Source organism: Lichenostomus cassidix, chromosome 3 (genome assembly GCF_008360975.1).
Source record: "Lichenostomus cassidix isolate B80296 chromosome 3, HeHo_3.0, whole genome shotgun sequence".
In the NCBI taxonomy this organism is placed as follows: Eukaryota; Metazoa; Chordata; class Aves; order Passeriformes; family Meliphagidae; genus Lichenostomus; species Lichenostomus cassidix.
The window spans coordinates 59,632,567-59,736,318 of record NC_139483.1 but is presented as its reverse complement, the minus strand read 5'-3'; the positions used below and the strand labels follow the sequence as shown (position 1 = coordinate 59,736,318).

The window sequence follows — 103,752 nt, the reverse complement described above, 5'->3', positions numbered from 1 at the left end:
TCTCTAGCAGTTGTATAACCTTGGTAGGAATGCTTAAATGCTGTAGATATTAAATACAGCTCTGACCTGCAAAAACAGCCTGTTGTGGCACTTCACTTTTTTTCTTTCTGTTCTTAATAAAATGGCACCATCTGCATGAATAATGATACACAGACACCAAAATGTTTGTTAAATCAGGGCCAAAAAGCAAGGCATGTGTTTCCTTTGAAACTTTCTGAACAACTCTGAATTATTGGGGAGAATCTTAATATTGATAAAGGTTCTAAGTGTTCAAGACTGAAGATATATATATCGAAGCCTTGCAGCTTAACCATCTTGCCTATTGTCTCTTTGGCCTGGATTCAGCAAAGCAATTAAGCCCCTAAATAGCCCCATTGATTTCAGTGACACATAAGCAGTTGGTTGAATCAGGCCCACTCTGCCTGCCAAACTGCATTCCTTCTTGCGTCCCAGTATATTAGAGATTTTGGAAGAGCAGTTCCAGTTATTATCAGTAGCTGTAACATGAAATCATGGTAAATGCTGGCACTTCTGTGCCTAGATACTTCTGCAGGAGGTTCATGTACAAAACACTATGCAGAGATGTAGCTGAAGATTTCAGTCTTTCATGGCAGCATTGCTGCATTTCCATGAAGCACAATGGTTGAGCACACTGCTACAGACACCATCCATTGCAAGATCTTCATCCTCAGAGCAGCCACATCTCTGCAGCTATAGCAGAGACAAACCCTTGATTCAGGACTGACTTACTGAAGTCTGGCCATCAAAAAGGATTCCCTGTATCTGCCATGCCAGAGAAACAACTGTTGTGTATGAAGACCAGGAGGTGGTGGAGACACAAGTCCTGCAGCCACTTTGGGCACTGGGGCATAGGTGGGTGACACACTGACCACCAGATTCTCAGCTCCAGTTCCTACAGTTGCTGGTCACAGAAACACTAAATTGATGTTTTTGTTTAGTACATTGTTCTAGTTCCCCTTTTTATGTGACGAGATAGTAGTTAGAGGTAAAATGAAAAATAATGTGATGTGATGATTTTTACTAAATGAGAAGAACTGGAATAATTTTAGGTATGTTACTTCTAAGGTAGCATTATCCCCTGCTCCCATCTGCCATTTTGTTTCTATTTGGTCTTTAGTGATCATCACTATTTTTCACTCATGATATTTTTCTAGTTTGCACTTTGTAGAGCAGGAAGAAATTGTGATAATTAAATGGTGGCAGGAGCTGCAGAGCATTTCTCTTTAAAAGCAGAGATGGTTTTATTTTTCTCAAGTACATGTTACGTAACTATATCACTTACACAGCTGAAATATTTCAAAAGATGCATAACGGAGTTGTCAGCTGGGTCAAGGGAGAGCTGCCTGCTGAATCCTATGACTCCGGGTTCACCAGGGCTACTGGACTTTATATGGGAAAGTCAACCAGCTTAGAGCTTATCTTGTAGTAGCCAGCATTAAATAAAAGCACAAAGCATGTGCAAATACTGTAATGGTAAAAGAGGTAGTTTAAAAAAGAAACTTCTGACTGTCACCAGAGATTTAATTAAATCTGGGTATTTTAATAATATTAAAGAACAGTTGATGGCTGTGATCATGTTTCTGAAGTAGTTAATTTAGACTAAATTAATTTATATCTACATGTTAATTTTTTTACATATTGTTAAAAGCTGGGTTTGTATGTATTTCTTTGTTTTCACAGAAAAAAAATTGAATATCTACTATTCCTAAAGCCTTTAAACATTAACCAGGCCCTGCACTTTTCCTCATTGAAAACATAATCCTGTACAGATCTAATGTTCTAACCCACTGGTCTTTTTTACAGTTTCAAAATTTACTGCTTTTGTGTTTTTTTCCAAAGCTAAACGCAAATGCAGAGAAGCAAAATAAACCTTGAGAGATTTTTGTTGTGTTCTGATGCTTCCTGTCCTGGCCCATTTAGCCCTGTCAACAGAAGGTAACAGGACAAACAGCATACAAAACCCCTCAGTTAAGCATTTGGGGTTTTTAAAAGTAAATAAATATAGCCTGAAGTAACACCTAACACAAATAACACTGGAGTATTGATACCTTTGAGTTACCTGATTGTTCATGCTATGTTTTCATTAGCAGTGCAGTCAAATCTTATTTTACTTAACTTGATCAAGACAGGTGCATGTTGCCAGCTGGCCTGAAGAAACAGGGGTACAAAATCCCTGGACTATCAAAGGTAACCAGCGGACAGCAGTCTGGAGTCAGCATAAGTGTAAATTTATAGGATCTTTTTTATGTGTCCCTGAGGCAGGGCTGCTCCTGATTGCACTGACTGTGCATAATCTGGTTGTACAGACAGACAGCTTTATTTCAGGACTGCTGTGGTGTACATCTGAAAATATGGCCAGCCTACCCTGACAAGAAATAGCATAAAGAATTGAACACTTCATTGATTTTATCATCTCTCTTACCACCTTTCAGATGACAGTTAACAATTTAGTTCATGCAGACAAGTTTATTTTTCTATTCCTATAAAGCTGGTGATGAGATACCATGTCATCATTTCCAGTGGTGCTTGGGATTTCTGTTGCTGTTCTCTTCACACTTGTTAGCCAGGATGTGTCAATCAGCTTGGAGGGCATCTGGCCCGTGTGTGTATGTGTGTGTGTTAAAAGGGCATCTCCTGCCTTTCCCTTTACCTCCCTTTTGCTTTTGCAGCCTCATCTCAAGCCCTAGGTGGTTAAAATCCTGCCTGGGGATGTGGCACCAGAGCTGTCTGCAGCTGTTTGGGAGTCTCAGAACAGCTACTGTGCTCCAAGTGTCATTGAGGAAGGATTAGGCAACCAAAGAAAAAGTGAACCAGGAAATTTGTCTGAATACAGTGCATGAGACAGGCTCTGTCTGTCACATGCCAGGTCACACAGCAAGGTCAGAGTCCCCCATAAGTGGCATTAGCACTCACATGTATTTATGCTGCTCCACAGCACTTCACTCTCTTCCTGTGTTCCTCTCTGGTGCATCTCAGCTGTTTGTCAAACAGCTGCAATGACAAATCCTCACTAAGGAGAGAGGACGAAATACCACTTGAGATGCATGTGATACAGGTCTTTGAGAGGATGGTTGAATAAAAATTCCACCAAAAATGCAGTGGTGGCTGGCTGATCCTGTCTCTTGGTAGGCTCTGGTGCAGCTGACTGGTGGGTCCTAACAGCAGCACCTGGCTCCAGCTACTGCTCTGATTCAGTCAGAACCAGGACTGACTGCTGGCTGAGCCACTGCTTCTCACAAAGGTATCTCAGGAGAAATAAAGGCTTTTTCCATCCTGTACCTAAAAATCTGTCCTGTTGTAACTTGTAAATCTTTGTCAATACAAGATAGTGTGAATGAGCTCTTCCACACTAGGAAATAGCCTGGGAACATTTATTTCAAGAGACCATTTTTCAGGACTCTTTTTTTGTCAGACATGAAAAATAAAAAGTAGAAAACACTAGAAGTTATTCTCCAAACTTTTCTCTGTATTAGCTGCCATTCCTATTCCTACTGTGTCCTACCAACACGTAACAACCTGGGACTTTTCAGGTCCCTGATACACTACTGTGGCTCATATTGATTTTGGAGTAGAATCAGTACTAGTTCAAACAGCACAAAAATTCCAATAATTTACTAAATCATAATGCATATTTAGGGCTGTATGGAGGGAGAGGACAATGGACTAAAGCAAGACCAGTTATTCATTATCCCCTCCAAGCCCAGGAGACTCAGTACTGGGACTAACTGGGCAGTTTTTTTCAGGCAGCAAGAAAAGCAAGGAGATGTAATTCCCTATGGATTTGTGCCTGCCTGGTGGCTCATCCAACTCCTTTGCAACAACACAACATTCCCCTAGGGCACCCCAAGGCAGAGGCAGCACACCCCAACACACATGCTGGCTGCTCCTGGTGCAGTGGGTGACCACTGCTAGAAAGAGGGAGTAATAGCTATTTTGCTTTCCCTGGAAGGGGAATTCATTTGAGTCCACTAAACTGATTTATCTGAAACTTTCAGTAATCTGAATACCTTTGAAGCCTGGAAACCCCTGTCACACTTGGCTGACATAAAATAAAGGGCTGAGAAACTGTAAGGGAAGTGACTGATATATGCAGACAACATGATTCTCAGGATGAAAATCATAGTAAAAAATGGGAGTCCACATATACATTGTGCTTCTTTATCTGGATTCTTCAGAGTATTTATGAGAATTTAGATCACATTTTTGAGAGCGCTAAAGGAGTAAACTGAACTTTAAAAATTAAAAATGGATAATCTCACACAATTATTTGACTTATGTTTGGAAATTTAAACTGACAAAATTTCTTGTATATATAAAAAAATTCCTGCCTTCACTGTTGTGAGAGACCAATCTGATTCTTATTTATGCCTCTACATATGTCATACATGAGGTAAAGAAGAGTTACCTTAGGGTACATTCTGGGAGCTCTGACCCCTAATAGGCTTTGCCTGGCAGCCAGTCAGGAGAGAGGAGGCTTCTACTGCTGCTCTGCAGGCAACCCTCCTCCCTTGCTGCTGGGGCAGACACCCGGATGCCCGGGAAAAAAGCGCGGAAAAGGTGCGCGGGAAGGCACGCTATAGGAGGGCCAAGCGCATAAAAGCAGCTAAATGAGACACAACCGGGGCCATCTGCTTTGGGTTTCTTGGAGGGAGTGGGGGCTCGGCGGGAGGGTCAGCTCTGCCCCCCTCGCCCCCTTCGCATTTTCCTCCCTGCAATCCGCTCCTTTCCTGGCTGTCCTGCCTGCCCGTGTCCTGCTCTGCTTCGCTGCTTGCCCGAGGCAGCTACGTCGTCGTGACAACCTCCTGCTCGCTGCTTCGCCGCCGCCGCCTGCAGCCACCGTGCTCCGACCCTGCCCGCCTCGGGTCCTGTTCGTGCTCTTCGCCCACGGAAGGCACACGCAGCTGCTGCTGTTTGGAAATCGCGCCCAGCCGCCCCGGGAGCCACGCAGACTCTTGCAGCACACAGCTCCATCTGCCAAACTCACCGACGAGGCACCCGGGGTACAGCGGGAGCGATCTGTCCGGTATTCTTTCCCTCTCCGCCTCTCTTTTTCCCCCTTTGTTCCTTTTTCTGTCCCCCTCTGGTAGGAACACTTACCCTTTATCAATAAACAGTTCTCATATATAATATTGCCACGTTTGCACTTCATTTTTTGTCCGAGAAATCCATTAAAAGAATCCGTCCCGAGTCCCCCTTTTAGAGCAGAATGGGACAACTGTTCTCCAGTATATCCAAGTCTTTTTGACATTTCATCTGCACTGTCTTGTGCTTTGAGGTCCCTTTCCAGGTGGACTCAGTCTGATACAAGGAGACTTGTAGCTCAGCAGACCACATCAGGGAAAGCCTCCACTTTTTCCTACACAGGCAGCATTTGTGGTAAATATAGCTGTCCTCTGACACCAAACTTACACACATAAAGCCTGTGCTGCATCAAAGGACTGCACACATCCCTGTCACCTGCAAGCAGGATGAGCTCAGAGAAGGAATTTATTGCTGGAACAGGTTCATCTGCCCAAGATATTCAGGACTCCTTGGCACACTTTCCAGGAAATTACAGCTTATGTCATATGGGTAGTTTAAGGACTTTAGCTGCCTTTTCTGGTTCTCCCAGAAACACAATGACAATGTGGTAGCCTACAACCCAGGAACAGTGTAGTTTTCATCCCCTCATAGTAATAATATTTATTTCTTTCATAGGGGGCTGCTCTTCTCTTCTTGCCTTATTAAGTCAAAGCAGGAAGGAACAAGGAGCAAGGCATTTATAACAATGGCAAGTTTATACAGTGAAGGCAGAAGGAAAGTGTCAGGAGAGAAGCAAAAAAGAAGATGAGGGGAAAAGGACATGTGAGGTATTGTGCACAGATTGCTTCCTTGGTCTCACCAGGACCAGAGACAAATCTATTTGCAAAGATGGTATTGTCTGGTCAACACTTCTGGCACAAAATGGAAGGATCCCTTGCTGTGGCCATGCTTTTTGTGCTCTCAGCAGCAGGACTTGAGCTGATAGGTAAACACTGTCTATGTCATATATCAATGTCCAAGTGTCATCCTGTTTCTGACAGCTGTTTGACAGATGTCATAATCCATTTACTGAGGCTTGGGTGAGAAAAGCAAGATTAATTTCTCTAGCATGTAACGCTTCATGGTGACCCAGCTGGAGAAGAAACATACATAGATAAATGGAGATAGAGAGAGGGAGAGGGAGAGAGAGAGATGGGTGTGCAAGCAAATTATATTGGCCGAGTTTGACCTCACCATGCTCCTTGAAATATTGGCATATTTTGATAATCTTGCAGTACCTACTCTACATAGCCTTGCCTCAGCATAAAACAAGAATGATAGCTTTAGCAGCAGGACCATCCTAGCCTGAGACTCTCTTGAGTTAAGGTTGGGTGCTGAGATAGGCACAGAATTTTTGTTCAAGCACATCCTTTAGCCTCACATTCAGGTGCTGCACGGATTTTCTAGAGGAAAATGCAATGAGGGACTTAGTCTCAGGAACTTGAAAGTCATAGAAACAGTGTGATTCATGGGAACATGTACCATGTGATTCAGCCTACATTTGCCCCAGCACAGAGGTGAAATTGCCCCTTTCTTTCCCATCAAGGGCTACTGCAGGATGTGAGTTTGCAGTGTGACTACCCACAGCTCTTGGGGGCCAGAAACAGGCTGCAGGCTCTGGTGCTCCTGCTATTATCTGGAGCTACCATGACCTGGGTCTGGGACAATCATGGGGTTGGCTTTCAAAGAATTTATGAAGGAGCTTCTGATCACCTCAGCTTTTTTTTTTTTTTTTCCAGTTTAAACAAAATTATTAATCATTAGTAGTAGTTCTATGCATTCCCAAAGTAACTGAGTGATACTTCAGGAAAACAAAGTGTAAATACAGTATTCCTACAATAATAAGCCAATTCAAATTCCCTGTTGGGTCAGACAAATGAGGAAACCCAATTTTTGAAGTGGGGTGGAGGAACATGGGATATTACACCTCACACTATGTTGTTGTTATTGGTACAGCTTCAGGAAAGACAACACATCAATCAATATGCATTTTAGTTTGGCCTGGTATTCCCAGGACAGGCTTGACTTCAAGAAATAGATAGCATGAAGCCTTGCACCTGAGGCTTGCCTCAGAGTGGAGACTTTTGATAGGAAGAGACCTCAGTTCCTCATTGCCTGCTGCCTTCCCCTCTCTGTGAAGGGTGGCCACCCTTTCTGCAGCAGAGGTGCCAGAGCAGTTGCACTGACAGGCAGGTCCCTAGGGACAGGTGATGGTGAGCAGGCGAGACAGGCAGCCCATGCCAGCAGCAGTTGCCTGCCAGGGGAGTCAACACAGAAGCCATGCTGAGGCTTGTGCATCACCTATGCCTTGGCTTAGTTCTGTCATCCTCATGCCTGCACCAGGAGGAGGTACCAGCTCCTACATGGCCCTTCTTGCCAGGAAAAAGTCATTATGTGAACTAATATGAACCAGTTAACATATGAACCAGTTAACACCATGTGAGAAATCCTTTGTGATTTTAGGTGAGAAAATAGACACCTGTTTTTAAGCACAGGGGTGGAACGGGGAATTAACCATGGGAAAAAATGCCAAGAAAACCAGTGGGGTTTTTATCTCTTCACTTATATTTGACTCAAATATCTTCCAATCAAGTTCTCAAATAACTACACTCAGTGCAGGGATAAGTGGGTGAAACACAATGCTCTGTTTTGTCAAGTGGTCAACAGAGGTAGCTCCCAGTCTGTCATGAGTTCAGAGTTTATAAATCAGTGTCCAGTACCAAGTGCCTTCTTGAGTATGCTGTGTTACAGAAGGATGAATCCAAGCATTTTAAAGCATATCACTGTGAGCAAGGAAAGTGTGATGGTATATCCTAAACTTCAGTCAATGGTGCCCCAAACTGCAAACTGTGACTGCCCTAGAAACCAATGCATAGCTATAGCTGCCAGAACAGGACCTGCCAGCTATTTCTCTGCAATCCAGTAATCAGTATCACCCCTGCAGCTGGCCTGCCTCCACTCACACCATCACAGACAGGCAACAGAAGCTACATCACCATAATTATGAAATGGCCTAGGCACAGTCATCAGATAGAAGTGCCTATGTGTCCATCTTACTGGAGATATGATATTCCAACACACGTTCCATGAAGTGTGTTTTCAGCTGTCTCCCAGGAGACTGTTTCCCAGTCCAGTCATGGGAAGGAATCAGCTGTCTGCTGGCTATGAACTGCTTTTCCAAGGTAATATATAGATGAGGTGACCAACTGTGATCAATAGTGCAGGGGAAACTGGTGCTGTATAACCCTGATGAAGCTGACTTTTATGAGAGATCTGCAAAATGACCGTGGTTTGAGCAGCTTCTTCCACCACCCTGAACTGCACTACCTCAGCCCAGCCTTGGCTTTTCCCTTAGTGATCCACCTCCTCATTATGCCTAAGTGATTTGACCAGAGAAGGTGTGTGTAATAAATAAGCCTGTATTTGTTAATCAAGTCATTATGTAATAGATAGTTCTGTGTTTGTTAATAAAACCTTTACTCTTGACTAACTGGGGGAGGAGGAGAAGAGTGCTTGTGGTTAAGCCAGGTACTGTGTTGCAAGGCGCCCGGGCAAGCAATGCTGGAGCAGGCGATGTGCAGGAGGTATTCGCCTGGAGGCTGCACAGGGAGAGCTCCAATCTTCGGCCTCGCAATCACCGGGAGGCACAATAAGACCCCAGCAACAAGCCGTGCAGGCACAGAGTACCCTAGAAACAGCACACTCCGAGAGGCGAGGAGTATATAACTGGGGGAGTTGAGGAAGGGGAGCTGCTGTTGTTGGCAGGGCAGGAGACCCTCCAGCAGCCCAGTGCTGTAATTGCTTACTGGTTGCTTGCTTAATAAATTCTAATTGGTTCAACTGGCCTGGCTCTCGCCATTTTATTCACTCTAAATTTATAACAGTGTGAGAGCCCAATCCAGTTTTTATTTATGCATATATATCATACTATTCAACATATATCATACATGAGGTGAAAAAATTACCTTAGGGTCTGTGTACGTGCTGGTAGCTCTGTCACCCGAGAGGCTTCGCCTGGCAGTCAATCAGGAGAGAGAAAGCTTCCACTGCTGGTCGGCAAGTGACCCCCATTGCTGGTGGGACAGATCTCCGGATGCCCAGGAAAAAAACGCGTGGAAAAAAATGCACGGGAAGGCACGCTATAGGAGGCCAAGCACATAAAAGCAGCTAAATGAGACACAACCGGGGCCATTTGCTTTGGGTTTCTTGGAGGGAATGGGGGCTCGCCTGAAGGGTCAGCTCTGCCCCCCATCGCATTTTCCTCCCTGCAGTCCGCTCCTTTCCTGGCTGTCCTGCCTGCCCGTGTCCTGCTCTGCTTTGCTGCTTGCCCGAGGCAACCTCGTGCTCGCTGTTTCCCCGGCGGAGCTGTTTCCCCTGCACCCAGCCCGGAGCTGCCACCGTGCTCCGACCCTGCCCGCCTCGAGTCCTGTTCGTGCTCTTCGCCCACGGAAGGCACACGCAGCTGCTGCTGTTTGGAAATCGCGCCCAGCCGCCCCGGGAGCCACGCAGACTCTTGCAGCACACAACTCCATCTGCCAAACTCACCGACGGGGCGCCCGGGGTACAGCGGGAGCGATCTGTCCGGTATTCTTTCCCTCTCCGCCTCTCTTTTTCCCCCTTTGTTCCTTTTTCTGTCCTCCTCTGGTAGGAACACTTACCCTTTATCAATAAACAGTTCTCAGATACAATATTGCCACGTTTGCGCTTCATTTTTTGTCCGAGAAATCCATTAAAAGAATCCTTCCCGAGTCCCCCTTTTAGAGCGGAACGGGCCATTATAGAAGGTGACCAAAAAAGCCTATTTTCTAACATTTTTGTGCAGAACGCCTATATCTGTCATTTTAAGATGAGACTTTCTGGGCTGCAATGTTGGGGCCAGTTCTCAGTTCGTGTGTGCCCTCAGCTATATTCAGTTAATGGCCTGAGACTTCCACCAACACACAGCAGCTACAAAATGCATTTCAGGGTTATATGTATCTGTGGTGCTGCAAAACAGCAGACAGATGGATCTGACCAATGTGATAATCAAATACATGGAAACCTGTGTGGGAACATAAATGGGATAGTGTAAAAACAGTTGATTATAGGCAGTGGTTTTTTTGAGAATTAAGAAAAAAATACCCTGCAGTGATGAAGACAAAGGATATTTTGAAATTGCTCATCATGAAATTCAGTTATTGCTCTGCAGATCTATGCCAGAGAATACTCTACTCCCTTCCATACAGTTACCAGGGAAATTAAATAGGAAGTTGTTTCTATTTCAAGGCTCAGAATTAAAAATAAAATGCTAGTTTGCTGCAGTACAGTGAATTTACAGGGACTCTCCAGGCCAGACTTTTGAAACAGACTGAAAAGAGTGTGTGTGTGTGTGTGTGTGTGTGTGTGTGTTTTCAGTTTTCATCTCAAAAGTAGACTTAGGCTCTGATTTTCCAAGGAGAAAAAATTGGAGTAGAAATGTTTGCCCCTTACCTTGTCTGCAGTATGAAATGAAAGAACAAATGTGCAGATGCTATTCAGCTGTGCCTTATTTAAAGGTGTTGCAAAGCCTTTAATGGCAAGAGTCCTTTTCGCCTGTTAAATGAATCGATGCCCCATTTGCAACACCTGGTAGCCAAACACTGATACAAGGAAGTCTCCAAGAGAGCCTTAAAGCAGTTCACAAGGCTCAAAGATGTGTTGTGGCTGAAGTAAGAACCAGAGCTTCAAACAGGAGTTTCTGTGACATGAACCAAGAGTATTCCCTCCCTTCTTTCCAGGAAGTCTGGTTTCTTTTTCATTACAAACATAAAAAAGCTCAAATGTATATTGAGGCAGGGATCTGTCGTTAAACAATGAGGATAAATGTGGACAAGCAGAGGTATTTGCTATAAAGATTTATTGCTCCAAGTCCCTACAGGAAAAGCAGTGACAAGCAAAACCCTTCCCTAGGTTATATATTAAGTGAATGACATGGTATTATGTCCTTAAATCCACTTGCAGTTTCTCTGAAACTTCCTCTCTGCTCTGCAATGACACATTTCAAACATCATCTTCTGCCATTGCTACTCCAAGTCACAGGAATGAATGATCTCCCGTGAGGAGCCAAATCTTCATTGCATTGACATCATATCAAGTGCCAGAAGTCCTCCGTGGGTTCTGTTTAAATGAACGTTGAGGGAGGAGGGTAAGAAGAGAAGGTTGTTTATCAGGTACTTTGAGGAGTGACTCTTCTCTGCAGGGACATGCTGCCTTGGCTGACTCCAGCGATCCCTGGGGTAACATGGTGTCACTGGCAGAGCATGAGTTCCTTGGAAACAGAATGGCCTCTCAGCAGAGCCAGACACTGTCTGTAACCCCATGCACTGCAGGGCAGCTGGTGTACACCAGGCACCACTGTACCTGGAGGTGCAGCACTGCTGTGCCCTGAACTCATGTGGAAAGTGACACAAGTCATCTTCAAATTCCGCTTCAGACCTCTGCTGTCCTCCCTCTTCTTGCCTCTAGCTACAAATGTAACACAAGGGCTTGTGCCTGTCAGCTTTGCAAAATATTTAACATAAACATCTCAAACTGCGATTCTTGCTAGAAATGCCACAAGGGGGAAGAATTGGGTTATTTACAGGGTAGCATTTACTTGAAACATTTGGTTTGTTCAGTCGAATTAAGACTGAGATTGCTCTTCAAACCCTTTGTTGGGAGAGGCAGGGAAGGAAAGATGAGAAGGAATAGGGTGAAACTAATCCCTAAAATACAAAGAAAACTCAGTCCACTCTGGTTTTGTATCTAGATGGGGCATATTGAACTTTTCCATTGTATTGATTAAAAAAAAATCTGGCCTATGCCAAATCAAGCCCTTTCAAAAGGGCTCTTAAACAAACTGGTATTTGTTAAACTTTCTATTAATCTGTTCAGCAATAGGTTTAACTGACTGCCCAGCTCTACACCTGACAGTACTTCCTCTGGCTTTAATAATAAATCACAGAAACCCGCAACAATAAGGTTGTGCCATGGCAGCACAGCTAGTTGAGGTGCCTGCAAGTTCACTGGGTTTAATTCTTGTTTAAAAATTCCTCATAATTCTAATGGCATCTAAACATCTTGGTGGGAAATTGAAATCCCAGTCATCTATTTCAGGTTCATTTCAAGGCAGCAGCACGTGCTTTGCCAGCAGAGCTATATCTTGTGCTAACACTTGTGCTCCAGAGCACATCCATATCACCATGTGGTGCTGGGTTTTTGCAGAAAAGCAGCAGAGGCCAAAACAATCTTCTGCTTCAGATTAGCAGATCGACTTTACAACCACAAAGCCATAAGTGTAAGTAATGTATGTAGAGGTATGTGAGCACTGTTGTGCTTGTGGGTTGACAGAATGAAGACATGCTTCCATGACAGTGTCATTTGGATGCCCTTGGATATCTGAGCAGTTCAGGGAGACAGCATAATGAAATACAGAGTGCAAACTGCTTTAAAATAACCTTGGATGTTCCCAAACTTTTGCCTGAGTGGTTTGAAAAAATGAGAAGCACTGAACTAGCATTCCTAGGAAATGAATAAACTGTTGCAGTCTGATCAGGAAGGCAAACATAACATTTTCTCTCCTCAGGAAGTAACGAAAGCTGACTTCATACTGCAAAACATAACAAGGGGTGTTTGTCATAAGTTAAAAATCAATGAACTCCAGCTGTTCCCTTGGTCCTGGAAGCTTCATTTTCAATGAAGAAATATGTTTTCTTGCAGGAACATTCCAGAAAACAGACTTCACCCTCAGTGACAATGTGGAAAATCAAACTGGATGGAGCATAACTTTCCAAGCTAATAGACAAGCTTTCTGATGAGCCCTTAAAATAAGTTGTTAAATGAGAATTTTGCCTAATTTTTGCAGTTAGAAAATCAGCAGATGAGACTTTTCTTTTGAACAGAGGTTCAGCCTCTATTTCAGAAACTGTCTTTTGGTTTGCCAAGGAGCACTTTCTCTTACCAAGGCATCGTGCTGCAGCATGCAGAAAACAAACCAAACTCTGGCATGAACAAGACTAGCCTTAGGGTGTCTATCAAGTAAAATATTTACTTATCTAACCAAGAAGGTATCTCACTAACCAGAACAGATGGAACTTTAGAGGATTTGGCTTCTCCATCTTCCAGTCTGGATTTGCTTCCTCTTTATCATTCAAGAAAGTCTTCTGGTTAAGTGTCTTGCCTCCATGCAGGAATTAAAGATGCTTTAGATCCCCTTTGAATAGGAGGAATTGCTTGGTCGGTAGAAGGCATGTTAGGGATCTGTATCTCCAGTTCTGCTGTTTATTCCATGTGGACATTGCAATAAGCCTGTGTGATGGTGAAAAGGGGAAATTAAATATAAACTGCACCCAAGCAATCAGTCTGACAGAGCTCTATTTACTGTTGGAAAAATGTCCCACATATAGCCTGTTTGGGTGGAAAGTAAATGATTTCATAGTTTCTGAAGTTCCTCATTCCTATTTGTGTCAATGTCTCCCAAGAAAGAAAAATAATCAAAATTCTAGTGGGATTTTTAAAATGGAGTTGGAGCCAGCCAGCCATCAGAAGCAATCATGTCACTCCTGAGAGCAAGCACAGCAAGAAGCAGTATGAAGGGGAATGGCTTCTGTGTCCAGCTCTAATAATGCCAATACATAGGTGAATTTAGCAAAGAAACACAGTAATAGAAATTCACCTGTACTGCAGCAAATGAAAATCAAATTCACAGAGAGGTTTGGTAGCTAGCAATTATTCTCATATTGTGAGTAAATAATTGTGTCAACAGGAAAGAAGACAAGAGTAATTACGGTTTCTTCACATTCTTCTTTTAAGAAATGTAAAACCAGAATAATTTCTTAAGGAATATTCCTGAAATTTTCTGAAATATTCCTGAGATTTCTCTCTATCTAGCATTTACTCAAAGAACACACAGTTGCAAATTTGAGCTATGACTTCCCAGTAGTGCACATCTTGTAATGAATTAAAAGGCAATGTTTCACAGTTTCTATCACCATCTAATGGTGGTGCAGCTAAAGCATTATATGTTTTCACCTACAGTGCTGAATTTAGGTACTGCATTTTTTGTATTAAATAGTAAGTATAAGTTAAATGCATTGATTTGCATGGTAAAGCTACTGAAAATGGGAGAGGGCTTTTTTCCTCCGTTTCCTTAGGCTGCACCTTTCTTGTAAAGCTAATGCTTTTCACAAACTGCAGTAATAAGCAGTACTTGCCCACAAATACATTTTCTGATGTCATGGATTTGGATTTAGTAATCCTGCTTTGGAATATGCTACTATAACTGAATTCAATTTAGGAAACTAATTAAAAGGACTATTTTAAAATAGCAACTAGTGCTCAGTAAAAAGCACAACAATTTTGCAGTCAACATATGCACAAAATGTTCCAGTAAGTAATAAAATAATGTATTTTTCTTAAAAAGGTTCAAGTAGGATTTTAAAATATCTAAATATACAATACAGCCTGGGTCTTGATGGCTTTCCTCCAGGAGTCGTAGAAAAAATAAGCAACAAAAGATCAATGGCTTTTTGTAAGTATCTCTGATAAGTCATAGTATACTTGAGAAAATCCCAGGCCTGGAAGTACTCAAACATGGAAGAAGATTCAAACAATGATAGGCCATCTACTCTGACATCACATTCAATGTGGTATGTGTGGATGGTGTCAAGACCATGTGGTGTCAAGTCATGAAAAACACTTAGTGTAAGACAGCCCTGATTTCACCCACTGAAGAGTCAAGTTTAGTTTAGTTAATAAAAGTAGCTTGCACATACAGAACATTGGAATCATAGATTCCTTTGGCCAGAAATGGCCTTTAAGTTTATCCAGTTAAGTTTGTCCTTTTAAGTTTAACCATTAACCCAGCACTGCCTAGTCCACCACTAAACCATGTCCCCGAGGGCCACATAGAATGATGGAATGGTTTGGGTTGGAAAGGACATTAAAGATCATCTAGTTCCAATCCCCCTGCCATGGGCAGGGATGCCACCTGTTGTGGTGGCCTTGGCGCAGTTGAGCGCCTCAGGTTCAGGGTGCAATGGTGAAGCCCCTGAGGAGTCATGGAATTGAATGTGCTCCGTGGTCGTGGTGACTCAAAAGAGCACTCCCAGGGATCTTTGCCACAAGAATAGTTAATATGCACCAGCGCGCTTGGTAACTGGCCCTGCATCTCTCCCCTCCCTTGTTCCTTTTATGGCTTTATTCTGGAAAGTTCTCCTTTGTTCCCCTGCTAAGTAGTTTGTCATTGGTTCGTTCGAATTGTGTACCCTCCTCCTCTGTACCCCCATTGGACCAACCCTGTGTCAATCATCCGTTCTATGTATCCCATTGGTCATCTCGCGTTTCCCCTCCCCTTTTCCATTGACTTAAAACCTGCTGCACAGTGCAGAGCAGTGCCATTCCGAGCTCCTCCCTACCCGCTTTGCACCTCCCTGCCCGACCCCCGATAAACCTTTTCTTACCTCGCTTGAAATCGCCTGCATTTCTTGTGACCACCTTTGATCTCCAGACCTCCACCGCTCCTGCAAGAGCACAGCTTCTCCCGGCCTTTTACCCACCGCCCCGGAGGGCGAGCCGCTGCTGCCTGAGAAGGCCTCGAGGACCGGTCACCCCGATCCCGAACCGAGTCCCGGGTTCAAGGAACCCGACAGCCACCCTCTAGATGAGGCTGCTCCCAGCCATATCCAACCTGGCACTGAACACCCCCAAGGACGGGGCACCCACAACTTCTCTGGGCAACCTATGCCAGTGCCTCACCACCCTCAAAGTAAAGAATTACTTTCTAATATCTAATCTAACTCTACTCTCAGTTTGAAGCCATTTCCCCTTGTCCTATCACTAGGGGATAGTCGTTGTAGATAGTCTCTCTCCATCTCTCTTGTAGGCCCCCTTTAGATACTGGGAGGCTGCTATAAGGTCTCCCTGGAGCCTTCTCTTTTCCAGATTGAATAACCCAAACTGCTCCAGCCCTCTGATTATTTTGTGGGCCTCTTCTGGGCGTGTTTCAACAGGTCCATCTCCTCCTTATGTGTGGGGGGCCCTAGAACTGCATGCAGAACTCCAGGTGGAGTCTCTCAAGAGTAGAGTAGAGCAGAGTAGAGTGGAGTGGAGTGAGGTGGAGTAGAGTAGCGTAGAGCAGAGTGGAATAGAGTAGAGTAGAGTGGAGTGGAGTGGAATGGGGTGGAGTAGAGTGGAGTGGAGTAAAGTAGAGTAGAGTAGAGTGGAATAGAGTAGAGTGAAGTAGAGTAGAGTAGAGTGGAGTAGAGTAGAGTGGAGTGGAGCGGAATGGGGTGGAATAGAGTAGAGTGGAGTAGAGTAGAGTGGAGTAGAGTAGAGTGGAATAGAGTAGACTAGAGTGGAGTGGAGCAGAGTAGAGTAGAGTGGGGTGGAGTAGAGGAGTGGATTGGGGTGGAGTAGAGTGGAGTGGAGTGGGGTGGAGTAGAGTAGAGTGGAACAGAGTAGAGTAGAGTAGAGTGGAGTAGAGTGGAGTGGGGTGGAGTAGAGTAGAATAGAGTAGAGTGGAGTGGAGTAGAGTAGAGTAGAGTGGAGTAGAGTGGAGTAGAGTAGAGTAGAGTAGAGTAGAGTGGAATAGAGTGGAGTGGAGTGGAGTAGTGTAGAATAGAGTAGAGTAGAGTGGAGTGGAATAGCGTAGAGTGGAGTGGAGTGGAGTGGAGTGGAGTGGAATGGGGTGGAGTGGAGGAATAGAGTAGAGTAGAGTAGACTAGAGTAGAGTAGAGTAGAGTGAGAGAATCACCTTCCTCAACCTTCCGGCCATGATGTTTTTGATGAGATCAGATGAAAGAAATAAAGATGATCAGGCTAAGACTGTTAACCATAATGATCTTGACCTCTTGGGAAACTGGAACTATTCACTGTAAGTAGCTTCAACACAAACCTGCAAAATTCCTCATTAAGGAATAAGAGATACAAACCACGCTAACAGACTGAAAGGCACTGTGCTAGGGAACTAACAAACAAACAAGCAAACAAATGAAATTACCTAAAAAGCTCAACCATGACAAAAAGGTTGTCATGGTTTTATGGTGACCCTTGATGAGAAAATACATAATGTTTGATGTACGTCTAATTGTGTAGATATAGTGCTACGGTAACAGTGGCTGGAAAATGAAGCCAAACTACTTAATGTGAGAAATTTTTTGTGTATGTGCATGTGTGTGTATGTGTGTATATACTTATATAAACCCAGCAATACAGAATACACTGAATGATAAGACAGATTTTCCATCACTGTGGTCTTTAGTTTCTTTCCAGATGCCTGATGTAAACACATTACTTTTGCATCAGAAATGAATTACTGCACTCAGTACAGGAATAGTGGATGAGGTGTAATGGCCTGTTGTTTTACAGGAAGCCAGATTTGAAGATCTAATTGTTCCTTTAAATCACTGAAGCAACAAATTAACCCTGTAAGCAGGAATATCAGCAAACATTATTCAAAAAGCCAATCCCAAGCTAAATGTTCAGTCAGCACAAATGCTCATGTTTTGCAATGATGCCCCAAAATTGTTCTCCGGAAACACCATGATTTGGGAAATTGTGGTCACTGGTTAGAGACCTTCAGTTCCTCTGTGCCCAGTGAGAGATTACTTCTGGATCTACCATACTTTTTGTTGATAAGTCTTTTTTCCTGTGGCTGATGAATAGCTTAGTGAATAGTGTGGACTGACTGAGTCAGGGACTGCCTGCTGCACAGCAGAAGGCTGCACAAGGTTTTTACAAGAGTTGGCTTCTTATAAATTTTACTTGCACATATTGATTCAATAAAATAAAGTTATGTGAAAATCACAAATGCAATTTGTCTAATCTAAACAGATTCTCCATTTAAATGGTCAAGGAGCAGAGATGTGGAGAAAGGCAAAAGATAAAAATCAAAGGAGATAGGCTATAAACTGCATCATCCTCGATGTGTTACTAAACAATCCTGTCAGGCTTCTTGCTGCCTATTACCTTAACGTCTTGCAATAGCAACAGTAATCCTTAAGAATATAAATCTTTATTATATCTACTAAAGGGCTGACAGAGATGATGGACCCAAAAAGGCTGAAAGGTAAGCACTAAGAAACCAGAGGTGCAGAAGGAGATCAGAGTATTTATTTCTTCATGTAGGCAACATGATTGCAAGTGCAGCAGCTGGCATCCTCTAGAAATCCAGGCCATCATGCACTCTGATACCTGCCTGTGTCTTCAAATATTGCCTCAGCACTGCTTTAGATTTGACAGTGCCAGAGAGGTCTGGTTTGGTAGGACTACCCAGAGTATGATATCACCATTTTAAAGACGACTTTCACAGGGCAGGAAGTTAATAAAAGCCCAGAATTGAAGTTGAATTTCACAGGCAGATAGTAAAACCCAGCAGCCAGGAGATGGAGCAAGTTCAGAGCCTGTTTCCGCCTGCCCCAGTTTTTCTGACTGCTGGCTGTAATAGAAATGCTAGTGAGGAAACTGATCCAGATGTTCAAGGCAGAGAAGAGCAATTTGGGTTGAGATGCAGCACAGAGATATAGTAAAACTGTCAAACTTCACTTGAGCTATTCCCCCTTCACTGGGTCCCACTTATTTTTATATTTGATTTTGCAGAACACACAAGTTCACTATCATTTTACAATCTTTGTATGTCAGAAAACCTCTCTCCTTTGAGGTAATTTTATTCAGGCAATGTAAATGTCAGCTGCCAGTTGTAAGTATTATTTATATGGAGCTGTCAAGGGCTGAGGGGGAAATGATGCAGGCAGCTCACTTCTGTCTTAGCTCTCAGGAAAGGTCAGCTGAGCCTTTCAAAAAGGGCTATCAAGGCCAAACCATCTTTCAAAATCCATTCTGTAGAAACAGTGCAAAGAAGCACATGCTTTAAAGCCAGCCAAGGCAGGGCTGAAGTGACTGGCTTCTTTTTCTGTTGTCAAAAAGCTCCATTAGTGACTAGTGGTGCAAGAACCCAAGGCAGCCAGAGGACAGAGCTCACTCCAGTAATTGCATCCATCTGCATTTTGTATGCTTTGGGGATTATATTTTTTAGCCTTCTGTTTGACCTAACTTAGATCTGAGCAAATTTCTTCCTCTAATGAACATCCCCACATCCCCATTTCATCCTCCTTGAGCTGCCAATACATGGGGCAGCTCTCACCCCATGACCTGGATGGAAATAGAGGAAGGTCAAGATGCACAGCCTACAGCTCTAACAGTAAGAGGTAGATTTTGTCCTTGCAAGCTTGGCAGAGGAATATGGGGTATATGACTGAAAGCATTCAGATTCAAGGCAGATTATGGCACTTAGGAGTGGAGAGACTGACCAGAAATTTTGAAAGTGCAAAAAGGACATCTCCTCACAGAGGTTTGGCTCAAATCCCAAAAATACTTAGGTGCCTAATTCCCAAGGAAATGAATAGCAATCAAATGGTTAAATGTTCTGCCAGAAGCAGAAAGAAATTACTTTAGTTCTCCTACAGGAATTTCTTATGCAGTTCTGTGAAAATCTTCCCAACGGGGATAAGATTAAAGGAGGAAAGGCAAATTCCAGATGAATGCCATGGAAAACTTACAGGCATCCAGAAGTACTCTCTCAAGAACATCCCAGCCCAGAAATGAATGCTCTGTTGTAAATATACTGAGTTCCAGACTAATAATTCCACCTTCCATTTTTTCCTCCACTCAAAACAAAAAATCAGGGAACCCTCACATTTCCCTGAAGACATCTAAAAGAGACAAGAGACCTACTCACTATTGCTGCTACAAAATACTCCAAGAAAACAAAAGTGAGCAGGGCTTTATGATCTCTGGCCATATCTGTATTTACTGTTCTGGGTCCTCCTTAGCCAGATCTGCATTGTTAAAGAAATGGGGTCTGTCCCCAGCAAGATGTGAGTGAATCCATATAGAAAGAGTGAATCCCTCCCTCCTGCTCCCAGTTTTCTGATCTGAGGGGAATGCTGAACCAGACTGCATGGTTGCAGAGCCTTGACCCTTTCAGCATAGCTACCATGTCTATTTTTAATTTATTCATGTGCTCAGCTGTTCTTTTTCCCCCTAGCCCACGCCGTGCTGGGATCCCAGCTTTCGAGTCCTGACTACAAAATTCAGACAGAAAATGCTGAGAGCCAACCTGAAATGTAGTTTTATGTAAATTTAAGCCAAGTGTTGTTATGGGGCAAAGTCCTTTAAGGAACAATGTGATGTACTTGGAGATTGAAGAGCTTGTTTTCATTGTTGTTTCTGATTCTGCCATAGGAGGTCCTCAGGAGCAGAAGTATGTGAAGAAAGACAAAACACCACTGCCAGAACACATTTTGGATGAGGTTATCACGTCTAGGAAAGTTCATGGCTTGTTTACCAATGAAGGTGTTTTCCCTTTGACACAGATTCTGTCTGTGCTAGCATATACTGAAAGCTGGGAAGACTTGCCATAAGTTGTGTTCATGAGGGAGATGGAAGTGCTGGTTCTTTGGTTCCTCAACTCTGCTCTCAGCTGTGCCACCTCTGGCCACCCCAGCAAGATGGACATCTTCCTGCAGGAAGCAGAAACTGATCACCATGGCTCCTCATCTTCCAGCTGGGAAGGGGACATGTGCTAGGGTTTGAGAGACCTGCCTAAAATTTGCCAGGGTTTCTGCAAGGTGCTGGACTAAACCACCACCCACTTCTACCAGTCTTCACCTCCTTGTTCACAAAATGGGACAAAGACCATTTACTCACCTCATACATTGTCTCTTTCCAAGTCATCCTCGTGTAGGAAATACTTTAGCTTAAGGGTTCATCCAAATATCAGGCCTTACCCTTTCTCCTCACCTGCCTGTTTTGGGTATTTATCCCCAAAGAATCGTATCTGGAGTTTAGTGGTCCTGTGCTTTACTTATTCCCTGGGGACATACATAATCCTCCTTGCTTCCTCTCCCTTTTTTTCATTCCCTCATTCTCTCTTTCAATGATCTTGTGCTCTTACTCTCCAGTCACTCATGTGCCTTCTCTCAAGAATGTGGTGTCATGACAATTGGCACCAGACCTGAGCACTACCTGTCCAAAGAGGATAAACAAGATTAAACAATCACATTCCTGCCAAATTAGCCCAAGACCATAGCAATCGTTTCTGGTAGCCTGAAGCTTTCACATGAGCATCATATGAGGGAGAACAGGCAGTTCTTGATGTGGTGTGAAGTTAAAACAGCTGATGAAAGCTGAACTTACCAATGTCCTTTGAATAAATGCGAAATGGAGAGTTTATTACTGTCAGATTGGTTTCAGGGAGTTGGAGAGCTTTTGATCCAGTACTAGAATCCCAAACTTTCCTAGTCTGAAAGGTTTTCTGCAGCCTTATCCATGTAAATGCACCAGCTCCTTCCTTCTCTTCTCCTTACCTCTCTCCACTGGTGGGCTGCATCCTTTCCCACATCCCTACCTGGCAGTGCTGGTGTGGGGGTGAGAATGGGTGATGAAGAAAAGCAATGCAGGGCAGAGAGTGATGGAAAGGCTTTCAATAACAGCGAAATATCTGAAATTTTATTTAGCTGGTGCTCCCTCTATAATTAAGAAATAAATAAAGAAGGTCAGGACATTGAATCCAATGTCACTGGTCAAAGCAAGCACTGTACTGGTTCACGGAGGTGAGGGCATAAGTCTTTGCCAACCCTGAGGCACTGCTTTTGTAATTAAAAGGAAAACCAAAATTGTACAGCCCCACAGCTCTGATTTATTGTAAAGATGGATTTTTAGAATTAAAACAAACATACAAAAAAAGATAGAATTTAGGGGAAAGAGTTGTTGCCAAGAGAAAATTTTCATATAGATTAGCTCTGTGGACAATTTTGTAAGCTTATGTGAGAAGGAAAATTAAATCATTCAAGATGCCTGTTCAGCCCTTTCTCACAAATAAAATGAAGCATCCAATCACATTTTGACCGTAGGAACAATATGTGTGTTGCAAGCTGGTCTGGCTGAGACCAAGTTAATTTTTTATCTATTCCCATGTGTTTCAGATGTTCTGATACACTTACCACAGTGAAAATACTGCAGATCACCCTTTTATGGTAATCTGAGAGAACAAACCACCACTTTTTACCTGGTCCTGTGTGCTCGCTCCCCATTTCCCTGACCTTGAAAGTTGCTTTGCAATTTTTTTGCAAATAATCCAAAAGCCAGCAAAAATGTGGGTTGCCTTGGTAGAGGATCTGCAGTGTGTGGGGGTGTGTGTGCTTGCACAGAGAATATCCTGAGCAGGCACTTTTTATGTCCCTCTGGCTCTGCTTGTGCTCTGACAGCATTAATGGCATAAATGCAGTAAATAAGCCTGAACAAAGGTCTTGTATAAAGTTTGTGCAGGACCTTTCTACAGCAGGGACTCTTCTGACAGTCATTTTCTGAAGCGAGCAGAGCAACATGGACAGGACTGTCCTGGAGTAGGATCTTTGGTGCAAACGCCAAGTAGACATGAAAGCAAAAGGTGTGGGAAGAAAGGGAAAAACAATTCTCCATGGCAATAACAGGTAAGAGAAGAAGGAAGGGTTTTAAAAGAAGTGCAATGTCAGATGTCCCATTTAGCCTTTGGAGAAAAGTCTCCCAATATCAGGGATAACAGGGCAAAGAAAGGGAGCTCTCTGAGGCAGTTCAACTCTGGCTGATCTTTCCATGACATTTGAGATTATTCCTGAAGCTGCTTCTATCTCTATTTCCTAACATTTTATGAGCTATTGCAGAATGTAGATACCTTTTCCTGGTAATGAACTAGCCTGAGCAGTGATGCTGTCCTCTGTTTCAGGCCTTGTGCCATACAACTAGAATTTTTCTTTTATTAAACCTCAAAGCATCTGGGAATTTCCCAGGCTGTTCCATGTGCAAATAGTTTTTGTGTCATTTGCTTATACCTGTACTTCCCAGGGAATTCCCAGCTTAGCAGGTAGTCATGCTTTAACCAACCAGCAAAAGTCCACAGAAGGTATAGCTAAGTTCCATGTCACCTAATTATGCCATATAGCTCATAAAAGTTATTAAGCTAATAAAAGAAACAATGACAGCTCTGTAGCACACTCTGGCAAAGCCACAAGCATGTAAACTCCCAGGTATTCCTTATTGAAGAGAAGATGAGCTAGCCCAGTGCTTTTCAACTTACTTTGCGTTCAGATCATCAGGCATTTCTCACAGGAGGAGACCTTTTTCCTCACTTTCCTTACCTTGCTTTTCCTTCTAGGAACCCTTCAAGAATGATGCCCACATCGTTGTTGACCCAGATGTTGCCATGGGAGATACCTAGTTCAGACTACATTTCTGAACTAATTAGAGATACTGGGATGCAGAAGGAGAAAAAATGGACTGGCAGTTTCCATGGCAATTCCCTAGTCTATTAAAAATAATCAATATAACTATAGTAACGAGTAGCAACTTGTTAGCACCGAGCAGGGAAGCAGGGAGCAGGTTCATGCTGTCCACACCATACTAACGTGGTGTTCTTGAGATGCTGAAATGGAAACAGCAAAACAGAAAACTGTATTTAACCGATTTTTAATTTTTGAAATGGATGTTAATTTTTTTAATGTTTCTGGATGCAGAAACATTCCTGACATGAGCAGGAATTGCTTGTTATCAGCATCTCTGAAAAACGTGGCCCAAACAAGCATGTGCATGAACAGAGTGTCAGGACATGGGCAGTGGCAAAGATACATCCTGGTCATACACAGGGTTGTTTACAGTCTGTTTCAGTCACTACATCTGCATTTCTAATGAGATGCCAAAGCCCAGACCAATTTCCAAGAACACATCAATACGGCAAGACCTATAAAACGAGATTAATATCTCAGAAGTTTGTTTTAAGACAATATCACCTTGACAGTTATGAAGTAAACAAAGCTGTTTTCACATCTGTAAGCAGAGATAAATAAATTTTCAAGAGCTAAATATGCTGAGAATTTTTACTGTTATATTCATACTACTTTTTTCTTGTTCAATAGAGCTCATTAGATCCATGCTCTGTTTTAATGTTGTTAAGTGAATTTCTTTACATTTTCATGGAACAAATGCCATTTCTTCCTGCTGGATATCCAAAAGAGCTTGCTGCTTGGGTCATCTGATTTTTACAGAATTTTACTGTCTTTAAAAGAGTCACTGCTGTGGGCAAATGCCTCCCCATGCAGCACCACAGGCAGGATTTTCACCACCCCTGTAGTGTGTTTGCAGGGCTACCACACCCTCGGCGCACACTGCCACATGTATCTCTTTGAACATGACATCAAAACGTGGCTTTTCAATGTCACATGCAGCAAACAAGATATTTAAAGTGCAGAGAGAGAGTATATACCTGCTGTATTTGCTAATGCTTTTCAAAGCTTTAAACACACTTTAGCACAGAGAAATTCCTTCGGAGGAGAGCTCCAGTGCATGGTGTCAGCCTGTGCCATCTGCCAAACTCGTTCAGCAGCAGCCTCTGCTCTGGGGTGCTAAAACACGGCAGCTTTTGTTAGCGATGTGCATCCCCATGGGCACTAGCAGAAACTGGCACAGCTGGCGGATGGCGTTCCATTCAGGCAGCAGTACCAGACAGGGAAGGGTTTGTCCGCCCTGGGACCAGCCACACTCACTGTCTGTCCTTGGCACACACATCAGGGCAGGCGTCCTCCCAGCGATGCGGTGGGGGCACGGAGAGGGCAGGTTGCAGGGAATGGGGTGGAAGCACAAGTGGCACTGCCTGATGCCTGTGGTAGAGCCTACAGTCCATCCGGCTGACCTGCATCTGCACTGCAGCCATGGCCGCGCCCTCCTGCCACCCGCCCTGTCCTTCTGGGCTTCAGCCGAGAGCCTCCAGGGACAGTAGCTGCAGGAATGAGCCAAAAAGCCCACCAGAAATGCCACGTGCATCTCCTTTTTTGTGTTCAGCCTTTCCTTCCCTGCACAAGGAATGGGACAAGCTGTGAACTGAGTAGCTGGAATTCAACGCTCGGGGTTAAGGAGCATATGAGAAATTAAAAGCAGCGTCACACTCTCAGGTGAAGCTAATGACAGCAACACACCTCATGGAAAAACTTCCCCCGGTCTCAGCCTTGCTCTCACAGCACTGCTTGCATGCAATAAGGTCTCTGCTCTGTGAATTTGGCAGTATTGGTGGATGCAGAGAGTTGGCTGCTTTAGGGGCTGAATTCCCTTGCCTTGGTTCAGCCTGTGAGGCAGGAGAAGCCTAGCCAGTGGGAATTGGCTGGAAACCAGTCCCTTTCCAGCTGGCCAGGGCTTGGCAGGGACCTCTGGTCATGCAGGCAGAGTGGGGAGACATTGCTCCTGTGGCAGCAGAGAGCCTCCTCTTCCCCTCAGCCCACTCTGGGAATGCAGCCCATCCAGCAGCACTGCAATTCCCAGCTGGCTAAATCCACTGGAGAAACAGCACCTTGGCTCCCTACCTGCTACCCAGTGATGTACACAACAGGCATGTGTGTACAGCATCCAAGCACTACTCCATCCAGCAGCAGGCAGTACTGCAAACACGGCTTGGTTAATTCCTTATTACACTTACTACACTTACCCTCCCCAGTGACAGTTAATAAACAAAAAATACTAGAATGATCCTTTAAAAATAGTTCTGCCGTGAGAACATGTGGTTGTAATTACTGCCTTTATGGACAAGGCTATTTTTTTTTCTTTCCTTCCATAGTTGTGTAATAGGAAATGTGCCAGTTTTCAAACATTCTGCTTCATTACTATTGGAAGGAAGTTTCCAAAAATCAGTTTGTTTAACACAGGTTCCTGAGTCCATCCTGAGAGTCACCCTCAAGAGCTGGGCTGGAACAGATCCGCATGAACTGAAGTTTCTAAAAGTCCTGGGCAGTTCTTGGCTTCTTCACTTTGCCTCTTTCTTTATTTATCTCTATTACGCTAACATCCTGCATGTTTTCTTTCCCTTTTTCTTCTTCTGATTCTTCTTACACAAATTCCAGCATCCCTTCACCTTCTCCCCATTACCTTTTCTCTTTTGCCCACAACTTTCCTTACACTCCTCATGCTGTCTCCACTGCTGGTCTGCTCCCCAGGTACCTCTGTCACCCCCAACAGTTTCTTTCCTTTCCCAGCACCTGACTTCCCTTCTGGGTGTCTGAAATCATCCTCACTCTTTTATTTCCCCTCTCCTGTCTTCCTTTCCATGGTTTCCCATGTCACCATCTTTTCCCCTTCCTACCCTCTTCCTTACTGTGTCCTCCAGCTCTCCATCCCTCTGCTCAGCTGCTCTCCAGCATCCCAGTCTATGCCATTTTATCTTCCTGGGGCCTTTCCTGGTGGAGCTACCCCTCTCACTTCCCACTGCCTCCACCCACCAGCTTCAGCCCTCTCTAGTGCCTTCTTTGGCTGCTGCCAGAGCTGGGGTCCCCATCCAGCAGTGCTCCATCACTCTCCCCCTGCATTTGCTCAGGCTTTGATGGGGCTGGCACCGAAGTGGCATAGGATGTGAGATCTGTGAGATCTGAGTGGCTTCCTGGGAGGCTGCTGTGGTGCTGGGGTGCTGGCACTCACTTTCCACCTCCATCCTGACATGAGGAATTGCTGTCAGAGCCAACAGGCACAAGGCAGCACAGGCTCCAGATCTACCGTGAGAGGTTTGTTTGTAGTGGAAATAATCCTGATGGATTAAGGGAAGCTGCCTCTTCCAAAAAACACACAAGATTTCAATATTAGATGGGGAGAAGTGGCCAAACACAACCCATGAAATACCTTTGAACTTCTGAGGTTTTGGCACTATGGCAGCAGGCACAGTGGTGCATTCAGCCACCAAACCAGTCCCTCTGCATGGCTAAAGCCACTCCTGCTACTGCTGCTAGGGGTAACCACAGGGCCCTGGCTCCTGCCAGAGAATTTTGGAGTGCAATGCAAATAATTAATGAGTTATCAGAACACTAAGGACAGATATATATTTTCATTATTGTCTCACACACAAGGATTCCATTCATAGTATGTATTTCAGTGCTACTCACCACCTTCATTCCCACATCATTTTTTTACAAGAAAGGCAGTCTAGCAGGTTGGCATGAGGCTTGATAATCTGTGAGAGGGGGATGCTGGGCAGGTACTGGAGAACACAGAAAATTAAAATGCATTTTTTGTAGCAGTATTTTTGGTTTAGAGATTGGGGATTACTGTTGTTATTATTATTATTATTATTACTATTGGAAGCATGAAGACTGACAAAACCTGAAAATGCAAATGTCTGTATTTAGGATATTTATATGCTCCAGAACGCAACCATTTTGTAGGAGAAATCTGATCTGATACAATGCAGGTCCTGCATCTGCCACCTTTGGTGAAACCACACTGTCACATGGCTGTCACATGCACAGACGAGTGCAAGAGTGCTCTGCTCAGATAATGCCGCCAGTGCACCCCGTCAAGTTAATTCCTAGTATTTGCAGGGCCAGAACTGATCAGTAATTCATATGTTTATGTATTTCTAGAATAGAGTTGGAAAAATTAAATGTAAATGGAAAATATTGGAAGAGTAAATGTACATGCTTCTAAATTTCCAATACTATTTTCTTTATTGACATAATTTATTATCAAAAACTATTGGCTCGAGCTGGTTTGAATTTCTGGGAAGTTCTCTGGCCTCTGACTGACCATTACTGGCAATCTCAAGTCTGTGCACATACTGACATTCCAAGTGTGTACACAGTTTTGCTGCAGTTCAAAACAGCTTCAAGAAAATGGGCAATCTATCAGAGCCAAGGCAGTAGAAAATGAATGGGCATGCAGGGAGTGGGGTATGCAGGGCTCCACATGGAAACAGTGAAGTGAGCAACAGGAAATGACACATCTCTGGTGGACAAAAACACAATGGAAAGAAACACAGTGTAGTGTAAAGAGAAAATTACTTGACCAGGCACGTACAAATGAAAAAGAAAACCAGAATATAAAAGCTTGAAGAGCAGAAAAAAATACACAAATGCAAATACAAGTATTAACCACAGGGATGGCCAGAGCAGACGTGAGGTACTTGCAGGACTGAGCCTTATACAGATCATGAACATGCTTGCTGCTTTAGAATGCATTGCTGCCTTTTATGTGAGAGGGAGAGAGGGATGTACAAGGCTGCTCCCCCTCCCACCACAGGGTGCTTGTGCAGGGATTAGACATCAGGAAATCAGCCTCTGGAACATCTATCTTCAAAAGTATGCAAGCCCTGAAAATTGTGACAATCTACTACAAGACTGCATGAGAGACACGACTGCAAACCAGAGATGTGGTGGGCACTTCTCCTGACTCAACAGGAGCAGACACCAGCTGCCATTAGCAAAACCACATGAAAACAAGAGCAGCATCCACTGAAGGCTGCCCTGCATGTTGTGGTGCTGAAATTTGCCGAGTCACAAACTTTGGATGAGCATATGAGCTAAAGACAAATGTATGTTGATGGCAAAAATCAAAGAGAAAGGATCATGGGTCTTCTCAGGAGGCATAGAATCTGGGCAAAGAGCTTGCTGGCATGGCAGGCCACAAGACTAATGCTTATTTCTATTTCAGTCTAAAGGAACAGTCCAGAAAAACAGTCTCCTTGAAACAAACCCTTGAATGCTGGCGTAAGTCTGACCTGTGTGAACCAGTGTGGGATTTCATGTGCAGAGATCTGATTTCACACCGTCACCAAAAGATGAGGCTGGCCCTGCTGCACATGTCCAAAGCCTCCCTTGCACTGTCACCAGCTGAAGTAGAGACCCATGGCAAACTGAGTCAGGGAGTGTCTCAGGCTGAACATGAGTCATTATCTTTCCTCTGGGCTGGTTTTCAGCTGCACCTTTCCCTGGATCCTGCCTGCAAGGCGAGGGCACAAGCATTAGCCCTAGGAATGTGCGTCTGGAAGTTCACTCCCCTTTGGCAGCAGCACAAGCTGCAGTCTGAGTCAGCAGCACCATCTGATATTGGTGGCATCTCAGGGAAACGTGGGTCTGAGGCACCTTGGGATGTGTGTGCCTGAGCTGAGCATGTGCCTGTGTATGTGTGACCATGCCCATGGATAAGTCCTTTCTCACAGACATAGCAGAGCTGTCCTTGCTAGTGTGGAAACTGGCACACACATGACTTTTGTCCTGACTTGGCAAAGTTTCCCCATCTTGCTGCCATTACTGCTTTTTTTTCAGTGGTCCAGCCCTGGAGACCACCCTGAGCTCTTCATGGGATATATTTGGCAGCTACAATGTTTTGCATGCCAGCTGGATTGTATTTTATATATCAGCAGCCGTGCCTGGAGCAGTGCCTGATCTTTTGGCTTCTTTCTGTGGTGATCTCCTCTTTTGTTCAATGCCTGCATGCTCTGATGCCCATCAGCTTGTCATGTGCCAGGGAAGCAGCAGCAGGACAGAAATCCCCCAAGGATTTTTGTTCGCCCTTTCCATATGAATTCAGGCACAACAAGGAGGTTCTTGAGGAGCACCATATGAACAATTTGGCTCTTGTTGGACAATGTCCTATGTGTCAAGCAGTGGGCCAGCAGGAGCTTCTGGGTTTGACAGCTTTGGTTGGTCTGAGGTAACAGCCATGCAGACAACCCTGGCCCATAAAAAAAAAATGGCATCTCTCATTATCCCTTGGAAATGATATATGTACTTTGGCTAGTTTCCCTTTCGAAGTTTGTGGGTTTGTACAGATCCTGCCCTTGCTGTACAGCAATTTGGGTGTGCTATCCATCACAATCTTATGCTGCTATAGACCACCTATGGATACAATATAGCGTTTAAGATCAAGCTCATATCCCACACCACATGGCCCAAAGGATAGTGCCTACGTTTTCACAAGATACTGCTAGTGTGAAACCATTCTCTGCAGACACAGATTGTGCTAATCTTTCAGGTGGATCTGCTGGCTGCTCAACATAACTTCATGGACCACATGTGGGAGTGAAGAGTGGGACCCACAGGAGTCTGATATGAGATAATCCACCATGCTCTACCCATTCCTTCACCCTCTCAGGAACAACATGCATTCTTTCCTTTGGGTATATAATTTGCTTACTTACATGCTGTAGACACCTGAGATACCTTAACAGCTAGAAGCTCATGGGTGACCAGTGTCACTGAAAGCATGGGATGAAAGCTTTTGCAGGGATGAGGTGGGAACACTGCTGCACTGCTCCATGGTTTGCTCACAGACACCACTGAGGCTGCAGGGATCTGAAGCAGACAAGCACATCACTGAGAAATGCATCTGCTTTTGGCACATTATACCCAAAGCAGACAGTGTGAAACACCTTGAAGTAGACATAAATTCTGTTTCAACTTGATTGGTGCTTTTACTGCCCATTTTGCTCAAAATGACAGCCAGGCCTAAAATATCCAAGTTAATATATCACAGCAACAGAATTTCCTGTTGTGTCATACCATGAAGGACAAATGAAAGATCTAGTCTTGCAGAAAACATTTAGTACCTTCAGAAGACTCTCAAACAGCCTTCAGTGGCTATTTATAACAGGTGCACATTGCTTTGTGGTGCTCTAAGATCCGAGGTCTGCTGTAGCAAGAAGAATGCACAATCTGGAGCAAGCTATATTTGCTTATAGCAAGTAAACAGCAGCATTTATTGGAGGTCTTCTTCCACTGCTGTTTGCTGCTCACTTTTAAATACTGCTCACTTTCTCTGCCAGAAAACTACACAATTACTACTAGCAATCACTACTAGCAATCAGAATAAGTTACACTTCTAAAATAATTTCCACTGAAATAGAGACCCCTCCAGGGTGAATTGCTCTAACACACCATGGATGTGCTAGGCTGTAAGCAGGGACAAAAGAAAGACTATATTGGAGCATAGGAATTTGTAAGGATTGTCATGTTTCCAGTAACATGCTTCTTTCTTTCTTTTTTCTGCTTTTTCCGTTGAATGTTCTCTTGCTATCACCTTTTCCTCCAGTTCAGTGAATTACTTGGGTATGTATTTAACTTCAAGCAGTGCTTACATGCTTTGCCCACTTGGGACCCTGGTTCCAATCAGGAAGGAAGGTTCTGTATAACAGTAACCTCATCCTTGGGGCCCTGGGAGGTTACTCCAAACCTTAGACCAAACGGACTTGTTCAAGAGCACTGCAATTGCCATGTTCCCTGGGAACACATCATGCTGTCACAACATCAGTCTTAGCCTACATAAACCTCATTCTTGAGATGGCCACTTTCTGGGCCTGCTGCAGAAATCAGACTTCAAATCAGAGGCTTCCTGTAGTCCTGCAGTATTACAGCCCTGCAGCAACAGCTCTGAAGGCAGCAGTCTCCAAGCTGAACCCTCCATGGCACTCAAAGCATTTTGCTAGCACAGTAGTTTCCCTCTAGTTGTGTGTGCAGCTGCACTGTGTTAGCCTAAAGGTACTCTCCTGCTCATGTGCCTGTTAGCTTGTACCTCATTCAGATGACTACAGTTTAAAGGGAATTGGGTCTGGCAGAGCACAAACCTTGCTTTCCACTTCAGGCCTCTTTAAGAAAGGCTCTCCTGGGACTGCAGGTTCCTGGAGGGAGTGGAAGAAAAGCTGCAGAGCTGGGCACAGAGCCATTTTTGCAGGGAGAAAATACTGACATAGTGCCATCTGCCCTGTAAAAGTTTTTGGCAGTGTAAACATACATACCACGTCTTCAACTTGTAGCACACCCTATATAGAGAAAGTTAACATCCCTTGCTAAATCATACCCTTTTTCTCCTGGATTTCACTCTACTTGCATAGATCCTTACAGAAATGCTAAATATTGTATTATCTGGCTGACTTTACCCCCTGTCACTTTTGACAGGCTCAAGTTAGTGGGCTAACAGGAATGCGTGTTTAATGCTTTGTTCATGATTGTGCAATGAGGATGGAAAAGCTGTAACAACTGTTCCATGATGCAGGGCCTATAAATAGAGTGCATGGAAAAGGGTGCTCTCTAATGCATTATGTTCTAATCAATAACAACAAGCTGACTCCAATTATATTTTATTGTCTCTGAGAAAAGTATTTACATGGCACAACAGCTGTGAGTCACAGCAGTGGTTTAGTTAGGAGCCAGATTCACTTAGAAATATTTGAGGCTAATGGTTATTGTTTTCTGCACTCAGACACTGCACCACTGACTGCTCTTGCTGCAGTTAATATTTAATCCCCTCACTGAGCTTGCACCACTTACCTGTAAGTGCACTTCACAAGAGTGCTCCCTAAGGCCGTAGGAATCAAGAGGTTCATGTCCTAGCTGGATGGAAACCCCAACAAGCTTACGATTTCTTTGTATGGGAAAAGTGTAGAGATCCCAAATACATATGATCATTCAAGTTCTTTTAACCTAAGTAAAGGAGAGAGAGGAGAAGGTAAAAGTGTAGAAAGAAAGATGACAGGCCAAAGTGACTTGTCCAAAATTGCGCAGCAGACGAATGGCAGAGAGAGGATAACAACCCAAACTCCTTAAGCCCTGTATTGTTAGGTCTGGCTGTAGACCTTGGGTTCCATTTTTTGTTTTCTCAACAGTCTGAGCTGTTTTGCATTACTTTGTGTCTATAGAAGACTAGCAAATGGTACATAGAGGATTACCAGAGATACCCAGGTCTTGTGTGTCACATGGCAATTAACCAGCAATTCAGTCTCATGGCAGAGATCTCATGTACATATGAGCTTGAGGAAAACCTTCACAAATCAGTCAGCAGACTTCAGGTAGTCACAACATGATGAAATAAAATCCAAATACTATGTACTCAATGAGAATTGGACCTTAGAGAAACACATATGCTCAACTTTCAGCCATTTTTCCTCTTCAGAAGTGAGAAACACTGAGAAAAGATATTTTATCTCTGTTTCCTAACAGATTTAAAAGCTTAACTAATGCTTTACAAAAAAAAAGCCCCAAAAGCCCTCAATTATATAATGTAATATGGTAGGTACAATGGTAATTATTATAACTCGATGCATCCATCTATTTTTCATAGTGGCATTTGTATCCCTGATTTCTCCAGAGCGCTTAATGCTTTCTGACAGCCAGTGAGGATGACTTCTTGAAAGGTGAAAGCAGGTGGCAGAACACCTTTGGTGTTCCAGGACAGCATTCACATCTACATGGAGGTTGCCTGCAGCAACCAATAGTATGAAGCTCCTTTTTTCTCCCTAAAGTGAAAATTTTAAGAAACTTGCTTTTGCTTTCTTGATTTTTTTTAACTGCCAGAGAAACATGACGAGATAGACTGAGATTCAGTGAGAGTAATAGGTAGCAGTCAAGAGCAAAATATAAGGTAGCCCCATTTATCTCTTGGACACAGTTATCCTTTGGTGAGAGGAAACACACTGCTCTCAGTGAGTTACAGACATTGGAAGCCAGGATCTGGAAATACCCATTAGTACATTATTGTCCCAGGCTGGATCCCAAAATGACTTTGCCTTTAAGAAAGGTGAGATTGGCTTGTTCTTGTCTGTGCCTCTTGGCTGTTGAGACTATGGAATCTGATTCGTCCTGGGAAGTTGCTAATGTCTGGAGACTGATTTCCAGAGAAACTGTGCATCATAGGGATGTACGTTTTGCCAACAATTTAGTGGTTTTCCCTTTTGTAATGTCTTTGTGTTACTCAAGTAGTGAAAGCAAGCACCAGGTATCAAGTGACACTTGTATTTGGTTATTCTGACATAAAATGTGAATTCACCTTATTAAATCACTGCTTGCCCAGTGCTTTGGGGATCTACCATTTTACAAAGCATCAGATGTACTTAACTCTCATGGTCAGTTGGTCACATCCTCCTCCTCCGTTGTGGACAGAGCTGTCCAGTTGCACAGGCCATAGTGTGGCCCATAGAGACAGAATGACCACTGCTGTGTCATTCTGCTGTGTCAAAAATAGCATCACCAGGGTGAATATGTAAACATGCAATGTTAGGAGGTGGTCAGACCTGATACTTCCAATACCAGACCATAGCTAGTACCTCTACTATGATCTAAGCATGCAGAAATGAGTCATTGCTGACCTTGGACTTGGTGAGCCTGTGAGCTCACATGAGAGAAGATTTATCTCACTTTGCAGTGAAAAGTTTCTTAATATACATCTGCACAGTCACAGGAAATGCAAGGTGTAGGTTTCCTCTTGATGTGATAAATTGCACTAGAGCATTTGAAGATTCAGTAGTTACACTTGTTTTGGTTATAACAATTCCATGCCCCCAAATTCTGATCAGTGTGTGTTTGTGTCTGACACAATGCAGTCCAAATCTCCCCTGATGCCTCCAAGAAGTACTCAACTACATTTGTGTTTCTCACATTAAAGTGCATGTCTCTTACCCTTCTACTTTGTTTCATCTACCCTATTTTAGAGGGTGTCTTTTTTGCCACCCTACCTTGGAAGAATCCGAAATGCACTTTGGTAATCTAAGAGAGCAGCTCACTTCCTGAAACAAATTTATCCACTTAAACACTTCTTTAATAAATCCAGGGATCAGGAGCAGTAAACAAGATAAAGGTCTAAGCAACAGGATATTGTGTACTGCATTTGCATCCTTTAATTATTATCTTTAAAGGAAGAGGGGGTCATATTTTACTAAACAAGATAGCTGGCAATCTTAATGAAACTGTATCATACTAATTTCCTAACAGTTTGGAGACTGCTCCTGAGCAGCTGTGCAAGTCCAGCCAGTGAACTCTTTACAAGCAGGACTTTTACATGTATGTTTCAAATGCAGCTTTCAGCTAGTTTTCCCTGATATAGTTGTGCTCTTTGTTTGACCCTAAGGAATTGCTAGTATTTCCACTAGTCATTGGCAAAACTCCCGTAGACTCCAATGCAAGTTAAATTTGTCTGCAGAGAGAGACATGTCATTTAGTCTGTGGTTTGGTGTCACATTAGCATGTGGTGCCTGCTGCTTTGAAAAACAAAATAACAAGTTTCTAAAAGGAAAGTTTATTCTTTTGCATCTGTGTTTTCAACCACATAATTAACAAATAAACACGGCATTTTCACTGCCTGCAAGTGAATGTCTGGAGCTTCTTGAAAATCAGCTTTCAGAGGGACCATGTGAACCTGCAGGGCTCGTTAAATGAGCCCCAGGTGCTAATTCTGTGACTAAGCTGTGTTGAAGTGAATCGAAAACAACTGCAAAGTGACATTCGGTGGCTTATCCTCTCTCAGGTCAATGTGTGCTGCAATTCCACTTCATTGTGTGGATGTGCCCCAGGGCATCTGTAACCCATATTAGGAATTAACTTAGTGTTGCCATAGGGTACCACAAAAAAAAACCTCTGCCCAGTCTGCAGCAGAGATGAAAAGAGCTGATTTATGTCAAAATACAAAAAGGTGATGGAGAACAGTATGAAATATGCTCTGTGTCATTTCATAAATCAAGGAGAGTTTCTTATGCAAAACACATTTTTAATCCTATTTTGAGAGAACAGAATGGTATTGGAGACAATTCCAAAGCATAGTTAGCGGCAAAGCAAAATTCCCCTTAATGGATGCTTGAAAAGTTTGGGATATAAAATGTTTTGGAACAAAAAAGTTTGAACAAAAAGAAACAAGACTAAAAGCATATAAAATGATGCAGACAGAAGTTAATCAGGAAGACAATGAAGGCAGCTTCCTGAAAGGAAGTTTTTAACATGCTTTTCTTTCCCAAAGGACAGGCAGGTTAAAAAAAAAGTATATTCTCACCATATGCACAGCAAACCCATGCTGCCATTAAATCAGACACCCCTTATTGCAGAAAGGCAAGTTAAGTGTGTTTACAGGTTAAAGCAGTCTCCAGAGTTTTAGCAGGACAAGTACACAGGGCTCAAATCCCAGTCTTGGTGGGGATGTAGCTATAATGGTCAATATGAGAGGTGTAGGTTCAATTTCCTTCTCTACCATGTAATCTCAGTTTGGCCAGGGAAGGATGAAAGACAATAGCTGGGCAGATGCTGAAATTTGGTTTGGAGACCAGAATCCCACACAAATTCTTTGGAATTACACAGTTCAATGCCTTTAAAACATTGGTCTCTCTGTGCCTCTGCTCTCCAGCTACAAAGTGGGAACAGTGTCACTGCACTCCAAACAAAACATATGAAAGAGACAACCCATCAATGTGCACAGATACATATTCCTGTGACTGAGAATCAGAGAAACATTATCTCAAGAATGAATTAAGTAATTTTCCTACTTCTAGAGGTTGTTTTTGTTATTTGGTTGTGTTGTTTTGCTTTGTTTTGTTTTCTCTCCCTCCCACAAAGTACATGATGCTGATGACTGCTGCCAAGGTCTAGCTGCAGCTGCAGCCCTACTCCTGGAGGAGTTTAGTCAGGTGCCAGAGTGTCAGGAGGGCAGAAGCAGTGCTTGATGGCTCTTGCCTGCAGCTCAGCATTCTTCTCTTCTCCCTGTATTCTTTAAACTTCAGTGACTGAACCCATTCTTTTTCTCCAACATGGGCCTTCACTGACAAAGCATCAGACAGTAGAAAAAATTACCTCAGAGTGAGTCTAAGAATCAGCTGTTGTCAACAATGTTCCTTTACTTCCATACATTAATTCAGTGCTGAAACTATAAGTCCCAGTGTGCAATAGCACAGCTTTATCAAAATGTAATATTGGTTGCCTAGCAATTAAAAATCTTGGCAACAGAATATCTATATTTATGGCTATGGGAGCAAACATTATCGGATTTGATATTGCTGCCCCCTCTAAGCCATGTTTGATATAACCAGTACAGCAAAATTCAGAGGTCAGGAGGTTCAGAGCACACAAAACTGCTATATTCACAGCAGAGGAGACACAAAAGGGATGCAGCACTTTCTGACTGCGTCCTGCACTGATATATAAATCACACAGCAAATATCAGAAGATGCAGCTTGGCATTATGTCCAACCATGCTTGAATAATCAGGTCAGTCTTATTTGTTACTGTTCCAACCTCTCCTACAAATACTAGCTTCCTTGTTTTATTCTGATTCATGCAGGCCCCACAACCATCTGCGATTTGGCAGCTTCTACTGAGTCAGAAAATGTCAGCAGGAGAGGGGAGGGGTGGTTAAAGAGAAGAGACAGAAACTTTTCCAGCCCTCTGCTTGCCTGCCTTCTTAGTGTTCTCTGTGTGAGCTCTGCTGGCAACACCTACAATTCCTTTCTTTCATTAGAACATCTGATTCTGCTAACAGGGGCTGCCCAGCACTTGATTAAAGATGTGTTCTTAACCAAGAACAGTGCAATTAAATGTGAGAGTTGTATGCATCCAAGACCTTAAGCAGGGGCAGGAGAATAAAGTATTGCAGATTTGGAACCTGATGCATAGAATCTGTTAAATCATACTGACAGTCACAGACCAGTCCAGCTGGGAATCCAATATGCCTTATATGGTAAATTCAGCAATATTTTAATAACTATACAGTACCTTGATAGTAAGTACTTTTCGTGACAGTGCAAGTGCAGCTCTTTTCATGCACTGTCACAGCCAACCTTTGGGACACTCTCCTTTTTCCTAAAACTAGGACTAACACTCAGGAAATTTTGCCAAAGTGTAATGACGTGATATTTGTTAATCACAGGAAAGAATTCTCTTTGCATCTGTTCAGGCCCTCCTTTCATGGCTTGTCTCTCACAAATTTAGTGATAGGAAATGCTAGCTAAAAAATTGATCTTAAACACATGGCATGATCCAAGATAGAAAGGACATCTAATGATCTCAGTGGATTTTGGATTTGTTACTATTCCTTCTGGGCCAAAAAGAAGTTCCTGTTGTCTCTCTACTATGTCTGCAGAGTGACTAACATAACCTAAAAAGAACAGTCAGCCAAAAAAAGCATTATTATAACCATTATTTTGCACAAGAACAACAAAAGCCGAGGCCCACAGAACTATGCAAGTGCCTCCCTCACTGCAGTAGAAATAAGCAATCACTAGATCCCTAACTGAGAATCTCACCCAGTGGTTTAAGCAAAAAAGGCAGGTCCTGGTAGATCAAAACACTGACCACAGGTCCCCAGAGTCACAGTCCCATGATCTGTCTTGATACTCTTTCTGTTCTCTGGATTAAGCCAGAAAATTATAGTAACATGCAATCATTAGACCAGAAATATACATACAAGGATGTGTCTCATGGTCTACAATGGTGAGCATATATCCATTTTGAAAGAAGACTCTTAAGATTGTAAATACAGATTTATAGAACAATTTGCCCAATTTCTACAGTTTGAAATGTAGAATAAGCCTGACAGACTTATCAAATTACTTGAGATAATGACCAAATCTGTAAAAAATTCTTCCCTCACTAATCTATGACAGAAAATACAGACTGTACCCAGCCAGTAAGTTACTCCCTGTGAACTGAGTCGGGGCAGAACAAAAGGTACCTCCTCAGCCTTCAATGAGATCTATTGTTAATTCAATATAGTCCTAATATTTCGTGCTGGGGAGGGAGGAGAGAGAGGTCTAAGAGTCTGAGGTCCCACATGCAGAAACAGGACGTAGAAGGTTCTGGCTCAGTAGCAGAGGTCCCCTCTTACTTCCTTTGCCACTGCAGAAGACATCCACCTTCTCAGGATGAGCTATTGGAATGAATCACAGAAATCCCTCACCCAGTTCAATGCAAAATCAGCCCTGCCCCAGCATTAGGTGGGTTGACATCAGTCTGAGTGTTTGGCTTGTAAGGTGGGCTCAGGTTTCACCCTTTCCCTCTTCAAAGGGCAATAGAAAAGAGCACATCTTAAATTGCTACAGATGTATCTACTGCAATATTCAGCTTCACTTTCTTTCTCCCACTTATCCCCAGAAAGTGAAGAGTTCCCATGCTATTTCTTTTTCTGCTTTATTTTCCTGCACTTCAAAACAGGCATTGTTAATGCTTGCTCCACAGGACTGCAAAAAACACTAGAAGATAAACAAGTACCAGTGCAATGCTTTAACATCTCACATCTAGCATGCTCTCACACTGTAAGCTGCTTGAGGAGAGAAGGGTGGTCTTCCCAACCCCCAAATTTATCACTTAGCTGGATCACAGTCTTTATTCTATCTCCAAAGTGTAGTGATCAGCAATACTTCTTGTGTGATAGCATTTAAGAATTTTGCAGATCAAAGCCTGTCTGAAGTGATGGAGATGGTGAATACCCTCTCCTCTAGATCCAGCTTAAAAATAAAAGCTGTGTGTGTAATGAAAACCAAATTGTCTGTGTCTCTGCCAAAGAAATAAGACAACCAAGAGTGGCATTTCCTTATTCCAGACCGGCAGCAGCTGGCCTTTCCTGTATTATGGAAAGTCATAATGGTAATACCATTGTCATGAAAAACAGTTTTAGTCAGCAGTGAGTGTTTCAGAAAAACAAGTGTGGCTGTTGGGCTTTTTACGGTATTTAGGACAAGAATTGTTGTGAATTTCACCCTTCAACAACCCTAAACTTGCTGTGGGTGTCAAGAACACCCTTCTTCCTCCTGCCTTTCTTGGTCAGTAGTAGCAGCAAGGAGTTCTAGAGCAAAGATGATAGCTAATGACATCAGTACCCACTTATGGCACAAGAGCTGATTTCAGTTTAGCTCTGACACTTGCTGCTCTTTCAGGAAAGTCAGGGCAAACCTGGGAGTCCAGCTATGAACACAGAGAAGTTCATCTACTACTCCTCTGTACAAGAGGAAGAGACCACTCCTTTTTTTGCTTCTATCTATGGCAATAAGTCCTCAGTGCTGAAGCCTGTGCAGCAAAGCTGGTACCTGCATCCTTGTTTTAGTAGAGATGTCCCAGGTGTGCCTGGAGCTTGGACTTTTTTCTGTGGGATTTTTTTAGTGGTTTTTTTGTAGTTTCCCCTGTGGGTTCATGGCTTTTACACAGTTGGTCTTACAGGCTAGTGATTACCAGTGTGAAATACTAGCAGGAAATTTTAAGCTGCATGAAGTGCTGTGAGATTCTTTAGTCTCTGTACACTGATAATACTTAAACATGCAAGTAAGATTTGAAGTTTCTCTCTCCATTCATTTCAATGTCAGACTCTGTGGGAGGTATCAGGACTGGCAGATTAATCTGGGATTTAATTTTGGACTTTAGGGAGGTTCAAGTAGCAATTAAACTAAACCAAAACTCTGAATTTAAAGACTCAGCTCCTCTCTGACTTTAGATATACTCCTATCGACACACTTTAAATTTGACCCCTGTGTGCTAAGTGGATGAACTGAATGCAATCTTCCTGAATTGGGGAAATCTTCACTATGAATCAAAGTCCTTTTTCTACAGCCTGTCTTTCTTCAAATCACAGGACAATGTAGGTAGGGAAAAATATAAATATATTCACACTGGTCCTGTAAAGACAGATGGAAACTTACAATGTTTGAACAAAATACCATTATAAAGGATTAGGACTGCTTTAGCTGAAAGAAATGATAAATTACTTCGTTCAACTTCCTACCCTAAAATATCTCAACACTTCCTTTCATTGTGATTTCAGTTGAGATCCCAAATCCAGCATAACAACCCTGCTTGCTCCATTTTAGCTAAGACTGCCTGTAACCATGAACAAGCCCCACTCTTTTTCCATACAGTGCAAAACCAAGAAGGAAGCATAAAAAAATTGATCAGTGTATATATCCATGCGATGTGTACATATCTGTGTGTATATAGGCATAAAAGGAAAGCAGGCACTCTGAATTAGTGAGCTTTGATTTTCTCAAATGTTTCTTGGATGACAGAGATGATGGCTCCAGCATTACATAAGCCTGGTTCTCCCAGACATATCTAAATGTATACCTCCTATGAGACAGCAGTCTAGGCCAAAATACACATGGGCTGGCACTAAATGCCATTCTAGGAAAAACAGAATATCTAACACATAACTCATAGGAGGCTGTGCAAGCAGCATAATGCTACTTAAATCACTAGACAACTGTTATCTTCATTTCTGAATGTTGCAAATTACTTTCATCATCCACTTTCCACTCAATACAGGAGAAAGAAGTTGGTTTACTTCCCAGAGCCAAGCTTAAAGAGACAGTTCACTTCTAAAAACCTTGGTGGGCTGACTGCAGATCACTTTGGCAGGAGATTTTTAAACAGTTTTAAATTTTTCTTGGGCCTTTGTACATCTAGTTCAGCTTTTGGCCAAATTCCAATAGTAAATGAGGAATTCTTCACTTTCTGTCCCAACTGCTGTGAAATTTTGCTGTAAAATGAATTAAAATTGCAGAAACGCATGCAAGAGGTGGTTGAAAGGAATACAGACTTCTGCACAGAAAAGGAAAAAGCTTTGTTCCCACTTACAGCAGGAAAAAAGACCCGTAAAACTATTCAGCCCCAAACTGGCTGATGCAGTTCTTGTTGCAGAAAGATGACAAAAGGCATCTTTCTCTGGTCTCTCACATCTGGTGTGTAGAAACATCATGTGTTTTGCAGGTCTGGAAGGCTGCAGAAAAGAAGCTGGAAAGTGAAAAGAAGCCTTCACACAGCTATTTTTACCAGGCCTATTTCTCTTGTCTTTAGGTAGTTGAGTGGTCACCTTCTGATGGAAGGAGAGGGAAGGAAGGAGTAAAATTATAGAGAGGAGAAATAGAAGATCTTTGCATGGAAAATACTGTTTTGTTTAATCTTAAGCTGTCAATTTCATCCATGTACAGGGAGACCAGTACAGCCATTTTGCAGTGCCTAAGCTCAAAATTTTTTCTTATTATCTCTATTTTCACTTCCTTTCTTTTCTTCCCCTGCAGTAAAAGAGGCAAAATCATTATCAGAACTGTAAAATAGGCTTACAAAGTTTTGAAGGAAAAGATGACATTCATAAGCACACCTTTTTCATTAAAAGATTTGATTGCATTCACTTACGTGAAACATTCACTTATGTGGGCTTTCAGAGACTGCTGGATCCCATTAAGTCAGAGGCTATTTTTATGTAAAATTTTCAGTACCATTCTTTGGATGGAGTCTGTTTACATACAATATTAGACATAATTTTTGTGCATGTACTGTGTGTCTGACTGTGGTGGTCATATGCAGTAAATTGTGTTTGTATATGTGTGTGTGTGTGTGTGTGTGTGTGTGTGTGTGTGTGTGTGTGTGTGTATACACAAAGATGAAAGAGTGTATGAGCAAGTTTTTGGACTGGCTTGTTCAACTTTCTTCTCACCATCTTACCTCCTTTGGTAGGTAGCCAGATACTTCTGTGTAGATATTTTGCTTCAGAAGAACTCCTGAGAGACTTCTTACCAGCAACAGCATGGGTTGGACAACTGTCTTCAGCTGAATTTGGAAAAAAAAAAATCCCCGAATTCCCAAAACAATCAGAGTATCTTTGTGGAAACTAGAAAGATCCTGCAAAGAAACAAGCAGGCCATATGCACACATATGTCTGTCTGTGGTGTACTTCCAAAAACCTCTTAAGCAGCTCTACATCATATATGGTACCAGAACAGCTGACCTGCTGCAGATCTCTCATGATACAGAAGTAAAATTCAGTAGGATTTTCTGTGTCACCATGCCAGCTGGCAGTGTCATGTTTGCAGAGTTCACATGAGTGCAATTTTCTTTAATGACAAACCTTTCCTACTGTGAGTAGGATTTAGAAATTATTCTAGCTGCAGTAAACTCATTTAGGGAAATTTGAGTGGCACTGGCAAAAGACTATGCAGGCACATGTGCCACAGGCAGTGGCATCCCTCCTGATAGAGGGGCAGTCAAAGTAAGACTCCTGAGCACTGCAATCCCTGTGACACATTAACAGGTAAGCAGAAGTCTATGCATCCGTTGAGACCTAATATTAAAGAACCTCTGGCTTTAATGAGTTGGCTAATCAAGGGATCTAACTCACCCATTAATACCAGCCAGCATAGCTTGCTTACTTGTATTACATACTTTAGACATATCTGTGCAGGGCCTGCTCTCTTCCCCCGCTTCATTTTGGGATTGCATCTACTCCAGATGCTTAAACAGAAATATTGCTGACAGCAGGTACTAGAGGAAAGGCATTAACCACACTTTGATCATGTTGAAGGTTCAATCTCTCTTGTCCCTTGGAAATTCTGATACAATTCTTTTTAGAGTAATAGTTGGCAAGGCAAGTGAGCAAGGCCATGAGCTGCCATGGCCACACAGCAACTGGATCAACTGGACACATCAGAAACATGTCTCTGCTGATGCAAGAACTTTGCCAGCAGAAAAGGTCCAAGGGAGAGGGGTAGAACCAAACTGCAAAAGCAGACAAATTGTCATTTCAAGAAACAAAACCACACATTTTGTATAATGTATACCATTAACAGTGGATGAAGAAATTACATTTTCAGTGATGCAAAACAATAGATCAAGATCTAATGTATTTGTGAATGGCAATAGTAATATCAGAACTTTTTAGAACATCCTGTCCAAAAAATATTTTGGCTGCAGTACAGATAGAAAGTCCTGTGGTATGGCATATACATACAGACCAATGACAATAAACCACATAAAAGCACACACTGGGAATCAAAGAGGGGTGGGAAGGCCAGAGGCAACAAGGGGCTTTGATTTAGTGCATTTAGAGCACCTCCCAGTTTAAAGAGCATGTACACAACTAAAGACACCATTACAAATGAGTCCAATAGAGAATATCAGCAGTACAATGGCTAGAGTTGTATATTACAGATCTCAAAGCCAAAGAAATTCTCAGCATAGCAGCACTGTAAGAATTGCATAAGTTCTTGGGCCTGCCATCTGGATTGTTGTAGATCTTTATTAAAATGCTGTTGAAGATATTTGGATACAAAATCCTTATTTAAAAAACCAATTTTTAAAATAGACAACTGGAGAAATAAATTGGTGTTCTGAATGCTCTGGAAAATTCTATTACACTGATTGCCAATCCCTTCCTAAATATAAATTCCAGTGTGTGTAACAGTAGAGGACAATTGTGTTGTTGCTGGAGAACAAAGAAAGTTTGTTCTTTCAGCAACATTTTTAAAGATACATAAGTCTGTCACTTACACTGTAAAGACAAAACACTTAATGGAAATGTACTGAGTTTGAGGAGTGATACCCAGATGTTTTAAAGGAATTTTTTTCCTCTATCCCTCTGCCTTCATCAGAGGCTCTGAGTCAGACCAGTTTTCTAGCCTCCAGGTGGCCTGCTCTGTTGCTTATGCAGGTAAGATCTAAGTGACTCTTCTCTATATGCTCCTACCCTGCCCCACTCCTCCATAAAAGGGTCTGGTAAGATTATGGCTCCATCTCCCAGCATGAGGGAAAATGATGCTTTCTGTCAACTAAGTACCAGCCATCTGATTTCTAGTGGCATCCCCATTTCAATGGGCAGCTGACTGTGTCCCCAGGGAGTTACTAAGACCCATAAACATGCAATAAAGAGAGACTAATTCAGAGCACAAGGAAGAAAAACATATATCTGCATTAAGACTTCAGACAGTGTATGGAGGAGTAAAATCATTAAAACCTATTTTACTGTCTTAGAAAACTCATCGCTTCCATAGGTGACACTAGGATTAATAGGAAGGGCAAGTTAAGCTTAGATCATTTGTGTTTCTTGCACAAGTGTGTGTATATGTGTAGACTCCCTTGTCAGAAACAACACAGGGGAACCTGAAAGCCCTACAGAGCTTTTCCCCCTACAGCAAATAAGTGAATAAAGCCATTACAACGGTTCAGTAATCACAGTTATAGGAACTAGAAAAACCACCACAGTCCACTGGCCCCGTTACAAGGACAGTTGAAGAGAATATTTAAACGGTGACAGTGGCAATTTTCTAAAGTTAGTACTTCCAACTAGCTGCCTGCAGACCAAAATCACCAGTTTTGATACTTTTAGGCTTCAGAACAAATGTCTGTAATTAGACGGACACAGAAAATCTTGACAAAATGGACTTGTCCTTGACCTATTAGTTTATTTCAAAAACCTTCTGTTCATTTAACTTACATACATCAGGGAATGTTGTTGGTATTTGATCCTTTCTCTGTGATTCAACAATGTGGTCTATGTCAAAGGCAACCAAAGAAACTGAAGGGAACTAAAGACACACCTTCACTGACTAATCAAGGGAAATGCTTTCGTAGTTACATACTTAAAACAAAAGTGCACCACAATTTTTCAGAACAAAACCGCTTAATTTCACCATAAAGGTAATTTAAATAAGTTTTTTTTTTGCAGTCAACAGCGACTGAAGTTAAGAACAACATTTTTTTTTACAATTCTCTCACATTACCCTTCCCTCAGCATTAGGCATTTAAAGCTGGTCAGCTACTTAGGCATTTAAAAGGTCAATTTGCAATGCATTTTGGGTTGCTAATTTCCACAGTTAGGTAGAATATTAAGCCATGTTCCAAATTTACCATGAATCATGTCTAATTTTTCTACTTCTGAGGAAACTAATGGAGTGCAATCTCTAAATTAGGGCAAATAGGAAAATTTATAGAACTCTTGATTTTTCACTTGACCACACAGATTTTTGTCTCTATCCAAACTGTAAAATTTTTCTTCTACACTTTCTGTCCTTGTATCTTTTCCAGCAATAACTTTGCAATAATATCTGAGTGAGTTTTGAAGAATTGCTAATTTGCTTGAAGTCATCATGTATTGTGGGATAGACCTAGAAAGGATAGAGCGAATTACTCTGAGTGTGTTTTCTGCCAAGCAGATCGCCACAATGGCATGATAAATTGGGATTTATGGCTCTAATGCCAGCTCACTCCAATATTGGTAAGCCTGAATTGTTACCAACACTACTACACAGGCTATTGCTCAGAACACATGGCCTCCTGTTTTCTCTCTCTTCAAAATCAAAGTTGTGCAGAGGAAAGAAGAATAAGGTCCTAAAAGGAAGGAAAAAGATGTGAATTCTCAACATGACTGGAGTAGAACAACAGATCACTACCGAAATAAGCACATTAAATTTTCCCTATATTGCCACATATACAATTCACTAGGACAAAAGCCTACACTCTCTCTGAAATCCTTTTTACATTCACATAAGAAGATGTGCACATTAATGGATCCTGGGATGATTTTTGAAATTCCTTTGAACACACTATGTTTCTCCAGAAGAAGAAGAAAAGTTGCCAGACAAGATCAGGCTGATGTTGAACAAGTGCCTCTTTACTCCTTTTGACCTAGACATGCTGTTTAAAGGTAACATTTATTATCATTACTGCACTATGCATCCAGCAACAGCCTAACAAGAGGTGCAAAAATTCCAGGATGAAGAACACTGTCTTTCTGGAAGTTCAGAGCCTGGGTAGCATCCATACTTCTTTCACACTGTGGGGAGGAACAAGCCAGGCTCTGTGCACGTCATTCAGATGGCAAATAATACCAAGTCAAGTGTTGGCAACACCAGAGTTGCAACGCCATGTGTCAGGATTTCGGGCACCATTGTGATCGTACCTCGATGCAGTATTTCCATACTAGATGCAGCTTGTTGCCAGAGTGCAAGTAAACTTCATAACTGACCGCCACGAGTCAGTCCAGGAGCAGGGAATTAGCAAGTGGCTCAGGCACTCTAGTCTAGGAGAAGAGTAAAAAAAGGAGTGTGGCTGCAGCACCGGGAGCAACGGCGCTTGTTCTCCTGCCTTGAGTGAAAGTAAACAAGTCCATTGTTACCTGACTTTGCCAAACCTCAAAGTATAATGCTAGAAGGAAAAATATGTTTTACAGAATTGAGCATATACAACCCTTTTCTTCCCTTCATAAATTGTATGTTACAGTAGTTGAAACTACTGAAGTGTTTACAGTATGCTATATATATATAATGGCACATTTAAGCTTTGTAAAGGGTTTGGAACATTTCAGAAATGTCTCTGGTGCTGAAAAAGGCTATATTACAAATTATATAATATTTCAATTCAGAAAAAATATGTTTGGGAATTTTGACCTAGCATAAGGGTTAGGAAACTGAACAAGGATGCCATGAAGCACAACTGACAAATCAGTCGAGCTAGTCTGCTTCAGATACATATTGTGCAAGGCATTATCACTGCGATCAGTCACAAAAAATGCATATTTAGGTTTTTTACATTAAATACTACACCTGTGAACCTATGTAAAAGATATACAAAATATAAATGTCATCAGGACTGTATATTTCAAACTTTTTAAAATAAACACAAAGTATATATATATATGTAGGCATATAGGTTGTAATTTCAATGTCAACACTAGCACAGTTTGTCTCTTCTAAATACAGGCCTGTATACTTCCTAGTCCAACACATGCACCTACAAACACATGATCATGCACACAGCTTTACGTTCTGCTGTTTGCAGAAGAGTCAGAATATACAGCACTATACATTGTTTCAACTCAAAATTGATTGGCAAATTAAGAAAGATGCCATTCAAAAGAAATTCCCTTGTGAACTATTAAAAAAAAAAAAGACCCAGAGAAAACCAGGGATATAGCTATTTCGTCTCAATAAAAACACTGAAGACCATGGTGATGATGACCTAAGATTCAGAATGCTTTGTCCAGCATGTGGTGGGGGTCACTCTTGGACAAAATACGACAGTGTGGAACTGGTTGCTATGACACTCTACAAAAACAGTTAATAGTGAGGCCTAGAGCTTTCACAACACCATCCAACCCAGCTCTGGGTTCAGACTACTGAGGTCTCTGACCGAAAGGAGACAGAGTTGTACACTGCTCTTCTCACAGCAGGCGGTGCTGACGGGGATCTGGATGCCCATCTGGAAGGCAGGCGTCGATTTGCTGGCCGAGCGGGCCGGGAGAAGCCCTTCTCACTTGAACATTTAGCTGGCACACATATCTAGAACACAAAGGCAATTCCTTGCTTTAACAAGTTACAGCTTTTGTGGAATGCAGCGGGAATGCAGGAAGACATTTGTGGTGACCTCAGAACAGGTGGTTGGAAGCTATTAAAAGGAGTGCAGCAATGCACAGAACGCAAAAGAACAGCTATTTCTATGTACAGGGATTCTCACATCAGTTGCGGTTTAAAATAAATGAAGACAAGTGTCAGACACAAGGTAAGTTATAAAATGATAGTGCAAGACAAAACTGACATTCACCTCTTACCTCTTAGTTTCTGGAAGTTTTTTGTCAATGAAGGCTGTAAACTATTCTAAGTGTAGAACTCAGGATACCACCTGATATTACTGGAGTATGATACTCCATACATACTTTTCAGGCATTTTTTGATAGATCCTATCTCAGCAGTCACATACTGCTAAGAACTCTGATTCCGTTAGTGCAGTGTGAAGCTGTTTAACTTGGTAACTAATTCAGAATGGTCATGTTAATACAGTGTCAAGAGCCATAGATGCAGAGGGGTCCCAATAGATTTTGATCATAGTTATATTGATGTAAATGGAAATAATGAAAATAAACCCTGTGCCTCACTCCATATACAGTTCTTTACATCTCTGTGACGTTAATTCTGCAGGACATAAAACGGTAACTGCTGATCAGGCAGTATTCTACACTTAGTTTCTACAGATAAAAATGACAATATAAAATCTGAGCCTGTGGAGAAACAAAATCCACTTCGCTTAGTAAAGTTGCTCTGGGCTTACATCAATATAAACTTAGTCATTATCTAGTTAAGTCATTATTCTTTCTTCCATATTCATTGATGAAAATTTGTTTGCCTGTCAAAAGTTTATTGGATGAAAAAGAAATCAGAAGCTTCATGGCTTTTTTCTTTCTGTGCTGAAGATGTTAAACAAGACATTGCATCACTGCAGGGCGTTCAGAAAGACATGCAGAAGAAAATCTGCATGGTCAGATTCTCAGCTGCTTAAACCCACATAGTTCCACTGAAGTCTGTGAATTTGTGACAGTTTAAGGCATACCAGCTGACAGTCTGAACCCATTCAAGTTTCGCAGCTCAAAACACACCTGCCTTATCTTTTTTGAGATTCCCAGGGGCATATCTCTTTGTGGACTTTTACAGAACCTGCAACATACAGTGTGTTTTCCAAACCACGTTTGCCTTTTCATCAAGAAAGAATGCCAGCAAAGGCACTATTTCTAAACTTCTGAAAATAAAATTCAGCCAAATATAAATTAATTAGTCATGCCATGCTCTTCTGTTTCTGTGAGGCTGTGCTTGAATATAAGGAGAAGCTGGAACTGAGACATGAGAAAGTTACTTTATTACTGGAAGCCTTATGGAGTCACAATACCCCTTGTCATAGGCAGTTCCAAGGAAATCTGAACCAAGCAGCACCCTGGATACTGAAGAATGTTACCTAAGACCTCTAGGGTTTGGGGCATGGCCAAGTTTGCTTCAGCTGTATGGGAAGGCTTATGACATAACACATCAGCTAAAGGAAGGAGAGAGGGTGTTAAAACCGGATTGAAGTTCTCACTGGTTCAATCCTAGCATAACCGCAGTGCAGTAAAAATCTAGCTTTACAGACCAGCAGCAGGGATCAGAATCTGGCACATGTCTTCACTGCTCATTCTTAGTTACATGCTCCTGCTCTCCCACAGCTCTAATCTGCAGAGGAAAAGCTCCTGAATCACCCAGATCCTGGCCTAAAGTATCTATTTTTACACAATTATTTACAATAGAATGTTAGTCTGCCCCATTTTAGAGTCTGAGGCTTATTATGAAATTGAATTGTTTTGGTTTTGCCATTGTTATGAACCTTACCTCTGGTAACTTCTGTCTCTCTTTTCCTTGCTTGAGTTGCTGCCCAATATGCCTGGCTGAATTCCTTGGAAAGTCTTGCTTTTCTTGCTCAATCTGGAGCATTTCTAAATACTGACTCAGTGTCTCACAACCCCCATTAGTGAATTCAGAGTTTGCCTGTGTCCACTTATCTCTGCAGCATTTTGCATTACACAGAGAAGTCGCTGTTGATTTTTCATAGGTTTTCAAAAGCTTTTCAACAACACCATAGTTCGACCTTGAGTCAGCTGAACGCGGGCGACCGGATAAATTACTTGGTCTCCAGTCATGCTCGTGGAGCATGTGCCTATAACCACTAGTATTTGGAAGTCCATTCATGTGTTTTTGCTGCCCTGCTGTCCTGGCAGCTTTGCTGGGGTTGCTAGTTTCTTGTTCCTTTGCTGCAGAGAGTTTGGGATTTGAGACACAAGATGTATTTACAGTTTCTGTCCTGCTAGTAGCAGAGTCACACAGTGGACCACAGGGTTTGTGATCTTCCGATGCTGTTTGAGGCACCTGATTTTGTTGCAGAGCAGTGTTATGTTTATCTGTGTGAAATACAGTCCGATTAAACTCATCAATCTTTGCTGCCAGCATTTCATTTTTCTGGGTCTTTCCCAAAGTATACCTGGTGTCTTCCAAAAGATCATTGTGCAAGACAGTAGGGGCATAAAAGTCATTACTGTAAAAAGGGCTGCTGTGAGATTTGGTGTTTTCTTTCTGGTGCATCTTGTTGCTTTGGGCCATATTTCCATCTGAACAACTCTTTTGGGCTGACAGTGGGAAAGGCTCATTTGTATTGTCTTTCCCAAGCTTGCCTACATCATATGCCCACGTGTTGTGGGAAAAACTTGTTGGAATATTGCACTCATTTTTGGTTACAGGTATTGCAGCAGTTACCATCACAGGAATTTTCACAGCCTGCCCTTCATTTGCACAGGGTGATGCAGATTTATTGTTGTTTACAGGTGAAGGATTCCTCAGTTTCCCTCCATTCCAACAATCCTGAGCCTTGCAATTGCTTTTGATGCCTGGATCTCTAATTGGTGCTTCTGAAAGCTGTACAACTGCAGAAAGTGAGTTTGTTAGGTGCCGAGAAGTGCTCCGTGGAGGAACTGGTGGAGCTTCTTTCTTTTGCCAAGGTCTGAAATCTGTTCCTATGTCACCAGGAAGACCACCATAAGGCTCTTTCAAAGCCTTGGTGGAGCTCATCAGATTCTTCCTATTATTATGCTCCTCTGTTTCAAAAGCAACTGAAGTCTGTGATTCATTGCTGGACACATGGTTCATCTCAGGCAGAATAACTGTGTTTTGGGTTTCCTCAAATTCCCCCAGGAAAGGAAGTGACTTCATTCTGGAAACAACAGAAGAGGTGTTTTAGGAATGAGCAATAAGAAACCCCCCAGAGGACCTCAGCATGGATTAATTCTCCCCAGGAGCAGGTGTTTTAACACTGGCTATGTAAAAAGGTTTTGGAGCAGTTTTGCTGCACCTGATATACTCAGCATAACTGAAACATACATGAAAAATTGGAAGAAACGTCAACAAAAGGAATTTGCGTTCCTTTCCTTTGCCACTAAAATTCTTCCAAGTTTTTTAGATGACTGTGTGTTTTCTTATCTATGCTACAGTATGGACAGTAGGATCTTGTTCTAATGACTCCTCTGAGTCTGCCTGACTATGAACTGAATACACAGTGAACATAGAAACACAGAACAGAGTGTATCCCTTGTGTAGGTTTCCTAACCTTACACATGACAGTAAAAATGTGTCCTTTGCGATCTGTTAAAAATTCACCTTTAGAAGCTATGCATCAGCTATGAATCCACTTGCTTTAAAGATACAAACAGTAGCCCAGCTAAAATAATAAATCAGTGACAGACATTCAACTGATCGCATGGCGGAATGTGAGAAATCCCTCTGCTCTTTGGGAGCATCTGAGAAAGTTCAGTTTTACCTGAGAATTTCTGCACAACTCAAGAGGCAGTCTGGTGTTTTGCTTGTTAAAGAAAACCATGAACATTGAATTTTTAACAGATGGTGGAATGTTCACTTGCCACACTTCTCAGGGTCTGACTTGCCATCTTTCCATTAGTACAAATGTGTGGTGGTTCTTCCCTCTCTTGCCTTCTTTGTTCTTTTGGATCATCAGCTCCTGACACATCCCCCATGCCTAAGGCTAGATTTAGGCTTTAAGTAAGAAATTTCCCAGCCTGACAAATCCATACAGTGTTGAATGGAATACAACATACTGCATGGAAACAGGGCCAGGGCAGACAGAAATATCTGTTCACTTTGCCAATCCTCTATACAGCCATTAAAACAAATACCATTTCATCTCATATAAATACTAATCTGAATTAGTAGGTTCTGTAGATAAAATCAATTTTGCTGGTAAAATGTACCTTTGTAACATATTTGAGCCTATTTCATTTGAATGTTTTATGCAGAGCACTGAAACACTAGGAGGGTAGGAACTGGCCAGCTACTAATAAATCCAACAGCAAACAGCCTTCAAAGTGAAAAGCATAAGGAACATTATTAATTTTCTTCCACTAATATAAGAAGTCCAAATATGTTTTTACCTTCTGTGATTGGACTTCTTTCGAATTTCCTCTTGATAGCTGCATAATTCTTCACTGACTCTGGCAAGTTCTTTAAGAGCCTTTATAAACATAGAAACAGTTATTTAATATATACATTTTAAATGGTATCTCCAGAATTAATTTGAAAATTGTCATTTTCCTTTAAGATTCACAGCAGAGGGAAGCAGTGTGAGAAAAGATACAAAAATGTCCCCAAGTAATGAACTTGTGAAGTTATGAACTTATGAAACTTATGAAAAATGCCTCCAAGTAATGAACTTATGAAGAGGTAAAGAGCATGCTGTTAACACATTTAAACAGTGAGAACACACACATTGATAACAAAACTAGGAGGAAGTAGAGATAGTGACTTGTGGAAAGCTAAAATCAGGGAGATCAACTCTTTAGCTTTACCTGGCAGGACAAAGTCCTCATTCTTTTCCTCCCCCTCGTAACTGAAACAAGATCATACTTTACTTACTACATTGAGATCACCAATATAATTCTTGGTATTTTCCTTGGAAGTTTTAATGCTGAGGCTGTCTTCAGGTTCCTCATGGTTCTCAAAGGCTAGATTGTCCATTAACACAGCATTGTTTCTGCTCTTATCTCTGGGTTCTTTCCATTCATGTCCTGTTACACTGAGCAAACTCCCTTTCTCCATTCTGTCATTTGCCACATTGTGTTGATGGTTCAGCTCCACTGTGTCACTCTCTTCTGAATTAGGGGAATGCATGGACAGCTGCAGCATCTTGCTCTGAATGGCCTTGCTGTCGTAGATGCTCATATTGCTCTCCCTTCTAAGTTTTACCTCCTGGTAAAGCTGAAAAGACAATAGCACCTTCTACTAAATCATGTTGTTGTAACAAACTTTATGGCAAAGCCCCCATATTTGTCTTCTGTTTTGGATGATGCTTCACTCAGTAGCACTGATTAGAAAGGTTCTACTAATATGTTAGTAGAAAAGTGCTGAGTCACCTATTGTAATAACTCACACACCATTATTGCCACAGGATAAGAAAAGGGCTGTTACCATTCACAAACTCTCTGCCATAGTTTTAACACATGGCTTCCACCCATGGTTGGGACTGGAAGAGATCTCACGAGATAACTGGCCCTGCCCTGAGCTGAAAGCTGCATGGCTGTTTTCCAAGTCATATCAGCACACTATGTGGTGGACACAACTGTGAGCTGATGGATAGGGAATGTGGGGGAATGTGAGGGAGACAGAGTGTTCTGGCTATGTTACAGCCTATTAAAGTATATTATTTGAAGGAGGGGAAGTGAATTCTCATCAAATACAGTGCCATGTGCACGAGAGGAGACTCTTTAGGTTCTCAAACAAGTGGAATTCTTCTCTATGACTGGAGTGATAAATCAGTACTGCAGAATGGTATTATTTGGCAATGTGCTGTCACCCTTTTCTTTCACGCTATCTGCTGAGATCCAGTGGCTTCATTAGTAAATGAGAAGGTGTTAATTCTGGTCACCCAGCACATTCAAACTAGGAGCCATGGTAAATTATAAATTAGAAAAAAATAGCAACATCATAAAAATCCCTTCTGCTTACAGTATAATTTCCAGTGCCAAGAATCCCACAGCTCTTTATAAACATTCATTCTTAATTTGCTCTCACGAAGAAAGTACACAGGCACCTCTGAACAGCCATCTGCCTGCCCTCTCACAGTGCACAAGGCCATCCCAACAGCTTTTGGAAGGACAGCAGAAAAGAATAACAGCATGAAGAACATGTGGTCGTTTCATGGGTAGTGCTGAGGATTAGAAGTATTCTCACGTTTAGAGACTTAACACTTGACCTTATCCTGGGTTTTCAAATTTCACTCCCAAAGCCCAGCTGCTCATGGAAACTGAGGGCTGAACTTTGCCATTTCCAAGAAATAAGAGCCTCATATGGATTCAGCATAGCAGTAAGAAGGAAGGATACTGCCCCGTAATTATAATACCATCTCCCAAACTCTACAAGTCTTCCTGAATGAATTAAGTTAGGTTTGGGGGGCTAGAGAAAATTGCCGAATCAAAATACAATCTGGTAAGGGAGCACAAATTTTATTGAGGAAGTCTTTCTGCAGATGATGGCATTTAAAAGGTATCCATCTGTCCTTTTCTCCAGCCATGTGGCTTTTGGAGAAGAAATATCAGGTATCTGAAATCATCAGCAGCTATAGACACAGCTTAAGAGAGGACCTTAGGATTCCAATAACCTTGGGGTACCATCTGCAGTTTTGTTTGGCCCTGCAGTAGCCAGCAAATTGCTTCATTCTCTTCCTCTCAGCCACATTCCATTCTTTATCTCTTTTTCTGTCTCTGTCATGCTTTCCTAATCTATATGCTAATAAAGAATATGATGAAAACAGTCTTCCTGATATTGTCAAGTCTACTAATATCCAGAATACCTTTTTATTATGGTCATTCCAAACCAGCTGTTATACCTAAGAAAATGAAATTCAACCACATACACAGATCACATTACTAACTTTTGAAGCACCTTGGCAGTGAAATTAAGGAAGACTGCACAGAAAATTCTTAACACAAAAGACAAAATGTGGCAAAGACCATCACACCAAAGTCTGCAAGAATTGTGGGTAAAATATAAAATATGAGAGAGCTGACAATATGGAGTTCTGCTGCAGGCTGGTTTAATGGGCAGTGTATGGCTACAATGCCTTTGGCTCTGACCATTTTCCTTCTCATACTTTCATGTCAGCAATCTTTGCCATACATTCCTGTGTTGCTCAGCCACAGGACAGTGTTGGCAGAGAGCAAGCAACACTATTCCATGTGTGTATTAGATGAAAAATGTGGAAAGCTCACTAATGAAAAAACTTGCCTGTATATGCTGCCAAGCAGACTCATTTAATGCATTAGAGAGTGTCAGAGGGTTTGGCTGCAGGGACAATTTGGGGATAAAAGAATAATAAATAATTGCTGTGACTATTTCTGGAAGGAGATGCATTGCAACTGGCAGGGAGTGAGTGTTTGCTAGTATGTGTAAACACAAATGGTGTCAGAACGTTCGTGCTATTTACTGTACCTGTTTTCTCTCCCAAAAGTCATCCATAAAAGGAACAGGTTCTAGCCAGAACGATTCTGCAGTATTATGCAGTATCTCATATATATACATTATTTTTAAAATTACCATTTGCCCCAGCAGACCTGTGCCATCTAAGTCCTTTTTGCTAGACAAATATGATACCTAATTTTTTTGTTACTAAATACACATTTTTCTAAACCCCATATTGCTCAGCATGTACTTGAAAAAAGCATGTGTAATACAGGCAGCATGGCTCATGCCAGTTGAACTGGCAGCAGTGTGTATAGCCAATAATGTCCTAGCACACAAAGCAGATTTCACTTCCTACACTGTATTCATGACTATTAAATGAGCAATTGCAAATACTGCTTAATCCTAGGATTTTCATCCTACCATCAGCTATTAGAAACTTCCAGTGACACATAAGAAATAGGATAAAATTCAGAAAAAGAAAAATTGAAGTGACTCAATGTAACTTCACCCCGAGTGAAAATGGCAGTGTTCAGATTTTTGTTTAAAAGTACCTCTTCTATTTTCCTCTGCATGACCTTCCATTGGCATTCCCATTCTTTCCTTTCATTATCAAATCTCTCCAGCAATTCCATTTTTTCTTTATTCCAGTTCCTCTCAGTATTCTCCAGTTGTTCACGCAGGTCCATGGCTACAGTCTGTGCAACAGCAAAAATAGCTCTGCTTTTTTTCTTTCTTCTCTGAATGTTTCCTGCAAGTTCATGAAAGTAAGTTTTACTTTTTTATTTTAGCCTTCAGGGAACAAAGACAACCAAGCAAATTCCCAAAATTAGTAACTGAAACGTGTTTGCAAGAGATGGTATTACACGATTCCTTGATATTTATCTAGAGTATGAGTGAAATATGGACGAATTAAGCATTATAGGACATAAACCCAAAGGCAGAGATGCCCAATCTGGAAAGGGGAGGTGGGACACACATTCAGCATCACAGAATTCAGTAACATCTGCCACAGCAGGTTCTTTACCATGATCACTTTGCATCTTTGCCATTACTCTTCACAGTAAATGTGTTTCCAATGAATTTGAGTCCATATAATACTGAATGACACTTCAGGACCTCGGGACCCTACAATATCTGCCCTTGAGGGTGCAACCTATTTTTATGTTTGTTCAAAAGACAACTGCAAATGTAAAGGTATCATGTTGTCTCACGCACCCCTTGCACGCATGCAAGGAGCACGACAAAAACTGTTACATTCTTTTGGCAATTGAAGACTGGAAACTTGATATACACAGGGAATTCTCATGGCTACGTGAATGCTTTGGAATTCATGAAGGAAGACAGGACAGGAAAGCTAATAACAGGTACAAATCATTTATATATAAAGGACTGTAGAAATTTGGCTTTACAAATCTTAACCTATAAATGTCAGTTTCAGGACCAGCATAGTGAAAACTAGAAAAAATTCTCCAATAGCTAACTAACTCCAATCTAGTTCAAAACACTTCTCAGAATATTTGACTAATTTATGCTTCAGTTCCTTCTTCTCCTTCAAAAGTCTTTAGCATCTTAATGTCAGTGAATGAAAAAATATTAATTGAACTACTAAATAGGCATGTTTTAAGGGAAATATTTTAGCTCTGCTTCTCTGACTTTGGAGCAAAGCAGTTACAGATTTTATGGGCCTGGTGCTCCTCTTGCTTTCTTAGGCTTTACACTAGAAACCCCACTACCATCAGCATGTTTACTATGTCATCAAGGCCAAAATAATCTTCATTCATTTATGATGGCTACTGTGATACAATGTCTGGTACACAGACATTGATACTTGAGTTTGTTAACTTCAGCTCTTGAAGCCAATTGTGTTACCTAGGTGGACATGATCTAGTTCTCGCAATAAAATACCTCTGCATTACTTTCTTCCCCTGCCAGAAACCAAAGAGGTAGGCAAATGAATTATTGGAGGGTTAACTAGGGGTAAGTCCAGTTTATCTTTCTGCAATTTGTTCATTTCCCTGACTGATGATCAGTGATTGCCAACTTACAGGAACTGCTGATTTTACTGCCCACATTTTCTATGATATAGTAAAACTTCATTCCTGAGCAAAGTTCTTCCCCATCCTGTATGTTACTGGGCAAGTCTTGCTGATTCAGCTGTGGCTACCATGCAATCACCATTTACCAGTGTCTGCGCTATTTCAGCTGACTGCGAAGATGATGCCAAACTTGGAGTCAGCTTGGTTCATGTACAAGTAAGCAAAAGAGCTCAGAGGAAACCCAACAGGTTACTCAGGTTTTTGGGTCACACGAAGTCCCCCTTAGGATTTCCCAAGCCATCACGGGCCCAGCCCTCACTCAGGGCTTGTGGAACAGTTTACCCCAAGCACCTGCCTTGGAGCTCTGAAATGACAATCTGTCCCTCAACTACCTACAAACAGATATCAAACCCTTCTTCTTTCCCCTGCCTAAAACATACAGAGGAACTTCATAAAACCATACAAATCCTTGAAACTAGGAGCTGCTGAAAGGCAATACAGAATTCTTATCAAAAAAGGTTTGCTCATGGTTTGCTCATGACCTCTTAGGCAATGCAGCCAGGCTACAGAGACTGCACCTCTCCAGGCCAATGTTTCAGCTTTGTGCTAGGCTCTAGTAAGCCTTGACCAAAAACAACTTGCAAAAAAATTCCATTACACTTAAGATCTATTGCAATCTAAACATCTCTTGTTAATGAACTTTAAGAACATTTCAGTACTTTCTCACTCTGCTAAATCAAATGTTGCAATTTTTAGCACTGTGGTTTGAATATTTTTTCGGCTACATTTATGTCTTTATAACCTTTCAGGATATCTGAGAAATAAACAAAAGTCAAGTCTCTGCTCCATTACAATCCTTATACAAATACACGTCAGAAAAAATAATTTAAAAACCCCACGTGTAAATGCTGTAAAGTCATGAATAAGACAGGCAGACATAATTTGTGAACAACTTGCACAAATGTTGATTTTGCTAGTGCACTGTTAGTAATAATGACCATGCTTTAAACAGCCCTGTATTACTAGAAAGGTCAATACTGTATAGCATATTTGTTTTTACACATATAAGAACAGATATAATATGTACTCCTTTGAAGCATTAATACAGCATTGAAAGGGCCTCTGGTGTTTCTTTAGTGCTGGAAACTACTATTGCCATGCTGGCATTCATCTTAACAATTTTCAAGTTGTTTCATGTGGAACTCTGATTATAAAAAGAGACTGAGGACAGTCAGAAGGAATCAAGTCTTGAAAGAGGATAGTTACAGAAGTTACAGATAGTCACTTGTAGCTCTAACATCCACAAAAAGCTTGTATTGTTTCTTAGGCTTCCCTGATTTCCTCTTGCCATAAATTCTGAGAAAACTCATGTTTATTGATGTTAGCAGCTGGGTGACTATACAGCTTTGCTGCTATTGTACAGTGGATCAGTTCCTCAGAGACTTTGACTCTTATTCGTACTTCTCTTTCCCCCCAGCTTTTTTTTTTTTTTTCCCCTGGTGTTTCCTTTGGGTTTGTTTGGGGTTATTTTGGTGGAGTGCAATGTGCATCCCTGGTAGTGCAGCCTCTGCCTGTACTGTGCACCGAGATTTCCCCATGGGTATTTCACATGGCTTAAGCAACCCAAAGGCATGTAAAATGTCACATTATCATTTGCTCTGTGGATCAGAACAATGTCTGTGCTCTTGCAGTATTGGCAATTTCTGCATGTCCTAGACAAGGTCAGAAGCTCATTACAGCAATCAAATTAAGCAAATAATCAATTTTGTCTGCATCAGCTGCATTTTCCCTTAACTTTTCCTTTAGCCCTCCCTCCTTGCAAGCAAAAAATGTTTTAAGCAACTATTTGATGTTAGTCATTATTCCCCCATATCCTACCCTTTCTAGCCATATATTAAAAATGCAAAATAGTTTGTAAATAACCTCTAGCAACTTCTGAAAATAATCTGCCTGACATCAGCTGAGATGTTATTTTTCAATAGAGTTTAATCAGATTGGATGTGCATAATCATTCAGATACACAAATCTTCCCTTGTTTTTGCAGAAAGAAATGCAATCAAATTACATTTCCAAAAAGGTGCTGTATTTTGGATGACTATAAAAATTGTAAACATATGTATTTGTTCAATTATAAATGTGTGCCATGTGTCATGATAATGGGCACTTTATACATAAAAAGAAAGTACAGTTGAGAGAGAGAAGGAAAAGAGAAAGAGGGAGAAATGAGAGACAGAATGAAAGAAAGAGAAAGAAAAAAGCAAAAGGGGGGGAAATAAAGGAAAAAGAAAGTCAAAGAAAGAAAGAAAGAAAAAAAGAAAAAGAGAGGATTGAAGTGCTCACAATGCTATCTGTCATCCCTGTTCTGTTAATATATCTCTGCCAGCAATGAAGAAACTGAACTTTAAGAATAAAGACCATACATAACATTTATGAACTTCACATTACATGTAAATAACATTACAGGGATGTTTCAATAACTGTTTGCCACATCAGAAATTTGCCTTCTTTTTTAATCTTAACTGTTCAAAAACACTGATTTAAAATAAACTGCAACCATACCTTTAATGGAATAAGAAATCCTTTAGGAGTTTTTCAGTCCATTTCTAGGCAGCAGCGAAAGCAATGAAACACATAGCTAGCAGGGATCCTGTTCTGTGAATCTTGATCTTTAAAAGAAAGAAGAAAGCTAAGCAAGACACAACCTTTCAACTGGGGCAGCATTTGCAACTCTCTTTGAATAACTCCTCAACTTTTGCAAAGTGGAAAACAGTTCCGTTCAGCATCATCCCCGCAGCTGGCTTCCACGTGACGTCAGTGCACGGAGGATGGTTTTAAAGCCATCTCTTCCAACCCCCAGCTTTGTAACTTTATATCTCCTCATATTTTGTGTAAACAACTCCAAGTCCAGGACATTTTTAGGTTTTATAGTGCAGTCCAGTCTTTAAAGCTCGCCAAAGCAGCTAGAGTTAATACTAAAGCTATGACAATAGGCAATTTTAGGTTTCTTTTATTGTTGTCCATGCTGTAAAGGAGGATCTTTTGCTGTCTTTCAGACACAGTTTTCAGGGTTATATTTTTTTGTATGATCATTTTGAGCTTTGCAACTTGATCCTCCTTAACTGCTTTGTAAAGGGAGTTTTCTTTGAAGCAGTGGTTTTGTTGGTTAACAGCTATCTTAAAGAGCTAAAAGCAAACCACTCCTCCCTAAAATCCTTTTCTGTATGCTAAATATGATCTCAATTATGAAATGCAGTTATTGGGCACTGTGTAATCCTCCTGTCTTGCATTCTGGGAATGGCAGTAACGGTTTCTTTGGGATATACCCAAATATTCCTGATACTTTATAACATTTCTGGATCAGATTCTACAGTCTGTTAAGACTGTTAAGACTTTGTGTCTCAGCAAAGCAAAGCATTTGAAGTTGGATGAAGAGTCTCCCTTGAACAGGGAAACTCATCTCTGGCACAAGGCTGGTAAGGAAAGTCCAAAAACACCTTGGGCTGGATATAAATCCCTGGGAGTGTCCACAGTAAGTGCTGGCATGGCATGAGCGAAAGAAGTGTGGCAAAAGCGATCCATCAAATGAAAATCCACAGGAGACCCTGAAGTCAGAGGAGAAAAATTTAGCTGCTCCCCCTGCTGAGCGGCAGGCAGGAGGAGCCCAGCTCACTCCTCAGGTCTCTGCCCATCACGGTGACTCTGCTGCTGCACCGTGGGTGACACTGCTCTCATGTGGCACCCGGAGAGACCCCTGGGGAAGAGGCTTCATTGACACTGCCCTGCTGGGTGCTCGTCCTTGGGTGTGTCTGCGAACTGCAACTGAGACAGGCAGCACGTTCACCTTTCAGAGAACATTTCGCCCCATGTGTTCACAGAAAAGGGCCACAAAATACTTGATTCAGGCAGCACACAACTGGACAAACCCTGATGTCAGACAGATGTCTTTGAATGCCCTAAGCAGGAACATATTGTTGTGGGCAGCACTGATGATGACAAAAGGATTAGTGAGACAAAGGGCGTGATATGAGGATTCACACATCCTTTGCTTAGTCAGCACTCTCCTCTTTAGAACAGTAAGTTTTTATGAGATAAAATCCATTATAAAATCCATGTACAGTATAAAGATTTTAGCTCTGGGTGCATTTTATAGTAAATGCCAAACCAGGTTTCAGGGAAAACACATTTTTTCTCCTTATATGGTCTAGCTGTAAGTCTCAGTGAATACATTAATAGGATGCTTATTCTGCTCCCATGTAACTTAAATAATGGGACTTGGGCTATTTGTAAAAATTTTAAAGATGATCTAAAAATTGAACAAATATGCCCCAAGTAGACAACTGAATGTTCCTGAAGAAAATCCCCAGACTCCAAACTCTGATGATTTAAATAAAAAGAATCAGTATGACTTTCTTTTGTGAGGTTAGGTCTCAAGTGCCAGCTGACATGGCTGGGAGCAAAGCTGGAGTGCCTGGGAGCAGAACTGAGCCCACAGCTGGAGGCCAGGCATCACAGCACTGCCTCCTCCCTGCAGCCAGCACAGCTGCATTTCTGCATATGAAGGCAAGCTCCTAAGACATGTTTTTTTTACTCTTATCCATCAACATAGGCCATTATTCTTGTGTCTTTAATATTGCTAACTCCATGCCTCTTGTCTTGCTACATGGTCTCTTTGAAGTAAAAACAGTAAAAATAAAACAATGGACTAAATGCCAGGCTTGAGTTCTCAGTCAGGCAAAAGCTTATGTTTCTGTCAGTGTGAGGAATTAGAAATGTGTGAGACTGAGGGGCTCATTAGGAGACAAGCACTGGGCCCACCCCATAGGTCAAAGGGACACGTTAAATTCATCCTAATATGGAAAAGGTGAGACAAAGAAAACATGAAGTAAGTTGTAAAAACATGGGATCGTTGTTCTATATATCCTTAAATGTACCAGGAGAGACTTCTCTTTTTGAGGAAAAGAAATTATTCAACAGAGACTGTCCCTACTGTCCCTCCTCCAGTATCAGCAGACAAAGCAGCAAATGTGGCTTTCTGGTCTCTGGCACAGGTAAAATAAGCAGGAAGACTACTGTAGGTTTATTATATCCAACATATTGCTTCCACAGGAAAGTATATTTTGTCCATATCTCGTACAAGCACTGTTTGTGTCAAAGTCAGCACCTCAACAAAAAAAGGTGAAAGGGTATTTTAAAAAAGACCTCTGCTAAATTTCTTTTCATCATGCAAGACTGGAGACAAAGCAACATGAGTTTCAGCATGGGCTATAATCTAATCATATACTCAGGGTAATGGCTAATAAAATGTACTCAAGACCACTTCAGAGCATCTTTGGTTCTGCTGCACCAGCTTGGTTATGGCACACCCATTTTGCTACGGCCAGACATACTAGTGATAAGAAAGAAGAATAGGCAGAAGGGAATACAAATTCTGTCTCCTCTTACTGTTGTGTGCATCTGTAATAGGATATAACTCATTGGAGAAACAGAGCCAACAAAGTGTTATGTCATGTCGTTGCTCCAAGGTTACATTGGAAATCAGTGGCAGATACTTTAGATGTTTACTTTAAATAGAGCCACCGTAATTTTCCCCATAGGCAACTGCATGTGTAATGGCAAAAGTTGGGCTTGAATATCACTTCCCCTGGCATTAAATCAGAGACAGAAATGTAAGCCAATGGGAACTACGTCCCTGATACTGATGCCTTTGGAAGTCTCCTACTCACCTATCAGATTCTGGGGTGATTAAGGAGAAGGGCATGTAATACCCTGAAGCTCTGCTTGTTTTCGTAAACAACTCCCGAGGTTCATGTGCAGTTCATCTCTTTTTATAACACATATCTAGACAGCCATGTTTTTGGCAATTTTCTATTTTCCGACTGCCAGGCATATTTCTGCACTATGACACCTGCTCTCTTCTAGTGTTGATTCTGAAGCACTGGTGACATGTGTCAGCAGACACTTATTCTATCCCTAAACTGGAGCTTCAGGCATGCATATTTTTGGTTGAAAGAAATATCTCTGATCCTGGAGAAAATGGTCATTCTAACATCATGGGAATTCTTCAGTAGCAGTAAAGAAAATATTTGTAAGGGATTTTATCAGGGCATTCAGAGCCAGCTCTAAATAGGTAACAAATTTAATTGAATTTTTCTGGTTGCATTAAAGGAAAAAATACACTTATTCCCTAAGTTACATAAAAATTCATTGGAGATAGTGCCAATTTCCACAAGTGTGAAAATATCAGAATTAGATCTACAGAAGCGAGATTTTTTCCTTTTGAAAGAACATGGAATGAATCCCCTGGGAACACAGGAAACAGAAATTTACCATTTCAGGGAAGTGTTAAATTAAGGCAATCTCATGATTCAAATTCAATGACCTTTTTCCCCCAGAACATTAATATTTCACCAGAATATTCCAAAATGGGAACTCTGAATCTGCCAAGTGAGATTTGAACTGATAGGTAACCTGGACTATCCAGCTTCTTGCCACACGCAAGCAAAATCTATATTCCTCTTTTCATTTCTCTTCAGAATTCCAAGCTATTCAGCAGGCAGAACCACTGAATCAGCAGTGTTCTGTCTGCATCTGCCCTGCCTGACTCCAAAGCAGTCCTGCTAGAGGATGCTGATGTATTCAGCTGCCTTTGCTCACTCACCTGTGAAATGGTCTTTGCCCACCAGGCCAGTAACTGAGTGGGGAGAATATGCTTCCTTTCTTGGCAAGTATAATTACTGCATTTCGTAATCCCAAGTTGTTTCAATTTAGCAAGACACAGAACACTTATTTCTTTGGCTAGATCTTATCTTCTGGCTATGGATAAATGTCCATACTCATTTTATTAGCTTTCTCAGCAACTTTTAAAATTGTGCAATATCTGCTGTGAAACAGATCAGCAGCTCCAGTCACTCCCTTCAAGCTGAATGCAAAAGGACAGGAAAAACACATCTTATTTCTGACTGAGATTTTTCTGTTTGTGAGGCTCCTCACCACTCTCCTTGCTCATCATAGATTCAAAGACTGTGAGGAGCTTCTAAAATAATTTTGTATGCTTTGGTGTGCTTTAATTTCAGGTTGCAGCCCTTGCAGTAGCTCCCTAAGTGTCCCAAAAGGTCTCAGAGCTTTGATTTTGCTTTGTTGATGCCTGATGGAAAGCTCCAGCTACAACAAGAAAAAACAGTGAGAAATCAATGGGGTTTTAATTGCCAGTGCTGTGCAGAGGTTATCTCCACCTCTCATCTCAACAGTTCATTCTTATCTTCTGAGAAAGAAACAAATCTGTCTCAATTACTTTCCAGGATTTATTCAATGTGTGAATTCAGTGTAGTACTTTACAGTATAACTGTTACTGATGCACTCATTCTAAATCAAACCACCTCCACTCATCTTTATTACACACAAGACCAAGAAAGGTATAAACAAGAGTGGGTTAAAAAAGAGAAGCCCAGAACTTCAGATCTTAGATTTAAGTATGACTTTTTCTCTGTTTGGGAAATTGAATCAGTAACATTTAAAAGAATGCAAACGATCTTTTTTCCTCCAAAGGATATATTAAAGCAGAAAGAAACTGAAAAAAGTCAGACTTGTGCTAAGTTGCGGTATGACAAGTTTAAGCCTCAAACTATTGGGTTTTTAACATCCAAATTGCAAATCCATGGGGAAAAAAACCCTAGTATTTCAAGCAGTTGCTGAAAAATAAAAGGCCTTTTCCAGTTACAGAAATTCACTTTGATCATATCTTGCCATAATAGTTTCTAATATGTGGAACTTAACTTTTAGGCAACTGTGCATAAATTAAAGCCTCTAGAAACTCCTCAAAATTACTTTGGGCCTGATTTTATCCTTAATTGCGGAACCAGTCAAGTCTATCTATTAATCTCATATATATTGATCATAATTTCATTTAGACATCTCACTAACTATAAAACAGTTAATGAAGACAACATCCCCTGGTAGGAATAAGTATTTGGATTAAAACAAGGAGCTGAGTGATTTAGCTGATCAAGGTTGCTACAACTTCAGAGTATGTTGAGGGAAAGCTAGACAGACAAGGAGAAAAATACATTATCTTTTAATCATTAAAATTTTTACGATTTTTTTCCTTCTCATCACAAAAATTATATTGCCCCACCTCTTGCTGGTCTCTGAAGATTTTCCCTCAAAATGGTGTCTTAACTATTTCAGGTAGCAGAGCACAACCCAGGCATGGAGCTGAACTGTTTTCACTGGGGAATGAATTAAGTGAACAGACAGCTAGCATGATAAATCAAAGGGAATCCTTACTGACAGCTAGAAAAGCAGCTGCTTTATTTACTACCACTCTTTATTACCACATTATTCAACATGGAAACTGCAGAAAAAGAGTGTTATTAATACACATACTTTTTCGCATTTGGAAAATTCATATTTGTGGGACTCAGTGGTTTCATCATAGGTTGAATAAAACAGAAAAGTGAGCTCCATTGGGCATTTCAGATGAGGTTTGGCTCACTATAGTCACTGGCTACCAATGGCACGATTAGACAGGGGCCACTCAGCAAACCAAGTGTTACCATATTCATTCAAAATTCATGCTGAAACCTGGAGGAGAATGTGGAGCCATGGTGGCCACAGATTGGGAGAAGTTACCTGACAAACTCAGCATCAGCCAAGGTGACTTTCATCACTCCCATCAGTTCAAGTCAGACTGTAGCATGGCCATTCTTCTAGAGCCCAGACAGAATGCAGCTAGCCTATAGCTCTCAGAACTCTCCTCGTCTACTCTGATACCTTCTCCTCAGGCATCTCATTCTCAGAGGCTCCAGCTCCTAGCCACAGTTCCAGATATAGTGCTCTATCTACCAGCCATTCTGATTTTGTCCCCTCTGTGGTGCCTAATCCACATAACACAGTGCTGAAAAACATTATTATCACAATCAAGCAAAATATATATACAAATTCTGACATAAAACTGCAGAATACACACAGAATGTGGCTTTACTATTTGTATGTGGCTAGAATACAAATCTTTTTCTAGGAGTAGGAAGAGGAAAGTAACAGAGTCCTCACACCCACTCTGCATATTTCTGTTTTGCTTCTGATTTGGTGCAAATTATTGAATATTAAGTTGGTTCCAGTCATTCAGGAAATTTTTATTCAAAAATTATAAAACCAGACAAAATGAAAAATTCCATTTTCTGTTTGCTTACCTGGAATACCATGGTGAGCAGGTTTCCTATTCAACTGGGTGACTTTTTGGTATGTTTTTTGCAGGCTTTTTGGTTTGGTTTTGGCAAACAAGTAGTCTTCAGTGTTTTTACAGCAGTGGCTATTACAGAAACTATGTCTCTTGCACTTCTTATCTTGGAGGGTGGACAAAATAAACAAACTGAAAATAACACTACAATGAACAGTAAATGATGAATGACTTACAGTACAAAAAACAGTGTAAAAAGGAAGACAAGTTTAAATATTGTTGTGTATGAAAGGGATGAAAATAATACAAGGATGAGAATAAGTAAAATGATAGGCTGGAACATCTGGGAAAGTAAATACAAAGACAAAGAGAACAGTCAATTAATGGAATAGCAAGTCCAAAGCTTCAACAAAATAAATAGTGAATCAGACTATGCTTGTGGAGGGACCAAGTGCCCATCTCCCATTTACTTTAGTAGAAGTTCTGCATGGTCAAGCAATGAAATGCCCAATTGTTAAATGTTCAATTGTCATTATTTGTTTAGAGAAAATACTAATTAGTGTTTTAAATTTGTGTAAGTCCATGCAGTGCTCTGCCTTTAAGCTAATGGGAGCTCCACAAGCTCAGAACTACTGCTAGATCAGAAAGTGAGCATGCTAAATGCCATCTCTGTTTGATTTCATGCAATACATGTATAGTAATTGATTAGCTTTAAACTCACTGCGTCTGTGACTTTCTGATACAAGGAAACAAAAGACTAATTAGTCAGCATAGGAATAAGAATAGCTTTCAGCTTCACCTGGCAACTACTTCGACTGTAAACTAGCAAGACAGCACAAAGTAAATTAACACAGCAAGAGACTTACAAAACATTGGATAACTTCATTAGCAATAACAAGATATGCCAACTATAGGATGGCATGATAAGATAAGGGTAGGTAATTTTCATTTTTCATGGCAAAAGATCTTGAGTCAGCAAGGAATTTGCTCCCCAAAACCTCTCTGAAACACTTCTGCACAAAAAAAACCACAACAAAGATGCTTGTTACTGCTGCATGCAAGCAGTGACCAACAGGCCTTCAACAAGATGCAATCTGTTACAGCAATTGCAATATTCACATTACTGAGGGGCTCTGTTACTCCATAAAGTAGATTTTCATGGCTTATTTTAATTTGTAATTTGCCATATTCTCTATAATTTTTGAAATCTATTATTTCTTCCAGTTTAAAATTAATAACATTTTATTTTTATTCATTTAACAGGAACCCAGCCACTAAGAAAACCATCATGTTAATTTATGCGCCAAAAATACTGTCTGTACTGCCTTTGCTGGCATTGAAGGCACGACTCTGTCAAGTGCAATTGCAAAGCCAGAAAGGAATAAAATCTTTTGCCTCCAAGAACATAATTTTAATTTCCAGGAGACCAGACTTATTCACTGTTCACGAACAGCCCTATTGGTAGAACATGTTTTCATATGGCCAAATGAGGATTTGAAGTAATGTAAGAAACAGTGATTTTTGTCCACCGCCTAGAATAAAGAATTTTCTTTTTATGCCACAAATCGAATTTGAGGTTTAATTTGCTTGGCAGAGCCTTTTTACCTGTAGGCCGTAATAAGTAAAAGTCTACCTGACTCACTGACAAAGGTTCATCTGCACTTCGATCGTCCGAAGACTTTGGAACTTCGAGTCTGTCGATGAAAGCCTGGAGCTCTTTCCTGAAGGCCTTCATCTGCGCATTGATCCGGTAAAGAAGCTCATGCTCACGTATCCTGCTGCCGTCATCCTCCTCGTCCATCAGTCCAAAGAGGTCCCCATTAGCCACATAAATTCGTGCCTCAGTTATGATGGTGCTCGTGTCGGCAATCAAGCGATCTATTGTCTTGCCCAGCCGCTCGGCTTCAGAGCGAATGTCCTTCATCTGCTGCCTGTCGGTGAAGCTTTTCTGCCACCCGGATGGCGTTGGATAAAAAGACCTCGTGGGCGTCAGGCACCGGATGTTGCGCACCTCTTCGGAGTCGCTTTCCCCGCCGATGGGACCTTCCCTTTTGCGGTGAGGGGGGCGGGAATCGTCATCGCTCTCCTTTTTTCCTGCGTCGCTTTCCGCATCACTGTCTCTAGGGCTGCCACGGATGCCCAGGTGAGAGGCCAAGTCGTAGCGCTGCATGTTGGACATTAGGACTCTGTTCTCATACTGGAGTTGCATGACTTTGCCACTCAGCTCGTTGATCTGCATCCGTGCAGCTTTTAGCTCTTCCTGTAAGGCTTCTGTCTTGGCATTATCATGGTGCCTAGAGCTCTCATGGGCCCCAGACTTGTACTTGTATTTGTTCAGCTCGGCTGTTATGCGCTTGTTTTGTTCTTCTAAATCAGCTACATTTCTCCTCAGCAATTCTGTTTCATCTTCTACTAGCTGCAAATGCTGTCGTAATTCTGACAGGGATTCACTCTGCTCTCCCAGGAGTGGGTTAGTGGTCCCTGAGAAATCATCTCCTCTTAAATCATCAAGCTCTGCTTTCAGTCCTCTATTCTCTACTTCTAGCTCCACTATTTTTCTCCCAAGAATGTTAGCTTCTTCCTCCACAAGCCTCAATCGAAGCTTGAGTTCAGCTTCTCTTGTGGTAGGTGGCCCGCCTGCTTCACCTTTTGGCAAGGGACTGTCCAAATCCCCATAAAATGATCTGTATTTTTGCAGCTCATGTTCGAATCTGTCTTTCTCTTTATCAATTTTAGCCATTTTCTTCCTCATCAAGGCTGCTTCTTCTTTGACAAACTGTAGCTGGCATTTCAGGTCTTCATTGTCATCCTTAGGAAAAAAAAAAAGGCAGTATTTGAAGAAACTTGAACTCAAACAGAAGAATTCCAGTGGATGGCCTTAACTTAACAATCACAGGGACATGGCTTTAGATACTAAGTTTTTTCATTGATCAATAAATTAAAAAGAGAGCAAAAGACTATTTCACTTGGGACTAAAATTTGCACAGTTCCCAGAAATACACTGGGGTGTGGGAAAAGGGGGGCTTGTAAAAAACATTGTATTTTCTGTGCTCACAACATTATCATAGACTTTACAGTGTTCAAGAATCCTGAAATCAGCACACATACAGCCTACAAATCTTGTTTCACTGGTGCTGCCATTTACTTTGCACAAAATATAGAGTAGATGAAAGCTGGTGAGTTCTACTGCAGCACCAAATTTGTTTGGGTGGTCCTTGAGATTAGTGGTGTCTGACTGTGGGTCTGGGTTAAGAGCTCTTCCATTTCACAGCATTAAGTAAAACAAAGGGCAAAGCAAAAATCAAGCCAAGTGCAAATCTGTAAATCATGTACCCCATTTCCATAGTTCCCTGAAGCCTCCACATAAGAATCGAGGCTATAATTATGCAACATACCTCTGTTGGTGTCTGCTGTGACTTTTTTTCTGATTTTGGTAGGTCTTTGCTTCCTCTCCTTTTCAGTGATTGCTGCAATTACAACAAAAGCACATGCATTGAGTTCTTCTAAAGGTATACTAAAGAGGTGTATATAATTAATTTTAAAATACAACAGATCAAATGCAACTATAAAGGAATTAATTTCTTGTAATTTTTGAGATACCAAATGCAGAAGGGAGACACAACTGCCCGAAAATGAAACAGCAATGGCAAACAAATAAGGTTTTAGTTTAATCAGTCTGTCACCCTTCTGACTGAACACATTTTAAGACTAGTGCATTCTGAATGCTATGTAACACACAACAAGAGTGGTAAGAAAGCAGGCATTCCAAACAGCAGTGAAATCCAGCTTGCCCACTTGATATTAACCCTAGTGGGGCCAAGGCACTTTAAAAAAGCCTTAGCCTTAGACTCTGTGGTAGGACAGCTACACAAAACAGAGTCACTGAGATCTGTCAGCTGACTCCAGTGCACATCTACAAGCACACCTTCCTCTGTGTCCCACCCTCAGGTGGTCACACCTCCTAAGTGTATGCTGTAGATAAACTCACACATAAGTCTGATTGCTAAGTTTGTTCTATTTTCAGAACATATTCAAATAAATACCATTTAAACAGCTTTGACTACAAAGTTCTAGTGAGAAACAATGCGTATCAGCTCAAGAACAGAAACACCCAAACCACACAAACACAGGTCTGCACCACCATATATAAGCAGGATTCTTTTGTGTCCTCTCTTCTGTTATGTAGCCCAAGAGGGTAGAAAAGAAGCTCCTGCTTTCAGAGCAGGATGCACTGGGATTGAAGCCTGCTAGTGTATCCAGCAAAAATCTCGTAGCTGTTGACAGCGGAAACTTCGTTAGTGGAAAAGCAGCAGCAGTGGAAAACAACTGCCACCATCCCACTGGCAACACTCAATACAGATCATCAAGAAAACAGCAGGAGAGAGGAAAGAGAATGAGAGAATATGTTAATCTGTAACACCCCACTTACAGCTGTTCCTAGTTTTTATGTTCCCCAGGTAAACTACAGGTCCCAAGGCAGGACAGTGAGATAATTAACACCATCTCCCTCTGAGGTTATGCTCTGATAGAAAAATCCTTTGAGAAACATACATTTCTCTGCACCAGCCAGGGGAGAATCCAGCTCTATCAAAAAGCCATCCAGTTCCACAGGCTGGGAATTAAAATATGCTCATAACCATCAAGAAAGGGAATACAGTGGGTGGGTATGCTGTACATAACAATCCTGTACACCATTTGCCTACTGGTACCTATCATTCTCTTCCTTCTGCAGATCAACTCCATTAAAAATTCCCATGCTCATGGACTGCTCACTCAAAAGGAAAAGTTAATGCCATAGAAACAACTCAGACATAAATCTGAGCAACCACAAAAGATAATTTTTCATTAGGTTTTCTACTTAAATTTACCACAGAATTAAGCAAAAATTAAAAAAATATTATGTCAGATTCAGAATCAGAGCTAAAATTCAATGATGTGTGCACCAAGAATCAAAATTCAAATTTTTATGTCTCTTGCAGAAACATTGAGTGCTCTTAGTAGACAAAACAATAAAACAAATCAAAGATCATAGCTAGATACACAGGCTTCTAATGAAATCCAGAAAAGACACGAAAATAGTTAAATTCATGCATTTTTCCTTTTAAGTATAAACCCAACAACTTTGGGATCCAGTCTACAAACAAAATGGTTCTTTTCCAGAGTCCCCACCAGTTATCCTGTTGTAGACACGGTACATGGATTTTTGGAAGGGTTGTTCTGTTAGTTTCCTTTTAGAATTGGCAAGTTTATAAAGCCTTAAACTTTCAAAGGAGTAGGTTCTTCCTCTATATTACCATTAATTATACCACTATGTATTACCACTTTGAAAAAACCCTTTTCACGTCAGTTAGCACTGCAAACTTTTCCTTGCCCCATATTATTGCCAATATCACCCACTGATGATGGTAATAATAATATAAAATAAATAAATAAATAAGCTATAATTAAACTATATTTCTGCTTAATTACCTAAATGCCTTTTGTTCACTCTGCTGAGCTCAGCATCTCTCCAGAAATAATGAAGTTCTGGAATGCTGAGCCAAAACTTCTTGTGTACTTACAGCTTTTCAGAAGATAAGAGATATGAGAAAAAGAACTTTTCTAGGTTTGATGTGAAACAAAAACACCCTGGTTTTCTCCTTTTCTACTCTATTTTTTTTGTGTTCCTTTTAGTAGTCAGGACAGCAGCATTCCAATTACAACAGTAGTTGTGGCTATGTAATGATTAGCCACATAGCCATTCTGATCTGAATTCTGATCTGCTTGAATTACAATAAACTCTCCAGAACTTGTATTATTCACCAAAAAAATCACAGAATTAAGCAAAAAAATTTATAGCAGAAAGCAATGAAGAACATGCACAATTCAATTAGCAGGATGATCTGGGTAAGTGGATTAGGCCCAGCTGGAATTGGTATGATCTCTTTTCACATGAAAAACACCATGAGGCAATTTCTGATCACTAGGGGTTAAGATCTCACTCATCTCAGCTGACAGATAATATCCTCACAATCACAGTGTCCCACAACATCATGTCAGAGCACTGAGGCAATATCACACCAAACAAAGAATGCCATGTATCAAGAAGTATATCCTGCTATAAATACTATTTTTTTTTCTGTAAATACTAAATTTTTGAGAGCTTCTTCCAGATGTGCATTTCACAATCTACAGTGGCTACTCTTTCTATCCTTTCTCTTAAGAAGGATATCCTTTCTCTTGTGCTACTCCTCTTTTCCAGTTCAATTTTCCACATGAAAAATTGTATTGCTGCTAATGAAATAAGTGATTAAATTCATCGCAACAAAATGGAAAAAGGAAAAAAAGGTTCAAATGAACATATGGCAGAACCAAAAAATAGTAACTCAGACTCCTGCATACAGATCTTCGTACTAACACTGAAATTGGACACTACTAAAATTGTCTACACATTGCTTGCTACTAAAAGCCAGTTCTGCCGTTTTCTCAAATGTAGCAAAAAATCTGCCCTCATATGCAAGAATTGGTTTTGAGAGTTTGTTGTGAAGGACACTTTGTGGGCTCAGATAATTTTTTCCATATAATTTAAAAAATCATATTCAGATGCGTCCACAGCCTAGACTGCAGATAATGTTTGTATTAGATGCAAACCAGATCACGCGCAAAGGGCAATTCTGTTGCTCTGCTCAGCAGCATCAATTCTCCAGTGACCTTCACTGGAGTTTATCCAGTGTCTTGCTGGAGATGCTAAGCACTTCTCAAGATGGCACAATCCTTCTCTTGCCAGCCTTAAAATGCAAGCCAAATGTGCAGTCCTAACATCACCTGTCATACTCAGTGCTTCTCAGGTGGAAAGAGACCTAAAATCTAATCTGAGAATAACACAGTGCAGAGATAATTGCATCACAATCCGCTGAATAGGAAAGCTATAAAACAAACTCAAATTCTTCCTACCTGATTACAAGCTACAATAAATATCTCAGCAATTAATAAAGAATCCTTAAGCAAAACCAACCAAGATTTTTTAAGACGCTTAGGTTTGATTATTTCAAGCCTGATCTGAGGGTATATCACCTAGAAATCACTATAGGCAACCACAGGAGGAATTTCTGACACATGAAGAGATTTATGCATACATAGAGGCTCCCAAACAGCCTTTATCCCTCCTCACAGGACAGGGCAAAGGGTGTGCAGCTCCTTGAATCTCCACAGCTACCACAAACATTCTCACCTGCACAAAACTGTGCTGTACTCGGCTATGGTTAGGTGACTCTCAACTGCTATGACCCATCTGCAGAGCCTTCAAAAATCAGAGTACACCTAACACCATCCTTACAGTCTTGAAAAGTCAATGAATATTGAACAATTTTTGGGCTACACAAACTTGCCTCTGTGTAGCACAGAATGACTACAACCAGGGAAACAAAAATTTCTCCTAAACCTCTATCTGCATTTTCTTTTTAATCAATACGGCTGGGTAATTCTTGGAGCTGGATCAAATCACACACAAGACAGATTTTTTCATTTTCTACCACTGGGTCTAATGTAGTAAAAACTAAACTGACAGTATCCATGTTGGCAAATTGAAAATGTATATTCTCCCACAAAAGAATAATAATCTTTGTTGTTAAAATGTCTTCCTTATTCTGCTACTCTTATCAGTTCAATCTGCCAGCAACCAACTCAAGACCCTGGCTTTGTCTGTCATTGGCACAAATACATATAATGATACAACACTTTACTCCTCCTACCAACCATTCAAGAGCAGGAGGAGTCTTGAGTATTCCTGTATTCTACTAGGTTGCAAAACCATGTCAGGAATGAAAAAGCAGAGGATGCCTGAAATGTAAGAAGCACAGCCTACCTATCCACAAAGCAAACACTAAGCATATCCCTATTAGCTAGAGCAATGCTCTCTTCATATTAAAACCAGTATATGTGAAAACACTGGTGAGGTCCAATACAAAATGAAAACAATCTTTACTTCACTAGAGAGAGAAAAATAGTTCTCATGTAGTTGAATGACTTCATATTGCAGAAGAGAAGAGAGGAACTACCCTCCGATATTTATATTGTTTCATTTGCATTTATTTAGGAGTTATTTCAGTTATCACTTTCAGATTCTTTCCCATTATTCATCTGCCAATTAAATGAGAAAAAAATATGAAAGAATGGAAAAATATCTGCAAAATTTGCACTTTACCTAGAGAAACCTTTTGCAGTTTGAACCAAAACCACATTGCTAGAGCATATCACAGTAACTCTGTCGTGTAACTAGGTAAAAGCATTCTTTGCAGCGAATAAATGAAGCAGCATATCTATGCTTCTGTTAGATTTGCCTCCTACTTTTCCTTATTCAAAAAGGTGTCAGAAGATGAAAGCTCTCACTATGTCCTGGTCAAATAGCTGGCCAAAGTCTGATACTTTGCTTTCTGTGATTACACATTCCTTCATCCACTAGAACATCAAGAAATAGTGAAAGCAATTTATCTGCAGAGGAAGAGATCTTCTCTCATTTGAACCTTTCAAAACACAGAAGAGCTAGACAAGCTTAGCTCCCAGTGCTATCCAATTAGGCTTTGTTACAGATGCAGAAATCACAATAATCTTTCACTTGGCTTCCTAATTCTGAAAAGCAGAAGAAATTCTCAGAGCACCATGAATATTTTGAAGTGTGAGTGCAGGAATAAGTTATAAGTTCTGCATAGTGATGCTAGCTAAACTTTTCCTAGGGCTTCTTAAGTTGGTGTTTATTTGCCAGCTCAGTTATTTGTCTGTTCTGAAAGAAGAGATTCAGTCTTTTTGCCAGGGTTTGCACAATGCCTAGTACAATGTACTGCTTCAGCCTTTGTCTGGGACTGACAGCATGACAGACAGCATGTCAACATAGCTCAAACCACTACCACATAACAATGGCAATAATCACAGGCACAGACATGTATATGGCAATTATGAATTAAATGCATAGGAGATTTCATCAAATGTAAAATGTTTTTTCTCACACCTAGTACCACATGTAGACTTTTCAGTCTTCTTAGAAGGATATCTCAGAAGAGATTCCAAATAGATTTTCATGAGATCAGGAAAGTGCCAGCAATCAAATTAGGTTCATTGCCTTGGTAACACAAATGCATATATATTAAGCCAAGTGTAGTTCCCAACATTAAAGGTTCATCTCAAGATGGAAAGTAATGAGAAGGAAAATAAGAAGGATTCGGAACATAGTGTGCACCTCTACACTTCTCATTGGAAATGTACAGAGCAGTCAGTTCTGGGCAAAGTTGTAGGCTGATCCCACATGTCCATTTGTGTTCATGCTCATTTGATACTTAAGAGTTGCATTAAACACACAGACAGCACTTAGGAGTCCCTCACCTGGATTCACAGGGTGGGATGGCATTAAACACAGGCACATCCATGTGCATCAGTAGGCACACAGCAGAGACAGGAGCTTTGAGGTTAACCCTGTGAAACTGTACATTTCTGACAACTTCCAGTTACGGGAACCTCTCCCCAAAAAGTCAGATTTTAGAGATCATTTAAAAGGATGCAAAAATTGAAAATTAATTCAAGTAGGAAAAACTCTGAAATCAGCATTTGGTCTTGAAATCTGAGCAGTGAGCAGAAGATTTTCTGTTAACAGGGGAAAGAAATCCAGCTGTCACATGTCAGCAATCACTACTCTGTCTTCTGACTATAAGGAGGGCTCTTCTGTTACTCTTGGTCTCTTCTTTTACCTGTGTGTACTTGGGAAAGCTCTTTTGTAAAGAATTCTTTGTAAATTCGCCGAAAAATATCTTCTCTAATAGAATATATGGGGAAATTTCAAAGGTGTTTGGAAAAGTTTGGTCAGTAAAAACAGAGGATCAGACTCTGCAGTTCTCTGAAGTTATGCCAGTGTGATCCAGCTACAAATTAAATCTACATTTTGATGAGCAGCTCAGAAGGTGTAAAGAAGGTGCTCTAGAAAAATAAACCATGGAGGCTAGAAGCTGAAATGGAAGGAAGATGTTTTAGCATTTGGACACCCCCACACTTACTTTTCTCATCCTGGTGCCAGTTTGATCTGACATAAACTAAGCCTGCATCCAATAGTTTTCCTGGTATTTCAACATTGCAAAGATGAAGGTGAGGGGAGGGAGGATATTGCAGCCCTGGTTAAAGCAGAGTATCCATCTGCTTCACTAAATTAAAGAGGTTCATCAGACCAGTGACTTGATCCCCATGTCTCCTCTTCCTAAATAATGACTCTTCTCCCTAACTGAAACTTGCTCAGGTTCTTATAGGAAATGCTTATTCCCAGCAAGGGAAGAGGCTGTGGCTCTTAGGCTGACTTAAAACCTTAATGTAGAGGTTGACTTAAAACTATAATTTAAATGTTCCCTTTGCTAGAAATGTGAAAATCTCATTCTGAAAAGAAGCTTGACAGTCTTCAGCTCATTATAAATATTTGATCACTGGAATGTATTTTTAATTAGCTATCATGAACAAATATTTGACTCTTCAGCACTTATCATAAATGTCACTGAACCAGCAAATCACCTGCAAATTAATACCACAGCAACCCTAATGGGGTTATGCAAGAATCAATTCTAGGTCCTGCTCTAATTAACATTTTTTGTCGCTACCTGGAAAGAAGACCCATAAAGTAACATTAGATAAAGACTGCAGATAGGGTAAAGGAAAAAGAAGAAACATTAAATATTGAAAAGGACCGTCACTGATACAAACCTTAGTGCAATCAAACAGTATCTGTTTTAATATGACTAAATATGAAGATAAAGATGTAAGAACAAGGAGTAAAAACTATGCTAAGACAGTAAGAGAACCACATAGAGAATAGTAAAAATCTCTTTAAAATTCACCTATATGAAAAAAAATACATAGTCATAGACAATAATCAGCCAAAATAACATTGAGGCGTAATTTTGTGATCAAAAGGTTTATTAATATAGGATGTAGATACCAAAACTGAGGTTCACTGTGCAGTACCTAGAAAAGATGTGCTTCACAAAATCCAGCCAGCCTCAGACAAGTGGAATGATTCACTTCCAAGTAGTGCCTACCTTTCTCCTTTCAGAGGTCAAATTCCTAACCTAGGTCAAATGCTTAATTTTCACATGGCTAAATGATATCAACCCTAAGCAGGAAGATTGAGAAAAAAACCCAAAAACCACCAAAGCATTGATGCTAGACTCTTGAATCTAGAGAGGCAGTAAGAAGGTATGTTTTTTGGCTGGTAACTAGCTTTCAGCAAATGCAGATGAGAAGGGAGGTGCAAATTTTTACCTGTTCCTCGGACAGTTTAGGAGGAAGAGCTGTGGTAGACTGTTCTCAGCTGCCAATTTTTAACACAGACCAGCACACTTTTCTGAAAAGTAGGTACTAGTTTGAATAAAATAGTTGGGGTATTTTATGATCCATGTTATTCAGAAGACCAGACTGGTTTATTATATAAGATGGTTCCTCATAATTTCTGAACACATGAAACTTGACCAAAATTTGGGATCTGAGCAACAATACTCCTAGAAGAAAATTACAGGAAAAATAAACCTTTGAGCATATCTATGTGTACCAGCAAGGCAATATTCCAGTTCAAAAGTATTTCTGGATGATTGTTACTGGTGCTTCTAATTAATGACTTAATCAAATATTTAAACTGCTAGCATCTGTAAATTTAAAATAATTTAGATCAGCCTGTAATATAAAAGACTGCTGGTAATCAGGCCAGTTGAATGTCATCATCAGTCATCCTTTGCAGGGATGTAGAATCCTCTCATTACAAGACAATACTGATAGCAACAAATGCATGGCAAATACCTTCTAAGGGCAAGTACTCATCTGTGACCTAAGCAAAGGGCTTTGCTGTTATCCTAACCTGGATTCATTGCAAAGCTAGCCAAAGCCAATTAAAACAATCCTGCAACTAGGATCAGGCAAAGCAAAACAGACTTGATACCTGTAGGTTTTATTCTACACATCTTGATATATGCAGCTGTTAATACTAGCAATGGTGGGGATAGGGGGGAAATCACACCATAGGTCAAAAAATCTCTGCAGAAACAAACATTTCAGAAAAGCACACCTGCAATTGAAGAGGTTAATGCACTGCCATTTACTTCAAAATAAGAAATCCAGTGCTTGGAACTCTTGGCTATGGAACATTATCAAAATCTGAACTTATCAAATGCCAGGAGGTTGCATTTCTTGATACTATGAACACTGCAGTAAATGAAAAAAACCCGCAATACATCAAAAGTCTGGTGCTCTTGTTCCTGGCTAGCATTGACTCCACATGATTCAGAAGAGCTGCTGAGCTGATCCCAGAACCCAGCACACCCTATAGCTGGCTATTGTCCCCATCAAGTGACATACACTATAGAATACAGCTATAAATGTGTGCAAATGAGAGAGTCTCAAAGCCGACAGGGTCTAAAAGAAGAGGGTCAGAACACGCCATTCTGCTCTGCCAAGTGTCATATTCTTACAGGACAGTTCAGAGGTAAAGCACAACCAGCACACTGCCAGCTGATGTAGAATCAGCTGGCTGCCTTCAACAATCACACACAGAAGCCATTTGTTGGGCAGTGCTCCCCACCCCTGTACTGTGTACAACACTTCCTTTGTTGCACTTTGTTCTTCACACATCTCTCCATTACCTCATGTGAGGTATGTGCCTGATGGAGAGCTCAGTCCTTTGCACACACACACACGTGCAGCTGTGTGGCACAGAACACACATAGAGGCACAAACCACTGCAGTATCAGTGCTGCAGGGAAAATGCCCTGCTTGATGGCATGTAGCTGTCTCTGATCTCCTGTTCACTCACTGGGTTTTGCCTCAGAAAAAAGTCCATTTGGACAAACCCTGAGCTCTCCGGTTTAGCAGAAGTAACCTGGAAAACATTTCCTTTCTCCCTATCCAGAAGTGACCTTTTGGATGCTCTACTGCAAAATGGGAAAATAGATTCTGCTTGTTATTTACAAGTACAGATCAGAACAGTCGAGGCTGAAAGAGACCTCTGTTGTGACCAGCCCCCACAGCTGGCTCAGCAAAGAGCCCTGGCACCTCCACAAATGGGAAATGTTTTGAGTCATTAATAATTAATAGCCCAGTCTCTCACAACTTCTGAAGACCTAGTCCAGTTCCTGCTGCTCAGAGCAGAGACAACTAAAGCAGGCTTCTCAGGGCCGTGTCCTGTGTGGTCTTGAATTTCTCCAGGGATGGAATCTCCTTTCTTTATAGGCAATGAATTCAGTGTTTGAGCACCTTCACAAAAAAGAAGCTATGCTTGCTTCACTTGGCTTTTCAGATTCTGGAAATACTGTGTACTTTATGGCAGCCACACAAATTCTCAGAACCACCATTCTGAAAGAAGTAATGAGCAATTGCTACTGAATAGCAAATATAACAATTCCTGTGATAGCTTTATTGTATATGTCTCTGCTGTCCATGCTCTGTTTGAGGTTTTGCCAATTTGTTTCACCTGTTTTTACACTGGAAACTGCACAGAGGTTACTCCCTGAGGGCTGTTCCAGAACAGCCATCTGTACTGTGACATGACAAGGTTCTCCTTCCTTACACTGAAGCTGAGTTAGTCAAAATGCAGTGCAGCACAGACCTCCATGGTGCTACTTCCCATTTACTCTCCTAAAGCCAGGACAAACTACCTACAGCTGTGAGGCTCTGCAAAACTCCTGTCAGGAGCACAGGTACCTGAAGGACACATTGGGAAATTCCTTCTGCAGAATAACTGAAAAATCTACCAGGCTACATGGTTTTGTGGAGGTTTTTTAAACTGTACATTCACTAGAACCACCACAGAATATAAAGACAGAAAACTGTTTCATGTGGGGTTTCTGAAAAGGCCAGTTTAATACTACAAGAAAGATAGCCCTGAAACCAGCAATGATCATGCATATCAAAGAACAAAGCTATGGCATTTTTTCTTTCAGTCTAAACCCTGCTCATCTTTGACCTGTCTCAGCATTGCAAATACCCTGTTTTTTCAGGTGTTTCTTTGAAGGGACAGGTGCACTTAAACAGGACTAAATAGAGTTGTATAAGGAACAGAAAGCACGTATAACTATTATTCATAAAAGCTTTGGTTGGACTTCCAGCAATATTATGACATTTGGTGTACAATGATTCCATACAAAAACATGTATCTAGACCTCTGGTTCAGCATTTAGAAAACATCTCTGTTCTGCCTCCATAAAGCCAAGGGATAAAAAGCAATTTTGCCAAGTCATAGGGATTTCCTCTAAATCTAGAGAATCCTGGCCTATGTCTATTTTCCCATTCATGTTTTTGTACCAGTACAAAGATATTGAATTTGTCCTCTCTATCACGCAATCTCTTCATTTAAGATCTAAAGGAGCATACATAGTGCCTTCCAAAAAAAAAAAATCCAGAGACCTGCCAAAAATGACAAAATGAGCAAAAGTGAAATGTGAGCTGCAATTTGAAAGCATAATATGTTATTAAAAAAAACCAAACAAAGAAACAAAAAAACAGGCAAAACAACACCAAAACAACCAGGATTGATTATATGCTGCCTTTGGATACTGTGAAAGGTAACATAATAGAGCTATTTAAGAAACAGCTAAACCAGGGAGATAACTTTTACACTTCTAAGTTACCTGGCAACTTTTTCTTTCAACTGAGCAGTCAGGTTGATACCCCTATGTCTAAATTATATATACAGACACTTGAATGGCCATTTGAATAAACCAATACTGAAAGTGGGAAGTACAAAAAAAACCACTTGTCTTCTGTGACCGAGGACTGTTAAAGAGCCCAATCTGTTAAAGATTCCCAAACTTTTCTCCATTTATTAATGTGGTATTGTATTTTGGCAGCCTTAATGAAGTCAGTAGTAAGATAAAAGGCTTTCTTTCTCCTTTATACCACAAGGAAGTCATACCCTAAAGTCTGTAGCAAGAGAAATACATCTTTCACAGCCTGTCCTATGGGGAGTTCATGCTCACAAATAATTTTCTCTCGTAGCCAGTTACCATCTACCACCTGATCCACAGTTCCCACCCTGTCCATTACTTCCACAGACAACTGGGCATGCCAGCTGCATTGGCTTTGTCACTGCTGGTGATTGCCCCTTGCCAAGTAATTCCCAGCAGTAGGAAATCACATGGCAGCAACAGACTGGACTTGCTGTTCTGCATCTCATTTGCCATTTCATTTGACTCCACACCAAGTCAGAGAACCTTTGCCTAGTTTTTACACTGGTAAATGAAATGGTCAGGGACTGTTCTCAGGACCTGACGCCAACTGGCACTTCACAATTCAGTGTCCTTTCAGCTATTATGACAATGCAGCTAAATTGCCCTGCAGCTTCCTTTCAAACAAACAGGATCACATCCAAATTGTCAGTCAGTAACAAGCTCTGACCCAGGCTGGACCCCAAATAATGCCCAAGCAGTGAAGCAGTGGTAGCTGACCTAGGTCAAAACTATCTAAAGCACATGTTAGCAACTGCTTGTCCATGTGTGGACCCTTCATTAGCCTGATTTACTTTACAGATATAGGTTTTGACTGCTGGAAGCAATTGTGTAGCAAAGAACAACTTTGAAAAGAATAATCCAAGCCAAAAAAATGGGTCTCAGGTGCTCGAGACCAGAATGCTGGGGCTCATGTCCTTTTTGTTAAACATAGTTTTTATGTGTTTGGAACCTCTGGTTTTATTCTATGCTTCCATTCTAGGTAGGTTTTTTTTAAGATGGTCATTACTTCTTTTTTTTCCCTTTAAAATACACCTTACTGCATAAAGACTCTAATTTTACCTGAAGACTGTATTAATGTCAATAACTCCTTTGACAAGAGAACTTGCAAATCTAAAGCTGCTGCTATCTATCACAGAAATGAATGAAAATAAAACAAGATTCTGACACAAGGAAGGAACTGCCATGTCCCTATGAAATCAGAGTAGCAGCTTTATGTTTACAAATTCAAAAGAATTGATCAGACTTTGTGATGGATAAATTAGTTTCTGTTTTAAACCCATTCCAGATATACTCTTTTTCACTACAGCTCCCACTCTTTCATTATTACTTCCCAACCAGCCATCAATCCTGCCACTCCTTTTATGCATCCTTGCAAATTTTCCATTCAAGCAGCACACCAACTTCAATGACTGAAAAATATCCCCGCCTAAAGACATCTTTATTCACAAAATCTCTTTACAATAAGATATTTATGGAGCTTTATTCTTTTGAAATCACTCCCTATTTATTACATATGCTTTGGAATATAGTATTATTGACCATCAGGCTGTTTATATTCAATTTTGAGTAACTCTCTTGAAACAAATGGCTCATGTGAATTGCTGTTGGCTGATACATAATTAAAATCTAATTTTATGAAGTTAAAGTGTAAGCTGCTTCTCAAATACACTTTTTTTTCCTGTTTATGGCATGAAATTTTCAGTAATTACTACAACTGATTCTTTAACAGAGATTAATTTCTTTCTCCATTATGAGTCCTTTCTCATATTGAAAGAACCAAACCAAAGCAAACTCTGCTTATCCTGCCCCCTGTGAAATCGCAGTGTACTCAGAGCAAGTATGTCAGAATCACACCCTCACAGGTTATGAATAGCATCCCTGCTGAGGACTGTTTTTAAAGGAACAAAGTATTTGGGCAAGGTACCAAAGGCAACAGAATATCACCCCAGCAAGTCTGACTGGGGGTTATGCATCTGCTGGGACGTGGTGCTCAGAAATCACTGAGCTGTGCTTGCAGATGGAGGACTTTTTTTCTTTTTCCTATACAAACTCAGGCAGATACTAGTTTCTAACCTCTTTTTAAAAAGTCTTCTAATTATCCTCTTGCTCTTTTCATCAAAGCAAATTGAATTTTTGGGAGGTAACAAACTGAAATTCCAGATCATGGAAACCTTCTGCTTAAAGGTACTGTGGGTAAAAGTGTTGCTGACAGACTTAATATCAGATATTCCAAAAGACACAGGAAGGAACTGGTCCTGTGAGAGTCCCATTAAATCCTCCCCTGCTGCCATCTGGTGCCAGGAGCAAGTAAATTACTGTAACTGTCCAAAGAGTCCCACTTACTGCACTGAGCCTGTGAGGATGAGCAGCTACAGCAGCCTCTCATGTCTCTCTGCTTAATCTTGCTCCCTCTGTCACAAGCTGTTTGAAACGAGGCTCTAATGCTGAGGACAAATTAAAGTCTGAGGTGCAATTACGATGTGCTTGGGAGACAGTATGATAGAGACCTAAACTTTCCCTTTCAAAACATAACAACCAAAGTATCCATTTCCAGTGACTCATTTGCGTGCAGCATGGGCAACAAAGAGAAGCTGGAAATACATGAACATCTGCATAGTTATGACCTCACTGGAATCATAGAGAGCTGTCAGGATAGCTCACATGCCTGGAGTGGAGCAAAGGATTGATGAAAACTCTAAAGGTGAGGAAGAGGTGTTGAGCTCTACAAAAAAGAGCAGTTCAATTGCATTTGGTGCTGTCCTGTGACAGCTGATTGACCAGCTGTGAGCTATGGGCGAGAATCACAGGATTGAGAAGCATCATCTAGAGTGTCTTCTACTGATCATCTGAAGGGGAAATGGGTGAAGCATTTTTCAGAGAACTAGCAGTTACATGATTCCTGCAATGGGCTGAAGACAATTTTTGCCACAGATGATTAATAAGACAGCTGTGGGAATTACTTTGATGGACCTCTTGCAAACAACGAATCCCTGGTCAGAGGTTTGATGGTCAATGGTAGCAGTGTCAGCCCTGACTGTGAGAAGGTGAGGTTTAAGGTCCTAAAAGAAGGGACCAAGACAAGAACCAGGCAAGAAAGTTCTGAAAGCATCCGAAAATGTAATGCTACTGTTGGCTATGGTTGCCTTGCCTGTTGGAAGTGCTGCAAACCACCACTCTATGAGACTTGTTTCTGGTTTCCAGCAACCTCATAACATTTTAAATGTTGCAGATTTTCCTCACCAAGCATCTGTCCTGGGATAAGTTATCAACATTGTTAACATTTTGGGAAATTTCAGCAAAATTATCCAGCTCTTTTTAAGATAGAAATATTCTTGTTTGCTCATAGCAATTTATTCTAGCAACTGTTCTCTTGAGAAGTTCCAACATATCTGTGTTCCGGAACATTTTTGTGTTTATATACAATGCATACCTCATACTTTCCTAATTCATCAAAAGGATCACATAATCTTTTAGAAATTTTCCATTCCTATACATTACCAGGTAATTATTTATTGGAGCCTACCAGTTTGAACTTCTGAAAATTCAGTATTTATGAATTGCCATACCCTTTAGCACTCTAGCTATAAATCTGCACATATTCTCCAGCTGACAGATTATGTTCCAACTCCAGGGCCAGAAGGCAAAGCCTAACTAGTCCTGCCATTGTTCTTTCATGAGTATCTAGATAAAGCTGAAACCAGGCATTAGAACCAGAAACCTTCCTTCTGGTGCCCACAGTGACATAGTTGCCGTTTCCTAGCACAGTGAGTGATCCTCCGCTGCTCTCGGTCCAGATGCAAAAATGAAGAGCTAAGGCTTGGAAACAAGGAAAGGAACAGAGCAAACCCAGGAAGCTGACAGATTTGCATGAGGGGGTGGAGGAATGAGGGGAAAAGTAAAAATTTCACAGCAGATAGAAGCTGCAGCTAAGAAATGGGGATAATGTAATTGAAGCAGAGTAAGAGCAAAATGAACTAGAAGATTCTTGAAATCCAGAAAGGAGATTGGACACTCGTGAAGAGTTGGAAGGATGCAGGGAAGGAAGGAATGGTGGGAGAGAAGGACAAGACTGGGACTTAGAAACCAGAAGACAGCAAAACAACCATTACTATCAGACATAAAAGAAAAGGAAAAAGAGAAAAGTGGGGAAAAAAACGAGGAAAAGAGGAAAAGAGGAAAAGAGGAAAAGAGGAAAAGAAAAGGAGACATAGGATCAAGATTGAGTGAAAGAATCTGGAGAATGTGAAACTTTGTGAGTTATAGGATAAAGACTGGAAATAAGTGGTTGTGGTTAAATGGCAGGAGAAGGGGCTTAAAGAGAGAAAGGATTACGAGAACTAAGAGATACTGGATTTTTATTTGAGACAAGCTGGTCAAGCTATTGGTGATCAAGGGGACTAGGACAGGATCTTACCAGATCTTTCACAGCAGTTTGTTGTTTTGGGGTGTTTTTTTGGTTTTTGTTTTGATTTTTTTGGGGGGAGGCACGTTGGGGGGTATGGTAGGGGGAATTTGCTTGGGGTTTTTTTACAGCAGCTTTTGTGGTGAAATTTCCAGCAATTCTCCTGACGTCTGTGTAGCCTGAACACTCAGAGATCTATAGAGAGCTAATCCGTGCTTAAACAGGGCAGGCAAATGTTGCAAGAGTAAGTAGAAAAGTGTAGTTACTTTCCTGTGGTCCCACAGCAGGTTAGTGTCAAAATAAGGAACAGAATTCAGATTCTTCGTCCCAGCTCCAGTGCCCTGTTCCCCAGACTCTGTTGCTTTCTTCCATTTCCATGCAATGTTCAAACCAAACTGACAAGACAGGCACCACTACAGCAAAACACAGACCCATGCAGGGAGCCATGAACTCCTCTGCCTGCAGTCTGAACTGAAGGGACAAAAGACATCTCTGGTTCATGTGCCATGGTTATGACAAGGTCTGTATCTGAACTAAAAATATGTGCTTAGAAGAAGAAAATGGTGGCTTGACAACATCACCCTAAAGTGGCTGTAAGGACTGAGCTGCCTTGCATCTGCCCAGCTTGGAGCACTAGCAGAGCAATCTATTTCTATCCAGAAAGAAACGTCCCTGGAAAACACTGTGCTTCTTACAACTGCATGCCTGCATTGCAATGAGGATTTGTAAAGCCCAGGGTCCAGTACCTCTGTCATATTTTCCCCCTACTTCATTTGTCTTACAACAAACCACTAAAGCACAGCTAACTGGGTGTTTGCTACACAGCTATAGCTAACAAATGCATTTTTAGTTCATGGTAATGAAAAGATCTGCAAGTGTTAGCTAGGCTTTACCAGTTAACAACAAATTAATGAGAGTAAATTAATTGATGAACACCATGTTAATTATTGTTATTAACATGTTAATTTTTTTTTAATATCTGAACAATTACATCTAGCTACACTTGGTTTCTCTTTCTACTGGGAAACAATTTCTCTACTTTGTTTCCAGCTTCCTAAAATGCATTACAATTGATAGCAACCAGTATTAAGAAGAAATCAGCAGCAGTTACTACAAATAAAACCAACACAGATTAAAAATCTTGCATGCCCATGTGGACATATGCAGGAATAACATTAAATCAAATAGCTGCAGGTTGGGGGACTGAAAGTAAAAGTAACTGATCGAAAATATATGCATTGCTGGGACACCTTCCAAATCCTGGATGCTTGCAAGCTTCTGCTGCCATCAACAATGATTTATAACTTGTTGTGGAATTTATCATAATTATTTTTTTTCCAAAAGCTCTGAATCAAGAAGGCAAACAGCAATTACCTCTTTATATTAATGACAAATACATTCACATGTCTATATTCACCCAAATGTTCACTGGAGAACTCTAGATTTGACTCTACACCAACACATCTGCTAGCATTTATCTTTTCTACATGTTTTCAGTCAAGTCTCAAATGCTTTTTAAAACAACAGAGAATCCACACAGAGAGAACTTTGGCTTTGGTTCTGCCCTAGAGAATACCTGCCAAAAATTATGCTTTGTTTCTTACATTTTCTATTAAGTCTTATTTTAATTCTCTGCTATGTCACACTGTTCTTCATAAAAGGATAACAAATTTCACACAACAATTATAAATAAATAGATTTTAAAAATTGAAAGGTTAGGGTTTCTGCAGTACATTTGAATACATAAAAGTACAGGAATCAATCATTACATCTCTGAGCATTTTACGACACTGTGGAACCAAAATGTTTCTTCATCTTTAGAGAGAAACTTTCCCACTAATTCTAAGCTCGATAAAGCAAAGACCACAATCCAGGCAAATGATCTTCCCTGTATTTCTATTTAAGCTGGGTAGGACTTCCTTAAGCAGGAGGTTCCACTGCTTATAATGGCTGTATTGAAATGAGAAAGGGTTGTAAATCCATGAAATTAGAGGAAATAACTCACAAGCAAACAGAAAATTAACATGATGACTATCTGACACTGACATTTAAAATGCATGAAACCTTCAATTGCCAGAGAAGAATAAAAATCATTTGTCACAGAAAAATTCTAATGCAGACCGCTTTGGGTTGTTTTCATGGTTTTTTCATATTTAACAATTTCATAGCTTCCTCACAGATTCACAATTTCACTTCTGTGAGATTTAGTATTCTTTACCATCATGTTTCCATGGTCCTCCAAGTCATGGCATATTTGCAAAGTGCATAATAATTTGACTTTGCTTCAAACCTGCTTTTATCTGACTTGCACCTCCTCAACTATCCTCCAACTTCCCCCATGCTGTGCTGAAAGTCCTAGCCTGAAAAACAGCATTCACCTGCTGAAAGCAACTCAGCAGCTTATTTGAAATACATTAAGGAAAACTCCTGCCTAATCATGATGACACATATAATGACTGTGCATAGCTCAGTATAAGGATGTATTTCTGACACTTTGTCCACTCCACCCCTACTATGGTGTCAAGTCTTACTGCATGTTTGCATCCTGGCTCAGTGCCCCCATTCTGTGCCAGTGGGAATCATCCATCTGCTTCAGCTTCATGAAAAACATTATTGTGTAACAGAGACCCTAAACATGACACCATCTCTCCTGGAGTCTCTAGTACCCTTTCATTGACACCAACAGCAAAACCAGAAAGGGCTAAACACATAAGCCAAAGAAAGAAGTGGAGAGCAGCATGGGAGCAACAGAACTGTAGTTCCACATGGTGGGCCAGAAGGAAGAACCATGATAAGGAGAAAATGACTAGTGATGACAGGGATGAAGAAGTCCATTTACTGGCTTGATATCAAAGAATATAAACTAATTAATTGCCACTAAATATCTTTGTAACCTGAAGATGATTAAGAAGAAGCAAGGCAAAAGAAGTTTACAGCAGTATAACCTATTAGAGAAAAAGAGGAACCAGAGATGAGAACCTGAAAGAAAGTAGAGTCTGAATGGACAAGAACAACAAAAAAATTGGAGTAAAGCCAATCTCAAACACAAGTTATAAAGATAATTACAGAAAGATCGTGCTCTCATCAAGAGGATAGTCCAGGAAGCCAAGTTATACTTGATAGCAATAACCAGAGGGAAAACAGAAGAAGATGAAAGTTTCAGGAGATTAGGGGAAAGCTGACTAAGGCTCAGATTTTTTTCATGCCCTTTTGAAATCTGCAGTTATCTGGGAAAGCAGCAGAAGGTGGAACAAACCACCTGTTTAACCTCTACTAACATGCTTGAAATTCAGTTCCTGTAAAGAAAACATTTGAATATTTTCAATATTACATCATTAAAGGATTCATTTACAGTTCCTAAAAATGCCCCAACATCATCCAACTGAAAATTTTCTGCCTTTCTTGACAACTGAAATACATCTCTTCTGCTTCATACAAGATCAAAGAAGACACTGCCGTTCCTACTAGGGTATGTTCCTGAAAGTGAAGATCAGGGGCATTCATTGAATTTTAAACATTGAACAGGAGAGCTGTTTCTAAAACCTCTTCTGAGAAGTCATTTTTAGTCAACAGTTTCCTCTTTTACTGCCTGCTCTGTTATCTCTGTCAGCCTGGCTATTACTGCTGTAATGCAATTTTCTGCTTACTTAATGGCATGGTATCTTGCATCTACATAATGGCAGATGGAGTAATTTTGAAGATTAATGAGATACAGCGTAAAATTATGCTTAGACTGAAAGGGCAGGTAGAGTCTCTCACTTCCCAGTACTCCAAAGAACATGACTGAACGAGATGGGGAGGTGGCTGGATCCCCAGTAGTAATTAGCAAGGGAAAAACTACTGGTCTTTGTAAAAACTTGTGGGGAACACCATCTGTAAAGTTAGATGCCTCTGACACACTTGAGCACACTTCCTATATGAAAATTTATGTAGGTACAACATATCAAAGCCTCTGAACTCTTGTTACCATTAGTTTCATATTTCCCTCCTAGTAGAGGAAAAAAGGAAAAAGGCCACAATTTGGTTCCTGTTTTGCCTAGAAAACACCAAATATTTTAGTTTCTTCTCAGCTTCACAATCATCAAGTTGTACTTCAGCACTCCTTGCAACTTTCAGGTTTTGACTGCCATATTTTTGCCCCCAAAACAAGTTATAGAAGAAAAACAATTCAGCAGTAACAATACAAATAATTGGTGTAGAAGTAAATAGCAACACTAACCTCTTTCATTTTTTCCAGTTCATTCTGTAGTGCTTGTTTGGCAATTTCTACTTCTATAAGCTGCTGTCTTAACTTTTCATTTTCATCTTCTGTTATAGTACGTTTTTCTTCCACATTTTCTAACTCGTGATGAAGTCTCACCGATACATCTTTTGCAACCTAAATGAAATGGTATATCAAAAGAAAGGTTAAAACAAAAATTACTGCTTCAGTGCTTAGTGCCTAAGCAACCATTTAGAAGTTAATTCTGGATGTTTTGATGGAAGAGGTATGTAGGAACAGGTAGACAAGGATGTCCACAGATGGAATTCTAAATTATTCCAAACCAAGCCAATTCCTTCCAAAAAATGGAACATTACTCCTGTGGACTTCACTAGAATCCACATTAGACACTAAATCCCAACTCCTTCTCATGTTCTGCCACATCAACAGTTACACAGGACCTTCACTGTTCCTGGAGACAGTGATCGTCTATCTTCTCCCAGCCACAGCCAGCTTGTGCTTTTCAATGCCCTAAAGCACATGCCCTTCAAATACTTGACATACAACAGCATCTAAAAGCAGGACCCATCTTCTCCAGGTCTTCCCTACCTGTGTCAACCTGTGACCACGAATGGACACATGATTTTGACTCTGCTAGTTTCTCTCTCCTTGGTGGACAATTAATCAAAATGTTTACAACTATTGGCTCATTTGAAGGTTAGAATACAAACAAACAACGTATTTACTGAAGTTGTGTACACGCAAATGATGTCCAACATTTTCAATGGAAATGAACACTAAGTTTTTTTGGTTGTTTGGGATTTTTTAATGCATTTTCACAGGAATACAGTTAAAAGACGTAAACAAGATCTAATTTTTCTTCTTCATGAAAAGTAATGAGAATCTTGCCCTGCAAGCCACTTGCACTGTATTTTGTGAAACCACCAATTATAATCACACACTAAAAATATTTAAATATACACTAATCACTGTGTTGATGGTGATGTAGATACATAGACACATAGTTTGAAAAGCCTCATTTCCTGCTTTTTTTAGTACACAGGAAAGCATAATTAATCCTACTTAGCATTAGCTGGGGGAGCTCAGCAAGCTGTCCTTCATGGCTTTCACTTGAACTATCTTTATGTTAGTATGTCAGAGAGTTCTTTGACACACTAAAACTCTAGAGAAAAAAAAATAATTGTAAACAAGCATCTAGAAAGATCCAATCTATCAGAAATCAGCAGCAGCTAGTGACTCAGCCTCCCTTGACAAGAAACCCAGTGTGTGTGAATTACAGATACAATGCTGCAGTGGAGCACAAGATCATTCAATAACCTCCCCCACTGCACACGCACTCAAGACACATAATGCCCAACAGAAAGAGCGAGTGGAGGGGAATTTCAATTATAACCATACTCCAAAGAGACTGCAGAATGAGCTGAGAAACACACCACAGGGCTTTAGCTTGATGTCTTTTCCTACACTTAGTATTAAAGTGCTCAGCTGGTTGTCCAACCAAAGCAAATGGAAAATCATGGGGGATATTTTAAACAGCATCCTAACACAACCTGTCTTCAGTCTGGATCAGCAAATAAAATCAAATTTTAATATCATTACTAGTAGCTAATTTTTTGACACAAAATTTGGTGGAATAAGTATTAATGCAGGGAAATACTACAGAGCATTCTAGATCACATGGAAAATGAGACTCACTTATGCAAGACACATTTTAATACAGCTATATGCAAGACTGTATCTCTGAAGGATCAAGTTCCCTAATACATTGCAAAATGAACAACGCAAAATGAACAGTGTCAATCTAGATAGTCATTCTTCAAAAGAGGACTTGCAAACACTACAGAAAACTGCATATGAGTTATAATTATGGTTAGCCAGCACCCAGAGTTCTATTAGGCAGAAGTCTGCATTAAACATTCATCCCTGCTGCAAAGCAGAACACATTCATGAATGGTGAGAACACTCTACAAGAATACTGTTCCTTTCCAAAGAGTCAGTCATATTGGGAAACACATGGGAGAAATGCTAATTAAAGTGAGCTCTTTGTCCAGCTCAATCTAATGCCTTAGCTTTTATCTCCTATGTCAACTGACAAGCACCTCAGCAGAGATGCCCTCGACAATTCCCTCTCCAGCCTGCATGTATATGATTTGCTAATAAAAGTAACACTGAGTCAACAAAGAAGCCAAGTCTGTAAACTGGAATCACAACACTCACTTGGGACATGAAGGCCCACAATAAAATTCTGCCTGCAGATGTGTGTATCTCAACTGATCACCTAAGCATCATCCTGAGTATGCAAAATATTGCTTATTTCAAACAGAAATTCCCTAGAAAAGGGGATGATTTTACTGCTGCTCAAGAAGACTCTATTTTGCCAAGACCCACATGGGCAGCTGGATTTATAGAACTGTCACAACCACGACACAAACTGTGCGGTTTCAATATGCACAGAAAAGGAACATCAAATAGAAATTTTAATAAGTCATGACAAGCTGGAAAACTTTCAGAAAACATGATCCAAAACAGGCCTGGGAATAACATACTCTCAATCCATCATACTTCTCAGAAAGAAGTTAAAAAATTACCTTGTTTGCATTCATGTATTAAATTCACCTTTTAAACTGCAGAGTCCATGTGCCATAGGTAACTAGAGTCCCAAGCAGAAGTGTGGCCAGTAAGCTCACATTTGCTATACAGAGGTCTGCACTTTCATGAGAAAAGGTCAGCTGACTGGAAGACCACTCAACTGAAAACTGTTTTAGGTGTCCTGATTCAGCAGGACTCTTTCAATGTCTAGTGAATGGAAGCAGAAATTAAACTTCCAGCCATGTCAAGAAAGGTGGTTTTTTTCTGTAACTGGACCAATCTAGAATAGAGGTGATGGGTATTTAACCAATGATAATCTTTCAACAAGGACTGAAACTTTTCCTCAGCAATGGGCTGTGGTTTATTCAGATTCTGTGGATGCAATATAGTTGATGACACACTGAAATTTGATGGGTTTTGTCTAAGGTTTCAGGTGGATGTGAAGAACCCTGGATTCATTGAACATAACAGCAGTTTTTTTACTGACAGCAACAGAGTAAGGATTTAGTGTTGTGACTGCAAGTATTCAACCTGCTTGCCCCCTAAAATCTTTCACAAAAAAGTGACATATTCCCCTCAAAGTCAATGGGGCTGTTTGGTGAGGTTGGTTTAATTTTGCAGTGGGAGGGTATGACTTGTGTTCATCATAAAGGGACCAAATCCTTTGGCTCCTAATTTGCATGAGTCACTGCTTGCACATTACCTTTACAAAAAATGATTGGACAGAAGCTGGAAATACCCTGTCTACATACAGGAAGGGCTTCTATTCCCAAGGATTCCTTGGCCATTGCTATTCTATTAGCTGTACTGGGCACACAGTGGAATGGACAGAAATGACTGAGTCATGAGGACCAGGTGCATGGTTTTGTCTCCATGTGAGATGCTCCCTTCCCCTTGACACCTGCTCACGTCTGTACCTTGAGGTCCTGCTCCATGCTGCGTATGAGCTCGTTGTCGATCTCGCCGGTCTGGGCGTAGCGCAGCCTCTTGCGCTCAGCCTTGCGCAGCCGGTACTGAAGGATCCGGCAGTTCTTGTTGGCTCGCTCCAGTTCATGGCGCATCTCTTGAAGCTGACAAGCATCCTCCTCAAAGAAACTGTCCCTCATCTCGTCCATCTCTGTCCTCAGCTCATCTATCTCGTTCTGGCACCAGGGTGAGAAGGGGACAGGGATGCAACAGGTGGGTCAAAAGCACAAATGTCAGCACGTATAGGGGAAGGCAGCCAAAATGGAGCTCCGGCCCGCAGGGACGGCAGGCAAATACAACCCAGCTCATTATAAGCACCGCAAGGAAGCAGGGAAGCGGCATTGCCCGCACACCCCCCGACAGTGCCATCTTAACGCTGACTCCAGCGCTCCTGCCGCCCGAGAGGGAGGCCGGGAAGATCCCTCCCGGCGCGGGCGTGGGGAGGCGGCCCGGCCCCCGCCCGGCCCCGGTTCTCCCCCACCCCCGCCGCCGCCCCGGCCCCTCACCTTGAGGCTCTCGTTCTCCTCCCGCAGCTTCTCCATCTCTTCCTGCATCTCCTCCTGCAGGTGCGGGCTCAGGGAGCCTTCGGGGCCGCAGCTCCCGCCGTCGCCTTCCGCCTCGTCCTGCCGCAGCCCCTCCGCCCCGGCCGCCGCCATGGCAGCGGGAGAGGAGGCAGAGGCGGCCGGAGGATGCTCGGCCGGGGCGGCGGCCGCGGAGGCGGCGGAGGCAGCGGAGGAAGCGCTGCCGCTGCTGTGGTTGCTGCCCTTGGTTTGCATCTGGGCGGCCGCCGCCAGCCCTTTCCTGAGGTGGAACTGGATAAGCTCACTTTGCAGGCATCCCTCCTTCCAGTACCCGCCGCCGCCCGCCGCCGCACCGCGGCCCTTCCCCGCGCCCGAGGAAGATGGAGGCGCCGGGGCCGCCTCCCCCGCGCCCCTCAGCGGGGACCGCCCCGCTTTCCCCCGCCACTGCTTGGGCGGCGGCGCCGCCGCCCCCTCCCGCTCGCCCCCGCCGCCCCCTGCAGGGGGCGCCTCCTCGGCGGCGCCCGGCGGCGGCAGCGGCTCCTCGGCGGCGGCGACTGCTCCTCCTCTCCCGGCGGCGGGCGGCGGTTCAGCACCGGCTCCGGGCTGGACAGCTCCCCGCGGCGGCTTCTCGGCGGCGCGGCCGCGGGCGGCTCGGGGGGCCTGGCCCGGCGGCGGCCTCGCCGAGGCGGCTTTGGCGGCGGCGGGCGCGGCGCGGGCGGCGGCGGCGGGCGGCGGTCGCGGGGCGCTGTCGCGGGCCCGGGCCGGCGAGGATGCTCGCGGCTGCTTCCTGCCGCTGCTGCCCTCGGGATGCAGGCGCGGCTCGGCGGCGGCGCCCCCTGCAGGCGGCTGGCTCATGGCGGCGGCTATCTCCGAGACGCGTCCATCACCGGCGGTGTCCTCCGCCTCCTCCGCCGCCGCCGCCCCGAGAGCTGGGGGAGGAGAACCGGAGAAGCGGTCGGGGAGGGGACGGAGGGAACGGGGAGACGGGCTTTCCGGCCACGGCGGCGGCCAGCCTGCCCGCTCCCCGCTGCCGCGGAGCCCCGCCGCCCCCCAGTGCTGCCCCGTGCCCACCTGCGGGCGGAGCGGTCCCCCGGAGAGGCCGGGGACAATCCGGCCGAGGCTGCAGCCCAGAGCCAAACGGAGCGGCTCACGGAAGGGCCCGAAGGGCTCGGCTGAGGCTGAGACCTGTTCCCATTCCGCCTGCACCTAGGGGCGTTTCCCCAGCCCCCATGCCGAGCCTTGCCCCGCCGGGCCCACACACCAGGGATGAATTTCCTTCCACTCACAAACTTCCGTCTCCCTTGTCCTCACCGCCAAGCCTGGGTCGCTAATGCACCTGCTAAAAGGCCTCTTCCCAGTGTCTATCACAGCCGAGTGGGGGAAAGCTGCTGTACAAAGGGCTGCCCACGTGGGAGCAACTACAGATTTCCCTTCAGCTTTGACAGCGACTCTTCCGGGGCAAGGTGACTCGGGAATCGAGTCATAAAGGAAAGGGGTTCTTCAATCAGCTTCTAAACACATATTTGCCCCAGTTTGTTATCCAGAGGTGCTGTCAGGACTTAAGACCGATTCATTTTTTTTTATCAGATCAGTTATGCAGATCAATAGGTTGTATAGGACTCAAATATAATCACTCCAGCAGATTTTTGAAACAGAGGAAGCAAGGAATACACCCTCACCCAGAAAAAAATATGTAGCATTCTCCGAAGAATGCTCACTTGGCAATTTGCCCCTATAATGACACAACCAGAGTTTTCATGACCACAATAGATTACGAAAAAGGGCTGTTAAAAGCCGTATCATGCTGCTAATGTCCCCCTCTATATTCTGAAAATAATGGCTATAATCCACAAACTGTTTTCACACAGCCTTTATTCAACTGTCCTTAGAGGGAAACCGTGGGCAGTAGCAGAAATGACAGCATTCCCTACCCGGCCTACTGATTCCTTCCTAGAATGTGGTTTAACCATTCACTGCCAGAACAGGGAATAAAGAAAGAAGCACCACTGGGCAAAGTCAATGTAGAGACTATACCATGCCCTGACAATTGGTTTACTCCCTGGAACATACTAGACAATGAGGCTGTGTTTGCTCTGCTGTCACTGGCAGGAACACATCATTTCCTCTCAAATGCACTGTCATTAACAACCTGATTTAAACCAATATTCTGGAAATTAATGCTCAAAATGACACAATTTGGCAGACACTTCCCAAGCATTAATTAGTAAAAAGAGAGCACGGGAGTGTAGACCTATCAAAACTTGTATGACAATACTTTATAAAATATTTGCTTTGCATGTCTATTAGCCACCACAAACAGCATCCTAACCCTACCGTTGTTTGGAGCTATACAAGTATGAAATGTAAGAAATGTAATTCAAATAAATAATCGGGAACCCCATGCTGTACCTGAATCTTTTCGGAACCTTTCTGTGCAACTAAGTCATCAGGCTCAGCCGCGACCTGCCAGAACACAACCGTACCCGGCATGCCCCAAAATCCAGGATCGGCTACCACCTACGGCTCAGTTGGCTGATTTCAGAGATAGATAGATATAGATATACATACATAAATTTTAACTGGCACAACGAAAGCCCCGTTTGAGACCAAGTCCGAAATCTCTGTCCTCGCAAAACTCCGCGATTCGACCTTCTCCCCAGAGGCAAAACCACGTGGCGCCGGGACACGGCGTCTCCGCAGGTTTTCCCGTCGGGAACAGCGGTCCAGGCGGAAAAAGGGGTAAATAAATGGCAGCAACGACAGGGAGCACTCCGGTGGCTCCTCGGGCCGCCGCGGGGCTCTCCCACGCCCGGGACTTCGGGCAGGGCATCCTCCCGGCCGCAGCCCTTTCGCCCCACCGGGAGCCCGCTTCTCCCCCTCCGAGAATTAACAAACGCGGCTTAAGATTTGGGAGCGTTTCTGCCTTTTGTCCGGCTTTTAAGGAGCGGGAGGGATTTTCGAATGTCCCCCCTCATACCTGGCGGGTTTGTTGTATCTGGATCCGGCGTAACAGTTCCTTCTTGGGGAAAAAAAAAAAAAAGAAAAGAAAAAAAAAAGAAAAGAAAAGAAAAAAAGAAGGAAAGAAGGAAAAAAAGAAGGAAAAAAAAGCTTGGATCTAAAGCATCTGCATTACTCACCACCACTTTGTCCGCTGCCCGGCTGGCGAAATGCATGCACGGAGAGCCGGGCACCGCACACGAGGTACCCGCCGCTGCCAGAGCCTCTCAGGAAAATGAAGCAATATTCATGAGCTGACCTCACTGGGCCTGGGAGAGGGAAAGCGGGGGGGGAGGGAAGAAAGCAGCGAAGGGAAGAGAAAGGAAAAGATTAAACGGCGAGAACCCCGCCCAGGCCTGAAGGCTGAATTACGTCCCTTCATCTATCTCTACACGGTGGAATAGGATTACAGCGCAAATGGGGAGAGGAGCAGGCTGCAAGCAAGGGATGCGCCCGCTTTCCCTTCCGAGCGCATGCAGGCAATCGATTCTGATCAATTATTTAGCGTCCCCTTCAGGGGAGCCTGCTCGGGCCGGGCAGGGGTGCCGGGCACCTTCTGGAGGGGCAGCGGTGCGGTGACAGAGCTTGCTTTCCTTTGTTCGCCGCCCTCGCCGGCGCCCCTTCGGCAAGAGCCCGGCTGCCGCCGGGAGGGATAGAGACAAAGGCAGCCCCGTCTCCGGGCTGGTGGAGATCATTCCCTGGGGTTATTTATCCGCTTCAACACAGGGACTAACGGGCCACTGACCCTTTCTTTACTCGTGTCGCGGGCAAATCTGTTTTACCTCTCTGTTATGTCCTGAGGTGAATTTATCTTTGCTCTGAAGCGCCTCAGAAGGCTCTTAAGACTTTGCGCTTGAAGTCTTTCCCAATTACAAACAAAGAAACACGGGGTGGGGGGGGGAGGCTTTCTTTCTTTCTTTCCCCTCCCCTGCCTTCCCTCCGAGGAGGTACCCTTGCCATGTGATGGCAGAGAGTGGGAGTGTCCCGGACCCACCTGTGTCTGTGCGAACACCCAGCAGGAACAGTCTCGCGGGGGCAGGGCTCCATTTGGGGTCCTTCTCCCTCCTCCCGCAGCTGCTGACAGGGCCGGGGGAGCTGCTGGGCTCTGCCTCAGCCCCGGCAGCTCCTTGGCGGCGGGAGGCGGGGGGGCTTCCCTCCAGCCCTGGGGAGACTGGGTTTCCGGGCTGGAAACTCCTCCCAAGGGATAATTACGTGATGATTTCGTGCCCCTAGGTATACCAGTATATACATATGTGCATACATCTGTACACAAACTATATGTACCTATATACACCGTGCATAAATGTGCATCCATACACATGTGCAAGCACACCTATCAAATACATATACATCTGCATGGATTTATGTATTGTGTGTACGGACATACTTATCTCTGAGGTTCTTCTGCACTCCTTGGGGGCGGGCAAGCTCAGGGAAGAGCAGCTGCCCCCTTTCCAGCTACCCCTCTCCCCACAGTCCTCTCCCCCTCTCCTGGTATGCCGAGGGACTCAACTCATCTAAACCAGCATATCCTGGCGTGCAGAAAGGTGCTCCCACCATGCAGGTGCAAGTCCTCCAGAATCGAGCCCAGGGACTGCATGAATAGATATATATAGATGTGATGAGTTGAGGACAATCAGAAAATAGGAAATGGAACATTATTGCCAAATAAGAAAATCACTGGGATGATGAAAAGCTACTTTTAAAATTAAGAATATTACTTATTTTTTTAGGCCTTTGAAACTCGTGAAAAACAACTGCAATCACACCAAGTAAACAGAACCATTTGTTGAAAACATGAGGAATGAAAATATAAAATATTTCTGGAGTTGGGGTTGAGAAAATTTCCCATGAAAGCACCAGATAGATTCCACTAGAACATCTAGGTCCTGATCTCAAGGAATATACAGAAGTATTAAGGTCATCACAACAACATACCATTTGGTTTACACAGTATCATTCAGAAGGACAAGTACAACAGTCCCAGCTTTTAAGTACTGGACATTATTTACCATCTTTTCTGCTCCCGTGGTTTGTGTGTTGCCTGGATGAACTTTCTACAGGAACAATTACGGGATGTGATGGTATCTTGTACCACCTCCAACAAGTTTTATCGTGCTTTTGGAAAGATACATATTCTTATTTTCTCATAGTAGTGTCCAGATGAAAACCAGGCCTTCAGATTATCTTCACCTACATTGTCAAGCCATATGTCTGGTAGTAAAGATCCATCTTATGCTGGTAAAAATTGCCAGTCTCTCAGTATGGTTTGGGACAGTGGATTTCATTCTCAAAATTTCCATTCTGGCTAAACTTCAGTACTGACACAGTTATAAAAATTGATGTGGGCACAATTGATATTTCCAATTGACAAGGAAAAAATATTCTACTCATATAATTTACTTTTCTGGGGAAAATGGGTATAATCTACACAAGTTAAAGTAGTCTCTTGCTAATACAAGCTGTATTTCCATTAAAAATTTTTCTGTCAGATCTCTGTGGGCATTTTCCATTACTAACAGATCATTATAAAAAAGATACAATAACTATATTTATCCTTGAATAAGTTCAGTATGCAGAGACCCATATGTACAACTTACTACAGTAAAAATTCCATTTATGAGCAGATTTTATTGAAGAGTCTCTAAAAACCTGTGGATGGAAATAATACAGGAAAAAAGGTCTTAACTTCATACAGAAAACAAGGGGTTCTCAGATGACTATTGTAATTCATAAATGAACCGTTTTATAAATACACTAGCTCAAATGTCAGGGAAACAATGGAAATAAAATATTAGAAATTATTTAGTGAGAAGTAGAGAACAAACCAGAAAATATAATTACTGGTCCCATATAATTCCATGGTGCAGAGAGATTTTGATTACCAAGAGCAGTTCTGGTTCTCCAGGTCAAACCAGGCACGGTGGAAAGGGGTAAGGTACAGAGAAGGGTGGGCAGGGCCTGAAGTGTCTCTGCTCAAGGAATGACAAGGTATGGTAGCAGTCTTCAGACTGGAAACAGGATGACCAAGGAGAAATGCAATGCAAGTCCCTATAATATTTAGCAAGGAAGGTAGACAAGTGTAAAAGGTTCAGTGTTACTCACAGTCTCTGCCCACACAAATAGTGCAGAGATGCAAACATGAAGGAAAGAAACAAGCAGGTGATGGATTCCAAAAACCTAGAAAGCAGTCCTTGTGTTTAAGCTGCTCAACACCTTGACAAAGTGTTGAAAATACAAGAGTCTATGTGAGTTTAGAATGTGATTGAAGAAAGTAATGGAAGAAAAATTAGTTGGAGACAAAAAAAAGGCAAATGCTCAAAACCCACCTCTCCAATGACTCCTTTTTGATCTGGGAAATGGTCTGGGAGAGATATTAGTATGTTTTCGCATTCCTTTTCAACCTATTACTGTTTCGTGACTTTTTTGCCTTCAATAGCTAGAAGTGTTTTGACTCAAATTGGAGCTGTGAATACCTTGTTTTCTAGTCCTTATAACTGCCTGTTCAAGTAGAGACATATTTTTATGTTCAGTCTACAACTGCATTAAGTTGTATGCAGTTATGCAAGACATGCAAGTAGAGGAGGAAGTGAAGGGAGAGCAAGAATCCTCCAAGAAGAGTTTAAGTTAAAGTCATGTAAGTTTCTTTTGCTAAGTTAAGAAGAGAATCCCTTTACATAACATCCTAAAAGTGTGACCGAAGCATGACCTCCTAGCTTTCAGCAGAGAATACTTTAATAAGGGATTTCAGAAGTGGCTTGGAGAGGATGCTTTTCCAAGAGAATGCCTGGGTGGCTCACAATTGCTGTACTTTCCCCTCTTGCTTACTCACCTCCTCTGCCCTCTTGGGAATATGCTGGGTTATGCTGGTGCAGAAAGAGAAGCTTCTGGAGCATGCTGTGCTAATTCATGGTCCTGGCACTGCCCCAGCTGGCAGAGGCTGCAGTTTATCTCCCTGCCCAGGAAGATGTGCCGGACACAACTAATTATACCCAAAGCAAGGACCATTTTCTCTGACCATGAAAAAAAAGATAAGCTTGAGACTTTAACTCACCAATTTCTAATATGTTGACTAATCGTGTCAAGAGGTAATTTCAGACTAAACAATGAATACATTACAGCTGTTCTCTTTTCTTATTGACTTGGAAATGGAAAAGCTTTCTGGATGTACTGCATAGCAGAACTGTACAGCACTAAATCATCGTATTTCAAAAAGAAGAAACCTTGATGTTAGATAGGAACAATACTTGGCTGAAAAAGCAAAGATAAAGGCCAAATATTTTAAGTTCATACAACTCAACAGAACAGAAATAGCAGCACCAAATAATTTGTTAAAAGAGGCATAGTTTGGTGTACATGTTTAGCCAGAGCACTTATAAAATCATGGTGGTCTGATTGCCATTTCTCCCTCCTTTTTCCTCCTCCTCCTCCTTAACACCTGCTTCTCAGCCAGAGACAGCTATAGCATGGCACATTGAGGCTTCACCTTCTGTTCATCAACAGACCCTACCTACCAAGGGGACAGGATGCCCCACCAAAGGTACAGCAATACCATCTGCACCCTCCCTGGCAATTCATCCCAATAGGAGAAGTAGGTCATGTTGGATTTCACTGCTGTGTGAAGGAAGAGCTTCAGCTTTCATACCTGCAAGGGATCACCTATATCCCAGTTCGGGAAGTCTGTATCTCATGCACTCTGTCATTCCTCTCTTGGTTTAACCCTTGCTTTCAAACATCTAACTGGATTCTCAGCCTCACAGGACTGTGAAAAGGTACAAATAATTGAAATTGTAATGAAAATTAGAGGGATATTTGGCTCTGTCAATGGAGAATAAAACTAGGTGAAATTAGGTCTGTTGCTTATAGTAACTAAATTCTTATAAAATAAAGGCCTAGTTCTAATTTTGTTATCACACATCTCATTCAGCCTTTCCAAAGGCTTCAGGAAGTTTCATAATCCTGGTTTTTATTCCTACAGCAAGCAATTGTACTTACTGTTCAAAGATAATGACAGAACTGAACACGCCCTGAAACAGGCCAGTGCTGCTCAACCATTTCTAATGATAAAATAATTTCTATCAGTCTCTCTCTGTCTCTCCTGGAATAGCTATACCTTAAGTTAGTAGAATGATTTCTTAAAAAAAAACATTAATTTGGAACTTAAGACACTGAAAAAGTCTCTCTATTGCCATGTTTGCTGCCACTCTACTTTCTCAGCTCTCTTCAGAGGATAAGATTACATCAAACTTGCAATAAATCCTATCATGCATGCATATATATCTGCATAGTCTATATATTGCATTAGTATCTAAACCTCATTGATTACTTAATGAGGCTAATGGCAGAGGAACAGAGGAGAAAATTTTATAGCTAAGCCTGTGGGAATGAAAGCCAAAATAGGGAATTCCTCTGGATTAATCAGTCTTGTACCTTGTCTCATTGCAGTTTATATAATATGCTCACTGGCTGCTGGAGATAAACACTATCCCTTTGGACACTAACAGAGTACCAGTGTGTTCAAACAGCCTTTTCCAGATTTCAACTAAAAAGTAGTTTTTGTTGCAGGTGATCTCAGAGTTAAAATGGATGGTCTTAAAAGGAGCCAGTCATGATCAGGCTGTACTCCAGGGTCTGCCTGCTTCCTCCTGACAGGGAGGCTGTGCCACACCTGAGAGGTTACCGAGAGGTGGCCCAAGACTAGTATTAAGGCTTTGTTGCTCATCTTAATCTTTAAAGTCCTCATTGAGACTTTCTTGAGCAGGCTGCAGAGCTTCTTACTCCACGGTGCTCCACCACATCTTAAAGCAAGTGAAAACAGTGGTTCCAGCATCCTAGGGGGTTACAGACGCCTCCTCTGTGCCTAAAGAGAGTTTGGGAGAAGCAGGGCCATCCCAGTCTCATACACCTGGTGACTAACAATACACAGTTCTTTGCAGGGGTCTCCACAGTAGGTGATTTTTCTTCATTTATCTGTAGGCACTGGAATGTCCAATTCCTTTGAGCCCTTAGTGGACTTAGGTCCATATCTTGGAAAGGCAGGGATTAAGTGAGGACACAGGTGAATAAACAGTCTGCATTTTGTTAGCTGAGAGGCTTGAGAATGTTTTATTGTTTATTTATTCCTCATTTAATGTTAATTAAATTTTTATTTCCTCCTTGTTAATTCGGGATTCTTGTTTTGATAACTTATGGATGTGTATAATTGTTTAGGCTGGGATAGTATCTTCCTTCTCTGACTTCCAGGTGGCATCACATTACCATATACATAAGCTTCCAGATGCAAAATTCAGCCTAGATTTTCCAAGATCTGATATTAGATAATTAGTTGCTTTTCCACCTGTGATGCCTCCTGAATTACTCTCTGCCTTGTTGTCCTCTTCTTGTGGATAATCTCTCTTTTCATTTTGTCTTTAGTCTCTCAGGTAATTATTCTCCATTGCTTGCATTTCAGGATCAGTGGATTTTTGTACAGATCATTTGTGAGCTTGATGCAATTTTCAGAGATAACTCTTGGAGTAGGAACTTTTGAAAATGTCAAATTTATCTGATTTTTTTCCTCCTAAATGTCTGTGAGACCTCAACGTAAGTAATTCTGAAAATAACTTTTTTTGTTTCTATGTCTTAATGGATTTTTAGTATGATGACTCGACATTCTATTTGTTAATTTACACTTACAAAACCTAAGGAAAAATCACAGTATTTAGGCAAGCTGTAAATTAATAAATCAACAATGAATCAGATACTTTGTTCAACAATTTGCTGAGCTTTTCATCAGGCCAGTTATGCTGTGATCTACATCCTGCTTCTTATCCAAGCTTCTTACATAATTCCCTAGTACTTTTGGAGAAATCAGAGGACTCTGGCACAGATCAAAACAATGAAACCAGGATATCAGGTTTTCCAGCTGGTGCATGTGCACAGAAAAAGCTCTGTAGGTGTATCGAGAA

At 41.7% G+C, this 103,752-nt stretch overlaps 2 protein-coding genes across 6 annotated transcripts; both read right to left on the bottom strand.

Moving 5' to 3' along the window:
- Positions 1-43,159: 43,159 nt before the first annotated feature.
- Positions 43,160-60,037, bottom strand: KIAA0408 (KIAA0408 ortholog). Of its 2 annotated transcripts, none has more exons than XM_085056007.1 (6): positions 59,773-60,037; positions 55,729-55,872; positions 52,634-52,975; positions 52,153-52,232; positions 49,550-50,921; positions 43,160-47,698 (listed from the first exon to the last, which is right to left on the bottom strand). In XM_085056007.1, exons 2-6 carry the CDS (start codon positions 55,861-55,863, stop codon positions 47,528-47,530), a joined length of 2,100 nt encoding a protein of 699 aa, XP_084912133.1. In that variant the 5' UTR covers positions 55,864-55,872; positions 59,773-60,037; the 3' UTR covers positions 43,160-47,527. The 2 variants fall into 2 exon arrangements, with proteins under 2 accessions (XP_084912133.1, XP_084912132.1); XM_085056006.1 differs by having other exon boundaries at positions 55,729-55,925; positions 59,773-60,036.
- A 6,498-nt stretch (positions 60,038-66,535) lies between these two features.
- Positions 66,536-97,066, bottom strand: MTCL3 (MTCL family member 3). Of its 4 annotated transcripts, none has more exons than XM_085056002.1 (7): positions 96,946-97,066; positions 93,794-94,737; positions 93,239-93,463; positions 89,730-89,888; positions 69,784-69,855; positions 68,022-69,197; positions 66,536-66,731 (listed from the first exon to the last, which is right to left on the bottom strand). In XM_085056002.1, exons 2-7 carry the CDS (start codon positions 94,661-94,663, stop codon positions 66,621-66,623), a joined length of 2,613 nt encoding a protein of 870 aa, XP_084912128.1. In that variant the 5' UTR covers positions 94,664-94,737; positions 96,946-97,066; the 3' UTR covers positions 66,536-66,620. The 4 variants fall into 4 exon arrangements, with proteins under 4 accessions (XP_084912128.1, XP_084912130.1, XP_084912129.1 ...); XM_085056004.1 differs by having other exon boundaries at positions 68,031-69,197; XM_085056003.1 differs by lacking the exon at positions 66,536-66,731 and adding an exon at positions 66,738-67,401.
- Positions 97,067-103,752: the final 6,686 nt, after the last annotated feature.

Bases quoted from the DNA above. Each gene is read 5' to 3' on its own strand.
- KIAA0408 (XM_085056007.1), bottom strand. From the start codon at position 55,863: ATGGACCTGCGTGAACAACTGGAGAATACTGAGAGGAACTGGAATAAA. The intron at 52,233-52,633 runs GTAAGTAAAGTA...ATGTTTATAAAG, and splicing joins ATATTGGTGATCTCAATGTA to GCTCTTAAAGAACTTGCCAG. The intron at 47,699-49,549 runs GTAAGGTTCATA...TTTGTGTTCTAG, and splicing joins AGAGACAGAAGTTACCAGAG to ATATGTGTGCCAGCTAAATG.
- MTCL3 (XM_085056002.1), bottom strand. From the start codon at position 94,663: ATGAGCCAGCCGCCTGCAGGGGGCGCCGCCGCCGAGCCGCGCCTGCAT. The intron at 93,464-93,793 runs GTGAGGGGCCGG...CCCTGGTGCCAG, and splicing joins AGGAGAACGAGAGCCTCAAG to AACGAGATAGATGAGCTGAG. The intron at 89,889-93,238 runs GTACAGACGTGA...CATTTCATTTAG, and splicing joins GCATGGAGCAGGACCTCAAG to GTTGCAAAAGATGTATCGGT.